Here is a 144179-nt window from a genome sequence, read left to right on the forward strand (position 1 = left end):
GGTATACATATTGTCATTATTGACCACCATCATAGTTTCGTTCTTACGTTTTACTCTATTTTTACATTTTCCTAACTTCAACACAATAGGAACACACCGGATGCATATGCCAATTATTATGATGACAATTAGTATAAGGATCAAGAATTTGCCTATGCTGGTGATCACTTCCTGGGCCCATTCCCCTAGACCTGAGAACCATTTTTCTGGGTTCAGCCATGACACCCATCCTTCTATCTTTTCCCCTACTTCAGCCACTGAAACGTTATGGTTCTTACGAAACTCCCATTTTAGCTGCAGAATTTCATCCATCTTTCGGTCTATCACCTCCTTGGGGTCGCTGTATCATTGGTGACATAGGTGCAACATTTTACTCCAAATTGGGTGGCCAACGTTACGCAATACCCTCCAGTAACAGCAGTTAAATAATTCAACACTAGCCTATGTTGCACCAGTTCTTTCTTGTATGCTTGCAATTCTTTCCCTGTATAACTGAATGTGTCATCGTACTCTCGGTGATATTATCTATCAATTTAGCAAGTTCCTGGATATATCTAAAATTTAATGTACCCCGAGCAATCCTGGTGGGATCCAATGCGACTAAAACTTGAAAGCCAGTTGTCTCACTCATTAACTGAGTGGCTTTATGCACGTCACCAGGTATCATATTTCTTTTGTCTCTATGTTCATATTGTGTGTGAAGGTATGGTGACAGTGTGTTTTTATGTATACCCAGCATTTCAACATGTGTGAGGGTCATAACTTCTGGTACTACTCTTCCTAGGTAACACAAACCTTCGGAACTCGGGGAGAGCCATTTATATGCTTTTCTTCCACATATGAAATATACATTATCAGGGAGAACATAAGGAATGGTATGCGTCATTATCATTAAGCACATTTCCCTTGCAAACAATCCTATTTCTGGGTCTTCCATCTGGTACATGCAAGTCTCTGGTTGTATTATCTTAGCACAATAACCATTTGGCACCTTACCAATAATTTCTTTGGTGGAACTCAATGTATACCGATACCTAAAATATTTCCCTCCAGACTTAATGGAGCGTAACAGATCATGGTTTATGGACTCATTATCAGCTCTTTGTGAGAAGGTCATCGTCTGATTATTCCCCGTCACTTCCCAACTCCCAGGTTTATTGGGGTTGGTTATGTTCAAACACAAAAGTGATCTATCTACTTGGAATTGATAGAGTTTGAAATGAGGTGGTTTGGATGAGAGGAATTTTCCATCCAATGTTTTCCATTTCTGTAATTCTAAAATTTCCGTGATATTCAGTGGAAATGGCACCTACCCCACATTATGCTGTCCCTGTGGCACATGTGAACACACCCAGCAATTAGTTTGATTTAACACTTTGCCTTCCATACTATGATAATCCTCTAAAGGATACCCACCCCAGTACGGGCTATATTTAGGTTGGCACCGTTGGATACAGTTCTCATCAACTAGGGACCCACAAAGCTCACAAATACAGGAATCTTCAGACGATAAACCTCCACACCTTCCCCGAGTATCCGGAAAGATAGCTCTCTTAATAATAACAGTACTGAGTTTGGTCAGACACTCCCCTGATTGGCATTGCACTCCTCCTGACTCCACTCCATCAGTACTGCCATCAGCTCCTATTTCCTCGATCGGTCTCCCATCACAGAAACTGGATATTCCCGAACTGACCAAGATGGTGAACACTCTAAAAGAGAATATGAAAATGTCACAACAAGACCTGCAGATTTCTTTTAGTTCAGGTATCTCACTACAACCTTTTCAATCCTCCTGGAATAAGCTCGCGAGTGACAGGTCCACACTATCAGCCTTGTCTCTGACTTTTTTCTCCACTGGTTGATTGACCTTTTTGCAGTGAGTGGAATGGACCCAGGTATCTCTCTCAGCCACCTTCAAAGATGTAGTACTCATCAGCAGCACCTGGTACGGACATTCCCACCAATCAGCCAAACAACCTGAATGCAAGAAATTTCTTATCATTACATATTCTCCTGGTTCAACATCATGACAGTTAGTTTAAGGCATATCATTAGACAACAATTTCAGTTTCTGCTGTTATTGCTTTAACTGCTTACTCATTGATATAAGATACTTTACAGTTACCTCGTTGTTACCCTTCAGGTCTTCCTGTGGACTTATAATCAAATGAGGTTGTCTACCAAACAATATTTCAAATGGGGAAAGATTCAGAGGAGGTCTAGGAGTGGTCCTTATGCTATGTAGGACCAAAGGTAACGCTTCGGGCCATCCTAGTCCCGTCTCTGCCATAATTTTACTTAACTTATTTTTAATAGTCCCGTTCATCCTCTTTACCTTGGCACTGGCTTGCGGTCGGTAGGGGGCATGAAGTCGGCTATTAATACAGCTTACACATATTTTGAAAAACATCACCTGTGAAATGGGTACCCCTATCACTCTCGATGATTTTAGGGATACCGTACCTGCATACAATTTCCTGAACTATTTTCTTGGCAGTAAATGCAGCAGTATTAGTGGCCACTGGGTAGGCCTCAACCCAGTTAGAAAATATGTCTGTGCACACTAATACATACTTAAGGTTCCTGCAGGGTGGTAATTGGATGAAATCAATTTGTATCACCTGGAAAGGTCCATCAGTCGGCAGAATGTGGGACGGTTTGGTAGGGATCACTTTCCCTATGTTCTTTCTCAAGCAGGTCAGACAGGACATTGCTATCTTTTCTGCTTGTGAATAAAAACCTGGTGCACAGCAGTATGCCCTCACCAACTTGCACATACCTTGTTTGTGCAGATGAGTCAGACCGTGTGCTGCCTCAGCCACACTGGAGTAACATGCCTTGGGGGCTACTGGCTTACCATGTCTGTCCCTCCAGAGCCAGGAGGACTCTTGCCCACATCCCTTGGACTTCCAGATGGATTTTTCCTGAGTTGAACACAAATTTTGCATCTCAATTAATTTCAGCATATCAATTGTTTGGAATGACATAATTGTTTCAGTTGGAGAATTTTTTTTTAACCCTGCTGCCCATTTTGCAGCTTCATCGGCTCTGTTGTTGCCCAGTGACACTGGGTCATCCTCACATGTATGGGCTTTGCATTTAATTACTGCCACCGCTTTGGGCAGTTGGATTGCTTCTAAAAGATGTTTTATGTGTCGGGAATGTGCAACTGGTGTGCCTGCTTCTGTCATAAAATTTCTCAGATGCCATAGAGCACCAAAATCGTGCACCACCCCGAACGCGTACCTCGAGTCAGTGTAAATGTTAGCAGATTTGCCTGCTGCCAGTTCACATGCTCTAGTTAGTGCTACTAACTCTGCCACCTGGGCTGAGTGAGGAGGTCCAAGAGGTTTAGCTTCTATGATGTCTGTGTCATTTACAACAGCATAACCTGTACATAATTCACCTGTGTCTGTTTGTCTATGACAACTCCCATCCATATAAAAAGTTACATCCACATTCTCTAAAGGTGTGTCATGTATGTCAGGTCTAGCAGTAAAGGTCTGGTTCAGATATGTCATACAATCGTGCGTATCATTATTTCTGCTGAACTCACCTCCCGCCAGCCACTCCTCTCCTTCCACCCTTTGTACATCATGTTGTACATATGGTAGATATGTTGCTGGATTCAGCGTACTGCAACGTTTAACAGTAATATTTGCAGGAGCGATTAGAGCTAGTTCCCATTTGGTAAACCTAGCCGAGGAGACGTGTCTGGTTTGAGCTGAGTTCAACAGAGCAGATACAGCATGGGGAGTGTAGACAATCATATCATGACCCAATACTACGTCCTCACTTTTACTCACCAATAGAGCGGTAGCTGCTACACTTCTCAAACAGGTGGGTAGTCATCTTGCCACAGTGTCCAATTGGGCACTGTAGTATGCTATGGGCCTACTGGCATCACCATGTTTTTGTGTAAGGACACCTGCAGCACAACCATCGGCTTCCGTACAATACAAATCAAACGGTTTTTTATAATCAGGTATTCCCAATGCAGGAGCTCTTGTCAGACTATCCTTAAAATTAAGGTAAGCCTGCCCTGATTCCTCTGTGTGTACGATACGATCGGGCTTTGAGGAAGAGACTAATTCCTGTAAAGGTAAGGCCAAAATAGAAAAACCTGGGATCCACATTCTGCAGTATCCACACATTCCCAAGAAGGTCCAAATTTGCTGTTGATTCTGCGGCAGTGTCATGTTTTGTATGGCCTGGATTCTATCTGTTGTAAGATATCATAACCCCTGGGTTAGGCAGTGTCCCAAATATTTTACTCTGGATTGGCACGGCTGTAGTTTGTCCTTAGCCACCTTGTGTCCTGTTTGCGAGAGATGAAGTAACAAAAGTTTAGTATCATTCAAACATGACATAAACGAGTCAGAACATAGCAATAAATCGTCCACATATTGAATTAGAACAGATCCATTGGCAGGTTGAAAAGATTGTAAATAGTCGTGCAATGCCTGGGAGAAGATACTGGGGCTGTCTATGAAACCTTGGGGTAACCGTGACCATGTGTATTGTAAACCTCTGTATGTAAATGCGAATAGATACTGACAGTCAGGATGGAGAGGCACAGAGAAGAAAGCAGAACAGAGGTCAATGACAGTGAAATGGGTTGCATTTGGTGGGATCTGCATCAGAATGACAGAGACAACACTACAGGGAATTGGCTCTCTACTACCTTATTAACACCTCTAAGGTCTTGTACCAGCCTATAACCCCTCCCACCACTCTTCTTCACCGGGAAGATGGGACTGTTGGCTACACTAGCTGTACAAACTAAAATTCCCTGTTGCAATAATAGCTCAATTATTGGAAAAACCCCTAATTCTACCTCCTGTTTTAGTGGGTACTGGGGAATTTTTGGAGCTTGCCTACCGCTTTTTAAATTTACCATTACGGGGCTTACATTTGCCATTAATCCAGTGTCCTGTCCATCTTTAGTCCAAAGGGAATCTGGAATTAGGGACAACATTTCATCTATCTGAGATGGATTTTCATTTAAACTTGTAGAGTGATACATTATCCTTTGGGGAGTGTTCAATATATCCCGCACCTCATGTGCCACTCTCTCTGGGATGTCTAAAAATACACCATCAGGGGTGCAATATATAACACATCCCATCTTACACAACAAGTCTCTGCCCAGTAGGATAGTAGGAGCCGCAGCAGCCAGGAGAAAAGAATGCCTGGTATGCAACGGCCCAATAGTAACTTCTGTGGACTTTGTTAAAGGATAATGTTCCACTTTACCTGTTACACCCATGGTTGGTACTGTCTCATTGGTCACCTGTAAATTAACAGGAGATTTTATCACTGACCTGGTCGCCCCTGTGTCTACAAGAAAAGGATATTCAGTACCAGCTACATCAACCATAATGACCGGTTCTTCCCTAGTACTTTCCGTTAACCTGACTATCTGTAGACTACAGGTATGACCCAACCCCTAGCGTTGGCTACCATTCTCCAATAAAGCATTTACAGCTACAATTGGAGCTGGTGCCTGCTGGACATTTGCTGGCCTCTATGCATATCCCTTATGGGGATATCCAGGTCTTCCCTGATTTGGGGTTCCTACTCTTTTTACTATACAGTTTCTACTTAAGTATCCTGGATGTTTACAGTTAAAACATGTTCGTGTATCGGGTGAAGACATGTGCTGTTGTGAGGTTTGCGCAGAGGGTAAAGGTGGTGGATATGGCTAAGGATAGGGAGGGTAAGGGTATTGTGGGGGGTAAGAAGTTGGTGGGTAGTATGGGACCTGTGGTTGCATCGGGTTAGTGGGATAGAGTTTTGTTTGTTGTTGCGTGGGGTTAGTGAGAGCACATACTTTTTCAGATGTGTGTGTGTGTGCAAGTGTGCCTGTTGGCTGTGATGTTACCGTCATTGCCTCCAGAGCTTGTATACTGACAGCCATTAGTTTTTCGCTCTGGGCTTCTCTCTTCTTGGAGATGTTTTTATCATGTTCAATGGCGGTTTCTATGAGGGCATCTATTGTGAGTCCCCGCCAACCAGGCTGTGAGGTCTGAACCCAAGTTTTTAAACTCTCTTTCAGACCGTCCATGAGTACCGTGACTATCATTCCCCTGTGGTGAGTGCTATCTTTAATATCCTCTATCCCAGTGTACTGGGTGATAGCCTGCAGAGCCCGGTCGCAATAATCTTCTGCAGTTTCACTCTCCTTTTGCTTAATGGTGAAAATTTTGTTCCAGTTAACTACCACCGGAAAATATATACCCAATTGAGTTACGATGTGGGAAATGTTACCTTGGTTTACTTGGTCTATTAAGAGAACGTCACCATCCAATACACAATTCGTGATAAATTTTGTCACGTCGGTATTGCGTGGTAAACAGGCCCTTAACACTACTCGACAATCTTTATTAGTGGGCTCATGTGAACTACCCAAATTTCTCAAAAATCTTTGACATTTGGCTAGTTCCTTTTTGGGATCGGGGAAATAATTTATGATGGAATTTAGTTCTGCTCTTGTCCAAGGACAATACATTACTACTTCCCTCGTTGGTATTTTACCATTCGCATCTGCATTTCCATTTGGAACGGTTATTGTCCAAATGGGATGCAGACCTGTAGCGCTGCTACCTTTGACCTGGTTACTTGGCTGGGGGTTTAGTCTGCTGCTGCTACGTATGGTGTGAACAACTTCCTCTACGGGTGCAGAGGGCATTATCACTTCCCTTGCTGTTACTGATGTAGATGGCGGCACCACTCGTGATTGTGGTGATGCAGCATCTATCATCTGCACAGCATGGGAAATGGCAGACATTACAATAGGTTCATCATCCACATCATGAACATTTTCTTTATAGTTGCTTAAGAGAGGGTACAAGTTGCTTGTTACATTTTTATGGGTATTTTTGGTAACTGTACTAGCACCTCCATCCACATAAGGTGGAGGAGGTGAGCATGAACTGCTGGCAATACTCTCCACGACGCTACCTTGCCACACGGGCGTGCCATTTTGTGGCTCTCCCGTATTGCAATTTAGCGTCGCGGATGTATTTTCTGGCAATGTGCTCGAGATGATAGTTTGCGTCGTTTGCACATTTTTAAGCCATGCATCCCCTTCATGCTACCACAGTTTTAAACATTCAAAATATTTAACATTTTTCTCTCGGGAGTGCATCAGACTGATGTGATCCCGGACATTGAATAACAAATTTTTATCAAAACTACCAATTCTGGGAAACGGTCTAACACTCTTCATCGTCATTTTAAACCATACATCACAATACCTTATTGCATAAGTACCGTACTTAGGGCCTGATTCAGAGCTGGACGCTATTTGCGCTCGCTCGTTCAGAAAAAGGGGCCAGCTATTTAAATTGAGCGCTCGTTCTTTGCGGTCTGTTGACGCCTCTATGTTTGAGCGAGTGAACGAAACATGCACTCGCTATTTTGTAAAGACGCCCCCTGGCTGCTCGCATCCTACATCATCTCCGCTATTTATTAGAATAATCGAGTACATCGAAAGGTGTCTGAACTGCTCGCAGTGCTTGTGGTTGGATTTTCCTACCGCAATCATGCGAACAGTTCAGGCTAAGAGACAACCAAGTGACGTGGTCGATGAATCTGCTTTGTTAATTATGCACATCCTTAAAACGCCCATTTTGACCATTTGGCATGCCTACGTTCGGATCTCCACTCCCCGTTTTCAAGCACCTTCCCCTGTTGCCACCCACAAATGCCTCATCCTGTCACTCAAATTAGCAGGCACTCGCTATTTTGCGAGCGCTCGATTTCCGACCGCAATGACTGGTTGGCACATGCGCATTACGACCCATACGCATGCGCAGTTGTCCGAACATCGCTCAGACCGAACGAGCGGCCGCTTACGAGCGGCTCTGAATCAGGCCCTTAGTATGCATAATACGATGAGCCAATCCGATCGGCGCCTCCATTAGCAGCACATCATTGTCTAACATCCCTACTGTTTGCGCGGCTCCCATTCTGAGACAAAATCCTACGCTTTTCAATGAAGATTTAAACTGGTGAAAGACAATCAAGATACTTTCACTTACCTGTGGACGATTTAAGTCGGCGGCGCCCACACACCTGGATAAGATTTGAAAAAGGCAACTTCCACACCAGGATAAGATTTAGTAAGGCAACTTCCACACCTATGAAAGTTTATATGTCGGCCACTTCCACGCACCTCTCTACAACAAAGACAACATGTACACCTGCTACAGTGTATAGAACGGTAAAGCTGCTTACCGAGCGACTAGCACTTAGCCCTTAAAGGTCATACGGTACCTTTAACTGTAGGGAACAAGTTACCCCTACCAACAAAACACTCACTGTTACACACTTTTTTCCTGCGCAGAAAAATACACGTTAACCCAATTACTGATAATAATTGAAAAATGTAAACCTCAACGGCTTTGTTCAAACACGTTGCAGCACAACCGGAAGTACGTATACGCTATTGTGTGACCAATCGCATACACAATAATGCGACTACCACACAACCGTATGACAACCTTTAGCTGCGTACGCAAAAGTGCGTCTTTGCTGTGCGCAAACCTGCAACTTAGCAGCGTACTCAGTACTGCGGCACAACTTTAAACATAAGGTTCTATCAACATAGGAAAACAAGCTTTTTCCTCTCTTGTCCCTGGGTTCTAGTCAGCTTCCTTGATTCACATGGAGATGGATAACGATCTTTCAGCACAAAGCGGTTGCAGGCAAACCCTGCATGTGGCCACTCCACCCTTTGCTGAAATATCGATAGCCGTATGTACCGTGTGAGCAGGTAAGTGACTTCACTATGAGCCCCCAACTAACGATACTGGATCAGAACCTCTATACACACCTTCCTATACCTTCTAATGTCCTGCCTATAGCTTCTAAGGATGACGCTAATTTGCGTACGCAGTCGTACAGTAAATAAAGACTTAAGACTTGGAATCTGTGGTTCCAATGCACAAGTATTATTCAAGTAAAAGTACAGTCAGTTACACGCAATTGATCCAGACACAATTTAGGCGCAAAGGAATTATACAGACCCAAGTACAGTATACATACAAAGCACTTCCAGTACCAGGTGTTAGGCATCAGCAAGAAACCCCTCGTCTATCAGCATTCGGCACGAAGACTAAAAACCAAGTGTTGGAGCACACATATTTATACCCCCCAGGAATAGACAAAACAATAGAGACGTTTGTTGCTGATGCTATTGGTTCCCACGGGGGATCCATCTGTTACGGAGCATTTAACAGGCTGGTTCAAATAGACTCACCCAGCCTCTTACAACTGGGGGTCTCTGCCCTTCCGCCCCCTGCAACATCATAACAGTTAACACATTTTGTTGCTTGAAGTCTCTGCGGTCCATAACTTGAGAATGCATGATGCGATCTCCCCACCGATATCACCGGAATACTGTGGAAAGAGTACGCATCAGGACAAAACCAAACACGGCTTTCTTAGCATGTATAAAACCTTAGTTATCAAATATCCTTATTTCACAGCATTTATATTAACTGAACCAACTTAAATCTTATACCTTAAAGCTAATGGAACCTTGTAAGTGAATATGTAATGTGTGAGTGTACGGGGTTTGATATGAAGACGCTAGTTAACTGGGGACAGATGCATGCGCATTTAGCTACTAAACAGTGTTTTTCTTATGCATTTGCTAATCTGCGACTAGTTAACAGCGCTATTTTGCGTATTATTGTGTGTATGAGAAATGATGGAAGATGCAATCGCATGGTGCTATTAGTATTATCGCCACATGTACTAAAATGTGAGTTTATCTAAAATGGCACTTAGGCGGCCATTCGCAAAATGGCGTCTTGCGATCTCATTTCCAAGATGGCGTCTTGCGGCCAGTCGTAAGATGGCGTCGCTGTGATTCAATTTTAAACTGAACTTGTCTCAGCCAATTACTCAGCTTTGACACTTCCTTTGTCAGTGCAACGTGTTTCTCAGCTGCGGCTGAGAGAGAGTACCTGTGCCTTATCTGCCTGCTTGTATACGCTCCTAGCCTGAAACTTGTCTGCTCCAACCTGCTGGACTTACCCTGCACCAACCATATACCTTCTTACCTGCCTGAGTACCTGAACCTGCTGTTTCCCTGCACCTTGCTTCATTTCACTCCCAGCTGGACTTCACTACCTCTGCCTGCATCAGTTACAGCTCACCAAACCTGCATTCAATTACAGCTCAACAAGCCTGCATTTAGTTACAGCTCATCATACCTGCATTCTGTTTTCAGCTCACCATACCAGTATACTGGACTGTTCCTACCTGTCACTATCTGGACATTTTTCTCATTAACTCCCACTACAGATATCAAGTGCACTTTAGTACTATACCTGGACTATTTCATTTGCCATTCCCATGTCTTCTAAGTCACTTATTAAAAACTCCACTTTTTCATTTAAGTCTGCTTCTGTGTCTGCTCCTATCACCACCACAGGTCCACAACAAATTCAGAACAAAGGTTAAGCCCTTCAAGCATTCATCTGTTCCCAGGGGACTTTGCTTAGTGTTAAGAACTTTAGCTGAAAAACTGGTCTTATCTATAGAAGGTAAAAGATCTGATTGTGAATATGAAAATTACTTGGTCTTTAACTTGGGACCTTTCCCTTTCTGAAATGTAGATACCTCAGATTTAGAAGTTACTGGTAACTCCTGTGGAAATACGTAACTGGGAAGGACAGGGTCTTCAGGAAAGGGAGAATTATCATGTTCATGATCTAAGTCAGATTCTGATCAGTATCTAAAGGTAGAATGGAAGAATTAGTATGACTTGAAGACTGATTGGACTCCTTGGATGAACAGTAGTAAGAAGGGGACAAAAAGGTGTGTGCACATCTCATGTTCACGGATGCTGATTCTATAGTGCTGCTTTCCTTGGATGCTTGGAATTCAGCACGCTGGCCCTTGAAAACTTGACCTTGTTCGGACTTCAGGGGAGTGGAGGATGAATTCTTGGTAGAACAAACAGACTGCTTGGACAAAATTTTGGAACTGAGAACTTTGCTAGAAGTTTGTTTTACAGGGTTAGGACCAAATTCTTTGATTACAGCTTCACTAAAAGTCTTTATATTTAGAAGCATTGGATCATTGGATTCGATGATAGGATTGGCCCAGTCCAATGCCTTACCTCTAAAGGAAAGGAAAATAAACTTAGCGATGTTGGTAGGGGTGATACCACAAGTTGGGTCTGCTTCCATGATGGTGGAGTAGTGCTTCATTAATGCATAGTATTGCGATAAGTCCCCATCAAAATAAATGCATGCTGAAGTATCCAACGAATCCTGTGAGTTCGAGGATTGTGGAGCACATTCAGGTGCAGGGCTGGAGGAAACTTGAGGATGCCCCGATTGATGGGGGGTCAAAATAACTGAAGCTGACAGATGTTCGGTATTTGGACCAATTGATGGAACTGGAAGGGATGTAGAGTAGCTAGAGACATTAGCATCAACAATCAAAGCCAGGAACATACTACAGTGATTGCCATTCACTGGAATGATATTCACAGGAGATACTGAACAGGAACCATGATTAGAATTAGTAGTACATGACACTCCTCCCTGTGAACTGAAACCCCCTCCTGGGGTACGAGACTTGAAACCCCCTCCTGGGGTGTGGATCTCAAATCCCTCTCCTGGGATGTGGAGCTTGTAATCCCCTCTTTAGGCACAAAACTTAAAAGCCCCTCCTGGGGTATGAGACTAGGAACCTGCTCCTGGGGCATGATACTTGAAATCCCCTCCTGGGAACGGAACTTGAAACCCCCACTTGGGTTACGAAATGTGAACCCCCTCTAGGGGTACAAAACTTGAAATCCCCTCCTGGGGTGCGAAACTTAATGAAGCTTTATCCAGCTTGCAACTGCCAGAATCCGGGATGGGACTGGAACAGGCAGAATCTGGGATGGGACCGGAACAGGCAGAATCCAGGATGGGACCGGAATGGGCAGAATCCGGGATGGGACTGGAATGGGCAAAATCTGGGCTGGGACTGGAACTGGCAGAATCCAGGCTGGGACCGGAACTGGCAGAATCTGGGCTTGGACCGGAACGAGCCGAATCCGGGCTGGGACTGGAATGGTCCGAATCCGGGCTGGGACTGGAACGGGCAGAATCTGGGCTGGTACCGCAATGGGCACTTGGACATTGACACTTGGTATTACTGTTGGAATTGCAAAGGGAACAGTCTTTAATGAAGTGGTCAGAACCTCCACAATAGAGACAGAGATGTAAATCTTTGCGCCACTGGCATTCAGCCACAGGGAGCTTGGGGCACGGGTAACTTCAATATCTCACTTTATATGATATGGAAGAATCTTTGGTTATTAGGGATTCCAGAGGTTTTATTTGAGTCAGGGGTAGTACTAAGAAACTGAGGAATGATCCAAAAAATTTTGATGAGTAGAGCTTGCAGCTGTTCCAGCAGTTGATAGAAGGTAGTTAGGGGTTCAGGTATAATTTGAATGTCATATAGCTGACTAGTCAGAATTTGTAAAAGCTGTAGCACTTGATGCTGTAGTGCCTCCTGTGAATCCAAGTGAGTGACCAGGTTATGGGAAGCATTTGGTCCAGTATTATGTACTTGATCTGCCACCATTGGTATACTGTCACGATTGGGGCTTGAGAGTTACCTGACTCAGGTGTAGAACTGGATTCAACGGAGACCGGCTTGAACCATGGGTGATGTAAATAACTCTATTTGCATATGAATTGTATGGCAGTGAGAACTGCCTTTGATGATAAATGACAGGAACAGGAAACTTGTATCGTTGGAGTGGAACCAGTAGAAAACTTGGAGGAACCGGACTGGGACCAGCAGAAAGGCTTGCTGAGCTGGACAGGGTACCAGTAGGTAGTCTTGCAGAATTGGACTGAGAACCAGTAGATAGACTTGCTGAATTGGACTGTGAACCAGTAGGATTTCCAGATGCGCCAGGTATAGCTATTAACAGGATTGCTGATTGAACTGGTCTGGGAACCAGCAGGATTTCTGGATACACCAGGTATTGATATTAGCAGGATTGCTGAATGAACTGGTCTGGGAACCAGCAGGATTTCTGGATATGCCAGGTATTGCTTTTAGAAGGATTGCTGAATGAACTGGTCTGCGAACCAGCAGGATTTCTTGATACACCAGGTATAACTGTTAGCAGGATTACTAGATGAACTGGTCTGGGAACCAGCAGGATTTCTGGATATGCCAGGTATTGATATTAGCAGGATTGCTGAATGAACTGGTCAGGGAACCAGCAGGATTTCTGGATATGCCAGGTATTGCTTTTAGAAGGATTGCTGAATGAACTGGTCTGCGAACCAGCAGGATTTCTTGATACACCAGGTATAACTGTTAGCAGGATTACTACATGAACTGGTCTGGGAACCAGTAGGATTTTTAGATATGCCAGGTATTGCTGCCAACAGGTTTACTGGATAAACTAGTCTGGGAACCATCAGGATTTCCAGATGCACCAGGGGTTGCTGCCAGCAGGAGCCTGGGATGCACTTGTACACAGAGAGACAGATATAGCACAATCTGTACACCACGGGAAGTAACGAGATTTTTCATGCACTGAATGCTATCAGAGGAGGATGTTTATACCCTGGGTCTCGCAGGAATTGGTGGATGCAGTCAGGTGGTCTGGCAGTAGCATTCTGAGTGGTGGAGGGCACAACATGCAGAGGGAGCAAACAAATCTGCCATACTGAGAGTTACAACTACACCTGTGATTCCAATCAAGACTAGCAGTGTTCACAGACAGGAAAGGACCGAGGTGAATAATCAATGTGGAAAGGAGAGCACAGTCCAAATGCATACACAGAAGTGTTGCAGCCAGCATGATCAGGACAGATCTCCCAGGTGAATTACACATATAGATCCACGGGACAGTTGACAGGAGTAAGTCTCAAGGCAAAAGGTGCAAAACTAGCCTGGATCGTGACACTCTTAGAGACTCATGGGTCTGCTGCTTCTTCGCATAAAGTTGCCTCTTTAATTTTGACACAGTTCATGAGTTAAAAATAGTGAATAGTCTTTCAAAGATATCTTCGACTGTTCTCCTGTGTCTGTCAGGCCATGCTTTCTCTTCACGTAAAGCAATGCCTTTTAACTGCCCAATGAGGATATCCACTTTCTGTGCTTCACAGAGGGTTACAGTCTGTACATACATTGTAATTTGTACTTGAAATCCTTAAGTACACTGGTGCCTGGTGTACGTGCATTGCCCGAGTAAGTTGGCAGCCATGGTGCCCTGAAGTAATAAGGCATTGTTATGGGCGAAGCAGTTGCCATGGAAAGGGTTCCCTGACTTGAGCTATCTCCCTGTCCAAATGATGTGGTGAAGTTTATTTGTTCAGACTGTTCGTTGTGTATAAGAAAGTAACTGAATCTGTATTTGTAATCCTGTTCGTGGACGCCAAAAACTGTGTTAAACCCCGCTACCTAGTGAGGGGAGAATTACGTGGGTATTCGGTTTTACTACAGTAGGTCTGTCTACAAAGAGGGAAGGGGAAGGCAATGTATACAAATCCCGTTAGGCGATTCAATTTATTTCGGCAAACACTTCCAACTGGAACAATACTTTAATTAGGCTAATGACAGACAATATATATATATGTAATACACAACTTTGCTATACTCAACATGTGCAGTTGTTACAGAAACAATTAAATAGTTTTATTTTGCAGGAACTCTGGTTCTCTCAGGATTGTAATATCAACAGGAACACTGTGGAGCAAAAGGTTAGTATAGCAATACCTTGTCTGTTATATCATACATTGGCAATCAACATACAATCCCTACTAAATCAAATACTAAATGAAGTCCAATCTTAATGTATTTTACTACTAACACTTCCTATCCCGGAAACTAACAGTCACTAAAACAGTTAAGAGCTGACTGTTGGTGCACTAAATGTTGCCCGGGTTAAGTAATTTGGACTACGGTGGTGATCACAATATCTTTTGCTATCCTTTACTGAGATATCCTAGATTAGTGTCCTCATTAAAGTCTGGATTTAATCTTTTCTGTGGATGACAGTCCTGCTAAGTGGTGATTAGAGGAATAGAAACAATAGCTGACTCTATGCTGCTCTCTAAAGTACAAGTATGTATCAGTTTAGTAACAATTGTGGGCAAGAGTATTTGTATCAGTGTGACTTGTATCAATTTGACTGCAGTCCCTGCTTGTTGCAGTAACAGCTGCACCTAACAAGAATTTGACAGGCTGCGTATCCTAACACTGAAGTGTAAGCTTTCACTAGACTGAAGACCTCAGTATTGTGGCTGAAATGACACTGACTAGGGGGTAGTATTTAATGGCTGTCTAACTGGCGTCTGAGGACAGTGCTATAGGATGCTTGATGTTTCTGTGTACTTTCCATCTCACAGCTCCAATGCTCAGTCTCTCTGACCCCATGTTAGCTGATCACTGCCTCTGTGATGTGGCTTTGCCTCCGGACCATTCAGCCAACCCCGGTATTCACTATGAATTGCCGCTTCAGCCACGTCTCCTTCAGCCGTGACCCTCTGCAACTCATCGGAGGCAGTTGGGAGATGAGGTAAGCTGTCTCTGGTAATACCGCTACACTGCTCCGGCTTCACCAGGGACTGCCTCCGCCTATGTAATCGCCACCGGTGCCCAGTCACGCTGCACTCACGCAGCTGCTCGGACGGCTCACTGCAGCACAAGTCCTGCTCTCTCAGCTGTCACCACAGTTTCTTGACCAACTGCTACTGGCTTCCAACTGTCACTGACCTGACATTGGTCATGTGACTTTCTCCTGACCTCCTGAGCAGCTGCAAAAACTGCTGGGAACCATCTGCCTGTGTAATGACAGACGTGCGCTGTAGCACGATGCACAGTCTCAGGTGTATTACCTTGCATAGTGGGGTATTACACATGTGCTTAGGGGGCAGGACGGGCACAGGGCGCTCTGGAGCAAGCTGATCGTGTGTGTGTGTTGCGCTCTGGAGCCAGCTGAGTGTGTGTGTGTGTATATATATATATATATATATACTGTATATATATATACAGAGCTGTAACTAGACTTTTTGGTGCCCTGTGCCAGAAAGAGCATTTTTGCCCCCCTCTTTTTTCAAAGGGACATAATGCACCCAAAATAGGGCCATGGCTTCATGGGTAAGGGCCAGGGAAGATATAGGAGGGGCCAGGTGATGCTGGGGATGAAATAAGAGGAAGCTACAAGCAAGAATGACAATAACAGAAATTTGACCGGCCCAAACAGTGCCCCCTGACCTGTGGTGCCCTGTGCGATGGCACCTGCCGCACTACCCTAGCTACGGCCCTGTATATATATATAAATATATATATATATATACACATACATACATACACAAACACATACAATTGGTAGTCCGGGACTCATGTGCAAAGTTTGGTGCTATGGCGTCTGGTGCTCTCCTAATTACCACTACCTGTGTAGGGAGAAGACCATGCAGCAGTCAAATGGGTGGCACTGTGGACGGCTTGTATAAAACACACTGACCCGTTTAAGTAATCAACGTTTCAGAACTTGTATTTGTCCTTTGGTAATCCTGATGAAAGAATGAATACAAGTTCTGAGACGCTTATTACTTAAATGGATTTTTTTCCTGTCTGCACCGCAGTCAGTGTATCTTGTGGGTCTATTTTCAAAGGGAGGCCCGAAGCTGCAGCTCCACCTGCCCCATTGTTAATCTGGCCCTTGCTCATAAGCAGGGGGTGTCAAGATGTCCCACAGTGGCCAGAGTGTAGAGTGACCTAAGCTGCTGCTTACTTATTAATGGTCAGCGGCTGCACATAGGTTTGCTGCCCAGTGGACGTTTTACACTAGCCGTCTACAGATTAGATCCCAGACTCCCCTCCCTCCAAAATGGCCCGTATGCCAAATGCCACTGAAAGGCAGCCTCCTATTATGACTGATAGGGGCTGAAGGGAGATGAGCAGCGAGTGATCCAGGCTGCAGGCACACCTCCTGATCTCCTCACTGGTCCCATACAGTAAGCCACGGATGTAACTAGGGGTGTGTGAGCGGTGCCGTCGCACGGAGCACAGGGCTCTGTAGGCAGCATCGTCGCTGCTCCTTGGATCCTGCATCTCACTAGCAGAATGCCTGGAATGGCCCTCTGCAGCCAGTATCGCTGCTGCAGTGCCACTCAGACAGTCCTTTGGACGCTCCAGGCATGCACCCGGCAGCCATTACAGCCATCCAGAGTATCCTGAGGATGCTACAGACGGTGCTGTACTTCCCGGTGCTAGTTGCCCCCTAGGGACAACATTATGATGTCATGCTTTCAGGGGTCAGCTGCTCACAGGGCACACTGCTACCCTGTAACGGCACTGGCTGCATGGTGGCAGCAGAGGTAAGCAGTCAGGGGTCCTTCAAATAACTTGAATGGTGACTGCGTGTATCTATACAGTATATATATATATATATAAATATATTTTTATATATATATATATATATATATAATGGTTTGCTCAATGCAGTTATGAATATACTGTATGAAGGTCACTGGGAAGCTCTTTTTGTTCCATGGCGGTTACTAGAGTGGTCTTTGTACTGTATAGCAGTAACTGGAATCTATTGTTTTGCAGTCATTGAGATGTGTTTTGGACACTATACTGCCATCCCAACGACAGGCTGCAGTAGGGGGGTAGATTAGGAAGCCCGCTCTCACCCGCAGCTCTGCTTAGCACAGCAAGCAGTAAATAGATGCTGCCGGTAGACAGATGGTTATATAAGCAGGAGACAAAGCTAGGGGAAGCAGGCTTGGCACATGCCCTGGGTGCTGAAGGAGGAGGGGTCGCCAGACTTGAACTACCATTGGTTTTCCTGGGGTGCATAGCATTTACTGTTAATAGCCTTTTGACAAAAAATTACCTCTATTGTGTATGTGTGTCCATATGATAAATAATATAGATTGCAAGTTCCACCCCTCCCCATGCATTAACATACTAATGCATGAAAACATTCACTATGACATTGCAGCAGGCAACTGATATCTTAGAAACATTTCCGTGGTCCATCACAGTATACCATACTTGCCGACAATCAGCTCCCTTCTTCCGGGAGGGAGCTGATTGTCGGCTAACAGCAGGGGGCGTGTCTGACTATCTGTGACACGTTGGGGGCAGAGTCGGGGGCGGGGCCACACAATTGCGTCATCGTGGCCCCGCCCCCTCTTCACAATGCCATTATTTTCGGCAATGTGAACCAGGGGGCGGGGCCACGATGACGCGATTCAGCGTGAATCGCGTCACAGGCCCCCTTGCTGTGGGTATTTTCAGTGTATTCTGGGGGGAGGTCGGGAGGGTTTGGGGAATGTCGGGAGGCTTGCCTGCCTTTCCGGGGGGCCAGGAGCAGCACCCGAAAATCGTGAGGCTCCCGGCCAAATCGGGAGGGTAGGCAAGCCTGCAGTATACATGAAGCCCAAATGACAGACCAATAATAGTAGCTAATCTCATGCAGACCACAGTAATATAATAAAGTGACTGAGGCACTAAATAATCCAGCAGTAAAATCAGATTGTGGATACCAGTATATATATAACTGCTGGACTTCCTTCCATACATATAATAAAATGTTGTGGTGGGTTTTGCACATACTCAGCTCTGTTTCTGCTTCTAGGTCAAGGGCTCTCCCTTTGGCATTGTGCCAGCTCAATCCACAATTCCCATAATCCTCTGGAATAAGTAACCATTGAAATGCTTTGCCAGCTCCACTTTAGACTGTAATGTGCTGCCCACAGTATGATGTTCATGTGCACATTTGTTCTTGTGTGCAGCAAACAATGCAATCTTTATTAAATAACTTGTGTCCTTTCATTAACCTGAAGTTTAGGATAGTTACATTTGTTTTGTTACAAAAACTAAAATAATGTAATGAGATCTTTTTAAACATGGTATACGTGGCCTGCTTTTTAATTAGTGGGATTACATTTTACAAGATAATACAGCATGCATACACCACTGTTAAGTGATGTTCCAGCTATAATTAAACATGATTTAGCATAAATCTCACAAAGGCCTGTCTTGTGTTTAGTATGTGACCTCAGCTCATCGTATTCAAATCATTTGATTTCACATGACTGACTAGGGAGAACAAGGAAAGATTAAACATTTAGAGTCTGTAACTGAGCTGTTTAAAGAGTACAATTTTACCACTGTCTGCCTGATAATATAGTGATCCCAAGCAGTATTTTATTGTTTTGTGCTTAAATATCCTTAGCTGTTGATATGTCACTTACATACAACTCAGGGGAGTATCTATAATAGGTGCAGGGTGTGCGGTGGACATGGGCCCCTGGGTCCAAGGAGGCCCACACCAAACACCCTGTACCCATTTATTCAATACTTACCTCTCCAAAGTCCCATATCGGCGGCCATTTTCCCAGTGACTTGCGCATCCACAATACAGAAATCAGCAGTAAAATGGCTGCTGCTCCATTTCCCCGGTAACCTGCACATGCGCAGTAGACTCTGGAACAGCACTAGAGTCTACTGCTGCGCTCAGTGTGCTGCCTGTCGCAGGTTAGAGAGGAGTTGGCCCTGGACGGAGACTTCACATGGCCCACCACCTCACTTAATATGCCCCTGATACAATTGCACTTTAAGTAGGCATCTGAATAGACAATAGACAGCACACAGTATAGAGCGGGATGTAGTAAGGGTAAAATGTGGTCAAAACTCTGAAAACTAACGTTTTTGGAGGTTTTTAGCATTAAAGCCGTATGTTTCAAGCTTCGGAAAACAAAACTTCCAGAGCTTGTACCTGATAGCTTATGAGCTTCTTTACACAGAATTTGCTGACATTGAGGCCGACAGCAGCACATGCACAGAACTGTCCTTTGAATTTATATTATCAACTAGCTGAAGTCCCCCGCGGTGCCCGGATTTTAATCTTCAAGTTATTAAGTTTTATTATGTAATATTGGCCAAATCCATCCAGTGGAAGGCCCAAAACAGGCTCCCTGGGCCAAAGTTCTGCCCAGCGTACACCAACGGGAGGTCTGACCAGGACCTCAACCCCCTAGTATGTCTTCTGGGATCCAATGTTACCACTCTGTGAAGTTTTCATCCAAATCCATCAAGTGGAAGGCTCAGAACAGGCTCCCCTGGTCTGAATAGGCCCCCTGGGTCAAAGATCTGCCCAGCACACTCTACTGTGAGATCCGACTGGGACCCCAAACACTCCATTAGGCATCCCAGACCAATTGCCACCCCTCTGTGAAGTTTTCATCTAAATCAATCCAGTGGAAGGCCTGATTCAGAGCTGGGAATAGAGTAAGATATAGCAAGTACAGTAACTAAGGATTTTTGTAAAACCATGCTGCACTGCAGGTGGGGCAGATTTAAAATGGGCAGAGAGATTAAGATTTGGGCAGGTAGGTTTAAAGTGAAATCTAAATTGCAGTGTAAAAATAAATCTGCAGTATTTGTGGGCTACATGCAAGAGCAGCCAGTATTTACCCTGCATGCAAAAACAATGTATCTATTTTCGCCCCTTTCATTGCAACATGGTTTATCCAGGTATACAGTTACTTGCTGTATCTTACTCTATTCCCAAGGCTGTATCAGGCCCTTTGACAAGAAGATGGCCCCCTACACTCTGGGCCCCAAACCAGCTGAACCCTTGCACCTATGGTAGTTACGCCCATGAGCAGGGCATCAGCAACTAAGGGCCGGATTCAATTACAGGCGATATTATTGCACCCGCTATATCGATGATTTTTCGATGATATTATCGCACCTGCGATAATTTATCGACGATTTTGAGAAACGGGGAAAAATTAGCAAAATCCCTATTTTGGGGTAAAAGTGTGGTGATTTCTTCCAGAACCCTTTGGACAGCTCCACTAATGATACTTTAGCAATTTTTTTTTCGTAAATTGAGTACTTTGGCAAAAAACGACCGCTGAAATTTCGGTCAAAATTTATTATTTTTTCGTGACAAATGCATTTAATGTATTGGGTCTGGTATTTTGGAAGGCCATAAGTGTTTTAAACATAGCACATTGCTGGCGCAGGTGATTTATTTTTGCGGTTTTAAAAAAACTACCTGCGCCAGCAACGTGTGATGAATTAAACACTTGACGCATCTCTACGGCCCTCCGAAATACCAGACCCAATACGTTAAATGCATTTTTCACGAAAAAATTTTTTTACCAAAATTTCAGCTGTAGTTTTTCACCAAAGTACGCAACTTACAAAACATTTTTTCACTAAAGTGTCATTAGGAGGGCTGTCCAAGTGGTTCTGAAAGAAATCCCCACATTTTTACCCCAAAATAGGGGATTTTTTTTATTTTTTTTCGCCTGCACTAGGCAGGAGAAAAAGTTTTCTCCACTTTTTAGGCGAAAATCGTCCGCAAAATCGGAAATTGGCCGACTGGTCAGCCGATTTCGCCACAGACAGCGAAATTGTCTGATTTCGCCACAGACAGTGAAATCGTCCGATTTTGCCTCTAATTGAACTCCCCCCAAAGTGTTAGGTGACGTTGTGGGTAGTTAGGAGTAATTCATATTATAAGTAAAAGTAGGAGAAGCGCTTGAGAGAAGAGGGCCCTGCTCGTGAGAATTTACATTCTAAAGGGTAGGGTAGACAGACGGGGATGACATAGATGGGGTAGACAGTGAGGAAGGATCATGGAGCAGTGGGTTAGGATTAGAGATAAGTGGGTCTGGTTCTCCGGGAAATGGACCCACTCGAATTTTGTGGATCCAGGGGCATCCAAGACACAGCTCGCCCCGGATCCCTAATCGAGGCAAAACTTTGCAATCCTGCTGTCGGATCTTGAGGTTTTGCCTCGAACAAAGTCCCATTATATTCAATGGGCTTAACGCTTATTGGCTGAGCCACCTGTCATTGAATTCAATGGGCACAGGAAGGTTGGAAGATGCCGCCGATCCCCCTGCCTGACAGCGCCGGCACACCCACTGTAAAACCGCCAGCACCCCTGCTGCCAACCCCCCACTGGTGGCAACCCACGCTACCGACACCCCACACTGCCGACACCCCACTGCTGACACTGGCACCCCCGCTCTGCCGACACAGCCAGCACCCTGCACTAAGGGGACTGCCAGCACCACTACACTGCTGCCCTGCGTACTGAGGACACCATCAGCAACCCCACACTGCCGACACTGCTGGCACTCTCACACTGGGGACACCCCTGACACTCCCCTGCACTGCCGACAAATTATTTTGAGCAAGGATATTCCACATACGATTTTTAGTAAATTTCTGTGATGAATTGTTTTCTATTGAACGTATTTGTGAGTTGGTTTGGCCTATGTTGGTGAACAATATTGTGTGAAGTGGTCAAAATTGACTGGAAACGAGTGGAAATTAATGTTATTGAGGTTAATAATACTGTATTAACAAACAAAAAAAGCCCAATTTATGTGATTTTAGCAGTTTTTATCAATTTAAAAAAAAATATATAGATCCAAAACCAAAACACACAGGGGTGGTTTTGGCAAAACCAAATCCAGATCCAAAACACGAAGGAGATACAGATCAACCAAAACACGGGGGTCGGCGCACATCCCTAGTTAGGATGAATGTTGAAAGGCTTTGATAAAGTGGGTCTTGAGAGCCCATTTGAAGGTTAGTAGAAATGTGGAGAGTCTGATAGAGGGACAGAATTTCAGAGGTAGGGAACAGCACGGGCAAAATCTTGGAGATAGGAGTGGAAGGAAGTAATCAGTTGGCAGGAAAGGCAGCATACAGGTGTAGAGCGAAGTGGGTGGGTAGGTGTGTGAAGGGAGATGAGGTCAGAGATATAAATGGGAGAGGATTGAGTGAGGACTTTGTAAGTGAGAAGCTTGAATTGGGTTCTAAAGGGGAGGGGGAATCAGTGTAGGGCTCGATGGAGAGGGGAGGCAGATGTAGAACCAGGGGCATATTTATAATTGGTGCAGGGTGTGTGGTGCACACGGGTCCCTGGGTCCAGGGGGGCACACACTGCACCCATATTTAGTTTATACTCACTTTTCCACAGTCTTACAGTCTTATAAGTGCACAGCCTTATAAGGCACTGGCACCTTAGAGAGACCTGCGCATTAAGCCACAATCTACTGCGCTGCCAGAGAGGAGAGGGCACAAACAGAAGCTGCACATGGGCACCCTTCTCTCTTAAAATGCCCCGCGTAGAACATTTGGAGAGGAAGATGAGCTAAGCAGCAGCATTGAGGACAGATTTCAAGTGGAGAGAGGCAGAATTCAGGGAGGCCAGATATGAGGAGGTTATAGTAGTCCAATCTGGAGATTACCAGTGAGTGGATGAGGGTCTTGGTAGCTTCCAGGGGGAGAAAAGGTCTGATCCTGGAAATATATCAGGACAGATGGGAGCCAGGGAGGCCAGAGAGGTGATAATGATTTATTTTACCTATAAAGCAGTAACTGCTCAATAAATTTGTAATAGCAGACATTTCCCTTTGTACCCTATAAAAAAAGTATTGAGAGATACTCCTAGTATCTAACTCACTGTGAGTAGCCGCCGTGGATAAAAAATTACCAAAGCAATTCAACATTGCTCTGGTGCGGAGACGGGATGTAGTTTGGAAGCCAATTGTCTAAATCCCGACCGCTGGCTTCCAGATGTTTTAATCCCGGTGTGGTACTAATGACAGGCATCTAAATCTAGACGCCTGTCATTAACCAGACGCCGGAAGACCGACGCCGGCATCGCGATCAAAGTGATGCCGGGCACCAGGCGCCGACAGCCGCGGGGGGGAGGGTTAGGTTTAGGGCTCATGGGGAGACTTATGGTTAGGCACCCCCCCGGGAGGGTTAGGGACAGGCTAGGGGAAGGGGGGGTTAGGGTTAGGTACCCCCGGGGGGAGGTTAGGGTTAGGCACCCCCCCGGGGGATTTAGGTTTAGGCGGCGGGGACAGGGGGGGTTAGGTTTAAGCACTTAGAGGGGGGATTAGGATTAGGCACCCCTAAGGGAGGGTTAGGGTTAGGGGGGAATTAGGTTAGAGATACTTACCTTAAGGACGATCGGGATTTTCACCCTTGTCAGGCTGCCGCTGTCGAGATTTACCTACTACACCCGCGGAAACAGTTGATTCGAAAATTAGCTATACAGTATCTGTGATCCCCTTCACTGCTATTTCTGTAGCAGTGAAACTTAGCACCTCATTGGTGACTGATGAATTTAGGTCCCGATACTAGTGTATGGGGACTGCAGGTTAGATCTGGGCTGAAAGGAAAGCAGGAGATATCAGTGATATCACCTGCTTTACCTTATAAAGAATACCCCTGATACTTAATTTCTACAAAAGTAGGTGACAATTTACATTTTCATATGCTTTTGTAGAAATTAAGTGATGTTGAACAGACCCCTATTACTGACCAGAAGGTTTAGCAGTACTTATTATAAGAATACGATTATTGCTCTCTGAAGTAAATCTTAGGCTGGGTACACACGTAAAGATTTTCTGTCCAACCATCCAACTAGTTGATTGGTTGGAATGAAAATCTGGTAACGTATGGGAGTAACTCAGTGCTATTCCACCTTTTTCAAGTCGAGGCACACTACGCAAAATTTTAAGATTGCCAAGGCACACCATCCGGCGATAAGGTGTGCGCTACCTATGAAAGAGCAAACACCCGCAGGAACAAAACACACTACATTGGCCCCTGCAGGAACAAACCACACTACATTGGCCCCAGAGGTATAAAACAAATCACATTTACTGGCCCCATAGAAAAAAAATAAAAAATCACATTGGCACCCACATAAAAAACCCACACTGCTCTCCACAAAGAAAAAACACAGTGGCCTCCACAGAGAAAAAAAAAAACATGGCTCTCCACAAAAAAAAAAAAGATTGGCTTACCCCACAGAGCTGGCTGGCTGGCTGCGAGCAGGATGGGCTGTCTGGGTCACTGGCGCGGGGTGGGTGGGAAGAACTGGCTGTGTCACTGGCCCTCGGGAAGAGCTGGCTGGGTAACTGCTGGGCTACTGGCGGGGCGGACACAGTTGGCTGGATCACTGGTGGAGCAGGCAGAGCTGGCTTGGCCACTGGCTGGGCGGGCAGAGCTGGGCTGACTGGGTCACTGGCGGAGCAGGCGGGCAAAATGGCGTGCGTGCCCTGTGATGTCACGCCGTTGCGTCTAGGCAGTTCATGGCCCAGGCACGCCTGAGGCTCACAGGGCAACGCTATTGTAAAATGTGCCCGGCAGTCAGGCGGCACACTTCACAACTGCTTGCGGCACACCAGTGTGCAGCGGCACAGCAGTTGAAAACTGCTGGAGTAACTGATGATCAGCAATTTGCTCCTAAATGCCAGAAAACAGATGAAAATGGTCGTCAGACAAGTTTGTTAAATGTTTGATCTAAACAATTTGTTCAAACAACAGTTTTTGTGCATTTTCCAGCATTTGGGAGTAAATTGCTGATTGTCATTTGCTTTCATACCTGACCAGATTTTCATTCCAACCAATCAACTAGTTGGATGGTTGGACAGAAAATCTTTACATGTGTATGCAGCTTTACAGCATACATGCCTACTTTCCCGGTTTGGAAAATTGGGTGCCGCTCCCGACCTCCCGGAAAAGTAGGCACATGTTCCGTCAATAAAGCGCTGCACCCGCCCACCAGATGTGTTAGAAAAACTATGCCGAAATTACAGGCATTATGTTGCCAGGGGCGGGGCCGCGACGACGAGATTGCGAGGTCACGCCCCCGGCCCGCCCTAAAAACGTTGCTACGCCCCCCAGCTGTGCCGAGCTGGCTGCCTCTCCCAGAAGAGGCAGCCAGAAAATCGGCAAGCCTGCTTTAAAGACACGTTGAAAAAAACACTTTCCAAGCATACAAGTTAGCAAAGCATCATACTGCTGTATTGTTCTATAACAGTCACATATTTGTTAGCAAACCTTAACAAAAATAGCCTCTCTGCAGAGATAATTACTTTCACAAAACTAACAGCAATTGCCTCAAGATCTGTCTTGTTACATTTTGTCTTTCACATCACTTATTCATTGATAAATAAATGTCCCATTTTACACTCAGCAAATCAACACTAACAGATCAGAATTTAAAGGAGAAATACTTAGTTTCATCAGTGTAAACAAAATTAGGACTCCGCAACTCGTGGATGCACATTGCTTCTGGCAATTTATCAGCATGCCTCTCAGCTGGGCCTGATCCAATATCTCATTAAAGTGAGCCCACCACTTGCAGCATAACTGTAACTGTATACTAAAGCTATCATTTACATGTTAATTATATAATAAAAACATGATTAAACAACTGCCAGAGGGCAGGGCTAAGCTCCATTAGGAGCAGAAAAAAAACCTTTGGGTTCCACTTTGCCATTAATGGCAGAAAACCATTGGCTCTCTGCCATCGATGACAAAACCATCGACCTTCGGTACTAAATTATGAATATTTGTAAACTATCAATGGTCGATGTCATCCCGAATTCTCACCCTGCTTACCAGTGTGAGCTCTCCCCAGCTTCCCCCCCCGCCCACCGCGGGAGACTACGGCCCACAGGTGAGACAGCGGGACAGTCGCAGAAAAACTAGACTGTCCCACTGAATGTGGGATAGTTGGGAGGTATGCTATTTACATAGTAGAATTGTATGTACATATGGGTAGCTTAATGTCATATTAGAATTTGTTAAAAAAAAATTTCAAGCACATTTACATTATGGGGGGTATTCAATTAGGCTACGAAAAGTCAGAATCGCCGATAAATTATCGCAGATGATGTCATTTTTGCCTGTTTCAATTATCCCCATATTCAATTTCAAAGACTTTTCGCAGGTTCGAAAAGTCTTTGAAAAAAAAGGGGATAACTTTTCACCATGTTTTATATGGCGAAAAAAAGTGCAGAATTGGGGTTTAGGGGTGCAGGCTTTAAAAAAAAATAGCCTGCACCCCTGGGAATGTCATTTTAAAATAAACTGTGTCAAAAAAAGTCAAAAAAAAAAATAGGGACACCCAAAAAAATGAATTAAAAATTTGGGGTGAAAAAAATAAAAAGTGAAAACAGTGTTTAAAAATAGGGAAATAGGTTCAGGGGTGTTCTGCAAATATGCGGCAGGTGTTTTCTAGAATAGTCTATTAGCGGCAGGTGCATTTTTGCAGAATTTTTAAAAAATGACTTTAGGGACTTAAAATTATTTTAGTACCTATTTTCTGTACCACTTCTTCAAAGTCGGGAAAAAACACCTGCCGCGGCTATTTAAAAACCTGACTTTCTTTTGCAGGCAAAAACCCATAGTGATCCCCCATGTCTGGACATCTTTAAGGGGGTTCAACAATTATTTCCCGAAAATTCCCGTTTTTTTTCATAGATCCCAATTCGCCGGGTCCTGTTTTCGCTGATTTTAAATTGAATACGGGGATAAAGCGGGCATGCGCCCGATACTTTATCCCAGGAAAAGCTCAGATGTGGAGCGAAAAGTCCAGCACAGACTTTTCACTCCCAAATTGAACACGGGCCTATGTCTTCACATTAGTCTACTAGCTTATATGAAAGGGTAGGTCATTTTTTAAACAATATATTTTATTTACTGCATACATGCAACAAATTTTTAGACAATGACAATATAAATGTATAACTATCAAATCTAGGAATACTGTAAACATGATACCAATTAACTTAATACAAATGCTTACAAATATAAACATATATAGACTATATTAGCAGTATGAATATTTAGTAGTAGTGATAGAAAGTACAGTATATCACTTCACCAATCCGGTTCCACAAAAAAACAAAAGGCATGAAACCTATCAAAGGTAGATTAGAGGGTACAAAGACAAAACAGCTTCTCCATGTGTCCTATGGTTATACATTGTCAACCTTCAATCTAGAGCAGGCCTGGCCAGGGGTGTCTTAAGAGAGGAGGGGGCTGGCAGCTGACTGATGCAGCTGGCCAGCCACCGGAGCCTTAGTAGACCCTGGTCACTAGAGTGTACCCGGAGTCTACTGCGCATGCGCAGAACACCTAAAAAATGGCCGCGGTGGCCATATTCCGGTGTTCTAAGCAGGGCTGACACCCGAAGCGGGACCACGGACAGGTTAGTTTAAAAAAAATATGGCTGCAGGGTGTGCGGTGCGGGGCCCCCCTGGACTCTGCACCCATTATAGATATGCCACTGGGCCTGGCCAACCTGTGGCTTTCCAGCTGTTGTAAAACTACAAGTACCAGCATGCCCTGCCTCAGTTTTGCTATTAGGGAATGCTAAAACTGCACCAAAATGCATGCTTTTGCTAAAATATTTTAATGCCAGCAGGAGAATATGCATACATTAGGTATGGGAATGTAACCCACTGGTTCCAATGACCCCCTACCAACTTGTATTTGCACTTGAAGAAAGTATACATTGTGACACAAAGTGTGGTGCTGCCTGATTCTTTTATTTGCGTTCACTCTAAGTCATTGTCCTCCATTGATCCCCCTGAACTCAATCACTGGTTAGTACAATATGGGAAATGTGATTCAGTTTGACATGTGGTGCCACAGTCATTTAAGGCAATGTCAGTGTGTAACCAGTAACATCTCTTATGTAACTTTCATGGTATACCTGCCTTGTCAGTTATTTTCCTTTTACATATACATTTCTTTCAATGTGTTATCTTCCTTCTCTTAACAGTTTAAAATCTGCAGTCGTGTTTCATAATTGAGCAGCAGCATCAGGTAGATTAAGGACACTCTGATCTCTGTTTTAGAACTGATGGTTTCACAAACTTTCACACCCACTGAGCTCATTAGCAGATTGATGGCAGACAGGATATCATTTGATGTACATGCACCTTAAATATAGGTGCTAAGCTGCACTGATCAAATATAGAAAAAAAGTGTGAGATAAGAATCACTGCTGAGTAAACTTGTGTGTCTTTTACCAGCTGTTCTTGAACTAGACCCTCAAACAAACTTAATAAGACTTTTTTTTATGAAAAAGTCAACCCACACTTTTTTTGCTGCTACTTTTCCTCATAGCTTATTTGAAGATTCACACTCACCCCCTGGCTTTTGGACTCATGCCTAAACAATAAATGAATGCTCACATTTCAGGGTTATAATTATTATACTCTTTTTTATATGGCGCCACAAGGGTTCTGCAGTGCCTTACAAAGTACATAAACAAATGAGCAAACAAGAAAACAAGTGCAAAACAATGCAGAACACAGATATAGTGTATTGCTGCAATAGTGATCATAACACTCAAATAAGCAGCAGGGCGTCAACAACCAAGTGTTAGGTTTCCCTTGTGGGGAGTTAGAAGTAGAAGATCTTATGAGTGAGGGAAGGAGAAGCATATGAGAGAAGAGGTCCCTGCTCGTGAGAGCTTACATTCTAAAGTGGAGGCGCGTAGACAGGGAGGAAGAAGCATGGATCACCGGGTTAGGATAAGAGCTGGAAGGCTTTGATGAAGTAGTGGGTCTTGAGAGCCCATTGAAGATTTGTAGATAGGTGGAAAGTTTTATAGGGAGAGTGAGAGAGTTCCAGAGGTAGGGAGCAGCACGGACAAACTCTTGGAGGTGGGAGTGGGAGGAAGTAATCAGTTGGCAAGAGAAGCGACATGCATTTGTTAAGCAAAGTGGGCAGGCAGGAGTGAGATGAGATCCAATATGTAAGTGGGAAAAGACTGGATGAGTGTTTTGTAAGTGAGTGTGAGAACCTTGAATTGGGTTCTGAAGGGGAAGGGGAGCCAGTGTAGGGCTTGTAGGAGAGGGGAGGCAGATGTAGAATGTTTGGAGAGGAAGATGAGCCAAAAAGCAGCATTAAGGAGAGACTGGTGAGGAGAGAGGTGAGAGTCAGGGAGGCCAGATGTCAGGTTGTGGCCTAAGATTGGCCGTTACTCACCACCAAGCCGGCTTTCCCTGAACCCTAGGGTGGTAAGATGTCAGATGTGGCATTGAGTGACGCACTGAGCATTATACTTAGAGCCATGTGGACATCCATGAGCTGCGCTGTGCCTTGGTTGCTGTGGTTGCCGTCATGGATGCAGTCATGACAGTTCACGTCACCTGACTAACCTTTACCCAATGGTAGCATGGTGGTGGTCACCAATCACCTGCTACCTTAGGGTATAAAGCCAGTCTCCGGACAGAAGGAAGTTGCCTGTGCAATGTTGTAGCTACCTTGTGTATACTTGCTGTTACCCCATTCCAGGTTCCCTATGATATCTCCTCGAGTATCCAGTACCAATTCCTTGTGCAACAGTGTGTCCGAACATCTTGCCTGTGTGCGATACAAGTGCCAACTCCTTGTACAACAGTGCGTCCGAACAACTTGCCTGTGTGCGAGACAAGTGCCAACTCCTTGTGCAACAGTGCTTCGAAACATCTTGCCTGTGTGCGATACAAGTGGCAACTCTTTGTGCAACAGTGCATCCGAACATCTTGCCTGTGTGTGATATAAGTACCACCTTCTGACGCAACTGAGCATCAAATACCCTTTCTCCAGTGTATAGTTAAGAGTACCACTCTCAGACCTTACAGTGCCTCAAACACTTGCCTTCATACCCATAGGAGTATCAGTTCCCAGTACTAAGGTGCTTCTGGTAGAAGTATATCTCTTGGTCCATTGTTTATTTGTCTCTATTCCCATGTTATCAAACACCTGTCCAGAGGGCTGCGACCTGCCTGCTGGGTGCAGCTTAAACCCATATCCCGCTTGGAGTGGTCACTGGTGAACACCTCCCAGCTAGTTAGACTCAGCGCCTTTGGACAGGTCTCATCAACGTTTGATATATGTGGATGAGATCATATATACAGGCCCCATGCCTCCGGATTCCCTCTCCTCCAGGGACCTCAGCTTCCATCCCCTCTGTAGGGGATTCCTTTAAGCCATACGGGACACCATATAAGAGGAGGTTACAATAGTCCAATCTGGAGATGACCAGTGAGTGGATGAGGGTCTTCATTGCCTCTAGGGTGAGAAAGGGTCTGATCCTAGAAACATTTTTGAGATGTGAGAGGTTCTGAATATGTGGTTGTAGATATTCAACAAAATAAACAGTGGAAATAGTGATAATGTACACAGATGGCCGATTGTTGTGTACTGCACATGCGTATGCACCACAGTGTTTGTGTGAGTGTTAGTATTGTGATCACACTGCGTTCACCTATGCAGATACAAAGTCAACAAAGAGTGAATTACATCAGGTCAGTGTTTAGGGGTGGTAAATGGATGTGCATAAATTAGCCACTGCGATGGCATACACAGCTTGAGTACTCACTGCGTACGACAAGGTTAGCAGTTTCTGAATAAGGTCAGACCTATTGTATTTGTGCATGAGGAGCCGATGCTACTCGATGTTCCTAATGTATATGTAGGATTGAAAAGTATTATGGATGTGCAAAAGCGATTGCAATCATTAGCATATTATCGCAGCAGACCTGCGTGCATAATTGCAGCTGCAATCGCAATAGTGACCTGTAGTGAATCAGGCCCAGAGTCCGAGTTTTGTGCTACTATGGACTTGCATCAGATCACAGAGAGTATGATGCAAGTTTGTTCTTAAATTTGCACTATGTAATAGCTTGCAAACTGAAGTGTGCAAGTGTCAAAGAAATGCGAGTTATTCTTGGTGAAAACTTGCAACTTGTAATGTGTGTTTCATTACAATGTGCGAATTTAGCAGAAGCCTGCACAAATTAGTGAGATTTCTGCAGGCTTCTCGGTGTTAAAAGTGTTAAAAAATTTGAAAAAATGACATCCCCCCCTCCCAAATGCATAACCAGCACTGCATAACCAGGCTGCGTGAGCTGATCAAGGTTGTGAAAATACGAGGAGGGGAAAAGCAGAGGTCCCCCATATTTTCAACAGCCAGCACCGGGTTCCTGAGCTGATCCTGGTGCTGGAAATATGGGTAAAAACTGCTTAGGGTTCCTTTGTATTTCCAGGACCAGCACTGGGCTCCTACTAGTTGGGATATAATGCCACAGCAGAGGGACACGCTTTACGGGGTCCCCCATCCAAAGCATTCATCACCCCACACTATTCAGCAAAAGCTTGGAATTCCTTGGGAAGTGGGGCCCTTATAATAAAGGGGACCCCCTCTTAGGGACATCCCAGCCTGGGGCTATGCTTCACACCCCTGGTGGTGGTGGGTGCGGAGTTCATGGTGTAAAAATAAAAAATAATATTGTCCTTTTAGGGGGGATACAGGTCCCAACCAGCCTGCCCCACTTGCTGAATACTTGGAGAACCACAAGTACAAGTAAGCCCTGGCATTAAGGGCTCACTGACACCTGTAGTCCTCTTGTTAAAGAAATATTAAAATAAACACAATAAATGCAAACTAAATATTGTAGTATTTTATCACACACACACTCATACATACACAGAAAATACTTACCTTTACCAGACCCATAACGTCTTTTTGGTGCCTTGTGCCAGAGAGAGCATTGGCGCCCCCCTCAATACTTTTAAATAGGGACATAAGATAGTGCACCTGAAAAAGGGCCATGGCCTCATGGGAAAGGACCAGGGAAGATATAGAGGAGGCCAGGAGATGCTGGGGATAAAAGAAGAGGAAGCTACAAGTAAGAATTATAATAAACAGGAAAATTGACAGGCCCAAACAACACCCCTTGCCCTACGTTTCCCTGTGCCATGGTACTGGTTGCACTACCCTAGTTATGGCCTTGACCTTTACTCCCTGCCGCTACTCGTTCCCCTGCTACAGTAGAATCCATGATCTCGGCTGTAAAAAATAAGTGCTCACTCATCCCATTTTACATGTCCTCTTCAGTCCATGTAGGTATCCAGGGTCTAGGTAAAATAATAAAATTAAATCCCCAAGTCCAACAGATACTATAGGACAGCAGTTGAGTGTTTACCTTACTCCACCTGCTCTCACCATCAGGCTGCCAAGGTGCCTCACAGAAGGTTCTGGAATGTAGTTTGAATGACTCTCTAGAAGGAGAAAGATGGTGGCAACAAAAATAAGGACAACAAAGAGGGAGAGTGCCTATTCATTTACTGGACTGGATGAGCTTCATCCCTGGCATAAACACCTCTGACACTTTACTGTCACCTATTGACATGCACACCTAGGTGATAGTTGTCAGTAGCATCCACCTCACATCCCACAGGTAATGCCCTCAGCCTGTCTTAGTACCTATATCTGTCACACAGACATGGTCCTCTGAGGAGACACTGACATGGTTTGTCTTAGCACCCAAATCTGTCGGATGGTCTTGGCCTACACAATTGCAAAACAATGATTTTCACCAGAGAGGTCCCTTTTTTGTAGCCTCTCTGCAACATGGTGTATATACCAAAGAGACAGCCCACCCACACACAATACACTATTTAGGATCCTATTCCAGTTGTGCCATCCTCAACAGCCTATGGCATTCGGGTCCTCAATAAATTAAGTGACCCAGGGTCAAATACAGAAAGTGAATTAAGTGAAGGGTAACAACTACTTAAACAAATGACGGTCACAATGTCAAACAATTACAGAATATTAGTTAGACAAGTTACAGGGAGAAAAACAAATCACAAGAATTATGTAAACAGTCTTACATGACTAAGCACCTAATCAGACCCCTGCCATCCTGTTCTTTATCTGGTATACAGGGGAGACGCTGTTGCTAGTGTACAACCAACCCATAAGAAATATCACAATCTACTCGTGGGCACGACCTACTTGCTGTTAAGGTATGGTAGTATTAATATCTGTGCAGCTGGGAATGGGTCTCCTAGCACTACAGTCTAATGAGGAAAAGTGGCTACAGGTCCTGATGCCCTCTGTAGGGAGCTTAGCATTAATAAGGGCCTTGCTTCCTTTATATTGACAAGGCATCTTGGATGCAGCTCTAATGTTTTAGTTGGGAAGGTAGACACTTCACATATCAAACAGATGCAGAATTTCATAAGAAAAACAAAGGTGTTCTTCGTTCTAACTAGGGGTGTGCACCGGCCACTTTTCGTGTTTTGTGTTTTGGTTTTGGATCTGGATCTTTCTTCGTGTTTTGGATCTGGATTGGTTTTGCCAAAACCACCCTTCCGTGTTTTGGGTTCTGGGTTTTGTGTTTTGGATCTGTATTTTTTTTAAAAAAAGCATAAAAACAGCTAAAATCACAGAATTTGTAGGTTTTTCTGCTCCTATGCTATTATTAACCTCAATAACCTTAATTTCCACTCATTTCCAGTCTATTCTGAACACCTCACACCTCACAATAGTGTTTTTATGTCCAAAACATTGCACCGAGGTAGCTGGATGACTATGCTAAGCGACACGAGTGGGCGGCACAAACACGTGACCCATCTAGGCGTGAAACTGCAGTGGCAGACAGGATGGCAGTTTGAAAAACTAGGCCCCAAACTGTACATAATGCAAAGAAAAAAAAGAGGTGCAAGATGGAATTGTCCTTGGGCCCTCCCACCCACCCTTATGTTGTATAAACAGGACATGCACACTTTAACAAACCAATCATTTCAGCGCCAGGGTCTGCCACACAACTGTGGCTGAAATGATTGGTTCGTTTGGGCCCCCACAAAACAAGCTGGCAATTAATGTGTCCCTGCACAAACTGGCTCTATGGAGGCAAGATGTCATCCTCATCCTCCTCATCCACCGATTCCTCACCCTCTTCAGTGTGTACATCTTCATCCTCACAAAGTATTAACTCGTCCCCACTTGAATCCACCACCACAGGTCCCTCTGTACCTTCTGGAGGCTGGTCTCCCTGGAAGAGCTGATAATTCATTTTGATGAACATCATCTTCTCCACATTCTGTGGAAGCAACCTCCTACGCCTTTCGCTGACAAGGTTCCCGGCTGCACTAAACACTCTTTCGGAGTACACACTGGAGGGGGGGCAACTCAGGTAAAATAGAGCCAGTTTGTACAGGGGCCTCCAAATTGCCTCTTTTTCCTGCCAGTACAGGTATGGACTGTCTGCCATGCCTACTTGGATGCTGTCACCGATGTAATCCTCCACCATTCTGTCAATGGTGACAGTATCATATGCAGTGACAGTAGACATGTCAGAAATTGTTGCCAGGTCCTTCAGTCCGGACCAGATGTCCAAACTTGGTCCTGCCTGTCCTGCATCACCGCCAGCGGGTTGCTTAGGATACCTAAGTTTTTTCCTGGCAGCCCCAGTTGCAGGAGAAAATGAAGAAGGAGCTGTTGACGTGTCACGTTCCGCTTCAGCTGACAGTGTGTTCACCAGCAGGTCTTTGCACCTCTGCAGGCTTGTGTCGGCCGGAAAGAGAGACACCACATAGGCTTTAAACCTAGGATCGAGCACGGTGGCCAAAATGTAGTGGTCTGATTTCAACAGATTGACCACCCTGGAATCCTGGCAAAGCGAATGAAGGGCTTCATCCACAAGTCCCACATGCCGAGCGGAATCGCTCCGTCTTAGCTCCTCCTTCACTTTCTCCAGCTGCTTCTGCAAAAGCCTGATGAGGGGAATGACCTGACACAAGCTGGCAGTGTCTGAACTGACTTCACGTGTGGCAAGTTCGAAGGGCTGGAGAACCTTGCACAACACGGAAATCATTCTCCACTGCGCTTGAGTCAGGTGCATACCCCCTCCTTTGCCTATGTCATAGGTGGATGTATAGGCTTGTATGGCCTTTTGCTGCTCCTCCATCCTCTGAAGCATATAGAGGGTTGAGTTCCACCGTGTCACAACCTCTTGCTTCAGGTGATGGCGGGGCAGGTTCAAGAGTGTTTGCTGGCGCTCCAGTCTTCGGCACGCAGTCGCTGAATGGCGAAAGTGGCCAGAAATTTTTCGGGCCACCCAAAGCGTCTCCTGCACGCCCCTGTCGCTTTTCAGAAAATTCTGCACCACCAAGTTTATTGTGTGAGCAAAACATGGGACGTGCTGGAATTTGCCCAGATGTAATGCCCGCACAATATTGGTGGCGTTGTCAGATATCACAAATCCCCAGGAGAGTCTAAGTGGGGTAAGCCACTGGGCGATGATTTCCCTCAGTTTCTCTAAGAGGTTGTCGGCGGTGTGCCTCTTACTGAAACCGGTGATACACAGCGTAGCCTGCCTTGTAACGAGCTGGCGTTTCTGAGATGCTGCTACTGGTGACGCTGCTGCTGTTGCTGCGTAAGGTGATACATCTACCCAGTGGGCTGTCACAGTCATATAGTCCTTAGTCTGCCCTGTTCCACTTGTCCACATGTCCGTGGTTAAGTGGACATTGTGTACAACGGCATTTTTCAGGACACTGAGGACACTTTTTCTGACGTTTCTGTACAGTCTCGGTATCGCCTGCCTAGTGAAGTGGAATCTAGACGGTATTTGGAACCGGGGACACACTACCTCCATCAATTGTCTAAATCCCACTGCACTAATGGCGGATACCGGACGCACGTCTAACACCAACATAGCAGTCAAGGCCTCAGTTATACGTTTTGCTTCAGGATGACTGCTGTCGTACTTCATCCTCCTCGCTAAGGACTGTTGGAGGGTCAATTGTTTAGTAAAAGTAGTGGTGTTCCTACTTCCTCTCTGGGATGATGAACGACTCCCAGCAGCAGCAACAGCAGCAGCGGCAGCAGTAGGCGTAGCAATGCAGGATCCTCCAGAGGAATCCCGGATAGGAGAGTCAGTCATGCCAGTGACATGGCCTGCAGGACTACTTCCGATCCTGACTAAGGAGGAAATTGACGAGGAGGGAGTTGACGGTGTGGTTTGCAGGCGCTTGGATACAACAGGACAACGGGATTTAGGTGTCCCTGGACTGCTTACGGTCTTAGCCAAAGTTTCTGAACTTGACAGTAACTTTTTATGAACGCGCTGCAGGTGCCGTATAAGGGAGGATGTTCCTAGGTGGTTGACGTCCCTACCCCTACTTATTTCACCTTTACATATGGTACATATGGCAAGACAGTTGTTGTCCGGATTTGGATAGAAATATTGCCAGACCAAAGAGGTGGAATGTTTGGTCTTCTGCCCAGGCATGACCGTGATGGGCTTTTTCATCCCACGGACAACAACTGTCTCCCCCGGAGCCTGATTTAAACAAACCACATCACCATCAGAATCCTCCTCGCCAACTTCCTCCTCAGCGCCAGCTACACCAGTATCCTCATCCTGTTGTACTTCAACAGTGACATCTTCAATTTGCATATCAGCAAGTGGACTGTGGGTGCTCCTTTCAGCACTTGCAGGGGGCATGCAAATGGTGGAAAGAGCCACCTCTTCCCGTCCAGTGCTGGGAAGGTCAGGCATCGCAACCACCACCACACTTGGACTCTCCTTGGGGATTTGTGATATCTTCTTAGAAAGCACAGTTCTTCGCTGTGCTTTTGCCAGCTTAACTCTTTTGATTTTTTTAGTGGGAGGAGGGCTTCCATCGTCATGTGAAGCTGAACCACTAGTCATGAACATACTAGGGATCGACCTTAGCCGTTCCTTGCCACTCCGTGTCGTAAATGGCATATTGGCAAGTTTACGTTTCTCTTCAGCTGATTTAAATGTCTTTTTCAAGGTCATTTTCCTGAACTTTGCCATTTGGGATTGTATGTGCCCTCTACTATGACATTGGGCATCGGCCTTGGCAGACGACGTTGATGGCATGTTATCGTCTATGTCATGACTAGTGGCAGCAGCTTCAGCACTAGGAGGAAGTGGTTCTTGATCTTTCTCTATTTTATTTTTATCGGAGAAAGTTTGGTCCTCCATTTATGTTATATCGATTTGATATATACGTGCGGCTAAACACAGAAAATAATTTTTTTTTTGGTTTGGACTGGAGTGTACTTTGTGGGTTACAGCACCCTTTAACGGTCAAGCCAGCCGGCCCTTTACTTATGACACAGGCGCACTCTTGGCACTACTTTGTTGATGCACGTGCGGCTACTGCGCACACAATTCACAAACACAGAAAATAATTTTTTTTTGGTTTGGCCTGGAGTGTACTTTCGGGGGTTACAGCACCCTTTAACGGTCAAGCCAGCCGGCCCTTTACTTATGACACAGGCGCACGCTTGGCACTACTTTGTTGATGCACGTGCGGCTACTGCGCACACAATTCACAAACACAGAAAATAATTTTTTTTTTGGTTTGGACTGGAGTGTACTTGGGGGTTACAGCACCCTTTAACGGTCAAGCCAGCCGGCCCTTTACTTATGACACAGGCGCACGCTTGGCACTACTTTGTTGATGCACGTGCGACTACTGCGCACACAATTCACAAACACAGAAAATAATATTTTTTTTGGTTTGGACTGGAGTGTACTTTCGGGGGTTACAGCACCCTTAACGGTCAAGCCAGCCGGCCCTTTACTTATGACACAGGCGCACGCTTGGCACTACTTTGTTGATGCACGTGCGGCTACTGCGCACACAATTCACAAACACAGAAAATAATTTTTTTTTGGTTTGGACTGGAGTGTACTTTCGGGGGTTACAGCACCCTTAACGGTCAAGCCAGCCGGCCCTTTACTTATGACACAGGCGCACGCTTGGCACTACTTTGTTGATGCACGTGCGGCTACTGCGCACACAATTCACAAACACAGAAAATAATTTTTTTTTTGGTTTGGACTGGAGTGTACTTTCGGGGGTTACAGCACCCTTAACGGTCAAGCCAGCCGGCCCTTTACTTATGACACAGGCGCACTCTTGGCACTACTTTGTTGATGCACGTGCGGCTACTGCGCACACAATTCACAAACACAGAAAATAATTTTTTTTTGGTTAGGACTGGAGTGTACTTTCGGGGGTTACAGCACCCTTTAACGGTCAAGCCAGCCGGCCCTTTACTTATGACACAGGCGCACGCTTGGCACTACTTTGTTGATGCACGTGCGGCTACTGCGCACACAATTCACAAACACAGAAAATAATTTTTTTTTTGGTTTGGACTGGAGTGTACTTTCGGGGGTTACAGCACCCTTAACGGTCAAGCCAGCCGGCCCTTTACTTATGACACAGGCGCACGCTTGGCACTACTTTGTTGATGCACGTGCGGCTACTGCGCACACAATTCACAAACACAGAAAATAATTTTTTTTTTGGTTTGGACTGGAGTGTACTTGGGGGTTACAGCACCCTTTAACGGTCAAGCCAGCCGGCCCTTTACTTATGACACAGGCGCACGCTTGGCACTACTTTGTTGATGCACGTGCGACTACTGCGCACACAATTCACAAACACAGAAAATAATATTTTTTTGGGTTTGGACTGGAGTGTACTTTCGGGGGTTACAGCACCCTTAACGGTCAAGCCAGCCGGCCCTTTACTTATGACACAGGCGCACGCTTGGCACTACTTTGTTGATGCACGTGCGGCTACTGCGCACACAATTCACAAACACAGAAAATAATTTTTTTTTTGGTTTGGACTGGAGTGTACTTTCGGGGGTTACAGCACCCTTAACGGTCAAGCCAGCCGGCCCTTTACTTATGACACAGGCGCACGCTTGGCACTACTTTGTTGATGCACGTGCGGCTACTGCGCACACAATTCACAAACACAGAAAATAATTTTTTTTTTGGTTTGGACTGGAGTGTACTTGGGGGTTACAGCACCCTTTAACGGTCAAGCCAGCCGGCCCTTTACTTATGACACAGGCGCACGCTTGGCACTACTTTGTTGATGCACGTGCGACTACTGCGCACACAATTCACAAACACAGAAAATAATATTTTTTTTGGTTTGGACTGGAGTGTACTTTCGGGGGTTACAGCACCCTTAACGGTCAAGCCAGCCGGCCCTTTACTTATGACACAGGCGCACGCTTGGCACTACTTTGTTGATGCACGTGCGGCTACTGCGCACACAATTCACAAACACAGAAAATAATTTTTTTTTTGGTTTGGACTGGAGTGTACTTTCGGGGGTTACAGCACCCTTAACGGTCAAGCCAGCCGGCCCTTTACTTATGACACAGGCGCACTCTTGGCACTACTTTGTTGATGCACGTGCGGCTACTGCGCACACAATTCACAAACACAGAAAATAATTTTTTTTTGGTTAGGACTGGAGTGTACTTTCGGGGGTTACAGCACCCTTTAACGGTCAAGCCAGCCGGCCCTTTACTTATGACACAGGCGCACGCTTGGCACTACTTTGTTGATGCACGTGCGGCTACTGCGCACACAATTCACAAACACAGAAAATAATTTTTTTTTTGGTTTGGACTGGAGTGTACTTTCGGGGGTTACAGCACCCTTAACGGTCAAGCCAGCCGGCCCTTTACTTATGACACAGGCGCACGCTTGGCACTACTTTGTTGATGCACGTGCGGCTACTGCGCACACAATTCACAAACACAGAAAATAATTTTTTTTTTGGTTTGGACTGGAGTGTACTTGGGGGTTACAGCACCCTTTAACGGTCAAGCCAGCCGGCCCTTTACTTATGACACAGGCGCACGCTTGGCACTACTTTGTTGATGCACGTGCGACTACTGCGCACACAATTCACAAACACAGAAAATAATATTTTTTTGGGTTTGGACTGGAGTGTACTTTCGGGGGTTACAGCACCCTTAACGGTCAAGCCAGCCGGCCCTTTACTTATGACACAGGCGCACGCTTGGCACTACTTTGTTGATGCACGTGCGGCTACTGCGCACACAATTCACAAACACAGAAAATAATTTTTTTTTTGGTTTGGACTGGAGTGTACTTTCGGGGGTTACAGCACCCTTAACGGTCAAGCCAGCCGGCCCTTTACTTATGACACAGGCGCACGCTTGGCACTACTTTGTTGATGCACGTGCGGCTACTGCGCACACAATTCACAAACACAGAAAATAATTTTTTTTTTGGTTTGGACTGGAGTGTACTTGGGGGTTACAGCACCCTTTAACGGTCAAGCCAGCCGGCCCTTTACTTATGACACAGGCGCACGCTTGGCACTACTTTGTTGATGCACGTGCGACTACTGCGCACACAATTCACAAACACAGAAAATAATATTTTTTTTGGTTTGGACTGGAGTGTACTTTCGGGGGTTACAGCACCCTTAATGGTCAAGCCAGCCGGCCCTTTACTTATGACACAGGCGCACGCTTGGCACTACTTTGTTGATGCACGTGCGGCTACTGCGCACACAATTCACAAACACAGAAAATAATTTTTTTTTGGTTTGGACTGGAGTGTACTTTCGGGGGTTACAGCACCCTTAACGGTCAAGCCAGCCGGCCCTTTACTTATGACACAGGCGCACGCTTGGCACTACTTTGTTGATGCACGTGCGGCTACTGCGCACACAATTCACAAACACAGAAAATAATTTTTTTTTTGGTTTGGACTGGAGTGTACTTTCGGGGGTTACAGCACCCTTAACGGTCAAGCCAGCCGGCCCTTTACTTATGACACAGGCGCACTCTTGGCACTACTTTGTTGATGCACGTGCGGCTACTGCGCACACAATTCACAAACACAGAAAATAATTTTTTTTTGGTTAGGACTGGAGTGTACTTTCGGGGGTTACAGCACCCTTTAACGGTCAAGCCAGCCGGCCCTTTACTTATGACACAGGCGCACGCTTGGCACTACTTTGTTGATGCACGTGCGGCTACTGCGCACACAATTCACAAACACAGAAAATAATTTTTTTTTTGGTTTGGACTGGAGTGTACTTTCGGGGGTTACAGCACCCTTAACGGTCAAGCCAGCCGGCCCTTTACTTATGACACAGGCGCACGCTTGGCACTACTTTGTTGATGCACGTGCGGCTACTGCGCACACAATTCACAAACACAGAAAATAATTTTTTTTTTGGTTTGGACTGGAGTGTACTTGGGGGTTACAGCACCCTTTAACGGTCAAGCCAGCCGGCCCTTTACTTATGACACAGGCGCACGCTTGGCACTACTTTGTTGATGCACGTGCGACTACTGCGCACACAATTCACAAACACAGAAAATAATATTTTTTTTGGTTTGGACTGGAGTGTACTTTCGGGGGTTACAGCACCCTTAACGGTCAAGCCAGCCGGCCCTTTACTTATGACACAGGCGCACGCTTGGCACTACTTTGTTGATGCACGTGCGGCTACTGCGCACACAATTCACAAACACAGAAAATAATTTTTTTTTTGGTTTGGACTGGAGTGTACTTTCGGGGGTTACAGCACCCTTAACGGTCAAGCCAGCCGGCCCTTTACTTATGACACAGGCGCACGCTTGGCACTACTTTGTTGATGCACGTGCGACTACTGCGCACACAATTCACAAACACAGAAAATAATATTTTTTTTGGTTTGGACTGGAGTGTACTTTCGGGGGTTACAGCACCCTTAACGGTCAAGCCAGCCGGCCCTTTACTTATGACACAGGCGCACGCTTGGCACTACTTTGTTGATGCACGTGCGGCTACTGCGCACACAATTCACAAACACAGAAAATAATTTTTTTTTTGGTTTGGACTGGAGTGTACTTTCGGGGGTTACAGCACCCTTAACGGTCAAGCCAGCCGGCCCTTTACTTATGACACAGGCGCACGCTTGGCACTACTTTGTTGATGCACGTGCGGCTACTGCGCACACAATTCACAAACACAGAAAATAATTTTTTTTTTGGTTTGGACTGGAGTGTACTTTCGGGGGTTACAGCACCCTTAACGGTCAAGCCAGCCGGCCCTTTACTTATGACACAGGCGCACGCTTGGCACTACTTTGTTGATGCACGTGCGGCTACTGCGCACACAATTCACAAACACAGAAAATATATTATTTTTTTAGCACTTGGGGGGAGCACCCCTGATGGACAGAGCACCCCCTGGACAACACTACAGCACTCCTTTAGGACTGGGACACTGCACAGGACTTTGGAGTGGACACAGCCCCTATGGAGAACTGACTGCACAACACAGTCCAGCCAGCCCCTATGGACTTTGAAGTAGTGGACACAGCCCCTATTAACAACAGCAGCACAGCACAACACAGCCAGCCCCTATGGACTTTGAAGTAGTGGACAACAGCAGCACTACACTACACTACACTACACAGCCCTAACTCCCACCCTCCCTCTTCACTGTCCACAGCCGAGTGAGAAAATGGCGCCGACGTGTGTACCTTATATAGGATCCAAAACCCGCGAGACTCGGAAGGCGGGAAGATGACGTTTTGCCTCGATTTCAGATCCGAGTCAGGCGGGAAAAGTCGAGCCTGACTCGGATCGGACTCGGATCGGGGGGGCTCGGGGGGGTTCGGATTTCAGAAATCCGAACCCGCTCACCCCTAGTTCTAACATATCTTTACTTATTTCTACTTCAGGGTCCATAGGGTATCCACAGTATATCTTGGGGTATAGGTGTGACGTCAGTCATCGGGCACCATAGAGTTAAGCTTTCCGCCTCCCAGGATGCACTAGGGTCCCCCTCCTATACCCCGCCCCCAAGCCAAGGCATCCCAGTTTAGTTTGGTGCCCGTCCGGAGTCGGGTGCACCTGTTGGAGTGGGGGCTAAGAAGAGCCCCTGAAGTTTTCTGCATGCACCTGTGGCTGCACATCTGGAAGTACAGCATGGACAGTCAGTCCTGACGTCCATGCTGTCTTCCCTACACCCCCGCCGGTACCAGAACGCCGGTACCGATCCGGGGATGCTGGTGTGCATCTGGGGTCACAGCTAGCGGTGACCCCAGATGTTCCGGACCATGGCCGGAATCAAGGAGGACAGCAAGGTAAGCAGCGGTGTCCCACGGTGGGTCCCCGCTGTTACATGGTCCAGAGTCCCCAGGCAGGGGGCTCCCTGGGAACTGGCTGCAAAGTGGAGCCAGGTATATAACCTGCGTTTCCACTACCCCCCTGGGACAGCGGACCGCCGCAGAGCGGTAGCGCTGTGGCGTCCCGGGGGTTAAATGCATGCCAGGGGAGTGCGCCTTCCCTGTCTCACAGCCGGCGCCTCCCCCGCTGCACACAGCCCTCTCTGCAACACGCCGACTGGCCCTGTGGCAGCTCTCCTCCCCCAGGCCAGCCTCCTCTATGCTCCTCGGTGGCCATCTTTCCTAACGCATGGTGAACGCTGCTGGAAGTCTGGACGGAGGCATCGTGGTCTGGGTCCCCCCGCATACCTCTCCTCCGCTGTGGTCAGGTCTGTGTATGCAGTGCTGTGTCCTACCAGACTCTGTGTCTGTGTAGTTGATTTATCAGCGCTGGTTAGTGCAGGAATTGAGTTTCTTTGCATTGTATGTGACTGTGCTAGCGCTGCTGCCTGTACTTTCCTTTCTGACTGTCAGCCTTATTACTGTCCCTGTTCTTTCTGCTAAAGCCCTTGCGGTGCGGTGCTGCAGGGTGGTCTCTCGCCTTTTTAAAACAATTGGTGAGAGGGGTCACATACTACCATCATGTCTGAAAGTGACTTTCCTCTCCGGCTACAGTGTACTACGTGTAAAGTACCTTTAGCGGAGGGGGAGGGTAGCGCAGAGGGCCTCTGCCGGCAGTGTTTGTCAATGGCGCGACCTATTATGGTTACAGCACCGGTACAGGAGCCGCTCTGGGCTTGTTTCGCTCAGGCGCTTACAACCATAGTGGGCCAGTTAGCTCCGCAGCCCGCGTTTACGCAGATGGGTTTGTCCCAGCATTCAGTGGTGCCGTCACCCATGCAGGGTTTCCCAAGACAATTGGTGGTACCCTGCAGTCTCCCTATTTCCCCTCTCCCGGTTTCTCAGGAGCCGGCGTGGGTTAACTCCCTGACGAGTTCTGTACAGCTCTTGTCGGATGTGTTGCAAATGGAGTCTGTGATGCAGCCACATAAACGGCCGGTGGCGTCTCTGTCGGCTCCTTATGAGGATGACGAAGGGACGTCTGATGATGGGGAGATTCTGGATCATTACTATCAGGAACCTCTCCATACTAAGGACGCTGATGCTAGGTCCAAGGTGTATATTCCTGGACTTATTCGGGCAGTCCGCACAGCCTTGGTGATTGAGGACGAAGTTCCCCCAGCGGCTAAATCCAAGTATGCCCTTTTTAAGGATGTGAAGGGTGACGCCACAGTCTTTCCTCTTTCGGGTCAGTTGGTGGACCATTTAGAGGAGGCGTGGAAACAGCCTGGCAAGCGATACCAGCCGCAGAGGCGTCTGGCGGTGGCTTATCCATTTGCGGATAATTATTGTGCTAAGTGGGAATCCCCTCCACAGGTGGATTCTCATGTGACACGTCTTGTCCATAGTGCCACATTACCGATGCCATCCATGTCCTCCCTTAAGGATTCTACGGACCGCAAGGTGGAGATCTGCCTGAAGTCCGCTTATTCCCTTGCGGGCAGCGCGGCCGGCTATGGCCATTTGCTGGGTTGCCAGAGCTATGGAGCGCTGGGCGGATTCGTTGGAGGTGTCCTTCGATTCCGACTGTCCGGCTGAGCAGGCGGAGTTGATTGGTAATCTCCGTGATTCGGCCACTTATATCAACGAGGCGGCCTTAGACATTAGTACCCTGGTGTCTCGAATTTCTTCAGCAGCGGTGGCTGCTCATCGCACCTTGTGGTTGCGATCCTGGAAAGCGGACGCTGATTCCAAAAAGGGTTTGGAGGCGTTGCCCTTTAACGGAGAAGTTCTCTTCGGTCCAGATCTGGACAAGATTGTAGCCACACTGGCGGCAGCCAAATCGGCATGTCTCCCATCGGCCGCTGTCCCTTCTGGTTCAGGACCATCGTCCTTTCGGTCTTATAGGGCCCAGGGCAGGCCCACACCACAGTCTTTTCCCCGACAGGCTGGTCCCAAGAAATTGGCCAAGCCCCGGAAGCAGGCCTGGAGTACCAGACGTCCGGCCCCTAAGCCAGATGACAAGCCTGCGGCCTGACGGTCCGGACCTCCCTTTGGGGAATTCCAAAGTGGGAGGCCACCTGCTGCAGTTCTCCCGGTGTTGGTTGGTCACCACGACAGACAGTTGGGTTCTCGAGATGGTCTCCCATGGGTATGCCCTCTCTTTCCGGCACAGACCCCCGGCTCGATTTTTCACCCGGGTCTACCATCAGACCGGAACAAGGCCACGGAGCTGTGGAAGGTCTTGCACACTATCCTCCAGGCTGGAGTTATAGTGCCTGTTCCATTCTCCCAGAGGGGCCAGGGTCTCTATTCCAATCTCTTTTTCGTGCAGAAACCCAATAGGTCGTATCGCCCGATTCTCAACCTCAAAGCTCTCAACAAGTCTTTGCGGGTGCCGAAGTTTTGGATGGAGAACCTACGGTCCATCATTCTGGCGCTGGAATCTGGGGACTACATGGTGTCATTGGACATACAGGACGCTTACCTGCATGTCCCTATTCTTTTGCACCATCAACAGTTCCTCAGGTTTGCAATCCGCAGCGACCACTTTCAGTTTCGGGCGTTGCCTTTTGGCCAGGCGACAGCACCGCGTGTGTTCACCAAGGTGATGGCGGTCATGGCGGCTTCTCTGCGGCTGCAGGGAGTCCGCATGTTGCCGTACTTGGACGACCTTTTATTAGTGGCAGGATCTCCGGAGCTCCTTCTGCGGCACTTGGACCTGACCATTGCGCTACTGCAACGGCACGGCTGGTTAATAAATTGGCAGAAGTCCACTCTAATCCCGTCTCGGCGGATTCTGCACCTCGGAGCCTTATTGGACTCGGGACAGCAAAGGATCTTTGTGACGGGGGAAAAGATCTCTGCTTTACAGTCGAGGGTGCGCAGTTGTCAGCACAGTCGCCGGGTGTCTCTCCACTCGGCGATGAGGTTACTGGGCTCCATGGTGTCGGTGTTCGACATGGTGGAATATGCCCATGGTGGAATATGCTCCAGACCTCTGCAGCATCTGATCCTGTCCAAGTGGAATGGGCTGCCTCAGTCTCTAAAATCCCAGACGGTAGTGCTCACCCCGGAGGTTCGCCTGTCCCTTGCCTGGAGGTTGCAGATGACCCATCTCAACAAGGGACGTCCATTCTGGGTACCAAATTGGGTCCTGTTGACAACGGACGCCAGTCTTCGGGGCTGGGGAGCATCTTCGGGTCCACACTTGTTCCAGGGCAGGTGGACGCCGACAGAAGCGGAGCTTCCAATAAATATCTTGGAACTCCGAGCGGTCTTAATTGCCCTCCAGCAGGCACATCGGGTTCTCCAGGGTCGCCCAGTGCAGGTCCAGTTGGACAACGCTACCACTGTGGCCTACATAAACCGGCAAGGAGGAACCCGAAGTCGGGCGGCTCTCGTAGAGGTGTCTCGGATCCTGGCATGGGCGGAGCACAATCTTCCAGCCATATCAGCTGTCTTCATCCCGGGAGTGCTAAATTGGGAGGCGGACTTTCTCAGTCGCCAGGATGTTCATCCAGGGGAATGGTCCCTGCACCCGGACGTTTTTCAACTTCTGGTGGACAAGTGGGGTCTTCCAGAGATCGACCTCATGGCGTCCCAGCACAACAACAAGTTGCCGGTGTACGGGTCTCGCACAAAAGACGAAAAGGCGTCTCTGGTGGATGCTCTGTCCGTCCGGTGGACGTTCCGGTTCGCTTACCTGTTTCCTACGGTTTCCCTTCTTCCACGAGTAATCCGGAAATTCAAACAGGAAGGAGGGACGCTCCTGTTGATAGCTCCCGCGTGGCCCAGACGACACTGGTTCTCAGACCTTCAGGGTCTGTCCGTGGACAGTCCTCTGCGGTTGCCACTATGACTGGACCTTCTGTCGCAGGGTCCTTGTCTTCACCCGGACCTGACTCGGCTGTCTTTCACGGCGTGGCTGTTGAGACAGCCATGTTATGGTCCAGGGGGTTTTCCAGCTCTGTAGTGCTTACCATGTTACGAGCTCAGAAACCGTCTTCCGCGAGGATATATCATCGCGTGTGGCATACGTTCTTCCAGTGGTGTTGACCGAGAGGTTATGCACCGCGGGAGTTTCGTCTGTCTCGGATACTCGCCTTCCTACAAGCGGGACTAGATCATGGGCTTCGCCTTGCTTCTTTGAAGGTTCAGGTTTCGGCCCTGTATGTCTGGTTTCACCGTAGGATTGCTACAATCCCGGATGTCCGCACCTTTATGCAAGGTGTTCTCCGCATTCAGCCACCCTTTGTTCCACCTGTGGCGCCTTGGGATTTGGCTGTGGTCCTGAGGGCTCTCCAGGGACCGCCGTTTGAACCACTGGGCTCAGTGGATCTTAAATGGCTAACAGCTAAGACTGTTTTCCTTCTGGCCATAGCTTCGGCCAGACGTGTTTCTGATTTAGGGGCTCTTTCTTGTAGACCCCCTTTCTTGATTTTTCATGGGAACAGGGCAGTGCTCCGCACTCGGCCTGAATTTCTTCCCAAAGTTGTTTCCCAGTTTCATGTTAACGAGGAAATAGTTGTTCTGGCCTTTAACTCACCTGGCCTTTCAGTGAGTGAGGCCACTTTGGATGTTGTGCGGGCCTTAAGGACTTATGTTGACCGCACTTCGTCGTTTAGGAAGTCGGACGCCTTGTTTGTCCTCTATGGCTTCTGTAAAAAGGGTTGGCCTGCTTCAAAGCAAACTTTGTCAGCCTGGATCCGTATGGCTATTTCTGAAGCTTATCTTCATGAAGGTCTGCCGGTTCATCCTTCTCTGAAGGCTCATTCCACTAGGTCTGTGGGTCCTTCATGTGCAGCTCGACGTGGTGCCTCTGCAGTCCAGATCTGCAAGGCTGCTACGTGGTCCTCTGTCCATACCTTCGTGAGGTATTACAGGTTTCACACCTTCACCTCGGGGAATTCTTCCTTCGGGCGGCGGATTCTCCCCTCAGCACAGGAGCGTCCCCACCCTTAAAGGATACTGCTTTGTGACATCCCCAAGGTATCCTGTGGATACCCTATGGACCCTGAAGTAGAAAATATGAGATATGGTAAGAACTTACCTTTGTTATCTCTATTTCTATGAAGTCCATAGGGTTCCACAGGACTCCCGCCCTGTCGCACCTATGCTGCAGATGGGCTTTGCTCTGGTCACCGGTTTTTCCGTCTCCCTCTGGTGAGAATGTGATTCTTGTGTGTATCCAGATCTTTTTTCTCTCTCTTCCATCTCCTCCTCCGGCCTATGGCTTGGTACAAAACTGAGATGCCTTGGCTCGGGGGCGGGGTATAGGAGGGGGACCATAGTGCATCCTGGGAGGCTGAAAGCTTAACTCTATGGTGCCCGATGACTGACGTCACACCTATACCCCAAGATATCCTGTGGAACCCTATGGACTTCGTAGAAATAGAGATAACAAAGGTAAGTTCTTACCATATCTCATATTTTTAGAGTTTTAACATAAAGTTTATAGGATATGTTCGAATTGCTATCCACCAGCCAGACATTTCTACTTGCCAGCAGATGCATGGCACATTCCATAAGATTTCCCCTCATTCCCATCAGCGCTCCCCACATTTCTAATAAATGCCTTTTACATGCCATAACATTCACATACTCATTTTATTTGCCCATGAGACATCCTCACATGCCAGAAGACTCTGATAGAGTAAGCATCAATAGAATGATGGAGGATTGCTTTAATGGGATGTAGTTAGAATACCGACACATGGCAAACTGGCTGATGGAATTCCAGTGTCGAAATTCCGATTTAGGACTAAAGATAGGTATCTAAATAAATACCCAACACCTATCTTTAGCCCAATGAAGGAATCCCGACAGATGGCTTCCCGAACAAAAGTAAGTGGGGACAGGGTAAGTGTAAGCCGGGGAAGGTTGCGGAGGGTTAGGTTTAGGCAGCCCAGAGGGAACTTAGGGTTAGGCACCCACCGGGGAGGTTTAGGGTTAGGCTAGGGGAAGGGGGGGTTAGGGTTAGGCACTACAAGGGGGAGGTTAGGGTTAGGCACCGCCCATGAGGGTTAGGCTTAGGGTGTGAGAAGGGGGGGTAGGTTTAGACACCCCAGGGGGGACTTAGGGTTAGGCATTACTAAGGGAGAGTTAGGGGGGGAGAGGGGTAGGGATAGGATACTTACCAAAGGCATTGGGATTCTGCTTCTTTGGGCTTCCGGCGTTGGCAATTCAGCCGCCGGTATTTCATACCCAACCCCTTTAATGACCATTTACAACTTAGTAATTTACACAGTCCCTTTGAATACTGGGAGGAAAAAAGGCAATTTGGAGACCATTGTACAACTAGCTATGGTGTACTTAAACTGTCCACCTTCCAATGTGTACTCGCAAATAGTGTTTAGCACAGCCGAGAATCTTATAAGTGATCGGTGTAGGAGACTACTTCCAGAAAATGTGGAAAAACTGATGTTCATCGAAATTATCTACAAATTTTATGCAGAATACCTTTGCCACCAATTACAAATAGATACTATAATTGTGGATTCAAGTGGGGATGAGCCAATATTGTGTGATGATGATATTATCAACAGTGTTGAGGCTGATGATTAAGATGATGACATCTTCAACTTTGAGGATGAACACCTTAGCCTTAAGCCCACTGGTAGCTTAGTTTAACCAAAGTACCAAAATGTTTTCTTTTGTGGGAGCCCAAACAACCCAAGCACTTTAGCCACAAAAGTGTCAGTCTCTGTTGCTTAGAGTGCTTGGTTTGTTAAACTTTGCATGTCCTTTTTCATATACAACATAAGGGTGGGCTGGAGGGCCCAAGGACAATTCCATGGACAATTTTATGGACTTTCCCCAACTATTGCTGTATTGGTGTAAAGACTTCTAGCCGGTTATTCCATCTCTTTTTACCAGTACTGGCCTGAGGCCTATGATTTGCTGGTTGGAGAAGTTTGTTATTATTACAGTATATTTTCTACTAGGCTGTTACTCTGGCTTGAATCACCTGTTTTGGCCTGAGTCCTGTGATTTGTTATTTGGATTCACTTTTTCATTTGAAAACTCACATTTGGAAGCTTGTTTCAAGTTTTCAATATTTTTTTTCTTATAGTACTAAATGCTTTACCTTCCATTACATAATCCACCTCCAATCACCTTTATTGGCCTCGGGCCTGTGATTTGCTGTTTGGAGAAAGTATGATGGTGATCTAGTTTTGTACTAGACTCTACTCTAGCAGCAATCACCTCTACTGGATTGAGGACTATGATTTGCTGTTTGCAGATTGGTTTAAAATAATATATTATCTACTAGGCTTTTACTTCTTGATTATTGAAAACATTCTGTAGAGTTGTAACATTTATTAATCTGCCATCATGTCTGCCACTGCGGTACCACTATGTTTCATAGATTTGCTATATTCTTTTATTTAAAGTGCCATGTGTTTGTGCCTTTGCACTGTCACTTACTGTTGAAAACAATATTGTGACCTCTGAAGTGGTCAAAACTGACTGGTAATGACTGGAAATTATTGTTATTGATGTAACTAATACTGTAGAAACAAAATTGCTATTTTTATCACATTTTAAAGAAGACCCAAACAACTGAGTGTGGTTTTGCTAAAACCAAAACATGGTGATGATTTAGAAACAATACCAAAATATAGGGGTCTGTGCACATTTCTAATGACATCAGAAACCAAAACCTATGTTATACAGTACAAAAGAAAATAAACCATACTATGTAATAGAACATTTTGAAAAGAACAACCTGTGGAACAGAGAAGAAGGCAAAGAACTCAGAGAAAAGGAGGAGATTCATATGAGTGTGGTGGACTCAAAGTAAGTAAGCATGTGTCAAATGTGAAGGGTCCCGGTAGAAAAATAATTTCAAGTAATTCTAACAAAAGAAAGATGGCATATACACCTTATGGTGACTGTATTAGCTAAGATGCAGAGATACACACTAGGGACTACATAGAACACTTAAGGATATATTTACTAAAGTTTGATTTTAAGGATTCATAGAATATGCATGCTGACAATTATTGTAGAGGTGTGCAGTATTCATGGATAGTCTCAGCTCAATGTGTGTGCAATCTATAGCTCCCTGGACATTAGGCATGACTAAGAGACTATAAAAGCTACCCTAACTTCATGCCACTGTGACTACTGGCTGGGAAAGTAGATGTAGGTGTTGCAGATAGTGGCAAGTGCAGCCATAACTTGTGAGAGGTGTCTGCTAAAGGTAGGCTGAGAAATACCTAACACTCTCCCAGACACTGACTGAAAGGAGCCTGTGGCAAAAAAATGCAGCGCACATAGCAGCTTGTGCAGGCCTGATACGGCACATGACTGTGCAAGTGCATGGCTTGAGCTGAGTCTTACAGAGATCATACAGCATCATACGGTGCTGCAGACAAGGCATTGAGATTTAACCACCCACGGAAGAACCTAGGTCTGCGTAGGCTCTGTGGTACCTCAATAAGCTGCTGTTGTTCCCCTGCTTCAGGCTCCTGGGTCCTCTCAGACAGGTGGTGATTTGTATACCACAGGAAAGTTGCCAGCATTGCATATCCTGGATTAGCCATTAATCTTATAGCCACAGTTCAGTACATGCTTTTGTCCACTTTTATAAGGAGCACAATTAAATTACAATTAATAGAATGCTGTTTAGAAGCTCAAATCTCCTGTATGTTATTAATCTATTACTTTGAGGATTTTAGCTTCGATTATGTGTGGGATTTTGTTTGATTTTCTAAACGAATGTTAGTAAATCAGGGGATCTTATGTTTGTCTATGTAAAACAAAAGTACCCATGTTTTGATGATATTCGATTTTCAATGGGATTCGGTTTTATATTCAAATTAGCATTTAATTTTGACTTTAGTAAATCTCTGATTTGCAAAATCGAATGAATATTAAATTCAAATACACCACAAATCCAAAATCAAACTTTAGTAAATATATCCCAAAATGTGTACACCCTTAGTCATACTAAATATATGCAGCATACTCAGTCCAAGAAAGTAGCTGGTCCTACAATCCTACAATTTTTAAATATATTTTACAACAGTGCACATTTGTGATGTCATCTGGAAATTATTGATTTTATTATTTTCTTTGACCCTCAAATTTTTTTTTAAACTACTGAAAATGCATTAAAGTGTTCCTACACAATGGTAGTCTTTCTAAGTATATTCTATTAAGATTGCAGTTCTTATTGTCTATAAAAGTTACTATGCCAAAGATCACCGCTTTTGTGTTTATTATTTTTCTGTTTACTTTATTATCTTCTTCACCTAGATATTATCTGCTAAATACAAGAAGTACATTTTTTCAATTTTTGAAGTAATTCTATAGAAACAACAAATTCCATTTCCAAAGGTACATTTGACTCTGGTCTGAGCACATTATTTTATCATTCTTCATCTGCTATTCATCTTGTTGTCCTTGGCTTGGAAGTAACCAGGGACAAAATAACAGTAGCCATTAAGATCATATGAATAGTCACAGCATCCCATGGTTCTTTAAAAAAATGAGTGGTATATTTACTAATGAGCAGGTTTTTAGAAGGAGCTGTTGACCATAGCAACCAATCAAATTCTAGCTATTATCTTCTAGAAGGTGCTAAGTGTTTAAATGATAAGTACTGTAGCATCTGATTGGTTGTTATGGGCAACAACATCACTTCTAAAAACCCGCACTTTAGTAAATATACCCCTAAGTGTGCAAATCTTGTTGGAGCCAGGGACCTTTCCCCGTCACCGCCATTTCATGCTAATCGGCACCTGGAGATGACATCATCCCCAGGCGCCTGATATTCCTATGCCGTGAATGGGTCACAAGTCGCATCAACCCAGGTTACCCGTTCACACTGCACCGCGAGTCGGGTTGAACCAGTGTTCATCCCTGCTCACTACCTGGGTTGAAATGCCAGGTCATTCTATCCGGGTTATTTTAACTGGGTCTTTTCACACTGCACAATAACCTTGGTTGCTGTGCGTTCATTTGAAATAAGCTGGGTTATTGCTGGCAGTGTGAAAGGGGTATGAGTTTGCGTCCATTTTCGGGGGATACTTGCAAAATGTAAGTACCCGGATGCATCCTGGGATCAGCAGTTACTCACCTCCGTGCCAGCGTCCTTGGGCTTAGGTGTCCAGTTGCTGACAGTGGAGGTGAGAGTTGACTGAGTATTCTTCCCGGGGTCTGCTAGGGTTTCCATGCATGTATCCTGGTACCCATGGTAGCGGACATGGATGCAGCTCTCTCCCTGTGTTACATGCTTCAGCTGTAAGCTGATTACCAGTATTCTGATTTTCCCATCTCTTGTAGATTTTCCTGAGTTACATGTTCATCTCTGATTGGATCTCTCTTATAAGTATTTGTTCTCATGATGATTTCTCTGAGTTACATGTCCAGCTCTCTCCATGTATTACATGCTTCAGGTGTAAGCCGATTACCAGTATTCAGAGTTTCCCATCTCTTGCAGATTTTCCTGAGTTACATGTTCATCTCTCACATAGATACAGAGCAAACCTGTGATTGGATCTCTATCAATTCACATCCCTGTGTTTGCATTCCCTGTGTTCCTTACAACAAGTCAGTCTCAGGGTCTTCCATGTCTTCCAGAGCAAGCCTGTGTCTGGTTTATTTCCAGCATTTCCAGTACCACTCCATTTCCGATGTTTCCCAGTGTCATCCCATTTCTACTTAGTCCCTAGTCTGTCCCTTTGCTAGTAATCTCCAGTGTTACCACAGCTTTCAGTAAACTTCTAGTGTTATTATATTTCTGTTTTCTGACACTCCCAAGTACCTGTCCAGAGGGCCGTGTCCTGCTCACTTGGTGTGGTGAAACCCAAATCCCAATAGGAGGGTTCACTGGTGAAGACCACCAAGTGGGTTAGATTCTGCCGCTCTGGGCAGGTCTAGCCAAACCTGGGTTTGACCACAATAGGAAGACATTATCACTGTCACCCCCATCAGTTACTGCTCTACCATCCTAACCTCCCAGTTCTTGGCCTAAACAGAGGTGTCCCTAGTGCCCAGTTATGACAGTAAGCATCTCCAGGGTGTATTTTGTAAATTCTGCAATTCCCCCATTTACAATTGCAATAGCCCAAATAGGTTTCTATGAAAGCAGCTGTAATGTGAAATTTACCAAGCTTGAAACCATTAGCTAACACCATTTTAAAATGATGTTAGCCATTGTAGCCAAAAGACTAATTATTGCAGATTTTACCAGATTTTACCTCCAACTTCCTCCATGGTAAGTCACTCACACATTAAGCAGCCTATGGTCCCGCAGCAGAAAGTAAAGTTATCTAGGACCCAATAATTAAAAAATGGTCTCTTGAAAGAGTTATTTCAAAGACCATTCTGCTATCACTTTAGGACCACGCTGCCTCATCAATCTCAAATGTATCTTTATTTCCAAAAATAAGCTGGGTACACACTATTTTGCCCATCGATGCTAACAACTAAACCGATTCAGACTGACCAAAACAATCCTGGAAATTGTAGATGTACATCTTACACACTATTCAATAATAATTTAGTTCCAAACGATCCTTTAGATTCCAAATCATCTGGTCAATATATAGTAAAGTGTCTACACACTGTTAGATAATTGTGCTTTCAGGGAGAGATAATTGTGCTTTCAGGGAGGAAAATGCCAATTATTAGCATAATAATGGGCTGGACTGAAATGCAGAAAGATAAATACAGTTAAAATATATTTTTTTATCTGTATATATTTTTATTAGACTTTTTAGCTATATTCATCTTGAATTAATTTTTGTAATTACTTTATATTGCTACACTTTACTATGTAAATCCTCATAGCAATATATAATTTTAAATGATTGTAAAATTTTAGGCTAAGAATTTTGGTAATTGTATATGCTTCCCATATAAATTTCAAAGCCTTATAGCAGCATTGTCTTTTAGACAAGTATTGACATTAAATTAGTTTAGCAGTGTATAATAATACTGCCATTATGATAATTATATCTGAACATAATTTATTAGTGTTAATAAGGTACAATTCCCTGGCTGAACTACATTGTTATTACCACCAACCGTGTTTTGATCAAAATTAATTTTGTTTCATATGCATTGCCTATTATGGCTCGGTACAGTACTTAAGGTTTTCACTTTGGACTGTTTGGTAAGATATTGAAAATGAGAACTATCTAGGTCTGTTCTTTACTTTTCATTCATTTCCTTAAACAATCCCTTTGATGTATATTATGTACAATGACACAGTATGTTAATGCTAAAATATTTAAAACATTTATGATAATTTTATGTCTTTCACATATTTTAATAAAGCTTACTACAGATCATTACCATTTGGTGAAGCTGCTCTGGATGGATGGTTCTACTTGATGGGTTGGAACTGGTTTCAGTTGTTTTTAGTATTTCCATTTCAGAAAGGGTGTACATTCGACCTGTTGGAGTTAACAAATTTACCTTACACAGTACATCTACCATAGGAATCCATAAAACATCTGGCTTCCCTTGGTATGAAAAAGATGGTGATGGACCAGCTGGATGGAGGAATGTCACTTACACTTCATCGATGTTGTCATCTTTCTCCAGAATAAATGTGAGCCACCATTTGCTGTCATACACAGCAGTTACATACACTTATGGTTTCTATGGGACTATGGCAACAGCGCTGGTCGCTTATTCAGAGTGCAGTTGCTTAGTCATCACAGCTGTTTTGATTGTCCCGGCAGTGGCTGCAGGTGGCTGGATGGTTATTTGGGGTCCAGCAGTTACTGGGGCAATGCACTACTGGGAAATAATTTCCATGAGACTCTGCTGAGGTGTGAGAGGAGCATGTGCTGAGCTCTGAGTGTAGGAGCCCATCACATGCTCCACTGACCTGTGGAGATCAGCAGCAGCCCCATTGGCTGTGCCTTATCTTCTCTGCCTGGTCAGGTGACTGAGGCTTCTTTTCATCACTAATTAAAGCCTACCCAAACCTCAACTGTTCCTGAACCACTTGTAGTGGTCCAGGGAAATATAATAGGCAGGCCTCTTATAATTTAAGTGTCTTTCCACATGGAGTATCTTTTCACTTAAGTTTACGCACCTGCGCAAAAGTGGTAGCAGGTGCTGTCTGTAGAATGTCGTCCCCAAACACACCTGAAGTGGACGTGCATTCCTCTAATGAAGTGAACTGGAAAAAATATTTTTTGATGGTTTTCTCAGATGTGTAGTTCCTCAATAAATAACATTTTCATGAATCACTCAAAAATGAAAGCCCTTATAGCAAGTGATTCCATCATGATCCCAAAAATAAAACTTTGGGGATTTATTAACAACAGTATGAACAATTTGTGAGAGTTTTTCCAAAAATTTAAAAAATATGGCTTTTGAGAAAATCAAAATTTAAATTTAAAGTTTTTTACAGTATTTATTGTTATTGAAACATACTTGTGTGTTATATATCATATGAAAGCGTATAAAAAGCGGTTCAAAATGAGACCTTGCCCAACTCTCCAGCTCAATTAGGTGAGCTGCAAAAGCAATTTAAAATCTGTTAAAAGACAAATTTTAGTGAAAAAATTGCAGTTTTAAAGGCATATAACTTCAAAACCAGTGTATATATCAGCCTGAGCTTTAGGGGTTTTCTTTACACCCATATCAGGATTTATTATACCAAATTTAATTGAAGTTAGAGAGTGTAAGTTAGAATTTTTTCGGAAATTGTGTTGATTTGATGCGGAATGACACAAATACATACACTTTCCTCATTAACAAGAACCCAGACATTCCAGTATTTTACTATCTGCCCAAGATTTACATAAACAAGATGTATCCACCATACCACCCCATAAACTCAGGAATTGTCTCACTGACGTCCAACTCATCACAATAAATAGGTACATTTCTATAACCATATGTTCACATACAGAAATAATACAAATGCATCACCAGACAGATTCTAAACATACTTCAAAACACAGCATGGCAACAGAACTACTGGCTAATCACCAGTGATGTCACATCATTATACATGATAATTATCCATACACAAGGCTTAGACAGCGTGAAACACTACCTGGAGAAAGCCTCCAACCTCAACCCAATCCAAACAGAATTCATTCTACAAGCAATCCAATTAATACTCGCACATAACTATTTATGGTTTGAGGGCCAATATCATTTACAGCACAATGGGATAGCAATGGGGACAAGATTTGCCCCAAATTATGCTAACCTTTTCATGAGCAGCTGGGAGAATTCCACCATCTGGTCAGAGCATAACTTTGGACCAATTCTCATCCTGTGGACAAGGTTAATTGACAATATATTCCTCATATGGAAAGGTTTCGAGCACCAACTCCAAAACTTCTTTATATACATTACCTCAAGCACAAGCAATCTCGCTTTCACCACCACATACAGTAGAACCAGTGTGAATTTTCTTGATTTGAGAATTTTCATTGTAAACAATAAAATACAAACAAAGACATTCAGCCAACTCACCAATTGGATGAAAAGTATTCCTTCCTTGGTAAACTATTCAAAAACCACATTAGACCACCAGAACCCAAACAGATGACTATAGACCATAATTCCTATGGTGGATCCCTCTTTGGCTTTGGATTCCCCTACCAAGAGTAGTATGTTTTTATAAGATTTTTGAAAGAGTTTCCATTGCAGTCTGGCTCATCATAAAATAAATTTTCCAGGGGTCCTTCACTATGTTGGAACACTAGCTTTGTGCATTCAGATTCTAACAAAAAACATGATGTTGACCTACAGTATTTAGCATTCAAACACTCCTTTGGAATCAAAAGATAGGAGATTGGAAAACAGCGAGCAATAGGTAGGAAGCAGGATAGTACAATCACCTGGATACACATTCATGTTTGTTAACTTTAAACTAAGTTTATCATAACACATACTTATCTGGGCTCTAAGTGCTCCCTGCTGTGATTATATCTCTATTATATCTCTAGGCATTTGTCAATATACAGTACAAGCTTTGGGGCTCATTTTAAAGTATACAGGAGTACTTTCTGGGTCATACTTTCTTGGCTTACTATGTATTATCACTACTGCTTAACAAAGGTCTTAACAGAAAATGGAGCATCACCTCAATGCTTGATAAATATGCTCTACCCACACAGGTTCTCATCTTCTGCTGTCTCTCCCCTCACAGATCCAACCCCCACCATCCGTGGCACCTCTGCCACCGTCCCCGGTTCTCCTCTTCTGCTGTCTCTCCCCACACAGATCCACTCCCTCATCTGTGGCACCCCTGCCCCACACAGGTTCTCCTCTTCTGCTGTCTCTTCCCTCACTGAACCAATCCCCTTCCGTTGCACCCCCTGCCCCCTCCCCCACACAGGTTTTCCTCTTCTGCTGTCTCTCCCCTCACATATCTAACCACTCCATCCATGGCACCCCTCCCCCTCCATCCCCCACAGTTTCTGTTTTTCTCTGTCTCTCCCCTCACAGATCCAACCTCCCCATCCATGGCACCCATGGCATCCATGCCCCCCCTCACCCACAAAGGTCCCCTTTTTCTGCTGTCTCTCACCTCACAGATCCAACCTCCCATCCATGGCACCCATGCTCCTCCCCCCAAGCAGGTTCCACTCTTCTGCTCTCTCTCCCCCTCACAGATTAGGTTAAGATTAGGCTGCAGTTTGGGTTAGGATGTAGTAAGGTTAGGGTTAGGCTGTAGTGAGGGAAGGATTAGGACTAGGCTGCGGTTAGGTTTAGACTGCGGTTATGGTTAGGATGAAGTTAGGGTAGAGTTAGGATTAGGCTGAGGTTAGAGTTAGGCTGCAGTTATGGTTAGGCTGTGGTTAGGGTAAGGTTAGGATTAGGCTTCGGTAAGGGTTAGGCTGTAGTGAGGATTAGGTTAAAATTAGGCTGCCTTTAGGGTTAGGCTGTGGTTAGGGGTAGTCTGTAGTTTGGGTAGGAAAAGGATTAGGTTGAGGTTAGGCTTAAACTGCTGTTAGGGCTGGCTGCAGTTAGGGAAGTTTCAGAATTAGGCTGCGGTTAGGGTGAGGTGTGTGGATAGGTACACTTTGGTGTTGGCTTAGCCTACAGTTAATTTGGTGCTGCCTACGTGAGGCCACTTCGACAAATTGTTCCAGGGCCACTTTTAGTCCCCAATCCGCCACTGCATGAGTTACAATCAAAAACAGTAAATGTAAGTTAGCAGCATCTCACAATTCTACACAGCAGAATGTCATCAAACATAAAATGAACGCTCGATCTACTGAACAGCATAAAATGCAGACTCTATTATTCGCAGCAGAATCCTGTCTAGAGACCAGTGTACAATATAGAGATATTTCTACCTGCATGTACGCAGCATAGACCACAGCATTAATATGCACAACAGAACTCTGTCTGTGATGACTATATATACCTATTTTTCTATTTTTTTATAGGAGGCTATTCTGGTGTCTACTACATATGTGTCCACATACATTTATCCTCTGTGCGCTACAAGTCACGTCACACATAACGAATGAGCGCTGTGCGACTCGGTAGCGCCGAGCATCTTTTCGTGCAACTGTTTCCCTTCAAATGTATCTTATTTGCACAGCGAGGCAAATTGGATGCACAAGCAGCTTATGCTGATTAAAATGATATGCAGCATATCTATATTCTGTGTGTGACTGCAGTTATATCTGCATGCAAAATGGTACTTTACAGTGTCAGCGGCTGTGATACTGTAACGTAGCATTTTGCATGAGTACAGACTGTACAGACACAGTCGCACGCAGAATATAGGCATGCTGCAAATAGGATATACTCTAGGCATGTCAAATATAATTTTAATCAGCATAAGCTGCTTGAGCGTCCTATTCACATAGCTTTGCGAATAAGACTCATTTGATAGGGAAAATGTCACATGAAAAGACTCTCTGTTGAACGTGCAAGGAGGCTAGATGCATGTAGAGTCGTAGACAAATCTGTATACAATAAATAGCCATATCTTGTGGTCAGGCCCGCCAAGAGCCGTGGAGGGCCCCGATAATAGGGGGCTTGGCCTAATTGCGGGAGGCATGGCCATGCCCCCTTGGTGACAGAAAAAAAAAAAAGATTTGCAGCGCTGGGGAGGGGGGGCGCTCTGAGCCCCCTCAGCCCGGCACAAAGCCAGGGGGGCGTGATCAGTGTGATCGCTCCCCCGCACAGGCATTGGAGACTGCTGTGGCTGCTGCTCAGCAGCCACGAGCAGTCTCCAACTGCAGCTCAGCACACGCCGTGTGCTAGGCTGCTGTAAGGGGGGGGCGCCGGACCCGGGCCCCCGCCAGGCCCCCGCCGGGCCCCTGAGGAAGCCCGGGCCCGGGTAATTTGTACCCGCTCCCCCCCTCTCGGCGCCCCTGCTTGTGGTATATATAAAGTGTGCATAATATAACTACTGTATTTGGTTCTGCTTATTCCACTGGCTATTAAATATTAGGTGAAGCATTCCTTTGGGAGAGTGACGCAAGTCATCTAGAGATAAAATATGACATTTAAGATATCCTGCAAAATACAGAAGGCTCACAAGTTTTTATTGTAAATCTGCTAGCAAGTATGGAAGTGTAATATTATATTCATATGTTAGTCTTTCACTATCCCTGTAGTCAATAGCGGTTTTAGAGGGGGCAAGTATGGACACCCCCCCTGACAAACAGCGCCCCATCTGATTTTTAAGTATTTTTTTGTGATGTGGACACACCTTTGATCAGGTCATGCCCCCCAAAGGAAACGCCAAGGAACCCACCCTGCCTATATCATTAATCCTTCCATTAGAGCAGGGGTGGCCAACCTGCGGCACTTTCTTTGTAGCGCTGCGGCTCGTAACAATGGCCCCAGCAGACACAGCGGTGGATTGGGGGTGCAGGGGCCATTGCTACGCCACTGCAACTATGAATGCTGGCCTCTGAAGTAATCAGAGGCTAAAGAAGCCTCTGATCGCTTCAGAGGCCAGCGTTCCTAATGATGCAGTGCGCAGGTGACGTCATGACGTCACCCACGATGTGAGGAGCCCGCGCGTCTGCTGGATCAAGTTAGATACAGCAGTCAGTGGCAGAGGAAGTGACATCTGGAGTGGTGCCCCAAATGAAGCCCAGCGCAAAGTCAAGTAAGTAATGGGGGCAATACATAAGGGGCACTACTTTAGGGGGCACTGCATAAGGGGCACAACTACAGGGTGCACTGCATATGGGGCACAACTACAGGGGGCACTGCATATGGGGCACAACTACAGGGGGCACTGCATAAGGGGCACAACTACAGGGGGCACTGCATAAGGGGCACAACTACAGGGGGCACTGCATAAGGGGCACAACTACAGGGTGCATAACTACAGGGGGCACTGCATATGGCGCACAACTACAGGGGCACTGCATTAGGGGCACAAGTACAGGGGGCACTGCATATGAGGCACAACTACAGGGGACACTGCATATGGGGCACAACTACAGGGGGCACTGCATATGGGGCACAACTACAGGGGGCACTGCCAGGGGCTGGCTGGCAACTTTTAGTCTGGGGGCAAATGCATGCAGGCGGCCCTGGCAGAGGGGAAGCGTGTAGCCAGGGTGCCCGAAGAACATGCGTGCTACGGCGCCCCCCCCCTCAAGTGTTCCAGGGAGGAGGCGGGTCCATATGGGATTAATGTAAAGTAAAAATAAAGATTAGGAACAGCCCCGTCGTGGTACCCATATGCAGTGCCCCCTTGTGCCCCAGGAGAGGATCCCCTTATGCATGCCTCCAGTAGTGATCCCCCTATGCAGTGCCCCTTATACAGTGCCCCCAGTAGAGGTCCCCCCTGTGCAGTGCCCCTTGTGCCCCCAGTATTAAGCCCCTTATATAGTGCCCCCATTAGTGGTACCCCCTATGCAGTGCTCCTTATATAGTGCCCTCAGTAGCAGTCCACACCCCATGCAGTGCCCCCAATAGTGGTAACCCTTATGCAGTGCCCCTTAATTTGTGGCCCCAGTTGTAGTCTCCCCCCTATGCAGTACCCCCAGTATTGCCCTTTTTATAGAGCCCCCAGCAGTGGTCCCTTGATGCAGTGCCCCCAGTGGTAGTCCCCTCCCCCCTATGTTTTGCCCCTAGTAGTAGTCCCCTCTCCCCTATGCAGTGCCCCTAGTAGTTGTCCCCTCCCCTTATAGTGCCCCTAGTAGTAGTAGTCCCCCCTTGTAATAGTAGTCCCCCCCTTGTAGTGCCCCCAGTAGTAGTCCCCCCAGTTGTAGTTCCCCCCCTTGAAGTGCCCCCAGTTATAATCCCCAGTAGTGGTCCCCCCTTGTAGTGCCCCCCCCTGTATTCCCCCTAGTAGTGATCTCCCCCTTGTAGTACTCCCAGTAGTGGTCTCCCTCTTGTATTGCCCCCAGTAGTAGTCCCTCCCTCTTGTAGTGCCCCCAGTCCAGTAGTGGTTCCCCCTTTGTAGTGCCACCAGTAGTCCCCCCCTTGTAGTGCCCCCAGTAGTAGTAGTTCCCCCCTTGTATTGCCCCCATTAGTAGTAGTCCCCCACTTGTATTGCCCCCATTAGTAGTAGTCCCCCCCTTGCAGTGCCTCCAGTAGTAGTCCCCCCTTGCAGTGCCTCCAGTAGTGGTCTCCCTCTTGTAGTGCCAGCCTCCCCCCCAGTAGACACACGTAGTAAAAAAAAAAAAACACTTACCTGAATCCCTGCTCCCGCCGTCGCCATCTGCTCCTCCGTCTGTCTTTCCCGGGCAATATGGGAGAGATGTTATATGATGTCATGTTGCCTCTCCCATTGCCCACTGCGGGAGCCGGAAGATGGATCGGCTCCTGCAGTGGGCGCAGCAGCAGCTAATGAGAGTCTGACAGACTGTCATTGGCTGCTGATCAAAACAAACACACAGCTGCCGGAGCCGGCAGCTGTGTGTTTGTCACTTGTGTAGCGCTGACCGAACTCCGTCCGGTCAGCACTACACACGCGGTGCAGTCTGTGTCACAGTGACACAGACTGCCTGCTGCCCACGGCCCGCATGACACTGCGGCCCGGGGGGCACATGGCACCCTTCCCCCCGGCCCAGCCCGCCACTGGGCACTGCATAGTGGGCACTACTACAGGAAGCACTGCATATGGGGCACAACTACAGGGGGCAATGCATAAGGGGCACTACTTTAGGGAGCTCTGCATAAGGGGCATAACTACAGGGGGAACTGCTTAATTGGCACAACTACAGGAAGCACTGCATATGGGGCACAACTACAGGGGGCACTGCCAGGGGCTGGCTGGCAACTTTTAGTCTGGGGGGCAAATGCATGCAGGCGGGCCTGGCAGAGGGGAAGCGTGTAGCCAGGGTGCCCGAAGAACATGCATGCTACGGCGCCCCCCCCCTCAAGTGTTCCAGGGAGGAGGCGGGTCCATATGGGATTAATGTAAAGTAAAAATAAAGATTAGGAACAGCCCCGTCGTGGTACCCATATGCAGTGCCCCCCTGTGCCCCAGGAGAGGATCCCCTTATGCATGCCTCCAGTAGTGATCCCCCTATGCAGTGCCCCTTATACAGTGCCCCCAGTAGTGGTCCCCCCTGTGCAGTGCCCCTTGTGCCCCCAGTATTAAGCCCCTTATATAGTGCCCCCATTAGTGGTACCCCCTATGCAGTGCTCCTTATATAGTGCCCCCAGTAGCAGTCCACACCCCATGCAGTGCCCCCAATAGTGGTAACCCTTATGCAGTGCCCCTTAATTAGTGGCCCCAGTTGTAGTCTCCCCCCTATGCAGTACCCCCAGTATTGCCCTTTTTATAGAGCCCCCAGCAGTGGTCCCTCGATGCAGTGCCCCCAGTGGTAGCCCCTCCCCCCTATGTTTTGCCCCTAGTAGTAGTCCCCTCCCCCCTATGCAGTGCCCCTAGTAGTTGTCCCCTCCCCTTATAGTGCCCCTAGTAGTAGTAGTCCCCCCTTGTAATAGTAGTCCCCCCCTTGTAGTGCCCCCAGTAGTAGTCCCCCCAGTTGTAGTCCCCCCCTTGAAGTGCCCCCAGTTATAATCCCCAGTAGTGGTCCCCCCTTGTAGTGCCCCCCCTGTAGTGCCCCCAGTAGTGATCTCCCCCTTGTAGTACTCCCAGTAGTGGTCTCCCTCTTGTAGTGCCCCCAGTAGTAGTCCCTCCCTCTTGTAGTGCCCCCAGTCCAGTAGTGGTTCCCCCTTTGTAGTGCCACCAGTAGTCCCCCCCTTGTAGTGCCCCCAGTAGTAGTAGTTCCCCCCTTGTATTGCCCCCATTAGTAGTAGTCCCCCACTTGTATTGCCCCCATTAGTAGTAGTCCCCCCCTTGCAATGCCTCCAGTAGTAGTCCCCCCTTGCAGTGCCTCCAGTAGTGGTCTCCCCCTTGTAGTGCCAGCCTCCCCCCCAGTAGACACACGTAGTAAAAAAAAAAAAACACTTACCTGAATCCCTGCTCCCGCCGTCGCCATCTGCTCCTCCGTCTGTCTTTCCCGGGCAATATGGGAGAGATGTCATATGATGTCATGACGCCTCTCATATTGCCCACTGCGGGAGCCGGAAGATGGATCTGCGGGAGCCGGCAGCTGTGTGTTTGTCACTTGTGTAGCGCTGACCGAACTCCGTCCGGTCAGCGCTACACACGCGGTGCAGTCTGTGTCACAGTGACACAGACTGCCTGCTGCCCGCATGACACTGCGGCCCGGGGGGCACATGGCACCCTTCCCCCCGGCCCAGCCCGCCACTGGGCACTGCATAGTGGGCACTACTACAGGAAGCACTGCATATGGGGCACAACTACAGGGGGCAATGCATAAGGGGCACTACTTTAGGGAGCTCTGCATAAGGGGCATAACTACAGGGGGAACTGCTTAATTGGCACAACTACAGGAAGCACTGCATATGGGGCACAACTATAAGGGACACTGCATAATGGGCACTACTACAAGGGGCACTGCACATGGGGCACAACTACAGGGGGGACTGCTGCATAATGGGAACTACTACAGGAAGCACTGCATAATGGGGATTACTACAGGAGGGCATTGCATAAGGGGCACTATGGGGGTGTGACAAGAGGTCATGCTCCTGCAAATGTCATCCCAAAGGCATGCGGAAAAATGGGGCATGCCCTTGTGTGCATGATATCGGCTCTTTCACTTGACTACATATATATTTTGGCTCTATGCCTCTGATTGGTTGGCCGCCCCTGCATTACAGCATGGAAGGAAAACAGTGTATAGAAGATCTTGGCAACTAGATTGTGTCAGTGTAACAATAGATGTAATTCTTTTGACTGTGGGCCTGATTCAGAGATAGACACAACGCCGATATTTACATAGATTGAGCAATTGTTTGCTATTGTGCATGCGTGTAAGTCTCATGGCACACGTGCAGCCAGGCGTGCCAAGATGAGGGGGAGCGGGTCCTGCAGTCAAAACCCCTGCCCCCTGTCCTTCATTTCAGGCAGGGAGAGAGAGGACTGACTGCAGAAGCCTCTCTCCCCAGCCCAGCACATACGCTGATGGCATGCTGTGTGCTGGGCTAGGAAGCAGCAGTCAGTTCTCTTTCTCCCTTCGTTATGTACAGGGGGAGGGGAGCAATTGTGCCCCCACACCAGACTCTTGCGCCTCCCTGTGTGGCAAACTTGTTATTTATTTTTGTAAGGAGGGCCGGCAGCCCAGCACATAGCAATTGAATATCGAATACGCTCACACAGAGGATTCACTTGCAAAGTGAGTGACAGGTAGTCAGCGTTTTTTTTTTGGGGGGGGGGTAACGGGTAGTGGTTAGAAAAATGCAGGCGTGTCGGAACTTTTAAACACTGCTTTCTGTGCGTCCATAAATTAGCTACTACTTGCAGCAGGAGAGCCCTTTATATGTCTGGTGACCCCAGGTTAGACTCACTCAGAAGGTTCATGGCTGCCATGCGTTCCATGTTTCAAATATTGTGTGTGATCGGTGGGTGTGAGATGCTTTCAGTGGGCGTCTCTAAGCACTTGATGGCAAGTGAGTCATTAGCATATATTGGATATTGCAATCTGTGAGAGATATATGCAATATATTCAGTATGATATATGAGACAATATATACAGTTTGTATGAGAGAAATGCAACTAACTTCTAATACAAAAATACAAATATAACTAAGGGATCTATTTATGTAATACTTGCCTACCCTCCCGATTTGGCCGGGTGCCTCCCGAAAATCTGGTGCCACTCCCGGCCCCCCGGAAAGGCAGGCAAGCCTCCCTGTCCCCAGCGACCCGTCCGTTCCCCCTGTGGATGCAGTATAAACTCCGGCAGCAGGGGGGCAGCGTTTCGCGCTGAATCGTGTCATCTTGGCCCCGCCGCCTGCTTCACAATGCCATTAATATCGGCATTGTGAACAGTGGTCGGGGCCACAGTGACGCAATCGCGCTGTCACAGCCCATGCTCCACCCCAAAATTACACGTCATTGCCGGGACATGCCCACTGTTGTGGAAGCCCGACAGCTCCCTCCCGGAAGGAGGGAGCCAATAGTTGGCAAGTATGATTTATGTAGCACATGAAGTGGCTACTGAAAACTATCACTATATATGGCATCATATCTATGCGATATATAGTGATGTTTAGTAGCCATTCATGTAAACTTACCTGTCCGGCTTCTTTTGGTGCTGCCTGGCCCCTCCACGATCCTGTAAAACAGTGAGAAGACAGACATCTCGGGAGCCCGATAAGCCTGCTTCTCACTGTGCATGCACCGGTGTCCGTGAGCAGCATTTCAGGTCAGGCCTGCTGCAAAAGATGCTGGGAAAAGGAGATGGAGCCAGTGCTGGTGTAAACATTGGAAGTTGAGGATAAATGCCTCTATGCAACACTCACCCCTTTCACCAAGTCCGAGTCCTAGGACTTTGTTTCTGGATAACAGTTGGATACATGGTCTCGATCCTCCTTGTCTGTCAGATGCTGGATTCAAACCCGCCCGAGGCTATGGAATGAATGGACAGATAGTCAAGACTGGCTCTCCTTTTTGTGGTGGCACTGAACTAAGGATTGCTGCAACTTCACTGGTTGGGTGGTCATCATTGGCACAAGGCCTCAGCTACCCAGTATCACCTATGCAGTGCTCGCACACTCAGGTGTACTTCGGATCTTGCACCGTTGTGTGAGATTCCCTATCCGGTGCTCATGTGTAGGTACAGACAGACAAGGAGAGATACTCACACTAGATCTCTTGTCATCTTGACGAGTTGATCATCAGCCTGATGGGCTGATGATCAACTCATGGTGGATTACCAGTCACGATGGGAGAGCCTGCAGTGGGGAGCTATGTTGAACTCTTTTTCTTCCCACCACTGCAGTTCTCTCTGGCCTTCAGCTTCAGCTCCGCCCACCGCCAGCAGCCGCCATCCTCAATACTCAGCGGTGGTAATTCTGCCTTCTGTTGTTGATTGCAGCATCTGACAGCATTTTCCAGTGCCTCTGGAGCTCTTCTTTCCTGCAGGCTATTCTCTTCACTTGACCCCCGCCAACGTTGAAGAAACAGAACAACCTACCTTCCCTAACAAACAAACAACAGATGCAAATATGAGCAAATGCGATTACCTGATTGTCTGCCCAAAAGCAAGGATTCTTCTCTAGAAACTAATTATGCAATTACCTGTAATGTTTTTCCTTATAACCTTACTGCTAATGCAACTGAATAGTTTAATACTGAAATCAACTAAACATGCTTTTAAATATTGCAAATTTAACTAGATTTAACTACAATACACATCTAGCTGCGACACTCTCAATGTAGCTGTTTCTTCTCTATTCCCGGCCTGCCCTATCTGTGACCTTATGAAGAGCAGAATATACCTCCGTATATTCCGCTTTCCTAGAATTGATTTTCAGAAGAACCAACCCTCCCTTACCCAAACCTGGGTGTGAAGCAATTTCAGTGCCGAGACCAGACAGCCTCTCACACTGTACCTAGAGGAGGTTCACCTAGTGATCTGGGCCTAATGTCTAGAACACTTTATTGGTGGCTAAGGCCCACCTATTTAAGGAACTGCACCTAGTGACCTGGACCTTATGTCCAGATCACTTTAGAGACTCAGGCCCGCCTACCAGTGGAGTTATACCTAGTGATCTGGACCTAATAACACCCAGGTCACCCACTCCTAACAGGGCCAGTGAGGAAAACTATGGAGCCTAATTCTCCCTCCCTATGGAGCCTGGGCCTAGTGCCCTCCTATCTGCCCACAGGCCTAGTGCCTGAATATACCATGAGCCTAGTGCCCAAAACCTGGAGGTCTGGGAGGAATTAAATAAAAGTAGAGGTGGCCTAAGGCCACCTACCCATCACGATGGGAGAGTCTGCAGTGGGGAACTTTGTTGTGCTCTTTTGCTTCCCACCAATGCATTTCTCTCCGGTCCTCAGGTTCAGCTCCGCCCACCACCCGCAGCCCCATCCTCAATGCTCATCCATGGTAATTCTGCCTTCTGTTGTTGATTGCAGCATCTTACGGTGTCTTCCAGTGCCTCTGGAGCTCTTCTTTCCTGCAGGCGATCCTTCTCACTTGATCCCGATGACAAACTGCCTCACCCCGCTTGGCAGCGCCTAATATAAGGAGCCACAAGGGGCAGAGCCCTGATTGGCTGTCCACCCACGAGCAATAACTGGCTCACAATTGGCACCAATTTCAAAAGCAGCGTTTTGGATTGGACGAGCTTGAATCTTTTCCCGCCACCACACCGCGCTGCCTGGCACACCATAGACTGCCGGTCCAGTGGACCCTAGATTCCGCCCTAGGTCCGGACCCGCACCGGTAACCCCACATTGGGTGTCGGGAAGACACCAGGGAACTAGACAGCTTCCCTGCTCTGTTCAGCTTGCGGTACAGATTATGCCATCCTCAGACCGCTGAAGAAGGAATATCCTTCTCCACGGTAACCCCTTCTACGAAAGCAGTAAAAAGCCCTTTTTTTTTTAGCTAAATAGCACTTTTCACTGCTTTGTGAATAGACCCCTAAGTTCTGTAAATGTCAGCAGAGGTAATGGGAGTTGGTGATCTTGTAAACGATGCTACATTTAGGGGGTGCATATAAAATGCTACTTTATAGAGTTCTCCATTGTTGTAATACAAAGTCTGATAATGCTCCCAGCATGCACTAAATGGGACAAACTATTGGAAAATGGCTGTAATATGAGGCTGACCACAAGATGGAGCCTACACAGAAAAATATGGTACTTGGAACAAACATTGAATGATGCAGAAGAAATGACAACAGCCATAGTAGTCCTCACAACTGCCATGGGAGTCCTGTCCAAGAGGAAAACAATGTCCCCTAGAATCCAAACTCTACATGGATTGGTTTCATAACAAATGTTGTGCATCTTTATGCCATATGGGGTGAGACACCCAGCATGACTGAGGCACACTTGCCGACAATCAGCTCCAGCCTTCCGGGAGGAAGCTGATTGTCGGCTAACAGCGGGGGCGGGCCGTCCATTGGGGGCAGAGCCGGGGGCGGGGCTGTCCATTTGGTGTCACATTGGGGCGGAGCTGGGGGCGGGGCCGCACGATCGCGTCATCGTGGCTCCGCCCCCTCTTCACAATGCCATTATTTTCAGCATTGTGAAGCAGGAGGCGGGGCCACAATGACACGATTCAGCACAAATCACGTCACCGACCCCCTCGCTGCGGGGGTTTCTAGTTTTTTCAGAGAGAGGTTGGGAGGGTTGGAGGCTTCCGGGAGGCTTGCCTACCTTTCCGTGGAGCCGGGAGCGGCACCCGAAAATCGTGAGGCTCCCGGCCAAATCGGGAGGGTAGTCAAGCCTGGACTGAGGCACTATGAGATGAGTACCGTACCGTATTTATCTTTACATTTTGCATCTAAATTGCATCGCAGATGCAATGAAAAGCCGCTATAGACTATAGAAACACCAAAATTTACTAACAGTCAGTTTGTAAAACAACTGAAAACCATCCAAAACTGACCAAAAAACACGGCCCAATAAATAATTATTAATTATAAAAAGAAGGCATAAAAGTATTAATAATTACTTTTATGCCTTCTTTTTATAGATAATGTTCCCAGTTCATATAAGATACTTCTAGTTTATTTATAGTTTATATATTCTTATGTTTATAAACTATTTTACAAGATTGACTATATTCTAATCACATATATATGCAAATTGTAGATTCTCAACCTTCTTTTCTTCCTATGAGACTAATTATATAGTGTCTACTCCAGAGACAACTCCGTTAACATCTTCCCTTTTTAGTATATCCATCAAATAACTCCATTTATATGTTAAACGATTTTAAGAACCACCCTTACGTTCAATGGACTACCTGTGAAAACTACAACTCACAGAGCACCATCTGATATTATGACCACATCCGGTCTCGAACTTCCGTTTCCGGTGGTTACATCGACCTAAATAACTACGCACGCTAGAGACAAAAAAATAAACTACAGTTCCCAGCTACCCTATAAACATCATGACCACTTCCTGTTTTGGACTTTTACTTCCGGTCCGCGGCCCGGAACCGGAAGTGCCTCCATTTTGGATTCTACACTATAAAATGAGCCATTAATAACTCTACCTCCATGTCTTGATAAAGAGTTTATTAACTGGAAACGCATTGGCTCGGAAGACCCACTACCTGATGGGACTTTTTTTTAGACACACTACTGGAGTAAAGGTATGACCATTTCACTTTTTTTATATAAATCCTGGGACTTTTTTTTTATATACATTTCTCTTTACTTGGTCTGCCTCTCCCTAAGTGCTGCCTAACCCTTCAGTCTAATTTAACTTTTGATTAATTATTCTATAGTTTTTTATCTTTGTGTGAATAAAACATCGTTCTTTTATTAATATTGGAGTATATTCCGGAAACCATTATTTTAAAAGATACCGCTACATGCTTTCGACCACCACGATAACTCATCAGTATCGGTACGCATTATTATGAATGACCTATAAAGATACCTTTACAAGCTACATTACCTGTATATTAGTGTAAGTGAGCTATGCCACCTCTGCGAAAATACACTAGATATCAACTATGCTTCACAAGTCAGAGATACCACTAATCTGTTGAAGCTTTAATTCTCGTCCTAAAAAAATATATCTTTATGGGAAAATCACCTCCCTTTATTCAATGAGTGGGGGTATGCTTGAATTTATCTCACATAGATGCATAGATTATGTTGAGAAAGAGACTATTTGATTCTATGTTTTTCTTTAGTTTCATTAATTTATTTGTTTGCATAAACCCTTGGTGAATTCAACTCACATTGAGAACGTGCCAAACAGTATACTGAATTCTTGTCTATATTGAAAAGATAAATATAAGTATATATCTGATACATACATCCATATCCGCCGGCTGCCCATTTGATGTAATCTAACAAGAGTCCTAGATTCCCAGCGGCGTGCTGAACTGGACTCTATAGTATTTACTTATAGGTGAGTTCCTTCCCGTACAGATGGATCTTTGAGGCCACTGTAGATTTATTGCTAATTGATGAGCCAGGTTATGCATTCCATGTGGATGTAACGCACACTGTTATTTTAATAGATACATAGATGTTCTAAGAGGATTTGGGCTTTGTTTTCATTACAGACATAACTATGTAATGGAGAGAGATTGATCACGTGGGAGAGGATATGTTCTAGGATTTGTTTATATGATTCTAGGATAGGTTTAATACACCTCCTGGTTTTGATTTGGGTGCGTGCCCTGGGATGATACATCTGGTATATATGGGCCCATAGGGGCAGGTGATGGTACTTGCTCTGGACTCACTCTGATCTTTGGGTCTTGACAAAGGGCCTGGTGTGGCCCGAAACATCGACATATTTATGGATGATGCTATGTGAAGTGAATAAATTCTATCTTTTTGCATCAAAGAAAACTGGTGAGTGCTCACTCTACATGTGAATATATTATGACTAACTTGTGAATCCTCTGAGTGCCGCTACCCACTGCAACTTTAGATAGAATGCACTCTCCTAGTGATGCTTTGAATTAGCAGGCACAAAGGTGAAGTTGTTCCCTATACTAATGAGTGCCGGATTTTTGGAATCATATATACTTCTTTTGTATGTAATTGATCCCCACACTTTGGAGTTCTCCAGTTGGGGTAGTGTAATGAAGAAGATGGTATCTTCAATGAGGAGATGACAAGTTTTTAAGCTTTTAAACAATCAGGTCCTATAATGAGACCCTTGCACCAGAAGCACCCAGAGAGTAGTACAACAGTTTTTAGTGTTAAGTATTGCAAATTAATTTTGCTTTAAAATTAGCAGACAAAAACATATACATAAAAATCTTACTTCAGTTAATATAGAATACCACCATTGGTATATTGGCAACAATATTCCTTTATCTGGCCCTGTTATTGGAGTAAAGGTTCTTAGCTGTTGGCAGACCAATATGTTGGTTCCATATAAAATCACCCTACTTGTTTCTTCCATAGGACATCATCAAGGATATAGCTTTAAAATAAAATTGGGTGTCTTACAAGAGCACAATCCAATTTTTATTCAGTAGTCATATTCAAAACAAACGTATACATGTGCTTCAAATGCACAGTCAGTACGTACTATAAAACAGACATCCCACTTTTGCTGTGTTTGACTCCCGACCCACTGGGCATGCACAGTGCTGTGATCTTCCATACACCATGGCATAGTGCTACATGGCGTATGGCTTGGCTCCACTGGACATACGCCAGAAATCCCATTTCAACCCCTCCACTAGGCATGCGCCAGAAATCCCATTGCAACCCCTCCACTGGGCATGCGCCAGAGATCCCATTTGTAACCCCTCGGAGCTCACAGCCAAAGCAGCGCCGACGTGCTGACATTGACGCAAGTTTGCGCTTTAAACGCACAATCAGTTCGTAATACAGAGATCTCTATCTCAAACAGAGCCCACTACCAGTTACTGAAGTCACGAGAAACCGCCATAGTGTAAAAGTCTGAGACAGTGCCGCAATTTTGCATTTGTAATGCCTTACTTTTAAACAGCCCACTACTACAGTAGTTTCACTATAGTGTCCAGAGCCGACAGTGCCAAACTTTTTTTATAATTTTCCAGGGCTCAAACCCGGGACCAGCATTGTTGCAAAGCGATAACTTAACCACTGTGTTTGACTCCCGACCCACTGGGCATGCACAAGCCAGCTATATTAAGTACCGCACATAGTGGGCTCATCCTTGTGCACTCCACCCACCTGCTGCTGTTTTTATACAGTACCCCACCATTAGAGAATAATTCATCCCATCTCATTGAAAGCTGTGCGTGCATCTCATTAATCTACCATATCGGTTATACTGTACCATAATAACAACTCGGGCAACTTCACTACTGTATAGTTATGTACAGTATGTGTACTGATTTGTGTCCCGTTCTAAGGGCCTGATTCAGAGCCGCTCGTAAGCGGCCGCTCGTTCGTTCCGAGCGATGTTTGCACAACTGCGCATGCGTACGGATCATAATACGCATGCGCGAACCAGTCAGTGCGGCCGAAAATCATTTTTTCGCTAAATAGCGAATGCCTGCTATATTGAGTGACAGGAGGAGGCATATGTGGGTGGTAACAGGGGAAGGTGCTTGAAAACGGGGAGTGGAGATCCGAACACAGGCGTGCTTAAAGGTCAAATTGGGCGTTTTATGGGTGTGCATAATTAATACAGCAGCGTCATTGACCTCGTCACTGGGTTATTTTATAGTCAGAACTGCTCGCAAGATTGCGGTAGGAAAAACCAACCACAAGAATAGCGAGCAGTTCATACGCTGGTCTATGTACTCAATTAATCTAATAAATAGCCGACATGACGTAGGATGCGAGCGGCCAGGGGGCGTAGTTTTCCAAAAAACGACCGCATGTTTGGTTCGCTCGTTCAGACCTAGAGACATGAACAGACCGCAAAGAGCGAACGGTTCATTTGAATAGCCACCCCTTTTTTCTGAACGAGCGAGCGCAAATAGCGTCCGACTCTGAATGAGGTCCTAAGAGCTTACTGTACAGTATGTATGTGATATTAAAAATATTGGTTGTGCGAACGTGCAAATACTGTACAGTGCGTGAATGTGATATCCATCCAATTTTATCAGTATGGTATTCAGTACAAATTACAACAGTGGAGCACTAGCCACTCAGCGGTTAAGCGCTGTATTACATGCCGTAGCGTATCCTTCATTGAAGAATACGCCACAAGTCCAGCCATCACGTAACGTCCATGGCGTGACACATAGCCCTGATTGGCGCGCCATGAACATCATCATCATCCCAAAATAAAACTTTATTAATCATGGTATAACCAAGTTTTCAGAGTTAAAAATGTAAAAATATGGCTTTTTGAGAAAATCAAAAGTTTGTTTTGAAAAATTAAAATTTTTTATTGAAACGCACTGATGTGAATAAGCAGGTTCAACAGATCCAACCAGGAAAGTAGTGGCGGATCCAGAGGGCGGCGATTGGGGCGGCGATTGGGGTGGTCGCCACCTGCCCCATAGCACAGTGTGTGCCTGCTGCGATCACTGTCTTCTCCCCCCAGAAGCACATCTAGACTATGGTAGACTTTACAATCAATCTAAAATCCTCCTGGCATAAGTTACTGCTTTGCTAGGAAAAGTTTAGGTTGATTGTAAAGTCTTAAAAAGAGAAAGGGATTGAACAGCACTGATACCAAATGTTAAACTTGGATGAATATACTGTGATAAATATCACTGAAACAATTGTACATAAATCAAACTAAATATGAGAACACAATCAGATAATATTGGTAACAAATATAAATATTGATGGCTCTCCTAGTCAAATATTTGATACAGCTTGGTTCATAATGTATAGTATTTAATAATAAAAGACCATGACATAAAAATCATTACATAAAAATTAGAACATAGAGATTATGGGGCAATAATATTCTGATCCTGAAATGGATAAAAAATGGGTGAATTATCTCAGTCTGTTTGAATCCATAGTCCATATGAAGATATATAAAATTAATTCACAGTGACAATAGCAGCGTTCATACAAAGGGAACTGGAGTCAGAAATTAGGGCAATCCGGATAATTATCCAGCAAGTGATAGAGTGTATTACCAGCCTTCAGAGGTAGTCCATTAGGGCTTATTCTCCTATGCAGCAAGTAGAAAACAATGCTGGTGGCTGGAAGAGGATGATGAAAAGATGCTGGTCCGGAACATCCCGTAAAGTCTCCAATCCAGTAAGAAAATCCAGGGGTGCTAGCACTCTATCACTTGCTGGATAATTATCCAGATTGCCCTAATTTCTGACTCCAATTCCCTCTGTATGAACGCTGCTATTGATTATGTGACCCAGTCACTGTGATTACATTTTATATATCTTCATATGGACTATGAATTCAAAATGAGATAATTCACCCATTTTTTATCCATTTCAGGATCAGAATATTTTTGCCCCATAATCTCTGTGTTCTGATTTTTATGTAATGATTTTTATGTCATGGTCTTTTATTATTAAATGCTATACATTATGAGCCAAGCCGTATTGAATATTTGACTAGGAGAGCCATCAATATTTATATTTGTTACCAATATTATCTGATTGTCTTCTCATATTTAGTTTGATTTATGTACAATTGTTTCAGTGATATTTATCACAGTATATTCATCCAAGTTTAACATTTGGTATTAGCGCTGTTCAATCCCTTTCTCTTTTTAATATTTTATTTCTACCTGTAGTTTGACATACTCCCATTGAACCAGCTGCTTTGACAGCGCCTTTCCTTTTTTCCATTTATATATCTGATTGTAAAGTCGGCCACAGTCTGGATGTATCGAGTGCTGATCGAAGCTGCTCGATGCAGAGCATTTTGTACCTGGTGGAACGGGTCATGTTGGAGGGTCTGATATATATATATTATACATATATGTGCGTATATATACAGTATATATATATATATATATATATACATACACAGTATATATATATATATATATATATATATATCTCACACTTGCCTACCCTCCTGATTCGGCTGGGAGTAATTTTGGCCCTGCCCCTTGCTTTACAATGCCTGTAATACCCACAAATGGCCGTCATCTGTACGGTCACACCGCCTTGTGCCTCCTACGCATGATATATGCTTGTGTATATTATATTATAAGGGCACAGCCGTGCCTTTATATTAAGGCTGCATCTAAAAAACTGCAATTCTCCCATAGAGAATTCTGGAGGGGGGGTATGGCGTTTAAGAGGCTACACCTTAAAAGCTATTAGAGGTAGCAAGCTGAAATTTGGCACGGACAGGTAGAACTGTCACTCGGTGCTGCATGCCAAATTTTAGAGCATAAATATAAAAAATGAGGATTTGGGAGTAATCTAAAGTGATGGGTGATGCCACAGCCAGGGGAGCCCTTTCACCAGGCGCCGAAGCATCACCCCTGACCGCTAGTCAGCCCAGGTCGGGGATCCCTGGGGAGCTGGGGACCCCCCCAATACAGGGGTCCCCCTATCCAGGGCACCCCAGGCCTAGGCTGATAGCCCAGGGCTATCCCCGGCACCCTTTTATTGGGGGGTCCCCAGCTCCCCAGGGATCCCCGACCTGAGCTGACTAGCAGTCAGGGGTGATGCTTCAGCTGGGGGACCCGGTGAAAGGGCTCCCCTGGCTGTGTAATCAACCCTCCACTAGAAAGAGTCCAGAGCTGGTTCTGGTAAATACAGGGGGACCTTACGCATTTTCCCCCCTGTATTTCCAGAACCAGGGTCGGCTCAGAGCCCAGGGCTGGTGGCGCTGAATACGGGGATCCCCTACATCATTTGTCCCCCGTATTTTGGCAACCAGGGCTGGTTCTGACTAGCCCAGTGCTGGTTGTGCATAAGTACAGGGGACCACTACGTAATTTTCCCCTGTATTTAAATACAACCAGGACTGGCTGTTAGAAGTCCGATGCTGGTTGTGTTTTAGGTGGGGGGCACCTTTTTTTTTTTTTACACATTCAAATTTTAACATAGATACGTAGATGGATCTCACTGCTGCGTTCGTGCATCTGTGACTTATTGATTTTATTTTCTCATGTGCATGTGTGAATTCCAATTAGAGATGTGCGCCGATCCTCATGTTTTGGTTTTGGTTTTGGATCTGGATCTCCCCTGGTTTTGGATCTGAATCTGGTTTTGGATTTTTTTCCTTGGTGTTTTATTTTCGTGTTTTAGTTTTGGATCTGGATTTTTTTCTTAAAAAACAAAAACAGCTAAAATCACATAAAATGGGCCTGTTTTTGTTCCTACAGTATAATTAACCTCAATAATAATTATTTCCAGTAATTTCCAATCAATTTTGACCACCTCACAATATTATTTGCTTCATCTACTTAAGGCCAAAAGGTTGCATCCAGCTGGCTGGCTGACTAAGCTAAGTGATACAGTGGGCGGCACTAACATGTGGCAGTTCAGCGTCTAATTTCCAACATGGATACAGTGTGTTATAGAGTGTGGGTTGGATACACCAATAGTGCACTTACTGTGACAGCAGTGTCGGCAGAGCGGGGTTGCTGATGGTGTCCTCAGTACAAGGAATGGCAGTGCTGCGGTGCTGGCAGTGACCTCAGTGAAGGGTACCAGTGATGTCGACAGTGCGGGGGTGCCAGCGGTGTCTTTAGTGCAGGTTTACTGGCTGTGTCAGCAGAACGGGGGTGCCAGCGGTGTCCTCAGTGCAGGTTTGCTTACTGTGTCGGCAGTGCAGGGGTGTTATCAATGCAGGGTGCCGGCAGTGTCGGCAGAGCGGGGGTGCCAGCAGTGTCCTCAGTGCATGTGTGCTGACTGTGTTGGCAGTGCAGGAGTGCTGGTGGTGTCCTCAGTGTGGGAGTGTCGGCAGTGTGGGGGTCACTGACGGCATCCTCAGTACGTGGGGCAGCAGTGCAGAAGGGTTGGCAGCTGTGGTGTCAGCAGCAGGGGATGCTGCCAGTGGGGGTGCCGGTGGTGTCGGCAGTGGGGGGTGCCGGCGGGGGATGGCTGGCGCCATATTTTTCTCTCTCCTAATGCATTTTCATTGGGCTTAACGCTGATTGACTGAGAGCCGTGACAGACGGCTCCCTCAGCCAATCAGCATTACGCTAGCTAAAAAAAAAAACCTTGCGACCCGACAGCGGGGTCACGGGGTTTTGCCTCGGGTGGGGGATCTGGGGTAGTCAGGGAGATCCGTGCTGCGCTCGGATCGCCTGGATCCCCGAAATTCGGGTGGGTTTGGATCTCTGAGATCTGAACCCGCTCAGCTCTAATTCCAATGAGCACACAATTCTGTGAATTAGCAGCTCCACCATTTTGTGAGTGACATCAATCTCACTTTGTGAGAATGTTGAATCTGCAGTTAACCACATGTTGTCATGGCATACCATATCTGTATTACACAAGGAACATGTCCATTAAGGACTTAAGCCTTAATGATTGTAATTTCATTGCTTTTTGGAGTTTGAGTGTCAGAAATTCAATAGGTTTTTGGAATTTTCTGATCATGTCTAAGCAGCCTTAATGGGACGTGTGAAACCGTCAGGTTTTTTGTCTATGGAATATATATATATATATATATATATATATATATATATATATCAATCCATCCACTGTAATATGCTCCACCTGGGGGTCAAACACAGGTGAGACCAGCACTCTTTCTCCAAATGACCATAAATTTAATCTCCATAGTAATCACTTTAAAGCAGCATAATTGTTAGCAGCATGTCCTGGGGTAATCCTGGGTAAGAAAATGAGCTGTTTGTTCATCCAAACATATGATAAGCCTAACTGAATGATCAAGTCTATTTCCCTTTTATAACTCTGCGTAGGATCAAATTTGAGTTTCTTATAGCAGTTCGCAGTTCGTGTCGGATCGTTGCCTCAGTACTTCACTGATATAATCTGATCTGTTTAGAATAACAATGTCCCCGCCTTTATCGGCGGGCAGATGACTATATTCTAGTTGTCATGTAGAGACGTTATGGCTACGATTTCACTGATAATTAAATTAGAATGATGGACATTTGCTTGACGTAAAACAAATTTTGTGAACATACTGCATTGTTCTGCTACAGACGCAGTAGGAATTTGAAGGAGAGAGTCACGTATTCTGACATTAGCCCGAGATTGGTCTCAAATACGAACAGGTTGGGTTTGCAGGCTGGTGTCTTTAGGCAGTGGCGGATCCACGGGCCAAAGGGGGGGCAATTAGGGTGATCGCCCCACGTACACATAACCCCGATTCCTGGAACCCCTGCCTACAACATTAGTAGGTTCCAGCCAGCTGAGAGCAGTCAGTGGCAGTGCAGCCATGGGCCGCTGCGCACAGTATCATGTGAGTGACAGTGACAGACTGTCTGACTCACACAGGAATACTCTCCGGAGCAGGGCTGGTCAGGCAACGTGGCGGGCAGGCTGAGAGAGGGAGTTAAAAGTTTCTTCCGTGGATGGCCCCCTTGTCCTCCTTTGCGCATGCGCAAGGTCAGTTTTCTGACATGTGCAGTCAGTCATTGAGAACGTGGGATCCATCAAGGTGACTGCCATCTTAGGAGCAGCAGAGCAGACTGGGCTGGCTGATGGTGGTCAGAGTTGTCTTCTTCTCCTGCCTGTCACTTTTTTTTGTAGAGTCATGGAGCATATCATTAGGGGTGGGGATGGGAAGGGGGGTCTGGTGCAAATGTGGGTCTGGAGCCTGGTGGGAGCCTGCTCTGACTGTGCCTGTGTGGCTTATTATTATTGGGGAGCCCAGCGGGGGAAGGGGGGGAGGGTTTCTGGTGCACATGTGCGACTGGGGAGAGCCTGCTTTTTAGGGCATATTATTATTGGGGGGCCCAGGGGAGTCTGGTGCACATGTTGGGCTTGGGGGAGGGAGCTTGCTATGAGGGGCTTATTATTGTTGGGGGAGGGGCAGGGGGGTCTGGTGTACTTGTGGGGCTTGAGGAGTTTGCTCTGTGGGGCTTATTATTGTTGGGGGGCCCAGGTGTGGTCTATTGCACATGTGGGGCTGGGGAGAGCCTGCTCTGTAGGGAATATTATTATTGCGGGGGGGGCCCAGGGAGGGTCTGATGCACATGTGGGGCTTGGGGAAGCCTGCTCTGTGGGGTTTATTATTATTAGGGGGGGGTCTGGTGCACATTGTATGTGAGGATGTCTGACTATGTCTCTGGAACATATTATTTATTAGCCATTTTCAGCAGCATTTTTTTTTATTGTGCCATTTTCAGCAGCAGCAGCAGCTCCAAAGCAGTGCTTGGTGCAGTGGCCGGTTTGCAGTGCAGAGCGTCGCTGGTCCTGTCTGTCCCCTTTGTAGACTGTGAGTGGAGCATATTATTTTGTGGCGGGAAGTCTAGTACACATTGTATGTAGGGTATACTTGCCAACTCTCCTCTCCTGAAACAGTAGCAATCTCCCTGATTCCCTAAATAGTCTAGTAATCTCCATGACATATACATTCAAGAGATATGTACATTCAAATGGGATCATTAGTATAATTTTAATTTCTCTGCATTGGTTATAAGGCACAATGGCCCTGATTCAGAGCCGCTCGTTACCAGCAGTACGGTCGTTGCGTTCCGATGTTGACTAACCGCGCATGCATCGGTGTAACACTGCGCATGTGCGTACGGCAGATTGCGAGCTTATTTTGTCTCGTTCGTCAAATAGCGTACAGGAAGTGACATGTCAAATGTGATTGACAGAACAGGGCGTTTTTGGGTGTTGACGGGGGAGGAGATGGAAAAACGCAGGCGTGGCGAGGCGTTTTTTGGGCGTACATACATTAACAAATGCGAACGTCAAATGTGTTCGTACCAACTCATACGTCACTGGATGATCCTCTTTCCCTTCAAAATGCTCGCACAGCTTAGGGGCTGGATAACTCGACCACAGTGGCGATGGCCTTCTCCTCCGTCCCGGCACTCCACGATGTAGCATCGATTAATCACGGCTTGTCAGAAAATCAATTAGTGTTTGATTGAAACCCGGCTTGGTATGTGTTTGGAAAGCAGTTTTTTTGGATAGCACAAAACCGAACGCAGGTGGAAATCATAGCTGCTAATGTCTGGATTACACAATCAATTAGCGTACATTTGTGGGGGTGTATTTTGGCCGCAATGTGTTGTTTTTGGACTATTGTAACAATAATGTCATCATGTTTAGGTTTGGTGCCTCATTTTGTGTTTGCAAGGTGATTTTTCCTCCTTAGGTAATGTTTTAAACGTTCCTTAACGAGACCTTTTTTTCCAATGTGTAATTGTTTAGGTTGAACGTTGTTGGCTTGTGGGCCCGGATTAAATGTAACCCATTTTTACAATAATGTCAGAATACAAAGTCGTACATTTGTTGTAAATTTATTGGTATCCCCCAAAAAATAAATGCACATATTTAACCAAAACATTTTTGGCAGTGTTCATTCCACAATATTTATTAATTGTGCAAACAATAAATTTTTGGTAAACGGAAATGCAAAAATTAAAAACAATTCACAAGAAAGGAGAGGGAAGTTTTGGCCAGAAAGGAATATGAGGCAAGCACAGAAGGAGTGTGGGAAAAGTAGCCAATGCTGTCACCGTTTTTTCGGCCGTTTGGCTGGGGGAGGGAGGGCGCCAGACCGGGTCCGGGATGTCATCGGGCTGGCCTGTCCAGAGGCAGATGTTGTGGCCTCTGGACTAGGCACAGGGCTAGGCACATTTGGAGGATTGGCTGATGTTGTGCCAGAGGTGGAGGATCCTGATGTTCCTGCAGGAAGGGAGGTTGGCTCCACCATGTGCTGGCGAACGAGCTGCTCCAGGGCAGTGGCGATGCGGATGTTGGCCCTGGTATTTTCCGCCAGGGCCTGACCAATGGTCATGTTGGCCGCAGCATTTTGCTCCAGGGCCTCAGCCACCCGTACCAGACTGGCGTCCATCCTCTGCAGAATCTCCGTATGGAAATCCGATTTTAAATTGAGTTCTGTGGGGAGGGACACTGCCTGCGAGGGGGATTGCCCTGGACTGGCTTCTGCAGGGTCCTCAGCCCGATGTACTGGTTCATCCCCTGCAGAGCCTGCTGAAATTCTGCGGCCAAGGCTCCCCTCTGGAGCAGACTCATCCGCCTGTGTCTCTGTTGGAAAAATGAGAAAAGACTCACATTAGAATCTACATATTGGCACAATAACATTTCAGAGTTGGTGACATCACAATATTTACCTGGGACAACATGAGGAGCCGCAAAGTCTGGCATGTCCGTATCCATGTTGGACACGCCAAACACCTCCACAGCCTGCACACACCCCTGTGCCAGCTCTTCTAAATCCGTCAACTCCAATGACACAGGGGTGGGACCTCCACCTGTCCCCCTTGCATGCCTAGCCCTGTCCGCCATTTTTTGTTTCTGGCGATATTTGAAGTCGCCCCACCTGTGGGTGAAAAAGGAACCATTATTTTTTATTTGATTTTGTTTTTGGTTTTAGGGTGGTCAAGTGTTTACTTACCGCCATTTGACATCCCGGGCTAGATGGACATAATCACCCACCCTATTGACCTCAACGGCTACCTCTTCCCACATTCTCCACTTCTGGCTTGAACTCATATTCCTGTCTGCCTGTGGCAGGATGTCCACACACTTCTGAATCAAAACCTCCATCTCCTTTCTTGCGAATTGTGGCTGCCTTTTCTTTTTGGCAGCTTTGCCCGGAATACTGGGCCCAGCAGCCTCTTCCATGTCATCCTCCTCACCTATTTGTGTAAATTTGGAGAATTCTCAACTTCACAACTTGCACAATATTATATTTCTAATTAATCATTGAGTCAAAATGCATGAAATACTTACCGCCAGACTGTTGTCCATTGTTTCCCTGGTCTGTAGCCATGTCTGAGCTTCACACAAAAAATACACCAGAATTTTGTTTTTGTCTCGTGACGTATTTATACATGCGTCCTTATTTTGCGGCCGCATCATTGATTGTGCGTTCCTATGATCCCTCCTTAATTTGTGCGGGAAACAAAACACTATTTATGGCTTGGGGCGTCTCGATTCGAGGTGGCGTTTTTTGAATGTTGGAGGTTACGTTGGTTGGAGTTGATTGTTGGCTGGTGTAGGAGTTTGCGTTTTTGGAAGTAGTTTTTTTGGATATATTCGTTTTTTGGTTTCCGTTCGTTTGTTTTCGTTTTGTAATTTTTTGGTCGTTTCCAGTTTTGGTAAGTTTGGGAAAGTCTAACTGTGGGGCAATTTGTCTCTCATTCTGGTTAAGAATTTTCTAATATTTTTTCCCGTCATTTCATCTCTCTTAGGTTTTATTTTGGCTCTGCCCCAAAGACCTTTTGATCCGGATTCTTATATATTATCTCTTGGTAAGTTCATTTGTTAAACTGTTTTGGAAATGTTCTTGTTTGTCTTTACGCAACTTTGGTTGGCCTTACACATGTGACCTTTGTTTTTCCAAATCCGAAATCTGTTTTTTTTTTTTTTTTTTAGTTACGCTGCGTTTTTGTAACTTGTATTTGCGAACTAATTAGCGCATTTTTACTACTTACTATTGTGACTTGTATTTGCGAACTAATTAGCGCATTTTTACTACTTACTATTGTTACTTGTATTTGCGAACTAATTAGCGCATTTTTACTACTTACTATTGTGACTTGTATTTGCGAACTAATTAGCGCATTTTTACTACTTACTATTGTGACTTGTATTTGCGAACTAATTATCGCTTTGTGAAATGCTTATTCATCCCTTAAAATTGTTTGTGTTTTCTCGGTAGCATTTGTTGCTTACATTTGGCCTCAATTTGACGTAGTGTGCGCAACGTCGTTTTGCTCTTTGCCCAAATGTGTGTGTGTCCCCTTTTATGTTTTGTCTTGCTTAAATTTTTGAAACAGAAATGGCCAGCATAAAATGATGTATATTTATGTTGTGATTATTTCCAGTTTCAACATATCATGACAATACCCCGGCATGTAAGCATCAATGGATGGTATCTTCAAGCTAAGTAAAAATTTTAATTTTTGGGGGGGTAAAAAGCCTGACATTCAAATCTTGCCATTTCAGGTTGATATGGGTCGGATTGTTCTGGCCCTGCTCCCGGAAGCCGACCAACCTCAATCTCGTCCCAGGCGTAGGCATTGTAGGCGTGCAAGGCCCCAGATATTTCGAACATGTGTCACCCTTTTTGGAATGCCCGATGATGAGGTTTTAAGACGCTACCGTCTTCCTCCAAAAATCATCATAGACACTCTCTCATTAATAGAGAGTGATCTTGAGCGGCAAATTGACAGTCCTACAGCAATACCACCACTTACGCAATTTATGGCAGTGTTACATTTCTGTGCCTCAGGATCATTCCAAACAACGGTGGGAATAGTGGCAGGCATCTCACAATCCTCCTTTTCCCGGATCCTGAGGGCAGTGATGGAGGCACTTTTCAAGCACCTCCATCATTTTATTCAAATGCCTTTGGATATGGGTTCCCTTAGTGTGGCCAAGGCCAATTTTTACCAAATAGCTGGCTTCCTACACATCATAGGGGTTGTGGATGGTACTCACATACCACTTCAGCCTCCAGCACGGCTGGAGGCAATATTTAGAAACCGGAAACACTATCACTCCCTCAATGTAATGGTGGTATGTGATGCCTCCCTCCAGATCCTGTCCCTGAATGCAAAATTACCAGGAAGAGCACATGACTCCTTCGTCATCCGGCAATCAGGGATATGGCACAAATTAACCAACCTACAAGCTGGTGATGCGTGGCTTCTGGGTAAGTGGAGACCTTTAGTACATAACAATGTTAAGCTTCATACAGAGTGATCCTGATGTTGTCTATTCTTTTTCACAGGAGACAGTGGCTACCCTTGCACGCCCTGGCTGCTCACTCCTTATTTGGCTCCCACACCAGGCCCACAAAGTGAGTATAATTCCGCACTTACAGCCACCAGGCAAGTGGTGGAGCACTGTATCAGCCTTTTAAAAGGCCGATTCAGATGCCTCCACCGCTCTGGTGGCGAGCTCATGTATTTGCCGGATATGGTTTCGAAAATTGTGGTCCTGTGTGGGATATTTCACAACGTCGCCATAAGGAGTGGTGTCCCAATGCAGCCAGAGGATGCCTTACCTAAGGATGGCCCCCCCGAGGTTGGTCGGAGGTCAGTATGTGGGGGGGCCATACGCGATGATGTGGTGGCCAGATTTTTTAGGTAATTATTGACAAAACAACAGTGTTTATACCTAATGTGGTAGGGTTTGTTTGAGAACATCTAATTATTTATTTTTATTTTCTCCATCTTCTGTTTTTTCACATAATCTTTGGCACTCCAACGATGACTACTTCCTGCTACCCTTAAAAAACCTGTATGTGGACATTTTGGGGATATATTCTGGAACCCATATTGCAACGCCATATTTGTGGAATCATGTTGGCATGGTCCTTCGTCAACCAGTTCTTGATTTGTTGTTTTTTTATTTGGTTTTGTTGGTATGTGTTGTATTTGTGATTATCACTGTGTGTTTTGTTTGTGAGTGACCACTTTGATTTTTCAGTTATGTTGTGAATAAATGTTTTGAGAGTGAAATGTTGTACCTTTTTTGGAACGTTACAAGCAAGTGTAACCAGGTTCACACACGTTACATTTGACTAAGGGGTAATCCAGTACTGACGCCAGTTGAGCTAAAATGTAATATGTTTTCAGGGTCCAAACCAACACCCAAAGGAAGCCTGTACAATCATTTGGCTTCGTAAGATTGGCCTAAGCAGCTTGCACCCCAACTAGGAACCTGTAAAATGTAGTAATATCTAATTGTGACTACACCAAAAAAGGGAAATGAGATTGTTACTGTTAGGTGTTTCTTGTAGCTGTTTTTACATAAAAATACAACACACAATCTTAGTGTCAAAAAATGGAAATCCTTGCAGGATCTGGCGGCGTGAGCCGAAGGAGCGTACGCGGGCCCGTACCTCCGCATATGCGGAACACTTTTCGCGGTTGGTGATGGGTGGAGGCTGGCTGGTGATCCACCTATCCATGACCTCCGTTAGCACCAGCAGCTCGCGCCTGGTGAATGCGGAGGCTCTCATGATGGCAATGGTGTTTTTATTAAAAATCATTTTTAATAAAGTGCCCCAAAATTTTTTGATTGGCTAATGTATTTGGGTAATTAACAGGACCAATTCTATTGGTTAGTGTATGAGTCATGTGTTCGACAGGGCCAGAAATCTCTTGAGACTTATGATAGGCTTGATGCAGTGACATGCGTAAGCAAATTTAAATAAAGAAATGAACTCCGGGAAATATGCGGGTAGAAAAACAAATAGAACAATTATTTAATTGAGGCTAGCATGTATTTTGACAATTAAAAGCGAATGTTTAAGCCGTACGTATTCTGCGGGTAAACACAAACACGGACATGAATAAAGTTTATTGCGTTGTGTTAAAAAAACAAACAAACAATTTAGCGAATTGATATTTTGATTGGCATGATACGATTGAGGGAGGTAGGCAGAATAAACGAGCAGTTAATCGAAATCTGACAGTCCAACTTCCGGGCAGTACTAGTGCGTGCGTTCCCTTCAAGCCACTTCGGGGATGTACGCTCGCTATTTGGCACGCTCGTTAGTTAGAGGAGGGGTTGCTTGAGTTTGGGGAGGATGTTTGTCTGCGTGCGAAAATACGAGCGAGTGCTTGAATTTAAATATTTTTTTACGTACGCCGAACGTACGAACGGTCACTTGCGTCCGAGTCTGAATGAGGGACAATGATCCCTATGGTTACAGACATTTTCTGAAAAGTATCAGTGCTTTTTCATCAACTAGAAGATCTTACTAACTGCTTTGGGGCACATTTACATTAGCATGTAAATCAATTTTATATGACACACTTCTCAGATGTAGCAGTACACGTCTAATTTACCGCCGTTTTCACAATCTCCCTGAAATGCTTTTTCAAAAGTAATGATGTGGGGAAGTCTAACTTTCTGTCTCTCTAACATATTAATAGGTCCCTTTAGTTGTAAAGCGCCATCTTCAGCAGCATCAGCGGTGCAGTTCTGGGTGCGGTGGCCAGATTGCAGCACAGAGCGTCGTGGGTCCTGCCTGTCCCTTTTGTAGACTGGAAGTGGAGCATATTATTATGTGGGGGGGGGAGAATCTGGTGCACATTGCATGTGAGGGTGTCTAATTTTCTGTCTCTGACCTGGATGTACTAAAGGAAAAATGCGGTAAAAACCCTGTTCGTTTTTACCGCATTTTGGCCAGGGATTAGTACATTTCCATATGTACTAAGCCCCGGCCACCCTTTTTTCAGTGTGGGGGGTAACACCAGAAAAACCTGGCGTTACCCTCTTACTGCACCCGACTCTTCGCCGCCGCCTCGCCACTCCGCCGCCGCCCAGTGCTGCCTCCCACTCACCTGCTCTCCATGGTTGCCGTCCCCTGCTCCTGCTGGGTCCTCCGCCTCCTCCTCCTAATCTTCCAGGTGCAAGGAGGAGGAGGAGGAGGCCGGGGCTTCCTTCACAGGTGACCAGCAGGAAGCTCCCGAGGCTCGGAGGGGGTGGGGTCCCACGGAGACTCTGGCGCCGGCTGTGTCGCAAAGGGCAGCTCTTATCACAAGAGCTGTCCTTTGCAATACTAATCGCATATGTTAGTACATATGCGACTAGTAAGGTTGTGGTGACTTGCGGAATGGTCACTGCAACCTTAGTACATCCCGGCCTCTGGAGCATACTAATAGGTCCCTCTAGGAGTAAGGCACCAACTTCAGCAGCAGCAGCGGTGCAGTTCTGGGTGCGGTGGCCAGATTGCAGTGCAGAGTGTCGTGGGCTTGCCTGTCCCTTTTGCAGACTGTGAGTGGAGCATATTATTATGTGGGCGGGGGGTGGTGCACATTGCATGTGAGGTCTAACTTTCTGTCTCTGTAAAATCCTAATAGGTCCTCTCTAGGCGTAAGGTACCAACTTCAGCAGCAGCAGTGGTGCAGTTCTGGGTGCGGTGGCTGGATTGCAGTGTAGAGCGTCATCCTGGAAGTCCAGGAATGATGATGTTTGTCCATGAAAGATGACATTTTATATATATATATATATATATATATATATATATATTGATATATCTTGGGGTAATTAGCTTGGTAGGGGGTGAATTGGTGCAGTGTTTAGGTGCTTAATGAGGGTCCACACACAACATTCAAGTAAATAAATGATGGTTTACTTTCCAGAATAGAAAGCCAGTAAACAAGCAGAAAATAATAAACAACCTAGCCCCTATTTAGGATGTCTAACTCACTTCTTGAACCCTCTCTATAAGGGTACAGCTAGTCTGCCAATAAAGTCTCAGCCTGCTTCTGTGCAGGTCTATTGCCGGCTTCGGCCTGGCTTAGCTGCCACAGCTATACAAACACAGTCAGTCTCTATGCCTTCCCTGTATCCTCCAGATATACATTATGCCTTGGTTTCCTCAGCCTGCAGCCCAGCTGCTTCAATGTCACACAGTCTGAGAGTGCCTCCTTCAGGTACAGACCCAGGCCTCTTGGCCTCCAAAGGCGTCCTCAGCTTCACTGGGCTCTCTGGCTGCCACAGTCCCGCATAGACTGTCTCCAACAGCAGCCTGACTGGTCTGCCTCCTCATCAGCCCACACCTGAGCTCTCTCCACAAGGTAGCCATTAGGCTACAATGCTTTTCTACTCTGTGTGGGCACATCTGTCCTGCCCCACATAGAATCTGCTGTTCACCAGCACCACCTCTTGTGATACTGCCACAATATATATATATATATACAGTCAGGTGCATAAATATTGGGACATTGACAGAATTTTCATATTTTGGCCTCTATTCACCACCACAATGGCTTTGAAATGAAACAAACAAGATGTGCTTTAATTGCAGACTTTCAGATTTAATTTGAGGGTAATTACATCCAAATCAGGTGAACGGTGTAGGAATTACAACGGTTTCTATATGTGCCTCCCACTTTTTAAGGGGCCAAAAGTAATGGGACAAACTAAACAATCCTAAATCTAACTTTCACTTTTTAATACTTTGTTGCAAATCCTTTGCAGGCAATTACAGCCTGAAGTCTGGAACGCATAGACATCACCAGACGCTGGGTTTCATCCCTGGTGATGCTCTGCCAGGCCTCTACTGCAAATGTCTTCAGTTCCTGCTTGTTCTTGGGGCATTTTCCCTTCAGTTTTGTCTTCATCAAGTGAAATGCATGCTCAATCGGATTCAGGTCAGGGGATTGACTTGGCCATTGCATAACATTCCACTTTTTAGCCTTAAAAAACTCTTTGGTTGCTTTTGCAGTATGCTTCGGATCATTGTCCATCTGCACTGTGAAGCGCCTTCCAATATGTTCTGAAGTATTTGACTGAATATCAGCATATAATATTGCCCGAAACACTTCAGAATTAATTCTGCTGCTTTTGTCAGCAGTCACATCATCAATAAATACAAGGGAACCAGTTCCATTGGCAGCCATACATGCCCACGCCATACATGACACTACCACCACCATGAGGTGGTATGTTTTGGATCATGAGCAGTTCCTTTCCTTCTCCATACTCTTCTCTTCCCATCACTCTGGTACAAGTTGATCTTTGTCTCATGTGTCCATAGGATGTTGTTCCAGAACTGTAATGGCTTTTTAGATGTTGTTTGGCAAACTCTAATCTGGTCTTCCTGTTTTTGAGGCTCACCAATGTTTTACATCTTGTGGTGAACCCTCTATATTCACTCTTGTGAAGTCTTCTCTTGATTGTTGACTTTGACACATATACACCTATCTTCTGGAGAGTGTTCTTGATTTGGCCAACTGTTGTGAAGGGGTTTTTCTTCACCAGGGAAATAATTCTTCTGTCATTCACCACAGTTGTTTTCCGTGGTCTACCGGGTCTTTTGGTGTTGCTGAGCTCTCAGGAGCGTTCTTTCTTTTTAACAATGTTCCAAACAGTTGATTTGGCCACACCTAATGTTTTTGCTATCTCTCTGATGGGTTTGTTTTGATTTTTCAGCCTAATGATGGCTTGCTTCACTGATAGTGACAGCTCTTTGGATCTCATATTGAGAGTCGATAGCAACTGATTCCAAATGCAAATGTCACACCTAGAATCAACTCCAGACCTTTTACCTGCTTAATTGATAATAAAATAACGAGGGAATAGCCCACACCTGTCCATGAAATAGCTTTTGAGTTGATAGTCCCATTACTTTTGGCCCCTTAAAAAGTGGGAGGCACATAGAGAAACCGTTGTAATTCCTACACCGTTCACCTGATTTGGATGTAATTACCCTAAAATTAAATCTGAAAGACTGCAGTTAAAGCACATCTTGTTTGTTTCATTTCAAAGCCATTGTGGTGGTGAATAGAGGCCAAAATATGAAATTTCTGTCAATGTCCCAATATTTATGCACCTGACTGTATATATATATACACATACTTGTTATATAATTTTAAGGAGCATAAAGGTAATGGTTTAAGAGCATCTATTTAACAAAAGCTGAGTTAATAAATTTTTTTTAAATCTTGTACAACTTTATTTTCTACACATTATAATTACGTTAAGCTCTGTCAATTATAGATAAAAGTGCAAGTGTATGGATGAGTTTGAAGCATTGCATTGTATTAATGTGTGATATAATTATGTTTTATGGCACTGATGTGTGGGATAATTATGTTTTATGGCAATGATATGTGGAATAATCATGTTTTATGACAATGATGTGTGGGATAATTATGTTTTATGATACTGATGTGTGGGATAATTAGGTTTTATGACACTGATATGTGGGATATTTAGGTTTTATGGCACTGATGTGTGGGATAATTATGTTTTGGTGGCACTAATGTGTGGGATACCGATGTTTTATGGCACTGATGTGTGGGGTACTAATGTTTTATGGCACTGATGTGTGGAATAATTATGTATTGGGGCACTAATGTGTGGGATACTGATGTTTTATGGCTCTGATGTGTGGGGTACTAATGTTTTATGGCACTGATGTGTGGAATAATTATTTTTTTATGACACTGATGTGTGGGATATTTATGTTTTGTGGCACTGATGTGTGGGATAATTATGTATTGGGGCACTAATGTTTTATGACACTGATGTGTGGGATACTAATGTTTTATGGCACTGATATGTGGGATAACTATGTATTGGGGCACTAATGTGTGGAATACTGGTGTTTTATGGCACTGATGTGTGGTATACTGATGTTTTATGGCACTGATGTGTTGGAATCAGTATGATTTACCGCCGGACCCATGCCCGGTGGTTGGAATACCGACAGCGGCATCCCGGCAGTGGAGGAAATCCCGATCATCCAAGGTAAGTATTGTCTAACCTAATTCTACCCCATAACCCTAACCCTCCTTTAGAGGTGCCTAACCCTAACCTTTCCCCAAGTGCCAAATCCTAATCCCCCCTCTAAGTGCCTAAACCTAACCCCCCCTTCCCTGCCGCCTAACCCTAAATCCTCCCTGGGGGTGCCTAATCCTAAACCCCCCTTACCCTAGCCCAACCCACACCTCCCAGGGGGGTGCCTAACCCTAAGTCCTCCCCAGGAACGCTAAACCTAACATGTGCGGCTATCCACGCTCGGCACCTGGCGTCCCTTCGACCAGGATGCTGGGTGCTGGTCTCCTGGCATCGATAAAATGACAGGCATCTAGATTTAAACACCGGTCATTTAACCCTCACCGAGATTAAGCAGTTGGGAAGCCGGCTGTTGGGATTTGGTCCGCCGGCTTCCAGACTCCATACCGATGTGTGGAATAATTATTTTTTTATGACACTGGTGTTTGATATTTATGTTTTATGGCACTGATGTGTGGGATAATTATGTATTGGGGCACTGATGTGTGGGATACTTATGTATGGGGGTACTGATGTGTGGCATTATATTTTATGACACCGATTTGTGTGATAATTATGTATTTTGGAGTATTGATGTGTGGCATATGTATGTATTGTGACACTGATTTGTGGCCTAATAACATAGAAGGTACTGCGGTGTTAAAAAGAAACCTTGATAAATCTTATAGGCCCCATAGTACTTTAACTTTATCTGTTTATAATATTGTTTATTACACTAAAGGGTGCCAAAATCCAATTCACTTACTAGAAAAATTAGTCTTGGGTCAGCCCTGCTCAGGGTATTAAGGGTGATGTGTGTATGCAAGGTGTAACATTATGGTCACATATTAAGTATGTAATTATTGTGACACAGTCGGGATAGGGGTCCCTCTCCTGGGGTAGATGGACTCCCTCTTTACACACACACTAGCCGTAGAAACAGGATACAAGTCAGGGGTTCTCGTATAAACTGGCTGGTGCCAGTCTTTATTGTGCCAAATGAATAGAAACATAAACAAAACATAAACATAAGTCCTAGCCCGGGTGGGGACTAGCTACACAGCAGATTCCCTCTCTATAATAATGGTAGGGCCTATTGCCCTCACCATCAACAAAACAAGTGCACAGTACTTACAAAGATTATCATCAAGTGTGTCTGAACAGGCTAGTCTGCCTGCTCTCCCAGGTGTGAGACACTCAGCCACAAACAAAGCATGCTTATATTAGCCATTTCCAGCTGCAAGCCCTAATGAGCCTGTTACCAGGCTGAAAGGTCCAAAACCTGGAGTGGCCTGTGGATGGAGCCCTCCCTCTCCTCATATCCACACCCCCAGGACCCAAACTAGCTTTTCCAAAAGCCGACACTCTGGTCTTCCTTCAAAACAGACTTCTCCTGGAGGTTTTTAGAACACATAGGTCAAAAACCTAAAACAAATTACCTGCCATTGACCACTTTACCAGTGCTTCTATCACATTATGCATATATGTATCCCATTAGATTATCCGATCATATTACCATAATAAAAAGGCTCCTGTTCTAAAATATACTTTCACTGTAGTTTATGTTGTTCCATTTTCCAAGTGGGTGTCTGTGTGTTGGTTTTGACAGTTGGAACATGCAACTGTAGTAATCCACCAGTCCATTTTTATCTATCCTAAGTTTACCAAGCAAGAAATGAAACACAGCCACAAATCTTGGATTTTTTCATACAAAAGAAGAGAAGGGTAGAAGATGAAGACCTAAATCAGATTGAAAAACCTAGTGAATTAAACAGAGATGAAAATGCTGAAGATTGTTTGCCTTCAATTGAAGCTTGTGGCAGCATGCAGAAGAATGAAATTGGCAACTACATTGACTCAGTTTTGGCTATTGATGGCAATTTGAAATGTGAGCTTCTAGAGAGACCATGGAGGCCTTTACTTTTGTACCTGCTTCCGTTTTCTACTCATAATTTGAAAGGAAAGGAGGAAAAAAGGTTTCTGAATCATTCTCATCTGGACAGTTTTCCATGGCTGGTATACTCTGATACTAAAAAAGTGGTCTTCTGCCAATATTGTGCCCTATTTGTTATGGCTGGAATGGGAGACTCTCACAAACATGTCCCTCTTCAGAAACTTGTAAAAAAGCCCCTGACTGTGTTTGCAAAACTGTTAGGCAAAGATGGAGACCTATGCACTCACGAGAAGCAGCAGTACCACGGAGATTCTGTGCAAGCAGCAAAAGACTTTCTAAAGGCCTTTTATGACCCAGAGAGGAACATTATGAACAGGATTAGTTCACATCGACTATGGCAGGTCCAAGAGAACAGACAGAAATTGAAGCTTATAATAGAAATCATTCTGTTTCTTGGCAGACAGAATATACCTCTTTGAGGACATCGAGATGTGGAGAATTATTTACAGAAGCTGACACAGAGCCACTGATTAATGAAGGAAACTTTACAGAGCTTCTGCGCTTTAAAGTTAACAGTAGGGATGCTGCTCTGGCAAAACACCTTGAGAATGCATGAGCAAATGCAACTTATATCAGCAAGAATACACAAAACCAGCTGATTGAATGTTGTGCAGAAGAGATTAGGACTGTGATTCTTCAACGTTGTCAAAGAAGCAAAATTATACTGTGTGATATTTAATGAAACTACGGATATATCCCACAGTTCTTAGCTGAGTCTTTGTTTAGGTTATGTGCACAAGGGTCAAAGACATGAAGACTTCATTGCATTTGAAAAAGTTGATGAGGCTTGTTTCAAGGATTTGTCACCATCTTTGAGCCTAAAGTGAATGGCAAAGTTCTGGGGCAACTGGTAAATAGGTAAATGAGAAAGTTACATTTAGACCTGCTGAATTGTGTTGGGATTGGCATAGATGGCTGTTTCCTGATGATATCAGAGCATGCTGGGTGCAGTTGCAAAGATCCAAAAGGAGGCCAAATATGCTTCAAGATGCCCTTGCATTAACCATGTGCTATACTTGTTGATGTCCAAGACTTCATCGGTTCAGAGTATATGCAATAGTATTGTCATCATAAAGGAAGTTGCATGTTTTTTTAATGCTTCAGCTAATTGAAACCATATTCTTATGAATGTTGTTGATGCACAATTAAAGGGCATGTGCAAAACACGTTGGGTGGAGAGAAGTGAAAGCTTGATTTAATTACTTGACCGAATTGAGAAAATTGTACAGGCACTTGAATGTACATACAGTATATCGCAATGGACTGCAACATCCATTACAGACAAGAACTTGTTAATTTCCATCAAAAATATTGATTTTGTAGCGGCATTGCAGTGCCAGTTGTCTATATTTGCTTTGAGTCTGCCACTTAGCCGGCTGTTCCAAAAGAAAACTGTAGTCTTCACTGGTGCTGCTACCCTAGACACTGATATCCTGTCAGTTCTGAACAACCAGCGTTTAAATTGCATTCAAGCGTTTTCGACAATATTTGCAAAGTTAGATGTTGCAATAGAATTACTCAGAATAATAAAGAAAAATCAAATGCATAGATCAAATGTTCCATTTCACACCAGAGGAGTCTTGTAGAAGGTCGATATACATTCCTTTGCTAGATTCTGTAATAAATGATTTGCAATCCAGATTTTCTCTTGAAACATTGTCATCTTGTGAACTCTCCTGCTTGCTGCCAAGAAACATCTTGCATTTGAACCAAGAATTTCTGACATTGAAAGTAAATACATTGTGCAAAACCTATGGTTATCTATTATGGTCTAAACCTGGACTGGATGTGAATTACTATCAGAGATTCAACTCTGGAAAGATAAATGGGTACGGTTGGCTGACTCCATGACTCTTCCAGAGTCTGTAGAAGAAGCATTCTAGAATTGTGATGAAGATATTTATTCCTTAGTTAATTCCCTTCTGAGAATTCTTCTAACGTTGCCCATAAGTGTTGCATCAGTTGAAAGGAGCTTCTCTTCACTACGGCATTTGAAGACATGGTTGAGATACCTCAGTTAAATATTGTAAGAAAAGGGGTATGAGTGGAATCCGCACCAGTCACTCAGTATGAGCATGTGATTGAATCTAAGTTGAATTATGGATACCAACATACAGGTCTTAACTGGAATAAATTGAAGTAAAACTGATACTGTGGTTGGAGGTGCTACCAGAAAATTTCTGGGGATCACAATTTAAATGTTATGCAGAGAAGCAAAAGAACAAATATGTCTTACTGGTGCACTCATTGGTAATAGTAAATGAAAAACATAAAGCAAGAAGAAAAAAACAAGAAAAATTATTATAAAAATTTAGACATAATACTTAACCTTTAATAAATCTAGTTTAAAAAGAGAAAAAGAGTGTATTTCTAGATACACCTATAAACATCTGGAATCTCAAAAGACATGAGTAATAAAGAAATTTACATACAAAAATAAGCATGCTTAATTTTTGTATGTAAATTTCTTTATTACTCATGTTATTTTTTTCTTGTTTTTTTCATCTTGCTTTATGTTTTTCATTTACTATTACCAATGAGTGCACCAGTAAGACATATTTGTTCTTTTGCTTCTCTGCATAACATTTAAATGGTTGAGATACCAAATGGTTCAGGAGAGGTTGACTGGTTTAGCTCTTTTACACACCTATCGGGAAATCGCAGTAGACATTGACAAAGTGATTGACCGCTTTGCGAACAATGGAAAACGAAGACTGGAGTTTGTGATGTAATAGGTAGGCTTAGTTTTATTTATTATGATCTATTTCCTGTTAATGAATATTTATATTCAGTTTGTTTTATTTTTTCAGTATTTGTTGAAAATGGGAGGAGCAGAACTGTAAGTGGGAGGAGTAATGAAGAGAGAGGGGAGGAGTTAGTATTAATTCATAAACTGCCTCCCCAAAAGTAAAGTCTAGATCTGCCACTGCCTTTAGGTGAGGAGGTTGTGTCAATTGCAGATTTATGCAAACTGGAGATGACTTTGTGCACCCCACACAAGATGTGAAATACCAGCTGTATCACAGGATGAAATATGGGACCAAATTTGTGACTTACAGTATGTGATCGTATGCCCATTCAAAAAGTTGTATGTGGGCAAGACCATTTGCATGGTAAACGAGAGAATGATGATGCATCGCTCATCAATTAAAAAATCAGCCATATTATTGGAGGCAAGTACCCCACCGGTTGCTAGGCATTTTGCCCAACATGGACATACTACCAAGGATTTTTTATTTATGCCATTGGATCATATACCTCCTCTACGACGGGGTGGTGATAGAAATAAGATGCTACTCGAACAGGAATGTCGTTGGATTTACCAATTTAAAGCAATGACGTTGCTACTCTCTTTTTATTTGTAGTGAGTTGACACTGTGTTTACGTGTATAGACCCTGTCCTTGTATTGTTGTATATATAAATCAGGTGTGCACCGGCCACTTTTTGTGTTTTGTGTTTTGGTTTTGGATCTTTCTTCGTGTTTTGAATCTGGATGGGTTTTGCCAAAACCACCCTTCCAGGTTTTGGGTTTTGGTTTTGGTTCTGTATTTTTTGGGAAAAATCATAAAAACAGCTAAAATCACAGAATTTGGTTTTTTTTGTTCCTACGCTATTATTAACCTCAATAACATTCCTTTCCACTCATTTCCAGTCTATTCTGAACACCTCCCACCTCACAATATTGTTTTTAGGACAAAAGGTTGTACCGAGGTAGCTGGATGCTAAGTGACACAAGTGGGCGGCAGAAACACATGGCCCATCTAGGAGTGGCACTGCAGTGGCAGACAGGATGGCAGTTTGAAAAACTAGGCCCCCAAAGAGTACATAATGCAAAGAAAAAAAGAGGTGCAAGATGGAATTGTACTCGGGCTCTCCCACCCACCCTTATGTTGTATAAACAGGACATGCACACTTTAACAAACCAATCATTTCAGCACCAGGGTCTGCCACACAACTGTGGCTGAAATAATTGGTTCATTTGGGCCCCCACAAAACAAGCTGGCAATTAATCTGTCCCTGCACAAACTGGCAAGATGTCGTCCTCATCCTCATGCACCGATTTCTCACCCTCTTCAGTGTTGTGTACATCCTCATCCTCACAGAGTATTAATTTGTCCCTGCTGGAATCCACCACCATAGGTCCCTCTGTACTTTCTGGAGACTGGTCTTCCAGGAAGAATTGATAATTCATTTTGATGAACATCATCTTCTCTACATTTTGTGGAAGCAACCTCCTACGCCTTTCGCTGACAAGGTTCCCGGCTGCACTAAAAACTCTTTCAGAGTACACACTGGAGGGGGGACAACTTAAGTAAAATAGAGCCAGTTTGTACAGGGGCCTCCAAATTGCCTCTTTATCCTGCCAGTACAGGTACGGACAGTCTGACATGCCTACTTGGATGCTGTCACTGATGTAATCCTCCACCATTCTGTCAATGGTGATAGCATCATATGCAGTGACAGTAGACATGTCAGAAATTGTTGGCAGGTCCTTCAGTCCAGACCAGATGTCCAAACTTGGTCTTGCCTGCCCTGTGTCACCGCCAGTGGGTTGGTTAGGATATCTAAGTTGTTTCCTGGCAGCCCCAGTTGCGGGAGAAAATGAAGAAGGAGCTGTTGCCATGTCACGTTCCGCTTCAGTTGACAGTGTTTTCACCAGCAGGTCTTTGCACCTCTGAAGGCTTGTGTCCCCGGAAAGAGAGACACCACACAGGCTTTAAACATAGGATCGAGCACGGTGGCCAAAATGTAGTAGTCTGATTTCAACAGATTGACCACCCTCGAATCATGACAAAGTGAATGAAGGGCTTCATCCACAAGTCCCACATGCTGAGCGGAATTGCTCCATCTTAGCTCCTCCTTCACTTTCTCCAGCTGCTTCTGCAAAAGCCTGATAAGGGAAATGACCTGACTCAAGCTGGCAGTGTCTGAACTGACTTCATGTGTGGCAAGTTCGAAGGGCTGGAGAACCTTGCACAACACGGAAATCATTCTCCACTGCGCTTAAGTCCTTTGCCTATGTTATAGGTGGATGCATAGGCTTGAATGGCCATTTGCTGCTCCTCCATTCTCTGAAGCATTTAGATGGTTGAGTACGACCGCGTTACAACCTCTTGCTTCAGGTGATGGCAGGGCAGGTTGAAGAGTGTTTGCTGGTGCTCCAGTCTTCGGCACACAGTCGCTGAATGGCGAAAGTGGCCCAAATTTTTTTGGGCAACCCAAAGCATCTCCTGCATGCCCCTGTCATTTTTCAAAAAATTCTGCACCACCAAATTTATTGTGTGAGCAAAACATGGGACATGCTGGAATTTGCTGAGATGTAATGCCCGCACAATATTGGTGGTGTTGTCAGATATCACAAATCCCCAGGAGAGTCTAAGTGGGGTAAGCCACTGGGCGATGATTTCCCTCAGAGGTTGTCAGCTGTGTGCCTCTTACTGAAACCAGTGATACACAGTGTAGCCTTCTAAGATGCTGCTACTGGTGATGCTGCTGTTGTTGCTGCATAAGGTGATACATCTACCCAGTGGGCTGTCACAGTCATATAGTCCTTAGTTTACCCTGTTCCACTTGTCCACATATCCGTGGTTAAATGGACATTGGGTACAACCGCATTTTTTAGGACACTGAGGACACTTTTTCTGACGTCTCTGTACATTCTTGGTATCGGCTGCCTAGTGAAGTGGAATCTAGATGGGATTTGGTACCGGGGACACACTACCTCCATCAATTGTCTAAATCTCACTGCACTAATGGAGGATACCAGATGCATGTCTAACACCAACATAGCTGTCAAGGCCTCAGTTATCCGCTTTGCAACAGGATGACTGCTGTCGTACTTCATCCTCCTCGCTAAGGACTGTTGGAGAGTCAATTGCTTAGTAAAAGAAGTAGTGGTGTTCCAACTTCCTCTCTGGGATGATGAACAACTCCCAGCAGCAACAGCAGCAGCAGTAGGCATAGCAATGCAGGATCCTCCGGAGGAATCCCGGATAGGAGAGGAGTCAGTCATGCCAGTGACATGGCCTGCAGGACTACTTCCGATCCTGACGGTGTGGTTTGCAGGTGCTTGACGGTGTGGTTTACAGGTGCTTGGATACAACAGGACAAAGGGATTTAGGTGTCCCTGGACTGCTTACTGTCTTAGCCTTAGTTTCTAAACTTGACAGTAACTTTTTATGAATGCATTGCCGGTGACATATAATGGAGGATGTTCCTTGTTTAATGTCCTTACCCCTACTTATTATACCGTTACATATGCTACATATGGCAAGACAGTTGCCCAGATTTGGATAGAAATATTTCAAGACCAAAGAGGTGGATTCTTTGGTATTCTGCCCTGGCATGATGATGGGCTTTTTCATCCCACGAACAACAACTGTCTCCCCCGGTGCCTGATTTAAACAAACCATATCACCATCAGAATCCTCCTCGTCAACTTCCTCCTCAGTGCCAGCTACTCCAATATCCTCATCCTGTTGTACTTCAACAGTGACATCTTCAATTTCAATATCAGCAACTGGACTCTGGGTGCTCCTTCCAGCACTTGCAGAGGGCATGCAAATGGTGGCAGGAGCCACCTCTTCCTGTCAAGTGTTGGAAAGGTCAGGCATCGCAACTGCCATCACACTTGGACTCTCCTTGGGGATTTGTGATAGCTTCTTAGAACGCACAGTTCTTTGCTGTGCTTTTGCCAACTTAAATCTTGTTGTCTCCGTGTCGTAAATGGCATACTGGCAAGTTTACGTTTCTCCTTAGATGATTTCAATAAATTTTTTGGGGTCAATTTACTGGACTTTGGCTTTTTGGACTTTACATGCCCTCTACTATGACATTGGGCATTGGCCTTGGCAGACGACGTTGATGGCATTTTATTGTCTATGACTAGTGTCAGCAGCTTCAGCTCTAGGAGGAAGTGGTTTTTGATCTTTCTCCTAATTTATCCTCCAAAATTTTTCCTCCATTATTTTTATGGAGTGCATTATTTTTATGGAGTGAATAACCCCTGTAAAAATTATTTTGATGAAGGGCAGCATACACCACACAGAGCAGCCCCTGTAAAAATTATTTTGATGAAAGGCAGCGTACACCAAAGGACAGCACCTGTATAAATTATTTTGATGAAGGGCAGCGTACACCACACAGGACAGCCCCTGTAAAAATGAGTTTGATGAAGGACAGCCATTGTAAAAATTATTTTGATGAAGGGCAGCATACACCACACAGGGCAGCCCCTGTAAAAATTATTTTGATGAAAGGCAGCGTACACCAAAGGACAGCCCCTGTATAAATTATTTTGATGAAGGGCAGCGTACACTACACAGGACAGCCCCTGTAAAAATGAGTTTGATGAAGGAGAGCCATTGTAAAAATTATTTTGATGAAGGGCAGCTTACACTACACAGGACAGCCCCTGTAAAAATTGTTTTGATGAAGGGCAGCTTACACTACACAGGACAGCCCCTGTAAAAATTGTTTTGATGAAGGGCAGCGTACACCACACAGAACAGCCCCTGTAAAAATTATTTTGATCAAGGGCAGCATACACCACACAGGACAGCCCCTGTAAAAATTATTTTGCTAAAGGGCAGCATACACCACAAAGGACAGTCCCAGTAAAAATTACTTTGATGATAGGCAGCATACACTACACAGGGCAGCACCTGTAAAAATTATTTTGATGAAGGGCATTGTACACCACACAGGACAGCCCCTGTCAAAATTATTTTGATGAAAGGCAGCTTACTCCACACAGGACAGCTCCTGTAAAATTATTTTGATGAAGGGAAGCCATACGCCACACAGGGCAGCCCCTGTTAAAATTAGTGTGATGAAGGGCATCATACACCACAGGACAGCCCCTGTATAAATTATGTTGATGAAGGGCAGCATACACCACACATGACAGCCCCTGTAAAAATTATTTTGATGAAAGGCAGTGTACACCACACAGAACAGCCCCTGTAAAATTATTTTGATGAAGAGCAGCGTACACCACACAGGACAACCCCTGTAAAAATTATTTTCCTCAAGGGCAGCATACACCACACAGGACAGCCCCTGTAAAAATTATTTTGATGAAGGGCAGCGAACACCACACAGGACAGCCCTTGTAAAAATTATTTTGATGAAGGGCAGCGTACACCACACAGGACATCCCCTGTAAAAATTATTTTGCTGAAGGGCAGCATACACAGCACAGGACAGCCGCTGTAAAAATTATTTTGATGAAGGGCAGCGTACACCACACAGGACAGCCCCTGTAAAAATTAGTTTGATGAAGGGCAGCGTACACCACACAGGACAGCCCCTGTAAAAATTAGTTTGATGAAGGGCAGCTTACATTACACAGGGCAGCCCCTGTGAAAAATGATTTTGATGAAGGGCAGCATATACCACACATGGCAGCCCTTGTAAAATTTAGTTTGATGAAGGGCAACATACACCACACAGAGCAGCCCCTGTAAAAATTACTTTGATGAAGGACAGCCATTGTAAAAATTATTTTGATGAAGGGCAGCATACACCACACAGGGCAGCCCCTGTAAAAATTATTTTGATGAAAGGCAGCGTACACCACACAGGACAGCCCTTGTATAAATTATTTTGATGAAGGGCAGCGTACACCACACAGGACATCCCCTGTAAAAATTATTTTGCTGAAGGGCAGCATACACCACACAGGACAGCCGTTGTAAAAATTATTTTGATGAAGGGCAGCGTACACCACACAGGACAGCCCCTGTAAAAATTAGTTTGATGAAGGGCAGCGTACACCACACAGGACAGCCCCTGTAAAAATTAGTTTGATGAAGGGCAGCTTATATTACACAAGGCAGCCCCTGTGAAAAATGATTTTGATGAAGGGCAGCATACACCACACAGGACAACCCCTGTAAAAATTATTTTGATGAAGGGCAGCGTACACTACACAGGACAGCCCCTGTAAAAATTATTTTGATGAAGGGCAGCGTACACCACACAGGACAGCCCTTATAACAATTATTTTGATGAAGGCAGCGTACACCACACAGGACATCCCCTGTAAAAATTATTTTGCTGAAGGGCAGCATACACCGCACAGGACAGCCGCTGTAAAAATTATTTTGATGAAGGGCAGCATACACCACACAGGACAGCCCCTGTAAAAATTAGTTTGATGAAGGGCAGCGTACACCACACAGGACAGCCCCTGTAAAAATTAGTTTGATGAAGGGCAGCTTATATTACACAGGGCAGCCCCTGTGAAAAATGATTTTGATGAAGGTCAGCATATACCACACATGACAGCCCTTGTAAAATTTAGTTTGATGAAGGGCAACGTACACCACACAGAGCAGCCCCTGTAAAAATTACTTTGATGAAGGACAGCCATTGTAAAAATTATTTTGATGAAGGGCTGCGTACACCACAGAGGACAGCCCCTGTAAAAATTATTTTGATGAAGGGCAGCGTGCATCACACAGGGCAGCCCCTGTAAAAATTAGTTTGATGATGGACAGCCATTGTTAAAATAATTTTGATGAAGGGCAGCTTACACTACACAGGACAGCCCCTGTAAAAATTATTTTGATGAAGGGCAGCGTACACCACACAGGACAGCCCTTGTAAAAATTATTTTGATGAAGGGCAGCGTACACCACACAGAACATCCCCTGTAAAAATTATTTTGCTGAAGGGCAGCATACACCGCACAGGACAGCCGCTGTAAAAATTATTTTGATGAAGGGCAGCATACACCACAGAGGACAACCCCTGTAAAAATTATTTTGATGAAGGGCAGCGTGCATCACACAGGGCAGCCCCTGTAAAAATTAGTTTGATGATGGACAGCCATTGTAAAAATAATTTTGATGAAGGGCAGCTTACACTACACAGGACAGCCCCTGTAAAAATTATTTTGATGAAGGGCAGCGTACACCACACAGGACAGCCCTTGTAAAAATTATTTTGATGAAGGGCAGCGTACACCACACAGGACAGCCCCTGTAAAAATTAGTTTGATGAAGGGCAGCGTACACCACACAGGACAGCCCCTGTAAAAATTAGTTTGATGAAGGGCAGCTTACATTACACAGGGCAGCCCCTGTGAAAAATTATTTTGATGAAGGTCAGCATATACCACACATGACAGCCCCTGTAAAAATTAGTTTGATGAAGGGCAACATACCCCTACACCACACAGGGCAGCCCCTGTAAAAATTATTTTTATTTTTGGGCAGCAGCCCCTTGACAGACAGGAGCACAGCGCCTACGCCAATGACAGGTGTGGCTAACATGGCACGCACACAGAAAAAAAATATTTTTTTTCACACTGGGGGTGTGTGAAGAGATGCTGGTCAAAGTCCCGGAGCCAGTATTGGGGTGAGGGGGAGGGTTAGGGTTAGGCACTAGGGGGGGGGGGTTAGGGTTAGGCACTAAGGGGGAGGGTTAGGTTTAGGTTTAAAAGACAAGTCTAGATCTGCCAATGCAGGAAAGTGTGGGACTCTAATGCAGGTGGGGTCCTGCTCACTGAGGCACACAGCTATTCTAACACAGTGGTGGCAGTGGAGTATATGGTGTAACTAATGGTGGGGAGACAGTGGCACTTGCAGGGTCTCTGGTGTTCACAGGAGAGATACACAGGGACACATCCTTCCACAATGGAGTACCGGTTCACAAACAGCTCAAAAGAGACAGGGCAGAGCGCTGTCCTCCAACAGAAAGTAAAGTTTTAGCTACAAACATCATAATATAGTATATGAAGGGCCTAGCCCTGCTATTTATACTAAACATGTGGTCATGTACATCTGTTTTGTAAACTGTTTTCTGCTATTTTGTTTATATTATGTTGAGCTTGATTGCACCAAAACATCGATTTCTGGAGATATTTAGTTATTGATCATCGAGGCTATGAAAGTCTGTTCTATGTAATTCCCACTAATAACTCATCTTTTCTTTAGCCTGGCCTCGCTTGGACAGTGTTATTATCATTAGATAAAAGTTAGCCTTGAGGCTCCTTGGCAAGGTTAAACATATAGGAAATGTATTATTATTGAAGCCCATAGTAATCTAATAATTTTCTTTATGAAAATAATATTTTGACAGTAAAATTACAGATAGTATTTAGTAGTGTAACAGTGTTAATTTAAATGTTCGAATTGCAGTCAGTGTCAGGTCTAAAATTGTCCTTGTGTAAAATTACAAAAAAAAAGCATAGATGAAGTGGTATGTAGTCATAATGTCGACATTTATAATGTTAACAGTTATGATGTCGACATTGTTATAATGTCAACATTGAACATGTCAGCATGTGCAGAATTCGACATGTTCACAATGTCAACATGTGAAATGTTGACATTCTGAACGGACTAAAGGGGAGGGTAAGGGTTAAGCTATGGGAGGCACTAGAGGTGAGGGTTAGGCCACAGGAGGGGGGGGATTGGATTAGGCACTATGGGGGAGTGTTAGGCACTAGGGCAGTGATTTTCAACCTTTTTAAACTCGCGGCACACCGAACAAGATTTTAAAATTGCCAAGGCACACCATCTGTCCCCATGGAGAAAAACACTCAAATTGGTCCCCATGGGGGGAAAAACACATTCATAAGCCTCCCCAGAAAACAAAATTAAGCACATTGGCCTCCATATAAAACAAAAACAAAACACATTTGCCCCCATTTAAAAAAAAAAACAATCACACTGGCCCCCACAGAAGGCAAAATAATACACTGGTCCCCCAGACAGCAAAATAAAACACATTGGCCCACAAATGATAAAAAAAAAAATCACACTATCCCCCTCAGAAAGCAAAATAATATACATTGCTCCCACATAAAAAAAAACACAATTACATTGGCCCCCACAGACAGCAAAATAATATACATTGCCCCCACATGAAAAACACAATTACATTGGCCCCCACAGACAGCAAAATAATATACATTGCCCCCACATGAAAAACACAATTACATTGGCCCCCACAGACATCAAAGTAATATACATTGATATACCTGGAGCTCCCTTTCCCTCGATAGCACTAGATGCTCTTTTTCTGGGCAGATCTGACACCTTCAGTCCATCTGGTGCAGGCTTGCAGCAGCCTGTCACATTTACTGCTCATCAGCAGTGAGCAGTACTGTGCAGGCGGGGACAGCGATGCGGCGTGCGTGACCTATGATGTCACGCGGCCGCGTCTCCATTGGTATGACTCGGGTAGCGACTGAGCCACCTGGAAGAGCTCAGCGCTGCCCGAGCACAAAGTTAAAAGTTAAGCTGCGGGGGGCATCTCCGGGCGGCGATTCTCTTGCGGCACACTTAGGGACTGCTCGCGGCACACCGGTTGAAAATCCCTGCACTAGGGGGAGGGTTAGGCTGCAGCAAGGGAGGTTAGGTGTAGGCACTAGAGGGAGGGTTAGGGGTTAGGATTAGCTTTAACTCATCGATGGAACCTTTGCTGGATCCTCCAGGAGTCCTCATCAGTTGACTGCTGAAAGACAAATCTGGGGCTGCCAGACCCGCTATACCAGGTAAGTCATCACTAGACCACGAGGGACATTTTGTCATCATTCTAATCATGTTGACATTTCATCAGTGTCGATATGATGAATGTCGATGTGGTTAATGTTGAGTTGCAGTAGGTTGACATTATGACCATGTTGACAAAATATATTACACCTGGTGAAGGTGTAGCCCACGCTACCACTTTACCATTTAATTCCAACTTTAGGTTCTTTGACCAGGGCCACTATCAGAAATTACGTAGGTCAGGACAGAGTTTAAGTGCAGGACCCTCCTCCCTCCTCATGTTCCCACCATCCCTACATGCAGACTCTCTCTTACCTATACCCTGACCATGCAGTTTCAATCAATCTTGTACCCACACTGATTTTGACCTTGAACCGTAGCTTACATTATATTTTATTATTCATTTATTATAAGCTATAGCACAGATATATTTTTGCAGCGCTTTGCAGAGAATAGTTGGCCATTCACATTAGTCCCTGCTCCAGAGGAGCTTACAATCTATGTTCCCTATCACATGTACACACATACAAACAAGGGTTCATTTTTGTCAGGGGTCAATAACTTACCAGTATAGTTTTGGATTGTGGGAGCAAACCAAAGTACTCGAAGGAACCCCATGCAAGTACTGGGAGAATATACAAACTCCTTGGTTTGGTGGGAATAAAACCCAGGACTTCAGTGCTGTGAGGGTGTAATGCTAATCATTACACCATTCATGCTATATAGATATATCAGAGCACTTTGCATCCATTTGAAACACCCCACTGACAGTCAAGCCCATGGTACCAACACACAGGTAACAGCACATGTAGCACCAGAAAATGGGAAGTATAGTAAAAGTAGATTAGTGTGAAAAGCACTTGACTATGGGTCACCTTTAACAATGTTAAATACACATTAACTGTGACATATTGTTCCTGAGGTACAGGAAAAACATAACTCTAATCTTTACCTTTCACTACCCCTCACTGAAGTCCACATCAATTCCACAGTCTCCACTGCTGACCCCAATTCACATATTGTACAGATATCAGAGTAGATGCACTAAGCCTTGGAGAGTGATAAAGTGGAGAGTGATAAAGTACCAATCAATCAGCTCCTAACTGTCACTTTACAGTGTTTGAAAATGACAGGAGCTGACTGGTTAGTACTTTATCCCTCTCCACTTTATCACTGTCCAAGGCTTACTACATATGCCCCATTGTATTCTCACAGGGCTCACCTCTTATTTAATACCAGTTATTTATATAGCGCACACATATTCTGCAGCGCTTTACAGAGAATATTTAGCCATTCACATCAGTCCCTGCCCCAGTGTAGCTTACAATCTATATTCCCTTAATGGGCACACACAGATTATATAACTAAATATACAGGGTACAGAAAGAGAACCTGGTTCATAGAATTAAAATATAACTTTTATTAAGGTGAAATATAAAATAAAATAATTGTGTACAATAGAATAAGTGATTAAAATATTGACAAAAACCTATGTTGTGTGTGTCTTTAATTGATCAACTATTATCCGCAAAATCACCAAGGAGAAGAAGAAGAAATAATTAGCCAGGTGTTGGCTTATATAAGGTAGGTAACAATAATGAGAGTATCTTGTTCCACAATTAATTATAACAACAATAATGATATATTGACACCCCTTATAGATGTCCTATTTGTAGGGTTCATCAATCATCTCTCTAGAAGACCCAACTTTTATCACATAACCATGATATAAATTATTCTCCTACTTAAGTAAAATTCATAAGTATGCCGCTGTGTCCCACATCATATTTCAGTTCCAATTGATCATTTAGCTGTAGTTTATTCCAAAGTGTTACATTAGTATCTTATAGTACCATTGGAAACACAACATTCTTTCTATGTGTGGAACAACATTTCACTTGCTACTTAGACCAAAAACCAGAGTTTCAATTATAGTATATTGATAACCATGTATCATAGAATAATGTATTCCCAACCTAGGGACTTAAACTATAATGGTTCTGACATATATAGTTTAGTAGTGTCTCCTATATTGGACACTGCGGAATCACAGATGTTAGATGTAATTATTATTAATAAATTACTGCTGCATAACATTAATCATTCAACTATCATTGTGGTATGCATTTTCAAAAGCGCTATTTTATCTTATAAATTCTGACATATATAGTCAGTATCTTTCATTCCACATTTGTTGTGGTATAAATTTCAGCAGCGCTGTCCTATACGATAGAATCCCATATGTACAAAAAGCAGCGTCTCATATATTAGACACAGTGAGGTCCAGTCGCTATCTTATCTTATAAATTCTGACATATATAGTCAGTAGCATCGTATAGCTTTCATTCCACAATTAGTGTGGTGTAATATTCCAGCAGCGCTGTCCTATATAGTAGAATCTAATATGTACACTTCACAGCGTCCCATATATTAGACTCTAAACTTCAGCTATTAGTGCCGCTACATTCATTCCGCATTTGTTCTATTATGCACATCCAACAGCGCTCCAATTTAATTTCCAGCACAGTGTAAAATGGAATTCTGGAATCTTGCTTCCTAATAATAGGTTTAATGTATGCAAGCAAACAATCTTTTGTTAATTCAAGGAGTCAGCTGCATTACTTGTATATTGCAGGTGTTCACAATTATAACATCTTAATAGTAGGCAGTTTCACATATATAGTCAGTAGCATCATATAGCTTCCATTCCACAATTATGGTGTGATATTCCAGCAGCGCTGTCCTATATAGTAGAATCTAATATGTATACTCCACAGCGTCCCTTATATTAGACTCTAAACTTCAGCTATTAGTGCAGCTACATTCATTCCACATTTTTTATATTATGCACATCTAACAGCGCTCCGATTTAATTTCCAGCACAGTGTAAAATGGAATTCTAAAGTCTTGCTTCCTAATAATAGGTTTAACGTGTGCAAGCAAACAATCTTTTATTAATTCAAGGAGTCAGCGGCATCACTTGTATATTGCGGGTGTTCACAATTATAACATCTTAATAGTAGTTAGTTTCACATATATTATTATAATTTTACATAAACATAGGTATAGTCATATAAAACGGAGGAGAGAAATGCATTTTGCCAGTGGCTTAATCGTAGGGGCCAACTTGTGCTGCGGGCTGCCTATCTTTTTAAAGTGAGTACTAACCAATCATCTCAATCCTGCATGACTGATGGCTACTTCCTCCAATCAAAATTTAGTTAGGTGATTGACGGCTCCGACCTCCAATCCAGAAAAAGCATATGGTAATATCTGTTCTATTAAGCCATAATGATTCCAAAAAATATCAAAGTTCAGTTCATAAATATGACTATTATTATTTGGAAAAAACTGGACTATCATATATATTGTCAAATGTTAGTAAATATAAATAGGATTATTAATAAAATATCAATAATGTCAAATATTGGCATTAATAATTTGTAAAAAGTTATGACATGTGTAATAAATACTAAACTAAACCTAATAAATTATACAAAATAAATTCATAATTAGAAGTATCCTCACCAATTAAACATTATAAATAATATCATTAAAAATTATATCATAAAGTGATGACAAAAGTTCAATAGTGTCTAAAATAAAAAAAATAAAATAATAACCATCTATGTGATAATAATACTCATACAATAACAATTAATATTAAGTGATTAACAACTCCATCCTCCAATCCTAGAAAAACAACTAGTGATGTCCATCCTATTAAACCATAATGATACTAAAAGGTATCAAAGTACCATTCATAATTATAACCCTTATTAAATACTAGACTATCATATATATAATCAATATTAGTTGATATAAATGATTATAATAAAATAAACTTATTAATGGAATGTAATAACATCAAAAATTATTATTAATAACATGTGGGATTTATGACATATGTGATAAGTGCTAACCAAAAACCCAATTATAATTACCAAAGTATCATAAATTAGTGTTATTCACAGTGAATTAATAATTAAAATTATTGTCACCTAATAATCAATATAAATAATATCTCTAAAAAGATATCACAAAGTGACGACAAAAAAATATCTTTAAAGTGTAAATGAAATAAATGTGCTACACTAAAATAAATGTGAGTCTATAACATGAACACAAAGTGAAAAGGATAGTATTGAGAATAAATAAAACATCATCTCATACTAAAATTAGTGTAGTGAATTGAATGGTAAAAACTTTTAAATTTAAGGATAAATTCCAAAAAATACATAAAATCCATGACTACATTAATTGCAATACATCAGGAATTATTTATTGCATTAAATGTCCTTGTGAAAAGAACTACATTGGCATGACAACTAGACCCCTTAAGCAAAGGACACTAGAACATGTGGGCAATATCAGGAACTCTGTCTCTGACTTAATGAAAAAGAAAAAATTGACATCTATCGCACAACACTTTTACGATTTTCAAATACTTGAGGGTCTTTGGCATTGAAAAAGTTCAACTAGGTGTTAGGGGTTGAGACTTAACACGTAGCGAAAGCAAATGGACCTATAAGATGGGGGGGGCCTTAATCCTGAAGGGCTTAATGAATTTATCAATTTCGGAGCATTTTTGAGACATATTTATTGACATCATGTTAGAATCTCTTGATATAAGTTTTATTATTAATACATAAATATGGGACTTTCTATTTTTTACATATTATTATATGGACTATGCTACATTTCATATATTATACATATATAATTCTTGATATTGGTTTTTATATGAACTTATGTTATTTGATATTTATTTAGATGGGTTCTTATTCAATTCACTACACTAATTTTAGTATGAGATGATGTTTTATTTATTCTCAATACTATCCTTTTCACTTTGTGTTCACTTTATGAGTTATAGACACATTTATTGTAGTGTAGCACATTTATTTCATTTACACTTTAAAGATATTTTTTTGTTGTCACTTTGTGATATCTTTTTAGAGATATTATTTATATTGATTATTAGGTGACAATAATTTTAATTATGAATTCACTGTGAATAACACTAATTTATGATACTTTGGTAATTATAATTGGGTTTTTGGTTAGCACTTATCACATATGTCATAAATCCCACATGTTATTAATAATAATTTTTGATGTTATTACATTCCATTAATAAGTTTATTTTATTATAATCATTTATATCAACTAATATTGATTATATATATGATAGTCTAGTATTTAATAAGGGTTATATTTATGATTTGTACTTTGATACCTTTTAGTATTATTATGGTTTCATAGGATGGACATCACTAGTTGTTTTTCTAGGATTGGAGGATGGAGTTGTTAATCACTTAATATTAATTGTTATTGTATGAGTTTTATTATCACATAGATGATTATTTTTTTTATTTTAGACACTATTGAACTTTTGTCATCACTTTATGATATAATTTTTAAATGATATTATTTATAATGTTTAATTGGTGAGGATACTTCTAATTATGAATTTATTTTGTATAATTTATTAGGTTTAGTTTAGTATTTATTACACATGTCATAACTTTTTACTAATTATTAATGCCAATATTTGACATTATTGATATTTTATTAATAATCCTATTTATATTTACTAACATTTGACAATATATATGATAGTCCAGTTTTTTCCACATAATAATAGTCATATTTATGAACTGAACTTTGATATTTTTTGGAATCATTATGGCTTAATAGAACAGATATTACCATATGCTTTTTCTGGATTGGAGGTCGGAGCCGTCAATCACCTAACTAAATTTTGATTGGAGGAAGTAGCCATCAGTCATGCAGGATTGAGATGATTGGTTAGTACTCACTTTAAAAAGATAGGCAGCCCGCAGCATGGGTTGGCCCCTACGATTAAGCCACTGGCGAAACGCGCGTCAGGGAGGGAGGACACGCTGCTTGGCATCTCCTCCGTTTTAAATGACTATACCTATGTTTATGTCAAATTATAATAATATATGTGAAACTAACTACTATTAAGATGTTATAATTGTGAACACCCGCAATATACAAGTTATGCCGCTGACTCCTTGAATTAATAAAAGATTGTTTGCTTGCACACGTTAAACCTATTATTAGGAAGCAAGACTTTAGAATTCCATTTTACACTGTGCTGGAAATTAAATTGGAGCGCTGTTGGATGCGCATAATATAACAAATGTGGAATAAATGTAGCTGCACTAATAGCTGAAGTTTAGAGTCTAATATAAGGGACGCTGTGGAGTATACATATTAGATTCTACTATATAGGACAGCACTGCTGGAATATCACACCATAATTGTGGAATGAAAGCTATATGATGCTACTGACTATATATGTGAAACTGCCTACTATTAAGATGTTATAATTGTGAACACCCGCAAAATACAAGTAATGCAGCTGACTCCTTGAATTAACAAAAGATTGTTTGCTTGCATACATTAAACTTATTATTAGGAAGCAAGATTCCAGAATTCCATTTTACACTGTGCTGGTTATCAATATACTATAATTGAAACTCTGGTCTAAGTAGCAAGTGAAATGTTGTTCCACACATAGAAAGAATGTTGTGTTTCCAATGGTACTATAAGATACTAATGTAACACTTTGGAATAAACTACAGCTAAATGATCAATTGGAACTGAAATATGATGTGGGACACAGCGGCATATTTATGAAATTTACTTAAGAAGGAGAATAATTTATATCATGGTTATGTGATAAAAGTTGGGTCTTCTAGAGAGATGATTGATGAACCCTACAAATAAGACATCTATAAGGGGTGTCAATATATCATTATTGTTGTTATAACTAATTGTGGAACAAGATACTCTCATTATTGTTACCTACCTTATATAAGCCAACACCAGGCTAATTATTTCTTCTTCTTCTCCTTGGTGATTTTGCGGATAATAGTTGATCAATTAAAGACACACACAACATAGGTTTTTGTCAATATTTTAATCACTTATTCTCTTGTACACAATTATTTTATTTTATATTTCGCCTTAATAAAAGTTATATTTTAATTCTATGAACCAGGTTCTCTTTCTGTACCCTGTATATTTAGTTATATAATCTGTGTGTGCCCATTATGAGAATACTTTTTCTGCTTTTGATTTATATTACATTGTATTTATTCTCAGGTGCACCTCCCCAATAATATTAAATTTAAGACTGTACATTGATTAGGGGAATGGATTTTGAGAGATAAGAGTTCCTGTGCGGATATTTTTTGTGTTGTGTTTAATCTATATTCCCTACAACATGTACACACATACACACTAGGGTTAATTTATGTTGGGAGCCAACCTACAGTACTAGTATAATTTTGGAGTGAAGGAGAAAACCGGAGCACCCGGAGGAAACCACGCAAGCACAGGGAGAATATACAAACTCCACACAGGTAGGTCTAAGGTGGAAACTGATCCATACCTTCTAATATGACATACTATACTCTCTCAGGACTGGTGGTAATTCACCTATCAGGTTCTAAAAGTAATTTTTCCAGTAGAGATTAGAAAGTGAAAGCAAACATCTGATTCTCAACCTTTTCTAATCAGTTCATTGTTTTTATATAAACTCCAATGTATTTGAAATGTGTTAAAGGTCCATTTCTCACATTTGTAATTCCAAATAATTACAACTTCAGTGTAGTAAGATTGCAATTAAAATGTTGCAAAATAATGGATTTCTTGTAGAAATAGGTTAACAAACAAAAAATAGATAGGTTTCAACACTACAGGTAATTGCAATTTAATAATTGTTTTCTGCAACATGAGTAATAAGTTATTACACTTAACTCATAGATAATTAGTTACAGCATCCTAGAGCATAAATAATGCATAGAAGCACTAATTGGATTTTTTAGTAATTTTCAACATAATCCTATTGAAGCTGTCCTCATTATACTGTACCTATTAAACAACTAATATGTACTAAATTGATCATAAATTAGTAATTACAAGTTATTTAAAAAACTTTTTTGGCAAAAAAAAGAAGACACCAACAAAATAAATAGATTACTTTTAAAACATTCAAAGTATAATGTGTGAACCTGAAAACTGCAGAGACACAGTTCACCTGATTCAGAGGAGCACACAATCCTCACGCAATGACAATGTTCACATAGTTGGTCGACTAATTGCAAGTGCTCATGCGCAAAAAGTTCTTGAAACAACTAGGACACATTTGTTACACAGCGACTATGCACAAAGGTACTGTTGTGATCAGGACAGATGGTATCAGATAAGGAGGGGGGGAGTGATGGGCGTTCTTGGGTGGTGACTGGGAGGTGACCTGAAGTGAATGCAATATAAGTCAGTCTCATGGGCGTGTTATGGGAGTGGTCATGGGCAGGGCCGCCATCAGGGGGGGACTGCCGGGACTGGAGTCCCAGGCCCGGACACTCGGGGAGCCCGCCCGTCCGCTCCTACCCCCTGCTGCTGCACAAGCCCATGTAAGCCCTCTAGCTCTGCCACCTGCTCCTAACCCCTGCCGCTGCACAAGCCTAGGGAGGGATGTATGCCCTCCCGCTCCATCCCCCTTACAGAGCAGCAGCCGGACACTCGGGGGCCCTGCCCGCTCCTACTGCAGCCGCCCGCCCACGCTGCACATCCATCGCTAACTCGTTATAACAGCTGCCGAGCAAGACCATAGAGAGCTCAGCGGCGTGGCACAAGTCCTCCTACCTGCAGGACTGCTGCGGGTGCAACGCTGACCACGTGACATAGCGCTCCCTGCAGAGGAGAGGAGGAATATACCAGCAAATGGTAAGGGGGACATCAAGATGGAAAGACAAGGGGGTGGAAAGGGTGCAGGTGGCTGGATATACAAGAAGCAACTGGTTGGAAAAACAAGGGGCAGGAGCTGGATATACAAGGGGGAAAGAGACTGGATATACAAGGTGGCTGGATATACAAGGGGGCAGGAGGCTGGAAAAACAAGGGGGGCAGGAGGCTGGAAAGACGGGGCAGAAATGGGGCATGAGGCTGGAAAGACAAGGGGGCAGGAGGCTTGAAAGACAAGGGGGCTGAAATGTGGCAGCAGGCTGGCAAGACAAGAGGCTGGAAAGACAAGGGGCAAAAGGCTGGAAAGACAAGTAGTGAAAGGTTGGAGTGCCATAAGGCAGGAAGCTCAGGTGAAATGGGACAGGAGGTGACACAGGGATCAGGAGACTAGAATGACATGGAGTAGTAGGCTTGAATGACAGCGAGGTGGAGGTGAAACAGAACTGGAGGCGACACAGGGCAGAGGGCAGGAGAGATACAGGAGGCTGGAAGGAACATGGGGCAGGAGACACGAGGTGACACAGGGTGCAGGAGGCTGGAATAGACACAGGGCAAGAAGCTGGAATGTTGCTGGAGGTGACATAGGGAGTAGGAGGCTGCAGGAAACATGTGTCTGGAAGTTGGAATGGTGCAGGGATCTGGAGGTGACACAGGGCAGGAGGCTGGAATGACGCAGGGGTACTGGGGGTGAGACGGGGCAGGAAGATGGAATGTTACAGGGATCTGGAGGTGACATAGGGAGCAGGAAGCTGCAGATGACACTGGGTATGTAGCTGGAATGACAAGGGGATAGATGGGACATGGAGCAGGAGGCAGGAGTGACATATGGGCAGGAGGGAAACAGGTGGTTGAACCTGTGTTGTATGATAATGACATTAATTATATTCCTACACAAACAGGCATCATCCACACAATGGGATTTCCTACATGAATAGTGAATATCGACTGAAGACACCGTCTGCTCAGGGAGGGCTGTCATAACGTCATGCTGCGTCACTGAATAAGAGAGGAGACGCGGCATGTGAGGACTGGGGAGCAATTAGAACGGAAGAAGAAGAGTGGTAACTATGGTAAGTGTCTGGGGTTGTGAGGGTGGGGGACTGCCTATCTTGGCAGTCCCGGGCCCCATAAATTCTGATGGCAGCCCTGGTCATGGGTGTGTCAGTGAAAGCGGGTGCGGTCTCAGATTTAGAGCCACAGCCACAGAGGCCATGTTCAGACAGAGAAACTGCACCTGACATAAAGCTGGTGCAAGTGTCAATGGTACTCTTGCAGACTGGTGGTGTTAGAGGTTGTAGGATGCATCTCAGTGCTTGCACACTTAAGGCAGGTATCCACTACCCGATTAAACAGAGCGACTGAATGATAACGACATCGTTATCATTCAATTGCTCGTTAATCGGGCACAAATTGGGCATGCAAATGAGCAACCAGCGATGCGCGCTCCCGCTGGTCGTTTCCAACATCAATCATCACCCAAACATGCTGGTCAATCTGCCTATAATGACAGATTGACCATGTTTAGGTATGATGGAGGGTACCTACACTGAATGACTGATTGTTCAGTGTAGGCACTGCAGGGATGGGGAAGGACGGTACGATTATGATGTCGTAATCGTACTGTCTTCCTGTGTCGGGTAGTGGATGTGCGGCATTAGACACACATTACTACACCAGGAGAGGCTGAAACTAGCATTTGCATCCAGTTTTTATTAACACCACTCTACACAAACACTTAAATTCCATGCTGGGGCAAGGAACTTAACTATATCCATAGAACAAAAGTAAATGCAATATCAATATTTGGTGAAGTGAGCTTATTCATGTCTTCATTCATTTTAACGTGTGATATACTGTACTCTATGGTAACTCTTAACACCAATGCATTTTAGCACAGGAAACACTGTGCAGGTGACATTTACAAAGTGTGTTGCTCTCTATTTTTGCTCTGCAAATACAAAATGTAAAATATGGGTCCCATGGAGCTGTCCACTATGGACAGAGAATACCAGAGGCTGCTCCCCAGGCATATCACTGAGGACTAGGTCACTGGTGAGTAGGACAACTACGTATCGCATCTGCCTCAACTACAAGGGCTGGTGGGAGTGAGGAGATTAAAAGTTTGTGTAGAGTGGCCATTTCCATGTTTGTTGCCAGATCAGTATGTGGCAAAGACACCATGGGATCATCAGGCACACGGGAAGGCGACTTTACCTAATTACAGAAAGCAACCCGATAGTTGATACCTGATAGTGACTGCCAGTTTTCAGTGTCTTTTAATCACCATCCCAATAATAAATGTGGAACCCCGTGTGTTGGCGTGGGCACAGATAAGTTAGGTTTAAATGGTACATTATAGCTGAGATGGCAGCTCCAGCAGATCTTCTTTCTTCTCTGGCAGAGAGGCTAGCTCCATACATACAGTAAAATGACATAACGTGACAGCCTTGCCAAATAGAAGAATCAAGTAGATTTATGAGGGGCATATGAGGACTTGAGTCCAGGGAAGGTCACCGCATGACGAAAATATTGTAATCATCACCATCCATATGACAGTCAATTACAGCACAAAAGGAATATGGCAAGTATAAAAAGTAGTTTGCAATACTGTGATAATTAATTAAGAGCAATAATGCTCTCTAAGAATTAAATGGGCTTATTTAACTTAACTGCTGCAGCACCTCTTTGGATATAACTAGGGAAAATGTAGTTTCCTCAATTGCTTCAATACACTAGATTCTAAACCTGCAATAACCTTCATGAAACACACATGTAACAAAATAGCAAAATTAAATATTATTCAGCAGACTAGCAAAACCCCAGACTGATTAGTTATTTACTTTAAAGTGAACACAAAATGCAGTAATATACACTGCTTCTCAAAAGTACACAATCTTCCTTTGAAATATCTAACTTGAATTATAAAAGACTTGAGATTTGTTTTTAAACCAGAATTAAATTTCTGTTTTCCCCTTTTATTATTTTGAGGTGCAGCTGATGGGGCTGCAACACCCAGTGAGTACAGTAATATACACTACCTCTTAAAAACACACTGTCTTGACATTAAATAACTAAATTGAATTAAAACACTTGAGAGCACAGGTTTTTACCAATATCAACCTCTGTTCCCATAGAGCATTATGCGTACACCATTACTTGGTTGTTCCCAGGAGCTACAGTATACTCAAAGTTGTGATAATCCTAGGAGAAAGATACTAGTATAGACAATGACTGACTTGCATGTAAATGTCCAAGGTACCACTGGAAATATACAGAATGTTGCACCAATGAAAACAAAGACAAGATGGATCCATACTCGCTAGACCATGACATAGAGAGGACACAATATAGATAATGACCTAGCCAGATTCCTGAGGAGGAAAAAGGAAAACATTAGATTCTAAACCACATCTAAAGAATCTGGAGAGATGGAACACCATTCATAAAGTGGTGGAGTTTAAAACAAATGAAAAAGGGTGGTTAGCCAGACTAAAGATGGGGAAAGGATGCATACAGCCATACCATCCTGTAATGTCCAAACTTGTCAGATCTTGGAAGGTACTGTAAATAGGTAAGGGTCTGATCAGTACTAGGGTGGGAGACCTCCCAAAAATAACATGTACTATAAACAGTCACTTTCCCTAACACCTTTAGTCTCAAGAGGATGAACTATGTTCATGTGCCGCTCATGACATCCACAGAAGCAAAGGCTGGACATAGAAAATAGGACCAGCAACACTAACATAATGCAGAATAAACATAAGGCAACACACCTTCAAAAACATTAAAAAGGATGATAAAAAGACATTTTGTGCAATTTTGACAAGTCCCCTATCCAGAATAACTATCAAGGGACTGACCCTATAACCAACTGCCACAAAAGAAGATGACAATATAATAACCTAGGATCCGGACCAGCTATTACAGAACGAGTCACACACCAGGAACCAGGTAAAAGAACCCAAACAAACCTCTCCAAAACTCCTAATATAAAAGAATGAATGCAGACAACATCTCCAGAGCCTTTGAAATTTAGGTCCATTTCCTTTACCATATTAAACTAGCTAAAAGTTTAATATATGTTTTCATCACTATTGCTAGAAAACAATTTTAAATACATCTATATCTATACAATTTAAGAAATATGCACTGTATAAAACATACACCCAATAAGGCAAATGTACCACTGGCAAAAAGTGAAATGAAGGATGTACAAATATGTACAGTATAAATGTATAATTTTTGCAAGTTTTTATTATTAGTCATCTATAAATGTTTTTATTTGAGATTTTCCAAAGATTAAACATACATTGGTAGAAAGACAAATAGATGTCACAGAAAATATATACCAGATGATAAACATTCCTCAGTCGGTCGTAAATTGAAATTTACCATTGATCCGTATAGATGTAGATTCCAGATGTTATGAACGTCTTCATATGTATGAACATTACTGAAGCGAGTATAACTGACACAATATCAAACAATAATGAAAGGAAATATAGGAGATCCAGCACAAGATGAACCAGTTGAAGGGGTATGGAAGGGGAAATAAATATGGACCACATGAGGTACAACCTTAAAAAAGAAACTAAACATGGTCAAAATAAGGATATATGTTGATATAAAAAAGTAACAGGGTGTAAATAGATTAGAAATTAATTGGAGGACATTAAGGAGGAGTTCAGTCACATAACACAACGTCAATTTCAAACAACTTGATTTTGATGTTAATGATCTATTGGAATCTTAATCTTCCATTGCCTATCCAAGAATACCTCCAACCAGTCCATCTTAACCACATCAAATAATTTGTCTTTAAACATGGGAACAGAATGAGGAACAAAGTGGAACCACTGCTGAAGGATACACTCTTATATCACAGCGAAGACATTTCCTACTTCCAGGAGAAAATCTTGTTCCGCTAGGCAGAAAGAGTGATATTGCCCATTCAGGGGATGGGGGCATGTAACTTACCAGATTTAAGATGATATATTGTATAAGTAGAATTTAGTAGCTTTTAATGAAAGAACAATCCCTAAAACAATGATAAAGGTACACTTTCATCTGAGCACATTTGGGACAAGCTGAAGAATAAGTTGTCAATGAGTATGGGATAAATATCCTGTATAAAAGATGCAAGAAAGCATTGTCTATAGCTAGAGGCAATCATAAAATGGATAGAATATTTAAGGTCTGTAAAATGGCTGGTTCAATGATGGTCATTTTGTAACGGCACCATTGGCACTATAATGTCGGATGCGAATGATTTGATAAAAAGAGAGAGTTTTCCAAGATTTAACTATAGACAAATATAGACAAAAAAGCATTATCTAGTTGTTATTCATTTCGAGAGGCAAAGGATGGGAAACCAAGTTACTTATAAGTGCAGTTTTAGACCTGTAAGAAAGCCAGGTCAGAGGTAAAAAGAAAGTCAAACTTTCATTGAGCCAGAGAAAAGTGTTAGCGAGCTTCCTAATGCTTTTCAGACCCTGAGAAGATTAGTGTGTAAATGGGAGGCTGACAAAATATGTTAAAAATGAACATTGCCCAGCAGAGGAAGAAACAAAGAACAAGGCATCTAGGGCCAAATGTAATATGGTGAGAGTTTAGAAAATGTGAGAGTTTAGCAGTAAAACTCTCACACTAATACATTGATAGAGTTGTATTTTCAAAACAGGAAACACCTGGATGAGAGTTTAAATCTTGAGAGTTTATTGTTTCTGAAAAACATGCATGTTCTGTGACTTTATTACATTGGCCGAGTTTAAAAATGTGAGAGTTTTCTCTCACATTTTCTAAACTCTCACCCTATTACATTTGGCCCCTAGTTTCCATTTATGATGAAATGTACCACAACAACATCAAAGGGGATTCTCTAACAATTCTGGGGAAAGATCCTGTTTGTATAAATGAAGGAAACAGACTGGGTCAGACTGGGTCTAGATTACCTAAAACCTTGGTTTTCCAAAAGAACAATTTGCATAAACATCCTATATGACAGATAACCCTGCCCTTAACATAGCGATATGTTGCTGCCTTATTTTAAAGGAGTATATTTGTCACCATCTGATTTAGGGGCCTAGACTGGAGAGAGATAAAATTGTGAGAAATAAATCAACAACCAACTTACATTTTATAGGCTGTGTTTGAAAAATGACAGTTAGGAGCTGATTAGTTAATACTTTTTCTCTCACAACTTTATCTCTCATCAAGCTTTGATACATAGGCCCCTTAGTCCTCTTCAAAATCTTGAACTAACATCTGTGCATCTTGCCACTACAAATAAATTTTTCAGAATACAGCAGTGATTTTTTTTTCCCATCTGTTGCAGTGAACAAAGAAAGCAGCACCTCTAAGGGATAGAGTGTTTGGAGGGAATGTTCAGGGCCGTAACTAGGGTAGTGCAACCAGTGCCATGGCACAGGGCATCGCAGGGCAGGGGGTGCAGTTTGGGCCTGTCAATTTTCCTGTTTATTATCATTCTAACTTGTAGCTTCCTCTTCTTTTATCCCCAGCAACTCCTGGCTGCCCTATCTCTTCCCTGGCCCTTCCCCATGAGGCCTTGTCCCTTTTTCAGGTGCACTATCTTATGTCCCTATTTAAAAAAATTGGGGGGGGGGGGGGAGGCAATGCGCTCTCTGGCACAGGGCACCAAAAGGTCTAGTTACGGCTCTGGGAATGTTATCAGTTTTATGAAATTGTCTGTACCTAAGTTGGATAGTTTAAGATGCCACCAAATTTCAAGTTCCATTAAGGATTTTCAAGAATAGTAATATTCAAGCTCTATAAGTTATATATAATTTATAAGTGCATACCATTACAGCATGTTTTAAAACAATTAAAACCAGCACTGCTGTAGTGCTTCAGCCTTGGCAATAACAAGGGGACAAATGGCATGGGGTCCCCCGAATATTTATTATTTATATTACCAAGTATGTCTACAGCAGGAACTGAATTCCCTAGTGGGATCAGGCCTGTAAAATAAATGTAGACATTTATTGAAGAAAGACTCCCCCACACACCCCTCTTTTACCTATTTATTATTACTACCGGTAAGTTCCAATGGGAATGTCCGGTTTGTTCCATGCAGCATTCATGTCTTGACTGTTCCCTTGCTCTGACCAATGAGAACTTGTCCATTCATTTTTATAGCAATAACCGACTCAAAGCTGTGGTTCTCCAAGTGCCAGCATGCCCTGGAAGCCATTAAGATTGTACACGACAGGTCTTGTTGGGACCCCATACCCATAGGGATTACAGCCCTGGTTAATGTAGCCCAGTGCTGGTTTTCATGGGTGGGTGCGGGGCTTAAGTGCACTGCCAGGTGAGATAGCTGCGCCATATTGTTTGGTGAATATTTCTTTAATTTGCGGCGAGTTGTAAAGTTGCGTGCTACTACATCTGATGACATGTATGTTAAACATACAAAAATCTGGACATGTGGCCTGGTGCGTTTTATTCTGGGGTGTATGCAGTATGCAGTGAACGGGTTAATGTGATGCCAGCCGGACCACCATCTCATTAACTAATTCACTGTAGACTGTATACAGTGTAACAGTAGAAGTGTCACCACCATAAAGCTTACAATAACTTTTTCTTCTCCTTGCTACACTTGTCAGTGTTATAATACATCTCCTATACTTAGGAATAATTACATTTTATATTGATTCCTCAACGTGACAGCTTAGCAAACCATTGTTCACTGTTAATAATTATCTGCTATAAGTTTTCACCATTAACATTATGGTAATTAACAAATGATTTATCACATGTTATCTTGTTGACAAATGTGTGCTGCACCCCCTGATAAACACCTATAAAACAATTTTACATATATATTCCTTTCTAATTGAATCAATATAAAGATTTCTAAAGTGTTACTTATATATATTGTTTTATATTTTTGCCATATAGCCTACTGGGATCTTTTGGATGTATGCAAACGTTGCTCATTGCTTACTGCTTATTGTAAATTCATATATAATACTTAAAAGAGTTTAGCCTATAAGATTACAAGTGCAATGGAAAACTGTCTGTGTAAGAAAAAAATTGCGCAATTTGCATTATGAACAAATGTATGTATGTGAAACCATTTCAGATGACTATAGCCCCAATAGAGTTTTAATTTTGGGGGAAATTATACACCTTCTAATTACTGGAGCTGATTGTTTATTATATATAGTTGTACTACATATTTTTAATATGTAATTTAATAAAAGTTATGCTTTAAGGACCTGATTCTGAGATGTACGATAAAGGCCCCCATACATCAGTAATTGATTGCAGCAATCTTGCAATTTGCAATCGATTGTGTATAAAAATCTTTCCCTTTTTCAATCGATTGCAGAATTACCACAACCGCCTGAAAAAGGGAAATATTTTTATACACAATTGATTGCAAATTGCACGATTGCTGCAATCAATTGCTGATGTATGGGGGCCTTAATGCACTCACAGCTGCAATTTCATGCTAATGCCAAAGCTTACCCGAGGATAGGAACACCCACTGCTGCCTTCTCATATCCGTCCGGTGACGTACAACAACGTAAACAACTGTAACATTGATGCCGTTCGGGCAGCCATGCAGTTTGTAAGTCAAGTCTGACCTGCCTGAAACACTACAGTTGCTATTTCCTAATTATAGGACATCATTTTTATTAGTGTTGGTCTCTTATAATTAAACCAAAATTATCTTTGACTTGTGTGGAATCGCCAGTTTTGCTTTGTGGCCTATGGGCCATATCTCTGAATCACGCCCTATACGCCGCTGCATCGTAGCACTACGTATACAGATTCAGACTCATTTGCATACAGATGTACAAATATTGCAATCAAATAGATCAGTGTAATCTAGCAAAGTAGTTTTGATGCTTTATTGCAGTTGTTTTATTTGTGCAAATAAGATGCACATTTTGAGTGAAAAAGCTGCTCTGCGCTACTGAGTCGCTCGGGACCTGGCACGCAGAGAGGGGCTGTTTGGCACAACTGAAGCCACATATCTGTAATGAGTGATTGCAAATGATTCAACAGCTATTTGTTAAACTTTTATGTGACAATAAGCAGTGTTGAGATAATTTTTTCTGGAGAACATTATGCAACATGGTGGAGGGGAATTGGGTAAATATGGTGTATGTAATTGCTTTCTTAAATTGAGCAATCCAGAAAGAAAATAGTTACATTGTTAATCTAATTAGGACTTTGTAGATGTATGCTGAATGTGGATGTTGCATCATTGCCATCCACTTGTTACACAGAAAGTGTTTTTGTTATGCAGCCATTGTTCAGCATGACAGCAGCCAGTATGGACACACTTCTGCAGTTCTCTAGAGTCCCCTGGTGATTTGCACACAGACCACTGTACATGGTGTCAGAAGTGGGATGTGATGGCACAAAGTATCTGATGCATAGATCCACTGGTTTTCGACAACAACATTGCAGATGGATGGGTCAAGTTTAAGTAGGCATGGCGCATATATAGCTGTGCAGGACTCTCAGACAAGTCAATAAAAGTACAGGCATATACCCTACTCAACCTAGCTGGTGCTGAGACAGTTGATAAGGTAGTTACATTTTTCTATTTGGTGGGAGAGTATCAAGGGGATCCAGACAACCTCACAAAAAAAGTTTGATGAGATATGCTTACCAGTGAAAAATGTTATAAAGGGCGGACATTCTTTTAACACTGCTGTGTAGAGCCCCTCGGAGAGTATTCAGTCATATACCTGACAGATTAATACTACTAGCTGAGAAATGTGATTATGGTGCCTTAGCAAGTGAGCTCATCCGGGACAGGATTGTGTGTGGAACTTATAATGATGTAACTTTACGTGAGAAGGAATTAACACGTGACACTGCTACACACATGTGCATGCTGAATGAGCAGCCCAATAAAAGTGTAATGGTATTTAAAAGAGAGTCTGATGTATGCAATCTCTGGCAATACGTGCAGCAACAAATGCGCTGTGTGAATTGGGGCGGTTGCCATTCCCATGAACACCAAAATGTCTTGCTTTCAATAAACACTGCAATGCTTGTGGCAAACAAAATCATTTTGCATGCTGGTGCAGGTCCAAGTCTTAAGCTCATGACAGACAACCTTATACTGCACTTTCCAGAAGCCCACCACACTGAGGCCCTGATGCAGCAAGGAACGCAGTTGCTTATATGCATGCAATCAGTAGATTGTTGTGTATTGTGCATGCGTGTGAATCGCAGTGCAACTGTGCGAACTAGCAATTGTGATGGGCACTGCTTTTGCAGAGGCTATGCAGATCCATGGCTGAGTGATTGACAGGAAGTGCCATTTGTGGGTGGCGATGGGGAATTGGTCGGCCGAATGCAGGCGTGCCAGTGTGTTTCAATGCCATTGCAGGGGCGTGCAATAATTAGCCACTACAATACCATACGCAGATTGAGGCCTCATAGTGTGTGCTGAAGTTAGCAATTCCTGAGTGAGATCTTACCTGCCTTAACTGTGCATATGGGTTTGATGTTACTCGATGATACCACTGTTACCAATTGTTTCGCTATGTTGCCCAAGTACACGGATGTAAGTAAAGGGAAGTGGGCGTTCTCATGTTAGGCTGAGATCGCATTGCGGATGCAAACATATGCATAACACAGCTGAAATTAGCAACTGCATTGCGTGCGTATAAGCAGAATAGCGATCCTTGCTGAATCAGGCTGAGTTCACACTGTGGACTCTCTGCCAGAAAACACCCCAGATACCGATGTCCACTGTGAAAATGTTTCTAGACACTATGTGCTCCCTGATGTGTGTCTAGGCCATGAAGGACAAAGTGATAGTGACACACAGAGATGTCCTCTGCCATTGGTTGTCTCACATTGTCCTGCAAAGCTGAACTTCCTCCAAGGAACTGCCTCATGACTTCAAGTCTTTCTTTGCCTTCTGCAATGAAATTACCCTCTCATAAGGCATCCTCCTGCATGGTCAGCATATCATCATGCCTTATGCCCTTCAAGGTTTCTATGCTCAGCAGACCCACCAGGGAGACCCTGTGCCTGAGGCCATAATGCAGTGGGCTAAGGATGCCATCTTAGGTCTTTGTGGCTGCCGATATTGTGTGGATGGTCTCTACCTGTGCCCCCTTTCAATGCTTTAAAGGTCCATCTTGCCAAGGAATTGCTAACTCTCTATGAGGTTCCTGGCCTTCCTTGGTCCATCGTTGCTGCAGATCTCTTTGAATGGAGGGGGTAAGAGCAGCTTCTGTTAGTGGATTCATATTCCGGTTGGTTTGATATAGGAGACACTTTTCTGCACACGGCATACTATGCATGCTACTTACCCACAATGCCATGCCATTCATGAATGGTGAATTTCAGACTTTCAACAGTGAATGGGACATTTCACATGTCACCAGCAGTCCTCACTATTCACAGTCAATGAACTAGCAGAAATGGCAGTATGTTCTGTGAAGCAACAGTTAGACAAATGTTATAGAGATGGTTCTGATGTATTTATAGTGCTCCTCAATTTGAGAAACACTTATAGAGATGAAATTTTTGCTCCTGCTTAATGCCTTCCTTCCAGGTGCACTAGCACCATCATTCCAACCACCAAGTTCAAACTTAGACCACAAGTTGAGAACAATGTGCAAGATGCTCTTCAGAATTTCAGGTTGCGACTCAAAGCCACTCATGATAAAACATCCCATTGCTTAAGGCAGTTGTTTCCTAGACAGACTGTCTGCATCCAGACACCTGTCGGGTTTGACAGGGTCAGGACTGTGCAGGGATCTTGCAACAGGTTCAACAGCTATGTGGTGCAATCTGATGATGTTTTGTATGAATGTAATAGGTAATACCTCCTAGGGATGGGTAAGGCAACACCTCTACTTCACCTGACACTGACTGAGGGTGTCAGAACACCCATCATCAAGATGAATGAGTACCTTGAAGAAGCACCTATTGGTGTGCAGGACTATCCCATGACCTTGCCCTATTCAAATACAGGCTACACCACTAGTCCCTAGGTCTAGGAGGATTTTCAGGCTTAATCCAAAATTCCAGAACTATGTTACTTAATCTCCCATTTTTTTCAGGTTATGTTTGTTCATTGTTGCACACTGTCCCCTCATCCAACTCCTGTCATACTGTCTTACACCCACACACCTGTTTATTCTTTATGTTAAAAAGGGGGATGCAGATGTACGCATCATTGCAATTCACTTGTTACAGAGGAAGTGTTTGTTAAACAGGAAGTGTTTTGTTATGCAGGATGTGCCACTGCAGCCATTGTTCAACATGACTGCAGCCAGTAAAGATGCACTACTGCAGTTCTCCAGAGTCCTGTGGTCATTTGCACTCAGACCACTTTACATACATCACTTGAATGGTTGTTTAAAAAAAATCTATACAATTCACATTTAACCCTATCATTTTCTGATCACTCATTTTATAGAGGACAATTGATACAGAACCTCAATTTTGGGCTGATTTTCCATTATTTCCTTCTCATTTAATAATAAGCATAGCAATAATGGTGATATATTTCCCAAAGGTCCTGCCTGCACTCACATCTTTTTTTTAGCATTGGGGTACCACCAAAATCGTTCCCAGATTGAATAAATACCAATCTTCACCAATCTTTCCTGGACCAGGGTACTCGCCACCATTCACTATAATTGACTGATAAAAATATATCCACTTATTGTCGATGTCCAAAACAATTCAGGCAGAAATCATGCCAATGTTTCAGTTCATATAGAACCTTTTTCAAGACAGGCTTAAATAAAGCAACATTTCCAACTTAAATGTAAACCTGTGTCACTGTGCATGTGAACAACAAGGAAAGATGACATCATTATCATCCTCACCCTCATCAGTGTTAACATCATCATCATCATCATTATAACACAATATTAACTCATCCCCACTGAAATCCACAAACAAAAAAGGTCTTTAAACTGATTAAATAGATTCAAAATGCAGCTCTCTAGAGGGGGCGGCAGGAAGAGACCAAAAAATGCAACAGATATAGGGAGTACAAAAGAATCAGGATGTGATTTAAATAATAGTGATAAGTGTTAATAATCTGTATTTATTAATATAAAAAATGATGGATAGACACTGATAAATGGGTCTGATCAGATAAATATTAAAAGCTGAGTCACAATAAATCAAAAACAAACATATAAATCAAATAATATTATAAAGTATCTGACTGCAGCATGGTATGATAACTGACAGCATATATCAAAATGTAACAAAATAATTGTTGCAAAATGTATAATGTTCTCATGTGAGTCAATCGGAATGTTCACAAGTACTTTTGTAAATCCAAATGGTATGTTTGATCGAAAAAAGCTGAAGAATATGTATAATAAATATAGAACCCATAAAAATAAAGGTGAAGACAAAAACGGAATTCCTTGAATGTAACAGTCAATAATATCCATGCACCGATGTGCATAAATCCATACAGGGATTTGGAAATGTCTGAGATAAAATGGGGTCAGTACTGGCCAAAGTTCCAATAATGGAAAATAGCACTTTGTGCTCGGCTGTCTGCAGGTGATATGTGCAAAAGGAGAGCTAACCTGTGTGCTGTGTCTCCCGGCTTGCATCCCACTGATTGAGGAGGGCAGTGTCCGGAATGCCTCTTCGACAGAGAGCAGTAGCTGTGATGCCGAAATCCACACCTCCGGTGAGGGAGTTTGAATCCTGATCTCCGAGCTCCAGGAATATATCTATGTAGTATATTTAAGTAGGCTGCTCTTAAGCTAATGGCTTTGACAGGAAGGTAACAGCCCCAAATGTCACCTACAGTAGGTAGCGGTGGTGAGAAATAAGGTGGCTAACGCGTTTCTCGGGCCTTTTCGTCTGGCTGTTTCCTCAGAGGTAATGAACCTCATTTCTCAGAAAACCATAATAAACCTTCTTTCATTAAGAAAAGTAATTGCAGCTGAAATCTCTGCTAGGACCTTTGAAATATAAATGAGTTCCAAACTCCGATTTTTTACAGTGTATGGTAAAAGTTTACATAGTACATATAAATATAAAATTGTACATGAATGTATGTGCATATGGTATAAAGAACACAGATGAATAATGTAATAATAATGAATAATGTAATCAAATAAGCATAAATATAAAAACATATATAATAAAATATAGAATATAAAAAGTATTAATATTAATATTAGTATTCTTAAATAGACCATAATAATAATAATAAAGCATTAATAAAAATGATCTCACAATATTGAATTAATAAATAATAATAAATAAAATTTGCTAAAGGAAAAGACAGAGATTAGTAATGGTACTATTACTTAATTTATCATTAATAGACTAACATTCTATAACATACTGCAGAAAGAGAAAGTTATATATAAATACATCTGATTTTGAGATAGCATTCTGATGTTACTTATCAAGTAATAGTGACAAAGGGTATACATATAGTTGTAAAATATTACACATATAAAAAAGAAAGAAAAGAAAAATAAATAAATAAATAAATCAATGATATTAATTAGTAGTAGTTGCCAATGCAGGTTATACGCAGTAATATATAAATAATAAAAAATAAATACATATATATGTAAAAAGCAATGGACATGAATAAATAGTGTGTCTGTATCCATCTAAAAAGTACAGGAATGTGTAACTAAAATCGGTTTTGAATATCGATAAGAGATAGAGATGAGGCACATGTGGTATGAAGTGTAGTGCGAATGCGCTAAACCTCCTGAGATATATTTAGACTCAGGAGCTATGGGACACATCGACACCACACCTCGTGTTAATATACTCATGATTGTGATGATCTTCTCACAAGAAACCCCTTAAGAGTGGACCTATAGGGACCTACAGTGTCAATGTGGGGTGACACACAGGAAAATGGAGAGAAAAAGTTATAATATTCTTGTTTAGATGTTGTCACGACCAGGGCTGAGGGGCTGCCGAGATCGCGGTCCTTACCGCTTCGGGCACTCTGGCACGGGGTGTCTGGTGGGGGTGCAGTGCCCTGGAGAGCAGTGCTGGGCACAGGGAGTCTCTGCAGACTGAGGGGCTTCCATCTGGAGATAGGTGAGAGGGGATGTAACTGGCAGCACTTCCGCACTGTGACCACTGGGCATGGCCATCTTGGATCCATGTCACATGTCTAATTTGGGCCAATCAGCTTGCAGCTTGGGCTGGAGTGCTAGCAACCAATCTTGCACTACCTGAGGGTACTAAAGGGCTGTCAAGAGGCTCTTTAGTTGCCAGTGCAACGTCTATCACAGCTTTGGCTGTGAGCTAGTTCTCTGTGCTCCCTTGCCTCTGTATTCCACAGTATCAGTGAGTTCCAGTGTGTACCAGTGTGTTCCAGTACAAGAGTGTTCCAGAACCGGTGTGCTCCAGTTCCAGTGCTTCCCAGTACCTCTGTCTCATAGCCCACTTGCAGTCCGGCTCCTGGTCTCCAGCCACCTCCGGCACTCACTATCTGCTATACGCCTGGCTGACCCCGGTTCGCTAGTACTGCCAGTATCTCCATAACCATCCTCACCCTACGTGTATCCTCCATTCATGAGTTACAGTCTGATAAGACCGGCTGCCTTCCAGTACCAAAAATCAACCCTTCCAGCACCGTCCGACTCCACTCCAGGTCCAGGTTTGCTCCTACCTGTGACAGATGTTATTTAATTCTACTGTATCATTTAAACCTTGTGGAGTCATTGTATTAAGTTTGAATATCCAATATGCCTCGCATCTACATAAAGTTTTGAATCTATCTCCACCCCGTTGTGTTAAATTTATTTTTTCACTAGCCATCAATGTCATACTTTTTGTGCTATTTATGGAACAATTATTAATGTGATGTGAGAGGCTATGTAATTTATAGCCTTTAAAGACATTTATTCTATGTTCAAGAAACCTAGCATGTAGACAGCATGTTGTTCTGCCTACATATTGGACGCCACATTTGCATTGTATCAGATAAATAACGAATAATGATCTACAATTCAAAAAACTGGTGACACCAAAACTCTCTTTTGTGATATGAGAAGTAAAACTGTAATTATTTTTTTCTATGTGTTGGCAAGTTATACATTTGTCTCGACCACATTTAAAATAACCCTTTGGTTTACGTGGCAACCAATCTAAGGATGTGGACGTGTCTTTGCTGGAAAAAAAACTTGGGGCTAGCTTTTGTTGTAGAGTTTTTGCTCTCCTAAATACTACTTTGCTTTTTTTAGGAAGGGTCGGCTCCAAATATTTATCATGATGTAAAATTGTGGAATTTATGTTGATGATTTCTGTAATTGTCTTTGCTGATGTATTGTACTGAATAATAAATGACAAAGTCGTGTCTGTTGTTTTGAAATAGGAATTGTTATCTTTATTTTTATCTCTCTGAATTTTCGGTAAAAGAGTTGTCCTTGGACATAAATGAGCTTCTTCCAAAGCTTTATCTAGGATATGTTGAGGATAGCCTTTGTTCATAAATGCTGCATACATATCTCTGCTTTGTTTAGCAAAAGTAAGCTCTGAGGAACAATTCCTCCTTAACCGGAGGAACTGACCTTTGGGTATATTATTTATCCATGGTTTGAAATGACTACTTTTATAATGCAAGTAATTTTGACAGTCAACTTCTTTGATGTAAGATGCTGAATTCAGTTTTCCAGCAGAGACACTTACAGAAATGTCTAAAAAATTAACTGTCTCATAATTAAACGTGTTTGTGAACTTCAACCCAAAAGTATTTATGTTAAGATGTGCTAAAAAATTAATAAGTGTATTAAGTGTACCATCCCAAATAATGAAAATATCATCAATATAATGTGTGTATAGGACCAAGTTCGCCCCAAAGTCACCCGTCCACACATGCCGTTCTTTGACGTAACCCATGTATAGGTTCATGTAACTTGGGGCGAACTTAGTCCCCATTGCTGTGCAGCGTGTTGACTATTATTGACTGTTACATTCAAGGAATTCCGTTTTTGTCTTCACCTTTATTTTTATGGGTTCTATATTTATTATACATATTCTTCAGCTTTTTTCGATCAAACATACCATTTGGATTTACAAAAGTACTTGTGAACATTCCGATTGACTCACATGAGAACATTATACATTTTGCAACAATTATTTTGTTACATTTTGATACATGTTGTCAGTTATCATACCATACTTTATAATATTATTTGATTTATATGTTTGTTTTTGATTAATTGTGACTCACCTTTTGATATTTATCTGATCAAACCCATTTATCAGTGTCTATCCATCAATTTTTATATTAATAAATACAGATTATTAACACTTATCACTATTATTTATTTCACATCCTGATTCTTTTGCGCTCCCTATATCTGTTGCATTTGTTGGCCTTTTCCTATTTGGGTCTTTTCCCACTGAAATCCACCTTTACAGAAGTCTCTGTACAGTACTTTGACATAATTGGTGGGAAAGGTCTTCCTCATGGAATTTGTAGTTAATTTTTATGAACATTGGCCCTGATTCAGAGCCAGACGCTCTGACAGAGTGCTCGCTCTGAATCAGGGCCATCCCTGCTCCTTTTTGGAGCGGCCTCCTGGCCACTTGCATAGCTGTGGGTGACCACCCACTGCTGTAGCGAGCGGCCAAAATGATGGCCGCGATGGTCAAGACCATCGCGACCATTGGGCTTGCGACGAGACCCTGCGGTAGGGTCTCGCTGCCGCAAGCCCAGGAGTGCTTTTGGCTCTATCAGAGCCAAAAGCACTCCCACTGACATCACTAGTGGTGTCAGTGGGGCCGGACCCAGATGGTAGGCGTTCCCATGGGAACGCCTTAGTCTGGGCAACCACGCCCCCGGCACGCCCACCAAAGGGGCGTGCTGTCAATCACCATCGACAGCACGCCCCCTTTGGTGCGAGACCCTTAACGATGGCTTGGCCGTCATTATTCGGGTCTCGCGCATGCACACGACGGAGCTGCCTCCATTGTGCGCATGCGCACTTGGGCACCATCGACCCGCTTGCGAGCGCCAAGCGTTCGCGAGCGGGTCAGAATCAGGCCCATAATCTTTTCCACATTTTATGGATTTATCTTCCTACACTGATTGCTCACAAGGTTCCTGGCTCTGCTAAACAGTCTTTCTGAGTAAACACTGGAAGGTGGGTAGCTTAAGTAAAGCAACGCGAGCTGGTACAAGGAGCTCCAAATTGCCTTGGTTTCCTACCACTAGTCAAAGGGACTAATTGACATGCTCATTTGTACACTGTCATTAAAATAATCTTCCATCATTCTATGGACGGTTACCATATCAGATTGAAGTCCTGATTCAGCAGTGTACGTAATTGCAACTACATACAGAGATCGGCCAATTGTTCATTACTGCGCATGCGTATGCACCTCACTGCACGTGTGCTGCAATCACACTGCGATTATACATGCAGATAGGAATCCATTGCAGAGTGAGTGACATGACGTCAGTGTTTGGGGGTGGTGACGGAGGAGTGGTTGGAGAAACAAAGGCATGCCTGTCCATTTGAACACAACTGCATTGTCGTACATAAATTAGCCACTGCATTTGCATTAGCAGCTTAGAGGCCCTCTGCGTGCAAGGAGATTTGCAATTTCTGTGACCGGTCGGACCTGCTGTAATTGTGCGTTATGGACCAATGTACTTCAATGTTACCAATATATACGCAGGACTGCGAGGTATTATGGATGTGAGAAAGCAGAAGTGGGCGTCTCTATGCTGACTGAGCTGTGGCAGGCATTAGCATATTTTCGCAGGTGCATTGAATGCAATTACACAGATGTGATCGCAATTGTGATCCATGCTGAATCAGGCCCTGAGTCACGGTAGAGGTGTCACTAATTTTGGGCAATTCTTTTAGACCTGACCAGTGGTGGAACTAGTGGTGGTGCAGCCAGTGGCTTGCACCAGGGCCCACTGCACACACTCGCCAGTATCCCCGGGCCCCACAGTATTAAAGTGTAGTGCAGACTGCCGTGAGAGCGGTCCACACTACACAGTAACAAACACACTGCTGCCAGCGGTGGCGGTGTGTTTGCTATAGCAGCCAATGAGAGTCAGACAGACTCTCATTGGCTGCTGAGTCCATGGAGGGAGCCAGCTGGAGCTCACTCATGAGCTCTGCCTTCCGGCTCCCCCTGCAGCAGGTGATGGGAGAGACGTTATACAGAGCGGGCCGGGAGGAGTGGATTGTGGTGGTCATGGCAGGAGCAGGGATTCAGGTAAGTTGTGTGTTTTATGTGTGTGTGTAAGGGGCACAGGCGCTGACACTGCATAGGGGAGGTGCTACTGAGGGCACTGCATAAGGGGGCCAATACTGGGGGCACTGCATAAGGGGAACCACTTCTGGGGGCACTGTATAAGGGGCACTACGGGAGGCACTGCATAGGGGGACCACTTCTGGGGGCACTGTATAAGGGGCACTACTGGGGGCACTGCATAGGGAGACCACTACTGGGGGCACTGCATAGGGAGGACCAAAGCATAATCTTGCACCTGGGCTCACCACTCTCTAGTTCCGCCACTGGACCTGACCAGATGTCAAAATGTTGTGTCACTCTGATATGCTGAATTGACTCATCCTCATCACCAGTGGGTCTCTTGGGAAAACTCAGGGGCTGATTCAACAAGGATCACAGTGTAATCACAGATACACGCAATTGGTCGATTATTTCACATTGCGCATGCATATGCATCACAGTGATCTAGCAATTGCAATGGGAAATGCATTTGCAGAGGCTACACAGACCCAGAGCACACTGATTGACATGAAGTGCCATTTGTGGGTGGTGACGAGGGGGGGTTGGGTGAATGCAGGCATGCCAGTGTGTTGCAATGCCATTGCAGGAGCATACATAAATTATCCACTGCAATATCATATGCTGCATGAGGGCTCATAGCGTGTGCTGAAGGTAGCAATTCCTGAGTGAGGTCTGACCTGCCTTAACTGTGCTTATGGGTCTGATGTTACTTAATGTTACTGATTATTTTGCTATGTTGCCCAAGTATACGGATGTGTGTAAGGGGAAGTGGGCATCCTTATGGTAAGCTGTGATATCAATGCTATTGCAAACATTTGCATTTCACCGCTAATATTAGCAACTGCGGTGCGTGCGTTCTAGCAGTATAGTGATCGTTGCTGAATCAGGCCCTCAGTTTTTCCCTAGCAGCAGTTGTTGGAGAAACTGAAGGAGAAGACGCTGTCATGTCATGTGACACTTGAGCTGCCAACTTGCTCACAAGGAGCTCTTTGCATCTCTTAAGATCTGTGTCAGTTGGAAAGAAAAACATTATGTACGTCTTAAACCTATGGTCAAGTATGGCTGCCAAAATGTAGTGATCTGAATTCAAGATGAAAAAAACCTTCACACTGTCTCTGAGTTTCCAGGCTAACAGATCTCTTAGCAATTACTGTACTGGGTTTGGTCAGATACCGCCCTTGTGACTGTATTGCTCCTTCTCTCGACTCCACTCCATCGGTATCATCATCGACCTCTCCCTCCTTCATCTGCCCACAATAACAGAAACAGGGCATCCCGAACCAAACAAGGGTGATGGGAACTCTGGAAGAAAATAGGAACGCAACCACAGCCCGCCATTCTCTAGCTGGAATAATGGGCTATAAATTTCTCACTGCAGTCTTTATCTCTCCTGGAACAAGCTCGCAATCAACAGGTCCACGTTATCTGCCTCGACTCCGCGTTGTATCTCCACCGCATAGTTGACCTTTCTCCAGTGAATGGAATGGACCCAGGTATCTCTCTCTGCCACTTTCAAGGATGTCGTACTTGTCAGCAACACTTGATATGGACCTTCCCACCGATCTGTCAGACAACTTGAATGTAAGAAATTCCTGATTATAACAAATTCTCCAGGTTCAACATAATGACAGTTTGTTACAGGCATATCAGGTGAAAACAATTTCAATTTCTGCTGCTGCTGTTTCAACTGTTTACTCATTGTTATAAGATACCTTACAGTAACCTCGTTGTTACTATTTAAATCTTTCTGTGGACTTATAATCAAATGAGGTTGTCTCCAAAACAGTACTTCAAAGGGGGACAGGTTAAGAGGGGGTCTAGGAGTTGTCCTGATGCTATGAAGGACTAGCGGTAAGGCTTCTGGCCATCCTAGTCCAGTTTCTGAGTTTCTGCCATGATCTTACTCAGTTTATTTCTACTACCGTTCATCCTCTCCATCTTGGCACTGGCTTGCGCTTGGTAAGGGGTGTGAAGCCTACTTACACATGTTCTGGAAGACATCTCTGGTGAAATGAGTGCCCCTATCACTTTCTATGATTCTAGGGATACCGTACCTGCATACAAATTCATGAACTATTCTTTTTAGCACTAAACGCAGCAGTATTAGTGGCAGCTGGATATGCCTCAACTCAATTAGAAAACACATCTGTATATACTAATACAAACTTGAGATTCCGGGTGGTAATTGGATGAAATCAATTTGTATTACCTGAAAAGGTCCATATGTCAGAGGGATGTGAGATGGCTCAGTTGGTATTGTTTTTCCAACATTTTTCCTCAAGCATGTCAAGCAGGACACTGCCCTCTTTTCGGCTTGGGAAGAAAAACCTTGTGCACACCAATATGCCCTGACCAACTTGCACAAACCTTGCTTTCCCAGGTGAGTCAGACCGTGCGCTGCTTCAGCCAAGCTTGGGCAGTATGCCCTGGGTGCCACCGGCTTACCTTGTCCATCTCTCCAGAGAGAAGAGGACTCTTGCCCACATCCCTTGAATCTCCAGACTGCCTTTTCCTGAATGGAACACAAATTTTGCATCTCAATTAATTTGTGCATATCAATCATTTGAAACATCATCATTTGGTTAAGTGGCATGTTCACTCTTAAAACTGCTGCCCATTTGGCAGCTTTGTCTGCCCTGTTATTGCCCAGTGACACCGGATCATCCTCACATGTATGGGCTTTACACTTAATGACGACCACTGCCTTTGGTTTTTGAATTGCTGTCAACAGTCCTTTTATGTTGTAGGAATGTGCTACTGGTGTGCCTGCTGCTGTCATAAAATTTCTCAGATGCCAAAGAGCTTCAAAATCATGTACTACCCTGAAGGCACACCTGGAGTCAGTGTAGATGTTAGCTGACTTACCTTCTGCCAGTTCACACGCTCTCCTTAATGCCACCAGTTCAGCCACTTGGTCCGAGTGAGGTGGACCAAGGGGTCCAGCTTCTGTAATGTCCTCATCATTTACAACAGCATAACCTTTACATAACTCTCCAGTGTCAGTTTGTCTATGACAACTCCCATCCGTGTAAAATGTCACATCTACATTTTCTAAAGGTGTTTCACGTATGTCAGGTCTTGCAGTAAAGGTCTGATTCAAATATTCCATACAATCATGTGCATCAATATACCTGCAGTACTCACCTTCCACCAGCGACTCACCTCTCTCCACCCTTTGTGCATCCTGAGGCATATATGGTAAATACGTTGCTGGGTTTAACGTACTGCACCGTTTAATGGTGATATTTGCAGGTGCTATTAGAGCTAGTTCCCATTTAGTGAACCTAGCTGAGGAAACATGTCTGGTTTGGGCAAAATTCAGCAAAGCAGATACAGCATGGGGTGTATAAACAATCATATCATGGCCTATTACTACATCTTCACTCTTTCTGACCAATAGAGCAGTCGCTGCTACACATCTTAAACACCTTGGGAGTGATCTTGCAACAGTGTCCAATTGTGCACTGTAGTATGCTACGGGTCTACTGGCACCACCATGTTTTTGTGTGATGACACCTGCTGTGCAACCATTAGCTTCCATACAGTATAAATCAAAAGGTTTTTCGTAATCTGGAATTCCCAATACAGGTGCTCTTGTCAGATTGTCCTTAAGGTTAAGGAAAGCCTGCTCTGATTCCTCAGTTTGTGTGACAAGGTTGGGTTATGAAGAAGAAATTAAGAGGGTCATGCAGAGTCGGTCCCAAGCGCTGATCGCTTGCAACTGACTCGATGTTGCCCCACTGGGCATGCGCATGATGGAGCCGGCTCCGTCATGCCCATGTGTGAGACCCAGCTAGCAATGGATGCTCCATCGCTAGGGGTCTCACAGCTGACGGGGTGAGCTGTCGATGGTGAGTGACAGCTCACCCCGTTTTGGGAGGCGGGCAGGGGGCGTGCCTGCCCAAACAGAGGTGTTCCCACTGGAACGCTTGCCATTTGGGGGCGTCCCCACTGACATCATTGCTGATGTCAGTGGGGAGCTTCCTGCTCGATCAGAGCAGGAAGCTCCCTGGGGCTTTTGAGTGCCCAGACCCAACCTTAGGGTCTGGTCGTAAGCCCAGATGGTTATGATGTTCTTGACCATCACGACCATCACCCATGTCGGTCGCTAGAGCTGTGGGTGTTAACCCACAGCTTGGCGATCGACAAGGAGGCGGTCGTTCAGGAAGCAAGCGGCTGCCCTGATTCAGGGTGACCGCTTGCAACTAATGACCACCTCTGAATGAGGCCCTAAGACCTGCAATGGTAAAGCCAAAATAGAAAAACCTGGGATCCATGATCTGCAGTATTCACACATGCCCAAGAAGGTACAGATTTGCTGTTGGTTCTGCGGCAGTGTCATGGACTGTATGGCCTGTATCCTGTCATTAGTCAGATGTCATAACCCCTGGTTTAGGCAGTGTCCCAAGTATTAACCATGGTCTGGCATGGCTGTAATTTGTCCTTAGCAACCTTGTGTCCTGTCTGTGAGAGATGAAGCAACAGTAGTTTAGTATCATTTAAACATGACATAAATGAATCAGAACACAACAACAAATTGTCTACATATTGTATTAGAACAGATCCATTGGCAGGTTGAAAAGATTGTAAACAGTTGTGTAAGGCCTGGGAGAAGATATTGGGGCTGTCTATGAAGCCCTGGGGCAATCGTGTCCATGTGTATTGTAGCCCCCTGTATGTAAATGCAAATAGGTACTGACAGGATGGAGAGGGACTGAGAAGAAGGCAGAACAGAGGTCAATGACAGTAAAATGGGTTGCATTTGATGGGATCTGCATGAGAATGACATCTGGATTTGGCACTACAGGGAATTGGCCCTCTGCTACCTTATTAACCCCTCTAAGGCCCTGTACTAGCCTATAACACCTCCCACCACTTTTCTTTGCTGGAAAGATGGGACTATTGGCTACACTAGCTGTACGGACTAAGGACCTCATTCAGAGTCGGTCGAAGCGGCCGCACGGTCGTACGGAAAAAGGGTCCGGATATTCAAATGATTCCCTCACAATTTGCTTCCCTAAGTTCGGATCGGTAGGAATAGGAGATAGGAATTATCCAGAGGACGTTATTAAAAAAAGTGGAAACTAGTGCTAGAAATGTGGAATAGAGGGACCTTCTGAAGTACAAAAATAAAGAGAAAATTAACAACGTGACTTTTGTTACATAATTTTCTAATAGAGAAAAAGTAATAAGATAATCTTTAATAAGCACTGGGGTGTTCTGAAAGCGGATACAGTCCTTAGCACCATCTTTCCTGACAAACCATTCTTTAGAAAAGCAAGAAACTTGAAAGATTACCTTGCTCTGTGTTCTGTCAAACCCATAGAGGGTACAAATACATTACAGGGAACAAAAGTATTCTATAAGTGCAAAAGTTGCAATGTCTGCAAATATACAAGCAATGTGTCCAGAATGTTTTATAATTCAGGTGATTCGATGGAATTTTAAATCAAAGACTTAATGAACTGTATGACAATTTTGGTTACATACCAATTGGAATGCTCCTGCAACCTAAAGTATGTGGGCAAGACAAGAAGGAACCTGAAAATATGAATACAGGAACACGTTAGAAGCATAAAGAACAAGGCATGGAACCATTTGGTACCCAGACACTCTTTCAAATACCATAATGCAGATCTTACCATTCTTTGTTTTAAGCATTTTAATTAGTACAAATGGGGGGAAGAGGAGGGGATCGGGAGAAGAAACTCTCCCAGAGGGAGATGTTTTGGATTTTTACCCTCAACACCATGGTTCCACATGGGCTGAACAAATCATATGAAATAACACCTTTCTCTGAACATCCGCCTGCCGCCCTTCCTGTCCCCTTTCCCCCCTCCTTTATTCTTTCTTCTCTATGGATAACCTACCTCTTTTTATAAATATAATGTCTGAAATATTTTTCTACATAAATTGTCTTAAATATTTGAGATTTTTTTTAAATATTTAAATATTTGATAAAAAATTATACTGTCATTAGAATGCATTTATAGTGAATCAAATGATGAATAATTTTTATCAATTATGAATTGTCTTATGAGAAGTATGTTCTATGAACCTGATATTCAACTTTTAGCTCTGTCCAGTGCACTTTAAACCACTGTGAATTGTTTACTTAGAGAATGTGGCTTTTATGTATTAAGCTACTCCATTGTTTTGTGCACTGATGTATTTATGTATAATCGCGCAGTCATAGATAAAATACTTAGGCCCATATTCAATTTGAGGTGAAAAGCCAGAATCGGCTAAAAAGTTTCACCGATGACGTAATTTCACCAGGCGGAAAAGTATTGCCGTATTCAATTTGAAAGACTTTCCGCATAGGCAGAAAGTCAATGCAATGTAATAGGCGAAAAAGTTTCGCCTATGAATAGCAGGCGGAAAAGAGTGCAGAATTGGGGTTTTGGGGAGCAACATTGCGGGAACCCCCGTGCAGCCTTCAGACAGTCCCCCAAAGGCAAACTGTGCCAACATTTTTTTTAAAAACACTTGAGAACACCCCAATCACTTTGAATTTAGGGGTGTCGAAGCTGGATAATTGGCTGAGACAAGATCAGTTTAAAATTGAAGCGTGCGCGACGCCATCTTGCGAATGGCAGCTAGACTCCATTTTAGAAACAAGAATCTGCAAGGCGCCATTTTGCGACCAGCGTCACTTTAAGTTACAACTCACGAGCTAAGAACAGATGGCAATGTTTTTGATAATCTACCAAGGGCAACTAGAAGAAAAGCCTCATGAGAAAAAGTAAATAGAATAGACAATGCACCAGAAACTGTGAGTGTTTTACATACAAATTGGGAATCCCTGTATGTAGACAAGTATAGTTGTGGCAATTGTAATATAACCCAGGCTTTGACCTACACAATTGAATGTGTCTGAATCCTAAACAGGTTTTAGCCCCACACCCAGACAGAATGGCCCCAGCTTCACAGATGGAGGTAACACATTTGCATTGTAGTCTGAAACTGTGAGTGAGGAATGATATGTGTGTGTGTATGTATGTACATGTATATGTTAAGTCCATCATAGATGGAATCTCATGCATAAACACCACACATTCCGCACAATTGAGCTGCTAACATTACGCCCAGTAGCAAATGCACAATATCTTGCATGCGAATGCTGTTTACTAGCATCATGCGATTGCATCTTTCACCATTTCACATACACACATTAATACGCACAATTGCGCTGTTAATTAATTGCATATTAGCGAATGCTAAATATCCTGTATGAAAACGCTGGTTGTTAGCTTCATGCGCATGCATCTGCCCCAAGTTAACTAGAGTCTTTACATCACACCCCGCATACTCACACATTACATATCCACATAAAAGGTTTAATGAGCTTTAAAGTATAAGATTTAAGTTGGTTCAGTTAGTTTAAATGCTGTGAAATAAAGATGAAAACTAAGGTTTTATACATGCTAAGAGAGCCGTGTTTGGTTTCGTACTGATGCGTACTCTTTCAACAGAATTCCGGTACTATCGGTGTGGAGATCGCATTATGCATTCTCAACTTATGGACCGCAGAGACTACAAGCAACAAAATGTATATTTTATGAACAACTGTTAGGATGACTGTTAGGGGGTGGGAGGGCAGAGACCCCCAGATGTTGGAGGCTGGGTTGAGTCTATTTGAACCAGCCTGTTAAACGCTCTGTAACAGATGGTTCCCCCATGGGAACCAATGGCATAAGCAAGAAACTTCTCTATTGTCCTGTCTATTCTGGGGGGGTATAAACATGTGTGCTCAAACACTGGGTCTTTAGTCTTCTTGCTGAATGCTGATTGATGGAGGTTTTCTTTCTGAATGCCGGGATCTGGTCCTGAGCGCATGCGTATGTATACTGTACTTGGGGTCTGTATAATTCCTTTGTGTCTAATTGTGTATGGATCAATAGCGTGTAACTGACTGTACTTTTTACTTGAATAATACTTTGTGCTTCGGAACCACACGTTCCAAGTCTGGAGTCTTTTATTTACTGTATGACTGCGTATGCAAATTGGCGTCATCCTTAGAGGTTTCTAGATAGGATTTTAGAAGATACAGGCAGGGGTATATAGAGGTTCTGATCCAATATCGTCAGGGGTGAAAAAAAAATGTTGGGGGACAAAGTTAAATACTAGCGAACTTGACTCTGGGGGGGTCCCCAAGTATTCCCCAGGTGTTTTTTTCATTGCAGGGGCTTGTGGCAGGTGGATTTTTCATGTTTTTTTCAACTTAACTTTATCAACTTTAAAATATGCTGGCCCCCATTTTCAAGTACCCCAAATTTGCTGGGATATGTTTTTTTCTGCTAAAAAAACTTGAGAATACTATTCTGCACCACTAATAGAAAAACGCTATTTAACAGCTATTGAGCCCGTTTACAAACACCAAATACCTTCAGCAAGCCAAATCGGGGGCTACCATAGCTAACCCCCATAATAGAGCATCTTTTGGGGGTGTCAGGCTGATTTCCACAAATCTGACAGTACTTTCTGCTTGTTTAAGTTTCGCCGGGTCCCGTTTTTTCCTACTTTCAAATTGAATATGGGGATACGTGGGCATGCGTGCGATACTTTTACGCCTACAAAACACGCGATGTAGGCGAAAAAGTATTGCGGGTCCACTCAAATTGAATACGTCTCTAATATGGTTAAAACTACCTCATCCAAAATGGCCAAGTCTTAAGGACTACAAAAGGTGAGAGCCCTAGAGCGAGTTGTAAGTCCTAGCCAAAATGGAGACCTCCATAGATAACTAAGGAAATGGCCGTTGGCGTAGCCAGCCTCAGCCAGTAAACACATGGCACTGAGAATGGGAAGCCAGAAAATCAATTGCTACGTAGGGCCAAGGTGAGGGACAAGATTGACGCCATTCCCTAAGTGCATATTGCGGCTTAGTGACACATAGGGTTACCGCAATAGTAGAAATATCCCGCGCATGCCGCAATAGGTTTCAAAATGGCGGCACCGGGAAATCAGCCAGAAACGTCATAGATGGGCCTGCTAATTAAACAAATGGGTATAAATATTGGACACGGACACCCTAGTAACATCCTCCTGATGAAGTCCTGCTGGATATAGTGTAAGAGATTAAATGCGTTGGGAACAGGCGGTGACATCCACACTATGACCGGCTTTTGCAGAATACAGATAAGCTTTATCCAATGTAAATTTTGATATGTGTGGTGTTTGTTAAATAAAAGGAATATATAATACTACACCATGAGTGCACATGTTCTATTCTATGCATGTGATTTCAGGAACACCAGGCGTTTACACACCCTGAGAGGGTGAAGTTCTGTTGTCATTGAGAATGTGGGCACCCCTTTTGATGTACCAAGGTCTGATGAGAAAGTTAATCAATACATGCCTGATATTGGAATCAATATGGTATGCATGTTAATTACCTTCTTGGTTCCAACATTATCAAGGTTATTAAACAATAAGGCACTTGTTTTTCACCTTGAGTCATACATATACTGTATATAAATATATAAATATATATATATATATATATAATCAAATGTCCTGACTGACTCATGACTGACTTATTCGTCAATGCCCAGCCCAAACCCCAGGAGCTAGAAACATGAAAATCAGGGAGAATATTCCTTACATGATGTAAGTGCCCACTAAAGCTAGGTACATACTGGAGTGATGTTGGGTCAATATGCCATTTCGTACTGACATATAACCTACATGTGCATATTTTGCATGCTCCCATGGTTGTTAGCGATGGTTTGCCAGGTTTGATGTGCTGCACATCAAACCTAGCGATATCGCTAGTGGCCAATGCATTGCTACAGAAT

The 144179-nt window shown here is 43.8% G+C and overlaps 1 pseudogene; it reads left to right on the top strand.

The window, feature by feature from the left end:
* Positions 1-15491: 15491 nt before the first annotated feature.
* On the top strand, positions 15492-96581 carry LOC148519864 (52 kDa repressor of the inhibitor of the protein kinase-like; annotated as a pseudogene).
* The last annotated feature ends 47598 nt before the right edge of the window (positions 96582-144179 follow it).

This window comes from Taudactylus pleione, unplaced genomic scaffold (genome assembly GCF_031769625.1).
Source record: "Taudactylus pleione unplaced genomic scaffold, aTauple2 ptg000179l, whole genome shotgun sequence".
NCBI classification, from domain to species: domain Eukaryota; kingdom Metazoa; phylum Chordata; class Amphibia; order Anura; family Myobatrachidae; genus Taudactylus; species Taudactylus pleione.